This window comes from Capricornis sumatraensis, chromosome 2, assembly GCF_032405125.1.
Source record: "Capricornis sumatraensis isolate serow.1 chromosome 2, serow.2, whole genome shotgun sequence".
In the NCBI taxonomy this organism is placed as follows: Eukaryota; Metazoa; Chordata; class Mammalia; order Artiodactyla; family Bovidae; genus Capricornis; species Capricornis sumatraensis.
In genome coordinates, this window is record NC_091070.1 from 43,724,940 (window position 1) to 43,861,502 (window position 136,563).

General features: G+C 43.6%; 1 protein-coding gene and 1 pseudogene across 1 annotated transcript; both read left to right on the top strand.

The window, feature by feature from the left end:
• The first annotated feature begins 49,000 nt into the window (after positions 1 to 49,000).
• GLDN (gliomedin) lies at positions 49,001 to 109,976 on the top strand. The gene is made up of 10 exons (XM_068963556.1): positions 49,001 to 49,363; positions 72,689 to 72,740; positions 84,551 to 84,568; positions 84,924 to 85,031; positions 93,274 to 93,411; positions 95,666 to 95,803; positions 99,101 to 99,184; positions 100,703 to 100,828; positions 101,831 to 101,981; positions 104,755 to 109,976. Exons 1-10 carry the CDS (start codon positions 49,001 to 49,003, stop codon positions 105,230 to 105,232), a joined length of 1,656 nt encoding a protein of 551 aa, XP_068819657.1. The 3' UTR covers positions 105,233 to 109,976.
• A 6,553-nt stretch (positions 109,977 to 116,529) lies between these two features.
• LOC138074381 (TAR DNA-binding protein 43-like) lies at positions 116,530 to 119,161 on the top strand (annotated as a pseudogene).
• The last annotated feature ends 17,402 nt before the right edge of the window (positions 119,162 to 136,563 follow it).

Genomic DNA, 136,563 nt, shown 5'->3' on the forward strand with positions numbered 1-136,563 from the left:
TGCAGGGGGTGTCCCTTGGAAAGTGTTGGGGGTGACCACAGAGCGATAGGAGTGGAACTTCTAGCGCTTCCAAGCTCACCAGTTACAGCAGAAAAATCTAGAAACATAAGGCCAGGAAGGAGGAGAATGTTGTTAGAAACCTAAAGTGTGCTCTACATGCAACTTTGTTTAAAATGAATGTTGATGTGGTCTTTAGTTACTGATTTGAAAGATTAACATCTTCATTGTTTTTCTGGATTGGGAGATATATTGAGGGCTTGATAAATGTTGAGTTGAAGTTCCCACTTAGCCATCTCCCTGGTGCTAAGTCTGCATAAATATGAATATATCTCTTGCCTTGGGGGTGCTGCAAAAACCATTACTTTCTCCCAGTTCTCTCTTTAGCTGCCAGCCAGGTAGGAAATATCACTGAATAAAGAAGTCACCTTTCCATCTACCCACTGTCACTTAGCTAATGATTGATGCATATTACTGAAGGGGGACAAACAGTCCTTTGCAGGAGTATAACTCTCCCTATTTTTTTCCCAGTCCAAGTCTTGTTAATGATGGTTTTCAGTGGGTAATGAGGTTATGAGGAATGTTTATTTCCTTTACATTTTATGCATTTTCCAAATATTACTAAGTTAATTTTCTTGTTTTGAAGGAAGAAAAGCAGACTGGACATGATTGGAGTCATCACTCTTTAGTCTTTCAAGAGAATCTCTGGAAGCCATGAGATTCCTAGTGATATGACAATACCTCTGTGCCTCCTTTGAGAGAATATTCCTGGCATAGTATTCAAGATTTTCAACTTACTTTTTAAAAGATGCATGAGCATAAACTCTGCAAGGTAAACTTTAGGACTGCACCTCAAAATAGAGCATTTACTAGCCCCCACATGGCTGCTTCTCTTCTCTTAATATCAACTCTTCAGTGCATTATAGGAAAATGTGACTTGGGAAGATTCCTAAGAATAAGGCATAACCTATATGACTTACGTCATATTTCTAGCAGGAAAACTCAGCTAGCAGTCGTATGGTTAGGACTGTCTCAAAACCAAGTTCAATACGAATTTAACCCGTGAGCACTGCTGCTGCTCACTGCTCCACTTGTGCCTTCATGCCCCAGTGCCCTGGGCCAGTTGACGACTCCCTCTACATCCCCACATACTCTCTGCTGGCTGGCTGCTGGGCCTTGCTTTGGCCAGGGGGCCACATCATGATAAAGGCTTGGGAATGTAGAGTCATCTGCAGCCTGTTCTGCCAAAATATTCAGTGGAAGCCTGAGCCACGCTGACCTCAGACATGAGGAAAGAGATGTGGTAAATAGGATTCTAGGGTGATTCTTATCATTCTACCTCTACAGCCCCCAAGATTCCACCCCCTCACCGCCATGCACATGTCTGTGTTATCTCCCCACCCCTTGAGAATGAGCTGTCCTTAGTCGCTCAGTCGTGTCCAACTCTTTGTGACCCCATGGACTGTAGCCCACCAGGCTCCTCTGTCCATGGGGATTCTCCAGGCAAGAATACTGGAGGGGGTTGCCAGTGAGCAGGACTTAATGAATATGAGGGAATTTCACTCTTGTGATTATTACCTTGTATAGCAAAAGGGATGTTGTAAATGAAGTCAATGACCCTAGTCAGTTGACTTTGAGTTAATTTAAAGGGAAATTTCTCTGGGTGAGCCTGAATTAAGCAGGTGAACCCTTGAAAAGAGTCCAGGTTTTCCAAGTCAGAATGATTTCAAGCAGCAGAGATGCTGTTCTGTTAGCCTTGAAGAAGCAATCCTGTCATGTTGTGGAAAGGGCTACGTGATGGTGAACAGCAGGTGGCTTCTGGGAGCTGAAACTGAATTCTTCCAAGTAGAGAGCTTTGAAGGGAAACCTAAGCTGCGGATGAGACTTCAACCCTGGCCAACACCTTGATTTCAATATGAGCAGAGGACACAGCCAACTCATACATGGACTCCAGACCCATGCAAGAAAGATTTCTATTTTTGAAGACACTAAGTGTGTGGTAATTTGTTATGTAGCAATGGAAAACTAGTGCAATCAGTAAAGGGTGTCTTCTTTCATCCTTGAAGACAGAGGAGGATGTAAGATCTAAAGTCCTTTGAGAAGCTTGGGAAGCAAAAGAGCATCCTGGCCAGCTCGAGGAATTCAGTGAGTGGTGCTGAAATATAAAATCAAGCAAAGAAGCCTTCCCCTCTTCCTAAGGATCCCTGAGGTAGGGGTTAAACCCATGTCTTTCCCTCTCATGAAGAAAGCTCAGGTAAGTGGTGCTGGCTGCCGGTCTGTGAGTTCTCCCACTCAATAGGAGATTAGTGCAGAGGAGAGGATCCGGAGATGAAATTTACACCCTGGGAAGGTATCAACATTGGGTTTCAGTCAAAGGCAAGCCCTTCACTTGTGTCTCTTGAAACTTGGCAAATTTCTTCCCTGAAATTTAGTCATTTCCTAGAACTTTATTTCATGTTGTGCGTATGTGCTAAGTCACTTCAGTTATGTCGGGCTCTTTGTGACTCTATGGACCATAGCCTGACAGGCTCCTCTGTCCATGGGATTCTCTAGGCAAGAATACTGGAGTGGGTTGCCATTTCCTTCTCCAGGGGATCTTCCTGACCCAGGGATCGAACACATGTCTCTTACATTTCCTGCACTGACAGGCAGGTTCTTTACCACCAGTGCCACCTGGGAAGCCCTTTCATTCTGTTACTTGCTACCAAAGGCACAGAAACAAGTTCCACCATTCTGTGGTGCATTTTTTAAAGAAAAGCACATCCAGTCTACTTTTCCCCCAGAAGAGCCAATATTTGGTTTTTCTTTCTTCTTCCTTCAAAAAAAATTTTGGAACGGTGACACCAGTTTCAAACTGGTGAATCATTTCAATGTTTGAATCATTTTAAAGGATTCAGAGGGATTATTTCTTTAATACTGGGAATAATTAAGAGATTATATAATATGCACAGGAAAGACAAATAGCTTTAAAAAGAAAATCCTTCATCTCTTTTTCTTCTACCATCTCAAGGGCCCTAAGTCTCTACTAAAAACAATAAAATAGTCCAAGTGAAAAAGTTATCTTTAAATTTCAGATCTCTAGTAGATTGTGCAATAGAATATTTTTTTTCATCTCCCTAATTTTATTTACTAGCGTGTGAGATGAGTGCAATTGTGTGGTAGTTTGAGCATTCTTTGGCATTGCCTTACTTTGGGATTGGAATGAAAACTGACCTTTTCCAGTCCGGTGGCCACTGCTGAGTTTTCCAAATTTGCTGACATATTGAGTGTAGCACTTTCACAGCATCATCTTTCAGGATTTGAAATAGCTCTACTGGAATTCCATCACCTCCACTAGCTTTGTTCATAGTTATGCTTTCTAAGGCCTACTTGACTTCACATTCCAGGATGTCTGGCTCTAGGTGAGTGATCACACCATCGTGATTATCTTGGTTGTGAAGATCTTTTTTGTATAGTTCTTCTGTGTATTCTTGCCACCTCTTCTTAATATCTTCTGCTTCTGTTAGGTCCATACCATTTCTGTCCTTTATCGAGCCCATCTTTGCATGAAATGTTCCCTTGCTGTCTCTAATTTTCTTGAGGAGATCTCTAGTCTTTCCTGTTCTGTTGTTTTCCTCTATTTCTTTGCATTGATCGCTGAGGAAGGCTTTCTTATCTCTTGCTATTCTTTGGAACTCTGCATTCAGATGTTTATATCTTTCCTTTTCTCCTTTGCTTTTTCCTTCTCTTCTTTTCACAGCTATTTGTAAGGCCTCCTCAGACAGCCATTTTGCTTTTTTGCATTTCTTTTCCATGGGGATAGTCTTGATCCCTGTTTCCTGTACAATGTCATGAACCTCATTCCATAGTTCATCAGGCACTCTATCAGATCTAGTCCCTTAAATCTATTTCTCAATTCCACTGTATAATCATAAGGGATTTGATTTAGGTCATACCTGAATGGTCTAGTGGTTTTCCCTACTTTCTTCAATTTAAGTCTGAATTTGGCAATAAGGAGCTCATGATCTGAGTCACAGTCAGCTCCTGGTCTTGTTTTTGTTGACTATATAGAGCTTCTCCATCTTTTGCTGCAGAGAATATAATCAATTTGATTTCGGTGTTGACCATCTGGTGATGTCCACGTGTAGAGTCTTCTCTTGTGTTGTTGGAAGAGGGTGTTTGCTATGACTGGTTCATTTTCTTGGAAAAACTCTATTAGTCTTTGCCCTGCTTCATTCTGCATTCCAAGGCTAAATTTGCCTGTTACTCCAGGTATTTCTTGACTTCCTACTTTTGCATTCCAGTCCCCTATAATGAAAAGGACATCTTTTTTTGGGTGTTAGTTCTAAAAGGTCATGTAGGTCTTCATAAAACCGTTCAACTTCAGCTTCTTCAGCGTTACTGGTTGGGGCATAGACTTGGATTACCATGATATTGAATAGTTTGCCTTGGAAACAAACAGAGATCATTCTGTCACTTTTGAGATTGCATCCAAGTACTGCATTTCAGACTCTTTTGTTGCCAACATCCGCTGGATCATTGAAAAAGCAAGAGAGTTCCAGAAAAACATCTATTTCTGCTTTATTGACTATGCCAAAGCCTTTGACTGTGTGGATCACAATAAACTGGGGAAAATTCTGAAAGAGATGGGAATCCCAGACCACCTGACCTGCCTCTTGAGAAACCTATATGCAGGTCAGGAAGGAACAGTTAGAACTGGACATGAAACAACAGGCTGGTTCCAAATAGGAAAAGGTGTACGTCAAGGCTGTATATTGTCATCCTGCTTATTGAATTTATATGCAGAGTACATCATGAGAAATGTTGGGCTGGAAGAAGCCCAAGCTGGAATCAAGATTGCCAGGAGAAATATCAACCTCAGATATGCAGATGACACCACCTTTATGGCAGAAAGTGAAGAGGAACTAAAAACCCTCTTGATGAAAGTGAAAGAGGAGAATGAAAAAGTTGACTTAAAGCTCAACATTCAGAAAACCAAGATCATGGCATCTGGTCCCATCACTTCATGGCAAATAGATGGGGAAACGGTGTCAGACTTTATTTTTTTGGGCTCCAGAATCACTGCAGATGGTGACTGCAGCCATGAAATTAAAAGACGCTTACTCCTTGGAAGAAAAGTTATGACCAACCTAGACAGCATATTGAAAAGCAGAGACATTACTTTGCCAACAAAGGTCTGTCTAGTCAAGGTTATGGTTTTTCCAGTGGTCATGTATGGATGTGAGAGTTGGACTGTGAAGAAAGCTGAGTGCCGAAGAATTGATGCTTTTGGACTGTGGTGTTGGAGAAGACTCTTGAGAGTCCCTTGGACTGCAAGGAGATCTAACCAGTCCATTCTGAAGAAGATCAGCCCTGGGATATCTTTTTAGGGAATGATGCTAAAGCTGAAACTCCAGTACTTTGGCCACCTCATGCGAAGAGTTGACTCATTGGAAAAGACTCTGATGCTGAGAGGGATTAGGGGCAGGAGAAGAATGGGACGACAGAGGCTGAGATGGCTGGATGGCATCACTGACTCGATGGACATGAGTCTGAGTGAACTTCGGGAGATGGTGATGGACAGGAAGGCCTGGCATGCTGCGATTCATGGAGTCGCAAAGAGTGGGACACGACTGAGTGAGTGAACTGAATTTTATTTATTTTTTCTTTTTAATTGAAGGATAATTGCTTTATAGTATGTGTTGGTTTCTAACATACATCAGCATGAATCAGCTATAGGTGTACATATATCCCCTCCCTCCTGAACTTTGCTCCCACTTCCAACCCCATCCCATCCCTCTAGGTTGCCACAGAGCACCAGTTTGAGCTCCCTGGATCACAGAGAAAATTCCTTCTGGCTATCTTATTTTACATAGATACTTCCAGATGTCTAAGCTGGGTTTAGAAAAGGCAGAGGAGCCAGAGATCAAATTGCCAACATTCACTGGATCATAGAGAAAGCAAGGGAATTCCAGAAAAACACCTGTCTCTGTTTCACCGACTACACTAAAGCCTTTGACTGTGTGTGTCACAACAAAATGTGGAAAATTTTTAGAGATGGGAATACCAGACCATGTAACCTACCTCCTGAGAAACCTGTATGCCAGTCAAGAAGCAACAGTTAGAACCTTGTATGGAACAACTGACTGGTTCAGGATTGAGAAAGGAGTACAATAAGGCTGTTTATTGTCACCCTGTTTATTTAACTTATACACAGAGCACATTATGAGAAATGCCAGGCTGGATGAGTTACAAGCTGGACTCAAGATTGTGGAGAGAAATATCAACAACCTCAGATAGGTGGATGATACCATTCTAAAGGCAGAAAGTGAAGAGGAACTAAAGAACCTTTTGATGAGAGTGAAGAAGGAGAATGAAAAAGCCAGCTTAAAGCTAAATATTAAAAAAAAAACTAAAGATCTGGTCCCATCACTTCATAGCAAATAGAAGGGGAAGAGGTGGAAATAGTGACAGATTTCCTCTTCTTGGGCTCTAAAATCACTGCGGATGGTGACTGCAGCCATGAAATTAGAAGACGATTGCTTCTTGGCAGGAAAGCTATGACAAACCTAGGCAGTGCAAGCAAAGACATCACTTTGCCAACAAAGATCCATATAGTCAAGGCTCCGGTCTTTCCAGTAATCAGGTAAGTTGTGAGAGCTGGACCATAAAAAAGGCAGAGTGCCGAAGAATTGATGCTTTGGAACTGTGGTGCTGGAGAAGTCTCTTGAGAGTCCCTTGGACAGCATGGAGATCAAACCAGTCAATCTTAAAGGAAATCAACCCTGAATACTCATTGGAAGGACTGATGTTGAAGCTCTGATACTTTGGCCACCTCATGCAAAGAGACTACTAATTGGAAAAGACCCTGATGCTGGGAAAGATTGAAGGCAGAAGGGGGAAAAGGCAACAGAGGATGAGATGGTTGTATGGCATCAGCAATGCAATGGACATGAACTTGGGCAAGCTCCTGGAGATGGTGAGGGACAAGGAAGCCTGGTGTTCTGCAGTCCATGGAGTCACAAAGAGTTGGACACGACTTGGTGACTTAACAATAGCAATCTATTTTACATATGGTAATGTATATGTTTCCATGCTACTGTCTCCATTCATCCCACCCTCTCAATAGAACATTAAGTGCTATTCTATTTTGTGAGAAAAGTTTATCACAGTCCTGCTGTCACATCCACACGTGGAAACACATTTCAGACATAACAGCAATCTAATTTCATGTGACATGAGGAGTCCAGACAAAGGTGTGATTGTAGAGGATGGGGAAATTGCTTAGAGACCAAGTGACCAACCTTGAGCCCATCTTTAAAGGAAGGTTAATGTCCCATCAGTGATGAGGACTGAGAAGGAAGGGACCTCTGGGCCATGCAGGAAAAAGTTGGGAAGGTTGGAAGAGTCGAGGCATATTTGTGTAATATTAAGTGAACCAGTTATGTTGGAGGTGGAATTCATGGCAGGAAGTAGAGATGTCTGGAAAAGCAAGCAGCTATGGAAAGTTTTGGTTACTGAGTCTAGATCTTTCCTGTATGTAGTGAAAAGCCGCTAAAGTCATTTGGACCCATCAAAAGCAAATGTTTTATGAAAATCCGTGTTTAGCTGTGTTTGTCTGGATCGATGGCAGGGAGCCAATGGGGAATTTACAGCGAAAGTGATAAAGACCAAGCCAAGGCAGTGGAAGGAGAGGAGAAGATAGCATTCAAAATACAATATACACACACACACAAATTCAAAAAGACATGGTGCCTCTCTAGGGAATCTACTGGCGTCACAAGCCTTCAAAGGTTTTGGCAGGGACCCTGTTTGTTTGGTGAGGCCAAGTGCTCTAGGCAAACTTCTTTCTCTTTGCAGAGAAATATAATCATACATGGGCTTATTCTGACATTTTTACAGAATTAGCTCATGCCTAATTGAGAATTTCAGAGATTAAAAATTAGCCACATCAGGAACAGAGCATGGTAATGGTGTGAAAGGCTGCTTCCTCCAGGGCAAGTGTGAGCCAAGATTTAAAGATGCTCTTTGGGTCCAAACTGATGCTGACAGATGCTGCTTGGGGCCGAAGTTTCCATGGGCTTCCACATATCTTCTTCCTTGGCTCCCTGCTAAGCCATCAGATTCTGGGTTTCCTTAGTTTCCTCCTTGAGAAATTTGTGTGATCAGCCCTAATGTTAGTTTCATTTTAATCCCTGCCATTTTGACATTGTTCTTCCCTACATCTTCAGCAATCAGACTAAGCAGTCACCTACTGCTTAGGTGGATTGTACCTGGATTCTAGTGAAATGAAGAGACACTAAAGGTAAGAGCTAATTATCTATTGAATACTTACAATGTACCAGGCCTTCTGCTAGATGGACGTAAGGTGCTTAACAAGGTGTCTGGTACAAATGGGGCTCAATCAACATTCATTTCTTTCCTCCCTGTTATTAAATTATAGAGAGGGCATGAGATGGTGAAAAAACACAAAAGGAGCCAGAAGGGAGATGGGCAAGGAGAAGCCTTGTCTGAATGCAACATGCAGGTAACTCCCACCCTCCTGGAGCAGGAGGAGAAGCTGCTCCTCACCAACCAGTTAGGAAGAAGAGAAGTCTTACCCCTCAGAGCTCCCAGCTCCCCTCTGAGCAAGGGCCAGCACTGAGGCCTGGGAGGAACTCAGAGGGATAACCCTGCTACTTTGCTACTTGCTGGCTGTCCTCTGTTTGCAAATCACCCTTCTGCTCAGAGGAAAGTGTCTTGGAAAATGAGCCCTCCTTTATAGTTTAACTTTTCTTCCTTTGTATAATAATAGGTTCTGATTTTTAATTTTTTTAGAGAGGGGGATTATCACTTGCTTGAATTATACTCCAAAGAGATCTAGGTCTGAAGAAGCTGGGACATGGCTTCCTAGCAGAATTCTTCCTCTTTTGTGAGCCCCATTGTTAGGGGCAGGGTCTCTTTCTCCCAAAGTCCTCCTCAAAATGACACACTCATCAGACTGCTATGGCTCTAGTAATGTGAGAAGGGAGCATATTCAGACCCCAGAATCTTAGATGCTGATGCAGTAGACAAAATAGAACCCACACACCCAGGAGACCTGGATTCTAGTCTATGGTTTTACTGCTTTAAGAGAAAATCAAGTCACCCTTTGAGTCCCGGTCTCCCTGTGTACCACCTACGAACCACAAATCTTATCACAGTGTGGTAAGAATGGCAAGATAGTCAGCACCCTTGCTGACGTTTAGTACTTGTGCTAATTCAGTGGTTGGCCCCTATTCTTCCCCACATTTTTATCTCCTTTCCCAAATTCAATACTCTGGTCTTTCTTTGATGTAGAAAGAGAAGGTAAGTTCTTTCAAAGAGAAAAGGCAGGGAGGCAGAGGGAGAGGGAGGGAGATGTTCATCCTCCTTATGAAGGATTATCTCCTTGGCATGTGGCCTCCGCTTCTCCCACTCTTTTTTTTTTAACTGCTCTCATCTCACACGCTAGTAAAGTAATGCTCAAAATTCTCCAAGCCAGGCTTCAGCAACATGTGAACTGTGAACTTCCAGATGTTCAAGCTGGTTTTAGAAAAGGCAGAGGAACCAGAGATCAAATTGCCAACATCTGCTGGATCATGGAAAAAGCAAGAGAGTTCCAGAAAAACATCTATTTCTGCTTTATTGACTATGCCAAAGCCTTTGACTGTGTGGATCACAATAAACTGTGGAAAATTCTGAAAGAGATGGGAACATCAGACCACCTGACCTGCCTCTTGAGAAACCTATATGCAGGTCAGGAAGGAACAGTTAGAACTGGACATGGAACAACAGACTGCTTCCAGATAGGAAAAGGAGTATGTCAAGGCTGTATATTGTCACCCTGGTTATTGAACTTATATGCAGAGTACATCATGAGAAATGCTGGGCTGGAAGAAGCACAAGCTGGAATCAAGATTGCCAGGAGAAGTATCAATAACCTCAGATATGCAGATGGTACCACCCTTAAGGCAGAAAGTGAAGAGGAGCTAAAAATCCTCTTGATGAAAGTAAAAGAGGAGAGTGAAAAAGTTGGCTTAAAGCTCAACATTCAGAAAACTAAGATCATAGCATCCAGTCCCATCACTTCATGGCAAATAGATGGGGAAACAGTGGAAACACTGGCTGACTTTATTTTTGGGGGCTCCAAGATCACTGCAGATGGTGATTGCAGCCATGAAATTAAAAGACACTTACTCCTTGGAAGGAAAGTTATGACCAACCGAGATAGCATATTAAAAAGCAGAGACATTACTTTGCTAACAAGGGTCTGTCTAGTCAAGGCTATGGTTTTTCTAGTAGTCATGTATGGATGTGAGAGTTGGACTATAAAGAAAGCTGAGCACCGAAGAATTGATGCTTTTGAACTGTGGTGTTGGAGAAGACTCTTGAGGGTCCCTTGGACTGCAAGGAGATCCAACCAGTCCATCCTAAAGGAGATCAGTCCTGGGTGTTCATTGGAAGGACTGATTTTGAAGCTGAAACTCCAGTACTTTGGCCACCTGATGCGAAGAACTGACTCATTGGAAAAGACCCTGATGCTGGGAAAGATTGAGGGCAGGAGAAGGGGATGACAGAGGATGAGATGGTTGGATGGTATCACCAACTCAATGGGCATGGATTTGGGTGGACTCCAGAAGTTGGTGATGGACAGAGAGGCCTGGCGTGCTGCGGTTCATGGGGTCACAAAGAGTCAGAGACGACTGAGGAACTGAACTGAACTGAATACCAGATTCCATTCTTTTTCCATTTCAAGTAACTACTTTGGAAACTCCAGTGTCTTCACTTCCCTTTTGAGTTCTGGAACCTCAAACCAGGCTGTGTTCTCTAAGACTATATGTAGTGGACAAAAAGATTTCTATAGAGAGTAATCTTGGCATTTTGTCGAGTTCACAAAACTGCAAGTAGTACTTTACATACTGTCTGATAGAAGTGCTTCGTGGTTGGTCCCCCTTAGAGGAGAGAAGCAATTATAGATGTTTTCTAGAAAGGCAGAGCCCCAGAATGGGTGGGAAATGCTTTCTATGTATTGTGGTTTGGGGGCTAACAAGAGACCTTGAGAAAGAACCAAGTTTGGGTCCTAAATTTCTGGTCCAGATTCTTGTTATTCCACTATACTGTGAGCTCTTTGAGGGCAGGGATCAAGTTTTAGGCATTTTTGTTTCCCCAGGATATAGCACATAGGGGCATATAAATACATCTTTACCAAGTGAACATGTGCGATGAATATCTACCCAAATAAGGCAGAAAACTTGGAGCCACAAACTCCTGGGAGCTGGCACCACCAGACAAAGGTATATAGGATCCTGAAATACAAGTTCTATCAGTGGGCAGCTACCAAGAACAACACCAACACCACCAATAAAAAAGGATTCTACGTGTGCTACTAGACTTCTGGTTCCAACCAAATGGAGGGGACACATGGCACTCTCTCCCGCTTATTACAATTAAACGCTCTGAACAAGATACAAAAAAAAAGGCAATTAACTGAGGACTCTGAAAAGTAGGTAAAAGCAGGCAGTCTGGGGGGAAAATAAAAATATGATGAATGATCAATATGATGGAAGCCAGTTTCTTGAAATTTTTTTCCTGGATTTGACCTGTCCATGACTGCTGTACAGCTGTGAAACTGCATGGCAGTCAAGGACAGCAGCAGCTCCAAGAAACAGCCCATTTTTCTGGTCAAATGACCTGAAAAATTGAACCCAATGATCCAGAGAGTGGGAGAAAACCCTGTTCTTTTTTCTCATTTTTTAATTTTTTAGCTCAGCCTTAAGGCCAGATGCAGCTCCCAAACTGTCCTGCCACCACCATGCCAGCTGCTCAGGTTCCTAAAAGCCCTGAGAGAAAACGTCTACCTCTGGATTGAGGAACTCAGAAAAACCCACAGAATCCTGTGATGGAAAGAGTATGAGGGTAGTCCTCATTTTTTCTCTTGTCACTTTGTTGTGATTTTAAGAGGCCCCAGAGTCTCATTGCATACCATACGAAATGTCCAGATTGCAATCTAAAGTTACCCAACATGGTAAGAAGCAGAAAAATCTGACCATTTATCAAGGAAAAGACAAGATAATGGTGTAATTGCTAGAAAAAAATTTAAAGCAGCTATTATAACCATCCTTCATGACGTAAAGGTAAACATTCTTGTAAAGAATGGAAAACTAGAACTTCTCAGTAAAAAAAAAACAAAAACAATTTTTTAAAAAGAACCAAATGGAAATTTCAAAACTGGGAAATACATGAAATAAAAATTCACTTGATAGGTTTAATACAGAAGGCAAAAGACAGAAGAAAGTATCAGTAGGCTGAAAGAGATAAATAGAAATTATTCGATCTAAAGAACAGAGAGCGAATGTTTGAAAAATAATGAATAGAACCTCAGGAATCTGTGGGAAGATATCAGATGGTCTAACATCCATATCTTTGGCGTTCTCAAGAAAGAGGTTGGTAGAGAAAAAATATTTGGAAAAATAATAGCTGAAGATGTCCCCAATTTGGTGAAAGGCAGAAATTTACAGATTCTCCACAAACAGGATAAACTTAAAGAAAACTGAACCATTTTACCCACCAACGCCCTCCTTCTCGCCTGCCTAGACCCTAAACACATCTGAGTTCTTGACCCTGGTGCCAGGGAAGGAGCACAGACATATAAGACACGTGGGAGATGATTAATCCTGGCTCACTGAGTCAAGTGTGAGAGCCAGGGAACACTAGGTCCCCTGCCTAGTCCTCAGTTCCTCATCTGGAAAATCTCAGGTTTGAGCTAAATGGTCCCCTAATTTCCCTTCCAGCTCTAAGACATCCATTAGCACTTCCTATGTAGACTTTTCTATTCAAAAATGATAACATTATTTATCAAACCCAATACTGTGAAACAAGAGACCATTGTCCTCCCACGGATTTTGCACCCTTTGTAATGACTGAAATGCATTGACTGAAATGGAGATGGTCACTGAACAAAACCAGATCTGGAGTTTCAAAGCAACCAGAATGGAGGTCAACTTTCCCCAGCAGCTTCCTAACAGAACATCTCAAACACCGTGGAAAGGCTGGAATTCATGGCAAAGGAAAGGAAGCACCATAGGAAACTTTCACTCCCAATAAACTCATTTCAAATGTCAGCTTTTTCAGATGCTAATAAATGGAATGGAATGTCCCCATTGCCTCGGATTCCCAGGGTAACATCAAGTCTGTCAGAAAACATTTAATTTACCACGTCTGTAAACACAGTAATAACTACCACGTGTGTAGCATCTTACAATTAATAGAATAGGTCTCATTTCACACATTTTCTCATTTCATCCTCACCACCACCACCACCTCAGGTAGGTGAGAGCAGTCACCTCCTGTTTTCTCAGAGAAAACCGTCTGAGAGCTTTTACCCCAGACCATCCAGCACTAAGCTGGAGAAAGCGCCAACAGTCTGGCACCCAATTCTGTGCTCTTTTCCCACACCAACAATCAGAGGCCCTGGGTAGTGCCAGAGTCAAGCTGTGAGCTACAGCTACTGGGAGTGGGGCCAGTTACCCCACTTTAGGAGGGCAGGATGTAGTAGATTAGAGCCTCTGGGCTCATTCCTCCCAAGAGGAACAGTGTTGAGAGTCAGCTCCAAGAGATGCGGTCCCTTTCTTTCCCATCCTTTCATTTGCCTCCAGCCAGGCTGTTCGGCTGGGGAGGCTCTCTGGTATGAGACACACAGGCTTCTCCATCCCCCCACCCTGCAAAAGTTTTGCAAAAGTCCTTTCTTCCCTCCCTCCAGTGCCTGTGAACGTGCTTGCTAAGTCAAGTAGACTTGGGGATCGGTGCTTGCTTCTTCAGGTTTTACCACTGAGGAGTTGTGAAGGGCTTTGCTGCGTGGCCTTGTCATCTGCTCCTCCCCACCATGGAATTCTGTCCCCTCACATTCCTGCACATTCATTCAGCCTCCAGGCTGCATTGATGTGCTCAGAGGACTTCTTTCCCTCCCAGCATGAGCCATTTCAGCTCATTTATTTCATTTCATTTTCAAAAAAAAAAAAAAAAAAATACAAAGTAGTCTTCTTTGAGTGTGAATACTGAGTCATTGCATACTGTCATTTCAGAACAAAAAGAAGGACAAAAGGTGGGTAGGCTCATTTCGTCCGGCAAAGGAATAGACCTCCTCTTCTTTGTTTTATCTTTAATGACTCATTCAACCTGAATCAAAGCTGAGTAGGAATAGGAGGCTGGGTGGGGGAGGAGGGGGGTGCAGCCAATTGGAGGAGTGGAGTGTAGGCTGGGCTCATGGGCCAAGCCCCTGGAACCATATCCATGAGGCATGAAGAGAGCAGAGGGACTGAGAAAATAGAGTGGTTGAATGGTGCTATGCAAAGCCCTGCTCATCTGTGGTCCTGGTTCTTCCCTCTATAAAAACTCCAAAAGGCTCACATGAGTGGGCTAGGAAAGGACCTCAGGCACACGACTCTTCTGTAACTATGTCCCTGGATCTGTGTGCTTCTACCTGGGCACTGGAGTCTGAATTCAGGAAATGAGGTTTGATGCTCACCTAGGTACCTAGACAGGTGGAGAGAGGAAGTTTTGGTAACAAACTTAGGTCTGGATCCCACCTGTGTCTCTTCTTGGCTATGTGACCTTGGAATAAGTAAACTGAGTCTGAGTGTTTTCGTTTGTAAAAAGGCAATAGTAGTACTTATCTTGATAAACCCTTGTGAGGATAAAAATGTATCATTTGTGAAGTGCCTTAGCACAATGCTGCTGACGATTTCTCTTGGACTTCCCTGACTCACAAACAGGACAGTGGGACAGTGGACAGTTTGGCTTGGTGGCTTTGGGCAGCCATTTAATCTCCCTCAATTTCTTCTTCAGTAAAAAGGGATAATATGTGCTTCACAAGAGGATCATAAGCATTAGAAATGATGGCATGAAGAGTCCAGCACAGATCTGGGGCACTGTGGCTCCTTAAGTGGTTGTAATTAGTTACCTTAGAGGTCACTGTCAGGGTCCAGTGCCCCTAGAAAGGGGTCCCCGGGAAGATTGCAGCAGTCCTTAGAACTAATGTCGGAGGCTAGAAGCTGGGCCAAGACAGGATGGGAAGACCCACAGAATTCAAGGCCTCTAGAAACTGAATGGGCCACTCCTCCACAGAGGAGCAGAAAAACCCTTGACAGAGTCCAGAAACTCACATTCTAGTTCTGGTTCCTTCCTTAATCATGGGACAATGGGCAAATTACTTAGCCTCCTTGGAGTTCAGTTTCCTCATTTGTAAAATGTAGAAAGGGGGAAGGGCCAATAATGTATCTTCACTGAGAACTCTGAATTATCATTCTTTGAAAAACCATGTCACCACATTCTTACCTGAGGTGAAGAAGAATCAAGATGTCTCCAACCTAAAGATTAGGACACCCATACCATTTCAAACACGGTGTTTTGTAATCATAATCTTATCCATTGTATGAGGCTTTGAACTTGGTAGTGAGCTTTCATAATTTTCATTCTTTTAAATAACTGACAGAGACAACCGTATGTGTATGTCAGCATCTCTTCCTTATCAACTTTATTAGAAATAGCAATATGCTCAGTTATAAAGAATATTCCCCAACCTCCCTTACAGCTAGAATGACAATGTGACTGAAGTTCTAGCCAACAAGATGATGTGAGCAGAAGTCGCATATAGCATCCAGAATATATTCCTCAAGGGAGAGAAGACACCTTTTGTGCTTTTTCTCCTCTCTTTTATGCTGGATGAATGATAAGATGACTAGAACTTGGCAGCCATAGTGTACCATGAGGTGATGTGCTAAGAATGTTGGAGCAGGAAGACAAAAGGAGCATTTGTTCCTGATTCCTGGAGCCATCATCCCAGCTGTAGGCCAATTCTGTTGGATCTCTTTTCCATAAGAGAGAAATAATTCCTATCTTGTTTAAGATACTATTTTTATTTTCCTGTCACATGTAAACAAACCTAATCCTGATTGATAAAATGATCGTCTGTTTTATGAAAGATCCTGTACTAAGTACTGTAGGGAATGCAGAGATACATAAGATTTAGACACACAAGACTTAGGCAAGAAGGTTCTCTCTGGGTATGAAGGGAAAAAGAAGAAAGGTTTGGTTTTGCAGGTCCATGTGGGCATGAAAAGAATTTATGGGAGTCGAGACCAGAGAATGTAATGAAAGGAGTTTGCCTGCCAGGCCAAAGCGGTTGGATTTGATCCTATGACAGATAGACAAGTAGATGACCTTGCCCCCACTGCAAACAAAGAAATCCATGCCTAGGTTACAGGGCTTGCCTAAGGCCACCCAGCCAGGGAGTGACAGAGTCAATCTCAGTTCTCTCGACACTCAGTCTGGTGTCATCCTGAAATTCTGTTCTGCATTTGAAAGGATCTGGAGCAGCAAGAGAAGAAATAGCCAGGGAGTTGGAGCGTGTACTGCTCCAGTGGTCTGCTCCCCCACCCTCCAAGAGAGAGCTTTGGGAATTGCCAGAAATATAGGAGCCAGACCTACCTTTACATCTGAGAACCCTTTCTGGGCCCCCTGATTAGCCACCTCTGTGCAGCTACCATGGCCGGGGTGCTCCTTTACTGTGGAGTAAGACCCTCCCCAAGTGTCAGGTACAGCGCTGCCTGCTCTTTATACATTATCTGATTACTCTCATTTATTTGAGCCTAATAAAGTTATAATGTCCATTCCTGTTTTACAGATGAAGATGAAGAAACAGAGGCTCAAGAAATAAAGTCGCCTATCCAATGTTGCTCAGTTGACGGCAAAGTTGAGGTAAAAAGCCATGTTCGTTCAACTCCATAGACCTGTTCTGAGCCCCACATTCTAACATCTCCCCAGTCTCTGCCAAAGCATGGAACAGTCTCCTGTTCCTGCTCAGATTCCCAGGACTTACCTGGTTTGATGGGTTGACCAGCACTAAGAATCTCCTGCCAGATTCTAGTTGTGCTCATTCCGCCTGCATCTGGAACCGGCATCCCAGCCAGGAGTCACACCACCATGCTCTGCACCTGACCCCGTGTGGGTGAGGGATCTCCTGGGAGAGAGTGGGCCCACAGATGCCCAGTCCTCTGTGAGGGCTCTCAATTTTGTCTGGTCATGGGGCAGGGATATCAGAGTCCTCCCATTCTAGGTTCTAGAGTTCACAAATTCCAGCAAGCTGTTTCATGGGATCAGGGACACTTCGTTCTTTGTGGCCATCCTGTGACTGTCATGGTTAGAATGCATTTGTTCTGATTTGCACTGACATTCAGTCAATAAACAGCTGGTCATTGGAACTGAATCTCCTATCACTGCCAGCATTTGCAAAGCTGAGTTTCATTTTGCTGATCATCCAGTGTGTATCCCTCCAGTAATGTGGTATGTCCAGTGTTCCAACATGAACCACATATTCCCCTAAGCTGACCACCCTAGTTTTCTTCTGGAAATTCCACCAGAAACACCCTGAGATACCATAGCCTGCAAAGCTGAAGGCAACGGATAGACCTTGGTCCTTCTGCATCCACTGCCTAAGTATGAGGGACAAGCCCTATGCCAGGCTTTGCCCTAGGCCATCACATGTCCACCCTATTCTTGTCTTGCACAATCTCCCTTTCCTCTGTCCAAACAGTTGCTGTTTCTTTCCAAGCTCAGTCTAAGATTCTCACCCCTACACATGCTCCCCTAATCAGGCTGAAGACAGAATATGTTCACCTTATTTTACTATGACTAGATATATCAGTGATATATCAGACTTAGCCTAAGTCTAGCAGATTTTAATAGTTATTAATACTCATTCATTTCCTTATAAATACTATCATCAATATTCTTGTTCTCTCATGTACCACTTAAAGTATCTGAAATCAGACATGAAAGAGTAATTTAAATTTGTTGAAGACAAAGTTTTCTCTTTATTTTATTTTTTAAAATGTTTATTTTATATTGGAGTATAGCTGATTAGCAATACTGTGGTAGTTTCAGGTATACAGCAAAGTGATGCAGTTACACATATACATGTATCTATTCTTTTTTCATATATGTTATTACAGAGTATTGAGCAGAGTTCTCTGTGCTATATGGTAGGTCCTTGTTGGTTATCTATTTTAAATATAGCAGTGTGTACATGTCAATCCCAAACTCCTAATCTACCCTTCCTCTCTACCCATATGCCCAGTGTCTATAAGTTCATTCTCTGTGAGTCTGTTTTTGTTTTGTAAATAAGTTCATTTGTATTATTTTAAATTAAATACCACACAAGAATGATTTCATATATTTATCTTTGTCTGACTTACTTCACTTGGTATGATAATCTCCAGGTTCATCCATGTTGCTGAAAATGCATTATTTCATTCTTTTTAATGACTGAGTAATATTTGACTGTATAAATGTACCACATCTTCTTCATTCATTCATCTACTAATGAATATTTCTTCCATGTCTTGGCTATTGCATAAAACAATGAACATTGGGGTACATGTATCCTTTCAAACAATGTTTCTCTCTGAATAGATACCCAGGAGTGGGACTGCTAGATTATACAGTAGCTCTGTTTGTAGTTTTTTGAGGAACTTCCAGAAGTTTTCAATAGTGGCTGTACCAATTTGCATTCCCACCAACAGTGTAGGAGGGTTCCCTTTTCCCCACATCCTTTCCAAACATTTATTTTTTGTAGACTTTTTGATGATGGCCATTCTGACTGGTGTGAGATGATGTCTTATTGTAATTTTGATTTACATTTCCCTAATAATTAGGAAGGAATGCTCAAACTACCGCACAATTGCACTTATCTCACACGCTAGTAAAGTAATGCTCAAAATTCTCCAAGGCAACCTTCAGCAATACAGCGTGAACTTCCAGATGTTCAAGCTGGTTTTAGAAAAGGCAGAGGAACCAGAGATCAAATTGCCAACATCTGCTGGATCATCGAAAAAGCAAGAGAGTTCCAGAAAAACATCTATTTCTGCTTTATTGACTATGCCAACCCTTTGACTGTGTGGATCACAATAAGCTGTGGAAAATTCTGAAAGAGATGGGAATACCAGACCACCTGACCTGCCTCTTGAGAAATCTATATGCAGGTCAGGAAGCAACAGTTAGAACTGGACATGGAACAACAGGCTGGTTCCCAATAGGAAAAGGAGTATGTCAAGGCTGTATATTGTCACCCTGCTTATTGAACTTATATGCAGAGTACATCATGAGAAATGCTGGGCTGGAAGAAGCACAAGCTAGAATCAAGATTGCCAGGAGAAATACCAATAACCTCAGATGCAGATGACACCACCCTTAAGGCAGAAAGTGAAGAGGAACTCAAAAGCCTCTTGATGAACGTGAAAGAGGATAGTGAAAAAGTTGGCTTAAAGCTCAACATTCAGAAGACGAAGATCATGGCATCTGGTCTCATCACTTCATGCGAAATAGATGGGGAGAAAGTGGAAACAGTGGCAGACTTTATCTTTGGGGGCTCCAAAATCACTGTAGATGGTGATTGTGGCCATGAAATTAAAAGACGCTTACTCTTTGGAAGGAAAGTTATGACCAACCGAGATAGCATATTCAAAAGCAGAGACATTACTTTGCCAACACAGGTCCATCTAGTCAAGGCTATGGCTTTTCCAGTGGTTATGTATGGATGTGAGAGTTGGACCATGAAGAAAGCTGAGCGCCCAAGAATTGATGCTTTTGAACTGTGGTGTTGGAGAAGACTCCTGAGAGTCCCTTGGACTGCAAGGAGATCCAACCAGTCCATTCGGAAGGAGATCAGTCCTGGTTGTTCTTTGGAAGGACTGATGATAAAGCGGAAACTCCAATACTTTGGCCACCTCATGCAAAGAGTTGACTCACTGGAAAAGACTGATGCTGGGAGGGATTGAGGGCAGGAGGAGAATGGGACGACAGAGGATGAGATGACTGGATGGCATCATCGACTCGATGGACATGAGTTTGGGTGAACTTTGGGAGATGGTGATGGACAGGGAGGCCTGGCATGCTGTAATTCATGGGGTCGCAGAGTCGGACATGACTGAGCTACTGAAATGAACTGAACTGAACTGAATAATTAGCAATATTGAACATCTTTTCACATGCCTCTTGGTCATATGTATGTCTTCTTTAAAGAAATGTCTATTTAGATCTTCTGTTGGTTTTTTTGATTGTGTTGTTTGTTTGTTTTAATATATATGGAACTACATGAGCTGTTTGTAAATTTTAGAGATTAATCACTTGTCGGTTGCTTTGTTTGCAAATATTTTCTCCCATTCTGTGGGTTGTCTTTTTGTTTTATTTATGGTTTCCTTTGCTGTGCAAAAGCTTTTGCGTTTAATTAGGTCCACTTATTTATTTTTGTTTTTATTTCCATAACTCCAGGAGACAGATCCCGAGAAGGCAATGGCACCCCACTCCAGTACCCTTGCCTGGAAAATCCCATGGACGGAGGAGTCTGGTAGGCTACAGTCCATGAGGTTGCTAAGAGTCAGACACGACTGAGTGACTTCACTTTCAGTTTTCACTTTCATGCATTGGAGAAGGAAATGGCAACTCACTCCAGTGTTCTTGCCTGGAGAATCCCAGGGACGGAGGAGCCTGGTGGACTGCCATCTATGGGGTCGCACAGAGTCGGACATGACTGAAGCGACTTAGCAGCAGCAGGAGACAGATCAAAAAAGATATTGCTGAGATTTATGTCAAATAGTATTCTGCCTCTGTTTTCCTCTAAAGTTTTTATAGTATCTAGTCTTGCATTTAGGTCTTTAATCCACTTTGAATTTATTTTTGTATATGGCATTAAAGGATGTTCTAATTTCATATTTTTACATGTAGCTGTCCCAGAGAAGGCAATGTCACCCCACTCCAGTACTCTTGCCTGGAAAATACCATGGACGGAGGAGCCTGGTAGGCTGCAGTCCATGGGGTCACTAGGAGTTGGACACGACTGAGCGACTTCACTTTCACTTTTCATTTTCATTCATTGCAGAAGGAAATGGCAACCCACTCCATTGTTCTTGCCTGGAGAATCCCAGGGACGGGGGAGCCTGGTGGGCTGCCGTCTATGGGGTCGCACAGAGTTGAACACGACTGAAGTGACTTAGCAGTAGCAGCAGCTACACCCTTTTACACCCAGCTGATGGGCACAAAAGGAACTCTGAAATCTGTACTACTGCACATGTACTAGCTTCTCCTTTAGCCAAGCAACAGCAGAGATTGGTCTAAGTAAGGCTGGGATCCAGGCCCAGTTTACCTCTTAATAGTGTGTGATCTCTAGTAGGTCAACACTCTCTGAACCTCAGGTTTTTCATCTGCAAAATGGAAATGATACTAATGCGCACCTCATCTGAGGTTAATCAAGGATGAGAAATCCTTGGTAGGCCATGAAGCAACAATCAAAGGCCATGAAACAACAATCAAATATTCGTCATTTTTTTCACACACATTTACTTTTCATTTTGCCTCTGTCAAATGATCCTTCCCCTCTGTGCAATGGCACAGCTTCTTGGCACGGTCCTTTCTCACCATTCTGTCATGAGCCATTGGCCTTAAGTCTGGGAGCAAATTGGTTGTCTCTGGGGATAAAGGGGCTAAAGGAAGTAGTCAAGCCCCCGACGCCTCCACTGCCCATGAGCCCTCTCCCAGGCCCCAGCCACCTGACTCCCTGCAATACAAGTGTGTTTCCCAAACACCTGTGGAGGGAACCTCTGCCTCCACCCCAGCCCTGGGCTGAGTAAGCACTAGGGCAAGCAGAAGAGGCTTGTCATCCGGCTGAGGCCAGAACTCAGATGCACAGGTGAGCCACAGTCCCGAACAAAACAGCACATGGTCAGGTGCCAAGGGAGCAAGAAAAATAGGACAGTCCCGGAGGCTCTGGCGCTCTGTGGCCCCAACAAGCTGAGAGACAGGATGTGCACCATCTGCCTCTTCCTCAGCCCCACTCTGGAGGGCCCCCTCTGCCCTGTCCCTTCATGACCCCCACAGCCATCTCCCTCACTGGCCTATAGGAGCCGCGAGGTCAGACAGTGGACGGCTCCATGGCCACACATACCAGGCTGGACCCAGAGTCTGCCCCCAGTGAACACCTACTGAACTGAGCAGACGGAAATAGAGCAGTGGACAGCACCAGGGGCTCATCCTCTGGCCTTGGAGGCCTGCCTGCAAAACAGCGTGCAGGAGGGACCCCGTCCTGGGAAGGTTGCCTAGGCTCTTGTGGGAGGAGCTCCCTAGAAGGAGAAAAAGGGAAATTCATCAATATCCTGTGAATTACGTTGAGAGCAAGGCTGTTTAGAAAAGAAGCCTGGAAACTGAAATTCTTGAGAGCAGCAGCTAAGCCAGGGAGCACGCTACTCCCCTGTGTCAGAGGTGAGAGTGTAGAGCTCAGGCTCTATTCCTAAGTCCTGTCTGCAGGGCCTTCCCACTGCTGGCTGCCAGGGCTGCTTCCTGGACTGCAGGTGGACTGAGTGCTCCTTCCTGCCACCTTGCTGGGTCGGGGTGGGGCTCATCTGTGAGTTTGAAGGGCCCTGGCATTCTTGGAGAAAGGTGGTCTGCTCACCAGGCCCTGTTCTCTCCTGACCTCCCGCCGAGAACAGATGAACGCTTTCTCTGAACTGTCCAGTCCCTTACCTGATTTGGAAGCGTGAAGGGAATATTAAGATAGAGAGCTACTGTATGCAGATGCCTGTCTCTTTTTGTACTATATTGACAGAAAGGAACTGCTTTGGCTTTTAGAGTGAAGTGTGATGTAAGAGTTTGTTGCTGCTACTGCTGCTTGCTGTTCACCATCCAAGCAGTAAAAACAAATTGGAAGTACTCAAATGTCAATAACACCGTCAAACTGCTTTAAAATATATCATAGCCCCCCACCCCCACTTCAGCTGTCATTTTTTTAATCCTTGGAAGAATAGAGAACTTTGTGAGAGAAACTGTCATACTCTAATGCTTGACAACACAGTGTCCACCTTCGCTTTCCAAACTCTCGCGTCGGGGCCTCGCAAGTACCTTTAATTTCAACAATTTGGGGTGAGACTAGCTCACTGTGTGGCCTGGGGCAAGTCCCTCATGGCAGGACCTCTAGGTTTCTCTTCCACTCTGGAGCCCCTTTCAGTTCCATGAGTCTTTAACCAGTGATCCCATTAGGAAACAATGCAGTTCCTAGAATTATGGGTCTTCAGGGAGCACCATCCTCTTCTGGCTGAACTGTTCCCAACACTGCTGCTTACACAGAGGTTCCAAACTTTCAAGCCTCAATAATGACTCCAAGGAATTCAGCTTTTTCTTCTGTACCAGATGACTGCCGGAACCACAGGGGCCCTGGACAGGCCTTAGCTGGCCAAGCAGAAAGAAGGAAATTGACCTTCTGCCCTCCTCCCAAGCTCACTCTTTCAGTGGCCTCCTGGGCTGCCTCCTCTGGACCCCTCTTCACAGCCCCACCGCCCCACAAATCCAGGCCCTTGGGCAGCCTACAATTGCCCACTTTGTGGGGCTCTGCGGCCCTCTCCTCCCCTGACTGCTAAGAAACTCCTTCTAGAGGATCTGCACTCAAGTGGGAAGGAGACTTCTGACTAACTCACACTCAGGTTCGATGTTTCCTCAGGAATGGAAATATGGACATCTCATAGGAGGAAAAAAAGCCATTACATTCCCACAGAAATCAGTTTTGAAGAGTTGAATTTGAGGCATCAAAGATGAACCAAGAGAGGGAGATGTTTTGTGGCGCAGAAGGCTTCCAACACCAAATTTCTGGGTTTGGGTTTGGCTCTACCTTGTCTTTAAAAATTGTGTGCTCTTGGGAAATTTATCTAACCACTCTGAAATCTGACTTTTATGACCATAAAATAGCTCTGCAGCCTCTGAGCTACACCCACTCGATCATGTGAGAGTGCTTGCAAACTGTAAAGCTCAGCAGGACAGCATGTCGGTGCCCCTCACCACTTCCTCCTGCGCCTGGAAGCGGCCCCCTCCTCAAGTCGGCTCTGCCACAGCTCCGCCACTCAGAAGCCCTGGGGAGGGAGAGGTGCCAGCCGGCACTTTCCCTTCCAGCCTGCGGATCATGCTCTCTCCCCTTCCCACCTCCTAATCCCTGTAGGGATCCTCGCCCCACAAGAAAACACCGAATTTCACCACAGGCAGGGTTTCTGGCTTGGGCTGTAACAGGGCAGCGGGAGACTGGCATGCAGGGCAGAAGAGTGGAGGGTCTGTGTTTTGGATAAAACCCAGAGACATGTTTTTTTTTTTTAAACCAAGACAAGAATATGGCCCTTCTGGCACTGTTTATAGCATCTCTCAGCCCCCTTAAAGACTGGGCAGCACTTTTTGGTGCTATTTTAAAATGAGGCAGCCCATGAAATGGGGCTATTCTCACACTCTTCTTTCAGTCAAAGGACAGCCCTCCAACACCCAACATAATGGACACTCTCCTTATTTAAACGTAAACATTTCTCATAGTTTCCCAAAATCAATATTTATAAATACTACACTGGCAATTATTCTAGCTATTCCTAATTACCATTAGGCTTGTATGATGACAATGTGCTTGAAAATATTTCTAAAAATGCTAACAGAAATGAGTGAATTATTTTTTTTAGAAAGCCAATTCATAGGACACTCAAATATTGTAAAGAGAGGTGCCATTATGTTTATTAAGCCACAGTCTGATGAAATTAAGTAATGCATGCTGGGTGAGAAAGTCACACACTGATCAGAGTTGGGGGAGAACCCAGTTCTCCTAATCCACTCATGGCTGGTTGAGAATGAAACAGAAAATAGTATAAGCTAAAAGGTAATTATGAGCCAAAAAGATAAAAGACCAATTCAAAGCTGTTTTAAAACAAACTAAACACTGATTTAAATCCAACAGTAAACAAACATATGGAAATTAAATTTAAATGAGAAAAAGCATAAGTGGGTAATGCAAGTTTCAGACAGACAGAGTAAACCCATTTCAGCTGTCCTCTGATGCAGAGTCTTTTTTTTTTTTTTTTGATGCAGAGTCTTTTCTGTCAGCCATACGGATCTCTGTGGGCCGTAATTCTGAGGAGGAAATGATTATACTGGGAAAATAAAGGTCATAGGTTAAAAAAAAAACTGTAACAAAATGCTGGGTCTTGTCTTTGACACAAATTGAAGTCAGAAGTGGAGATGTAACCTCATTTTTGGTGAAAATGAGCAGGAAAAATAAACAAAGAAAACAGTTCTTTCTCTGCTTCCCACAAAAGGAAATAAAATACCAGTAAACAAGAAAGACAAAGTAATTAAGAGAACTCCTAAGCCCAGATAAACTGGCCCAGTTTGTTTGGAGTGAGTACGCACTGCAAAGCCCTTATAGTGATTCTGAAAAGCACGCTGAGGAGAGAGACCCTGTGGGTGCTTGTAAGAACTTGCAGCCTAAAGATGTTCACCTCCTTCACCATCTGCTTTCTCTGCTCTGTCTTCTTGTGCTCACCGTATGATGCTAAACCATGGGGCTTGTCTCATACCCAACAAGTAACTAAGAGAATTCCTGAGTCTCCCTAGTCTCTCCCATTTGATTAAGGTAGGTGTCCAAATCAGGTTGCTATGGAGTAAGGACCGATTTAACTGAATGCAGTCAGCTCAATCCATAATTTACCTAACATCTCCTAGCCATGATTTCCAAGAGGCCAGAGGCAAAGCTCTTCTAGGAAAATGAAGAAAGAAAAAATCCATCTGCAGTAACTAAGTCAAATGTCCAGAACTCCTGGATAACAAAGAATAAGACAATAGCAAAACTAATAGGAACATGACATGGACCTTACAGTTAAAAAAAAAATCTTGTTGGAATAAATCTCAACTGCAATAAAGCATAAAACATGGCTAAAGCTTAATATTAAACTAGTAAATCCCAGGTATCTAAACTTTCATATTTTTTAAATCAAAACTGTCTGAAGTTATGGGAAGTACCTAAAGAAAGGACCAATGTACGTATGACAGCATTCAAACACAAAGGCACAGGGCTTTGGGAAGAGCCAGTATAATGAGGGGCTTTAAAGCTCGAGTGTCTTTCACTTCATGGCACATGTACCTCTGCCAACGCATCACTGTGAAATTCCTTCAAATAGTAGTTTACTGTATTTCACTGACTCATAGACTTTCAACCTGGAAATATGAACTGGCTTGTCCGTGGCCATATAGCTAGTTGGTGAAAAAGCCAGAGATCAAGTCAGCCTCTTGAATCCAAATCTAGACCTGTGTTCCCTACGCCGTCTACACCTCCAGCTACTTTGTATACGCTCCTAATCAGCCAAACTGGCTCAGATTCTTGGTTTCAGGCAGTCAATAACAGATCTTAGTTATCTAGCATCTCAAAAGAATAAACACTTCTAACATTTAGAAGTAAAGTAACTTACGTGAAAGCTGGCAGGTGATACAAGGCACCATATGTCACACTGGTGACAGCCCAGCTCTCTCTGGCTTGAACTCATTGCTGTTCTCCATTTCTTCCAGAATCAGGTGCCAGGGCTAATTAAATTCCTGATTAAAGCCCAAGGCACCACTAGGGGTTTAGCTGGTGAGCTGGCTGGTTAGAAAGTACGAAACAATCCCTTCTATTTTATTTCCACAGACACTAGGAATAAGTTAGTAGAGCTATCCAATATTCCTTCCACATGATAATACATCCACTTATTTATTCACTCACCCATTCATTCATTCAAAATTCTTTCATGAGTACCTTGGGACACAGGACACATCAACCTCTCCCCTCAAGGAATTTACAACTCATTTGAGGAGATACGAAATGAATCCATGAAAAGAAGTTAAAACAGAGCAAGCACAGGCAGATCAGGGAGGGAAGAGAGAGGTTGTTTGAGGTGGAACTGATCCAGACAGACTTCATGGAGGAGGCAGAGTCGATAAGCTCCTGGGAGTAAGTAGGAAGCCCCTTGATCCTTCCATCCCTTGGTTAAATAAAGTAATATCTCAATGACACTAAGGAGCAGGACACATCAGGTACTTGCCAAGGGATTTGCTAATTTCTGAAGTTAGCCAAAAGTGAAAGATAATAACCTTATATACTATCTTTTACTTTGGGCTGTGAGGACCCAGTCTCCTCACTGTACAGGCCCCTTGGTCCAGGCTTGTGACTGATGGATAGAGAAGCATTTCTTCAGGACACTGGATCACCTGGAATAGTGGCTCTTAGTAACATTAGATCCGATGCACTTTTTATAACAAATAATTTGTAACTCTCCCTCTCTCATACTCAAATGAAAGCTAAGCCAGAGATAAAACAATCTGCCTATACACAAAATTTACCCTCTAAAATCCATAATTTAAAAAAAAAATAGAATCATACATTCACTGCACTATATTCAAGGAACAAAGAAAAACAATTTATAGTAAAATAATAAGTATGTCAATACCTGAAAAAAAAAACAGTGTACACGGCTTCTTATAAGACCTAATAAGGAGCTGGATGTCTGCCCCTATGTGCAGAATGACTGTGGATTCAATGCGTATGAATGCACACAGGTGCACGTGTGTTTTAAGGGCCACTCAACTGCTGTGACTGGCATTGCCATTTGTAATATTATTTTCCAGAATTGTGAACAACCCTCAGTAAAGTTCAGAACAAAATTTACCACCTTCATCCAACCTTGCACTCCTGAAAAGTTCAATGTGTGTTAAAGCTAAAAGCAAAAAAAAAATAATCCCGCCTTTGTGTTTATATATAAAATGAAGTTGGAAGCTCAGCCCTGTTAGTTATGAATAAGATTTTCACAGACATGAATGTCCAGTGAGATGTTTGAAAGTCAAGTAAGATAGTCCCTTGTGGTGCAGACTGTCCTGACCACTGCAGAACATCTGGAATTTCTGCCCATGTCTACTAAGTGTCGGTGGCAACCCCCCCATCATTGTGACAAATGCCTCCATAAATTCTGAAAATGCCTCTTATAAGAGGTGGAACCACTCTCTCTGGGAAGTCTAAATTAGAGGGCAGGGGTGTATTGTGGGGGAGGGAGTGTCTTCCAATAGCTAGAGTTAGGGATTTTCTGCTTATCCTATTGCCCTCTGCTGCTGCTGCTGCTAAGTCGCTTCAGTTGTGTCCAACTCTGTGCGACCCCACAGACGGCAGCCCACTGGGCTCTGCCATCCCTGGGATTCTCCAGGCAAGAACACTGGAGTGGGTTGCCATTTCCTTCTCCAACGCGTGAAAGTGAAGTCGCCCAGTCGTGTCTGACTCAGCGACCCCATGGACTGCAGCCCACCAGGCTCCTCCGCCCATGGGAGTTTTCAGGCAAGAGGACTGGAGGGGGATGCCATTGCCTTCTCCGATTGCCCTCTGTGATGCTTAATTTTATGTGTCAACTTGACGGGGTCATGGGGTGCCTGCTATTTGGCCAAATATTCTGGGTGATTCTATGAGTGTATTTTTGTTGCTGTTTTTCTTTCTTTGTTTGTTTTTTTACTTCTCTTGAAATCATTTATTATCAGGAAGGAGGAAGTTACAATAAATTGTCACAGAGTTGGTACACAAATATAAACTTTCTTCAGATTAGTTATTTTTTTTAAATTGAAGTATAGTTAATTTTTTTAATTTTATTTTTTTTAACACCAAAAACATTTTGTATTGGGGTATAGAAAATTAACAATGTTGTGGTAGTTTCAGGTGAACAGTGAAGGGACTCAGTCATACATATACATGTATCCATTCTCCCCCAAACCTGTCTCTCATCCAGGCTGCCATATAACATTGAACAGAGTTCCATGTACTATGCAATAGGTTTTTGTGGGTTATCCATTTTAAATATAGCAGTGTGTACATGATCTTCCCAAAATCCATAACTATCTCATCCCCCTGAAAACCATGAGTTCATTTTCTAAGTCTGTGAGTCTCTTTCTGTTTTGTAAGTAAGTTCATTTGTATCTTTTTTATGGTAGTTCTCCTTTTCTGTCTGACTTACTTCACTCAGTGTGACACTCTCTAGGTCCATCCATGTTGCTGCATATATATGTATATACCACATCTTTATCCATTCCTCTGTCGACATTTAGATTGTTTCCATGTCTGGGCTGTTGTAAACAGTGCTACAATGAACATTAGGGTGCATGTATCTTTTTGGGTCATGGTTTTCTCTGGATATGTGCCCAGGAGTGGGATAGCAGGGGCATATGGTAGCTCTATTTGTTTAGTTTTTTAAGGAACCTCCATACAGTTCTCTATGAGTATATTTTTGGATGAGATTCCCATTTAAATCAGCTGAGTAAAGCAGATTGCCCTTCCTAATGTGGGGAGACCTCATCCAGTCTGTTTAAGTCCTGAATAGAGCAAAAAGGCTGAGACTCCCTTGGGTAAGAGAAAATTCCTCCTGCCTGTCTTCAAACTGAAACGACTTTTTCCTGCCTTAGGCCTCAAACTGAAACAAGGACTCTTCCTGGGTATCAAGCCTGCTGGCATTCAGAATGGAGCCACACCATCAGATTTCTGGTTCTCCAGCTTGCCAACACCCTGAGTAATCTGTCAGCCTCCAAAATAACGTGAGTCAATTCCTTATAATAAATCTGTGTGTGTATGCACACGTGTGTACATACGTGTATGTATATAGACCATCTATGTATTATCTATACTTAGCTATATACACATTATATTGGTTCTGTTTCTCTAAAGAGCCCTATCTAACACACTCCCACACAAGTCTGAGCCATGTCCTTGCCCTGGCCTGCCTCCTGCCTTCCGGTGCCTCCTTCCAGGGTGCTGGGCTCTCGCCATCATAGCCCTTGGTCCACCGTAAGATACCCTGAAGCACTGTATCAGGAGGCTCCAGCTGTAGCACACAGGACCCCACCCCAAACTCAGCATGAAGCAGGCAGTGGCAGACAGGAATGGGAGGGACGGCCAACAAGCAGCTCTTACAACTAACTGATTGGCCCCCCGGGGCTTGGGCCCTTTTTCAGTATCTGTTTGGACACTCAGGTTTAGAGTGTTCTGTGAAACAGAGAGTACCTTTTCAGAAAGACATTGGTATTAGTAGTGTTTCCCAGGAGGCCAATAAGGCTAGGACCAAAGATGGGAATTTTACAAAGTAGGCAGATATAGAGAACCCCTTCAAATGCCACCTGGGATGAAGAAAGTTTCTCAAAGGCGCACCCTTCCTCTCTGGGCACAGGGAATGGCAATGTGACCATTTGATTAGTTCCCCTTTAGTGACTGAATCTTGTGGTCAGGAAAGAAGGCTTCAGAAAGAAACTGTAGAAAGGGGATTTCATTTTATCAAGTATTCGTTCACTCATTCAAAAATGCGTTGAATGTCTCCTGCATGCCAGGCCTGCGTTAAGTTCCGAGACTTTAGTGATGAACAAGATGTAGGCCTACACCAAGAAGCTCACTGCCTGACAGGAAGATAGACAGGTAAAAAGGCAATTATAAAATGATGGGGTGCACACCGGGAGAAGTAAACATGGTCACAGTGGAAGCATACGGTTGGGGCGTTGATCCCTCCCAAGGATGAGCAGGTTTCCCCAGAGGGAATACCAGAGGTAAGATGTTCTGTTTATTAAAGTATAGTTGACATACAATATTTTGTTAGTTTCAGGTGTAAAGCATAGTGATTCAGTATTTTTATACATTGTGAAAAGATCACACTATGAGTCTAGTTACCATCTATCACCATACAAGTTATTACAATATTATTGGCTGTATTCCCTATGCTGTACATTATACCCCATAGTGAAGTGAAGTCGCTCAGTCGTGTCCGACTGTTTGCGACCCCATGGACTGTAGCCTATCAGGCTCCTCCATCCATGGGATTTTCCAGGCAAGAGTACTGGAGTGGATTGCCATTTCCTTCTCCCGGGGATCTCGCTTTACCGTCTGAGCCACCAGGGAAGCCCTTACACCCCATGATTTAGTTTATTACTGTAAGTTTGTACCTCTTAATCCTCTTTACCTATTTTGCCCATTGTCCCATTCCTCTCCCCTCCAGCAACCGCTAGTTTTTTGTCTGTATCTATGAGCCTGTTTGTTTTGTTATATTTGTTTTTTTAGATTCCACATATAAATGCTATCATATGGTATTTGTCTGATTCATTTCACTCAGCATAATTTTGAAGAATGAATTTAAGTTGGGGCAGATAGGGAAGAGAAGAAGGACAAAACAGGCTAGAGATGAGTGCTGCGGTGGCAGAAGTCAGGGAAGGAGCGGGTACCGCCTGGAAGCTGGAAGAAGGAATATAAGGCACAGTGTGGGATGGTAAGAAACAGGCCAGAGAAAGCAGACAGGGGGCAGGTCACGGAAGTCCCTGTGTGAATCACGTCAGCAAGTTTGGTTTTCACTGTGAAGGCAGTAGGAAGCAGCTGAAACATTTTAAGCAAACAAGTTACATGATCAGATCTGTGTAATAAACATATCAGGGAGACTGAAGAGTCAAAGCAGACTGGGAACAGGACAAGCATTAGGCACAATGTTGCAGGAGTCTGCCTGAGGCAAATTAAGGCACAAGGGAGGAAGGAAGGGGTATAAGGAATATAAAGGGGGGAAGGGTTTGTGTGTACACACACACACACACACACACACACACTTGATAAATATGAAAAAATATTGCCATCACTAATAAAGTAATAAGAAGTAAAAGGGTATGGTATTTCCTTCTATGAACTTGATAAGGGTTTTTGTTTCATTTTAAGGGAATAAAGTGAGCTTAAAGCTCAGTATTCAGAAAACCAAGATCATGGCATCTAGTCCCATCACTTCATGGCAAATAAATGGGGAAACAGTGGAAACAGTTGCAGACTTTATTTTTGGGGGCTCCAAAATCACTGCAGATGGTGACTGCAGCCATGAAATTAAAAGATGCTTACTCCTTGGAAGAAAAGTTATGACCAACCTAGACAGCATATTTTAAAGCAGAGACATTACTTTGCTGACTGAGGTCCGTCTAGTCAAGGCTATGGTTTTTCCTGTGGTCATGTATGGATGTGAGAGTTGGACTGAGAAGAACGCTGAGCGCCGAAGAATTGATGTTTTTGAACTGAGGTGTTGGAGAAGACTCTTGAGAGTCCCTTAGACTGCAAGGAGATCCAACCAGTCCATTCTGAAGGAGATCAGCCCTGGGATTTCTTTGGAAGGAATGATGCTGAAGCTGAAACTCCAGGACTTTGTCCACCTCATGCGAAGAGTTGACTCATTGGAAAAGACTCTGATGCTGGGAGGGATTGGGGGCAGGAGGAGAAGGGGACAACAGAGGATGAGATGATTGGATGGTATCACCTACTCCATGGACATGAGTCTGAGTAAACTCTGGGAGTTGGTGATGGATAGGGAAGCCTGGCATGCTGCAATCCATGGGGTCGCAAAGATTCATATATGACTGAGCGGCTGAACTGAACTGAACTGAAGGGAATAAAGCGGTAGGAGACTTGCAGAAAGTTTGGATGTGAGTTTGAAGTCCCTGTGGACCTCCAGGTAGAGTCCATTGGTAGTTGACTTTGTGGGTCTAGAGCTCTAAAGAGAAGCATAGGCTACAGACAGAGTTTGAAAGTCTTCATGGTAGGAGGTGATCAAAATCTTTGGAAGTAGATGAAGTCACCAAGAGAGTCTGAGTCTATAGAGAGGATGTAAGGGCAAAACCCAGGCTTTCCTGATGGCTTAGCAGGTAAAGAATCTGCCTGCAATGCAGGAGACATGGATTTGATCCCTGGGTCAGGAATATCCCCTGGAGTAGGAAATAGCAACCTGTTCCAGTGTTCTTGCCTGAAAAATTCCACGGACAGAGGAGCCTGGTGGGCCACAGTCCAATGGGTTAGTCCAATGTTGTTGCAAAGAGCTGGACGAGACTGAGTGACTAAGCATGCACAGAAGGCAAAATCCAGAAGTATACTGGCCATTGAGGTGAAAAGAAATGGAAGAGCAGCTGAAGGAGGGGAGAAAGAATGCTCAGAGAGATAGAAGGAAAACTGGAATAAAGCGATATCATGGAAACCAAGGCAGGAAGGAGGGACAAGGAGGGAGTGAGTGGCCAAATGTTGCAGAGAGGTCGAGCAAGACTGACAATGAGGCAGAAAAGTATATGCTGTGTTTAGCAAACAAGTCATTGGTGACTTATTTCTTTTATTTCACTTAATATTCATTACTTATTTCATCCCTCCCCCTATTTCCTTTGTATTAATTAGCTCAAGTTGCTATTCATTTCTTTTATTTTCCTTCTTAGTTTGGGAGCTGTACCTTTCCATTCTACCAGCTGCCATCTCTGTTGTGTCACTCACAGGCAGACCCATTATATGAAGATGTGTCCAACTATTTCCTCCAAATTCACTATTCTCCTGCTATTTCTCTTCCTCTGCAGGATAAAATCTTTAGAATGCTTTCACTTCCCACTCTCACACAGCAACATGAGACCTGTGGAAAACTTTTACTTCCCCTCTTTCTCCTTTAGTACTTTTAGTTCCAGGCTATTATTACCATTTCCCTTGAAATATGTCTCTTCTATTTTGTGCAGTTCTATTACACATTCCTAAATGGACTATTATTATCCACCCAAATGTAACTAATTATATATTTTACAGATCCTTGTTCAACAGTTTTTTTTTTCTCCCCTTTCTATCCTCCCTCCATTCTGAAGCCTTTAAACTGATTCATTCATTGTTTGATCAGCTCTCTTTAGTATCATTTTCTCTGATAAAAGATGTGGGTGACATGTCCTTTGAATTCTTGCATATCCTCAAATATATTTCTCTTGCTCTGACAGGAGGGTAAGATCTTGCTAGATTCACTCTAGTCTTCTCTGCTTTGAGTGTCATAGACAAGAAATTTGATGCCCTCATGATACTTCTTCCTCTGTAAGTAACTTGTACTTTCTTTCTGGAAGAGAACAAGCTTTTCTTTTTATTCTCAGACTTCAGGAATTTACCAAGCTCTGACTCATTTGTCTTGCCCACGACTTACTGAAACCTTCCAATCAGCAGACTTTAATTTAGCTTGGAAATTTTACTTCCTATTACTTAAAGTGTTAGTCACTCAGTTGTGTCTGACTCTTTGTGACCCCCATGGACCTCTTTTCCATCTACTTAATTTGTCTGCAGAGCTTCCCTTCTAGTTTCAGAAAGTCTTTTTGTGTTCAGTGCAATCGTTACATCCTAATCTTATTTTTAAAGTTATCATTGTTCTCTGTTGGCTTGGTTTCATGTAAGTCTCTTCTAAGAGTATTGCTGGGCCCCTTAGGTATTATGGTAGTCTTTCCTTTTGTCTGATCCCTGGGCTCAGTGCCAGCTGCTAGGGAAGCTTAAGAAGAAGCAGCCCCACAAGTGGTGGGTGTTAGTCCCCTTATCAAGGCCACAGGAGGAAGACTCTCATTCCCCAGTTTTCTCTCACTTCATACTCTCAGGAACAAAGATAAACTCAGTACACCTGTATGATTCCTCTCCCTCTCACCCAGCCAGGTCCCTTTGCCAGGATACCTACTGGTGCCAGATACTGGTGCTTTCCTATGATCACAGAAGAAGGGGCAGTGTAGAGATCAGGTGCTCACATGCCCAGCTTTAAGAAAACAGTATGATTCCATTCGAGAAATCATTTCACAGTGATATCTGAGATGGATATTACAGTAGAGAGACTTAGGCCCTCTTTCCTATTACAAACACACCAATTCAGCAACAATTCGTGGACAAAATTACTTCAGTGAGAAACCCAGAAACCAACTGAAAATTTCATGTACCATAGGCAAACATTAAGCCAGGCTTGCTGAAGCTAGTAAGGAAAGTCAAGACACCTGTTTGCAATGATTGCTACCCCAGTACAGTTCCGTATGGCCAAGAAGAGAAACCATAGCTCCAAGTTTCTCCTAGGAAGGAAAAAGCTGTTCCACATGTCCAGTGCCACAGTTTTTTTTTCAAGGGGGCTACTCAGAGAACTGACTTCTGTCTTGCCAGTCTTAGAGCTCTGACATGTCCAGCATAGTCTAACCACACAGGGGAGAACAGAGACAGCCATGTGGACTGGTAGATACCATGGCTTCTCCTCTCTATTTAGCACAGAGTGAGCAAACAAAAAACATAGCTGCCTGATTCTCCTTGGCAAGAGAAAGAGTTGGCCCAGATTTCCAATACCACAACTTCTCCCAGGGCTTCCTGCAAGACTAGCTTCTAACTTGTTTGTCTTGGAATGTTGATGGGATCTGGCAAAATCTATACAACTTGGGGCTAGTGAAAACAAAGACATAGATTTTAGCTGGCAGTCACCATCAGTTCAATTCAGTTCAGTCGCTCAGTCATGTCCAACTCTTTGTGACACCATGAATTGCAGCACGCCAGGCTTCCCTGTCCATCACCAACTCCTGGAGTTCACCCAAACTCATGTCCATTGAGTTGGTGATGCCATCCAGCCATCTCATACTCTGTTGTCCCCTTCTCCTCCTCCCCCCAATCCCTCTCAGCATCAGAGTCTTTTCCAATGAGTCAACTCTTCACATGAGGTGGCCAAAGTATTGGAGTTTCAGCTTTAGCATCAGTCCTTCCAAAGAACACCCAGGACTGATCTCCTTCAGAATGGACTGGTTGGATCTCCTTGCAGTCTAAGGGACTCTCAAGAGTCTTCTCCAACACCACAGTTCAAAAGCATCAATTCTTCGGCACTCAGCTTTCTTCACAGTCCAACTCTCACATCCATACATGACCACAGGAAAAACCATAGCCTTGACTAGATGGACCTTTGTTGGCAAACTAATGTCTCTGCTTTTCAATATGCTATCTAGGTTGGTCATAACTTTCCTTCCATGGAGTAAGTGTCTTTTAATTTCATGGCTGCAGTCACCATCTGCAGTGATTTTGGAGCCCCCAAAAATAAAGTCTGCCACTGTTTCTACTGTTTCCCCATCTATTTGCCATGAAGTGATGGGACCAGATGCCATGATCTTCGTTTTCTAAATGTTGAGCTTTAAGCCAGCTTTTTCACTATCCTCTTTCACTTTCATCAAGAGGCTTTTTGCATAGTACCCTTTCATTGTGCAGCATAGAGCAAGCAGGTTTTTTTTTTTTATACCTAGTTTCCAGATTCTCTTTAGGAAAGAAAAAAGTTACAAAGAGTGTCCGATAACCCTAGACATCTGCAGACTGCAAATAACAGCAGAAGTAGACTAGCTTAGCATGAAAGACGAGAGGCCCTCAGAACTGCTGGCTAGGCTAATTGGTCGATGTCTCCTCCTATACAAGGACAGTCTAATTTGTCTAGCACAGACACTAGCACAGAAAGTTGGGGAAAATAAAAAATCAGGCAAAGATGTGCCAAACAAGGAAAAGACATAAATCTCCAGAAGACTACCCTAATGAAATGGAGTTATATGATTCACATGACAGAGAATTCAAAATAACTGTCATAAAGATACTCACTGGGGTCAAGAGAACAATGCATGAACAAAATTATAATTTTATCAAAAAGACAGAAAATATTTTTAAAGACCAAACAGAAGTCATGGAGTTGAAGAACACAATAACTAAATTGAACATTTTTCTAGAGGAATTCAGCAACTGACTGATTAAACAGAGAAAGGATCCATGAACTCAAAGACGAATCATTGAAAATAATTCAGTCAGGGGAGCAAAAGGAAAAGAAAGAGAGAGAATATAGAAACTTTAGGTACCTATGGGGCATCATAAAATAGACCAATAGGTGCATTGTGAGTATCCCAGAAAGAGAAAAGAGAGGATGGACTAGAAAGCTTATTCATAGAAATAATGACTGAACACTTAGCAAATATGGAGAAGGAAATAGACTTCTAGACCCAAGAAGCCCAGAGAATATTAAATAAGATGAACCAAATTAAAAAAAAAAAAACACCCCACATTGAAACTTAATCAAATTGTCAAAATTCAGACACAAAGAGAGAATTTTAAAAGCAGCAAAGGAAAAGCAACTTGTCACATAGAAGAGAGCCACCAAAAACAATCAGTGATTCCCCAGCAGAAACCTTGCCGGACAGAAGAGAATGGTGTGATATAGTCAAAGTGCTCAAAGGAAAAAAACTGCCAACCAAGAATACTACATCTGGCAAACTATCCTTCAAATATGAAGGAAAGACAAAGAATTTCCAGACAAACCAAAGCTGAAGGAGTTCATCACCACTAGACTCTCCATATCAGAAATGCTAAAGGGAGTTCTTCAAATTAAAATAAAAGTGTACTAAACAACAACACAATAGTATAAGAAATATGAAAACCTTGGTAAAGGTAAATACATACACAAATTCTGAATTTTGTATTCCTGTAATGGTGGTAGGTAAATAATTTCTAATTCAAGGTATATATTAAGAAACAAAAATACTAAAATAACTATAATTTTAAAATATGTTAAAAGATACATAACATGAACAGATGTAAATTGTGACAATAGTTACAGAAGGAGGGATCAGGAGAAGTTACAGGGTGGAACTTTTGTATCTGATTGAATTTAAATTATTAGCTTAAAATAGACTCTGATAGCTATGAGATATTTTATGTAAGCCTCAAAGTAACCATAGAGACAAAATATCTAAAGTTACACAAAAGAAAAATCAAGACATAGCAATACAAAAAAAAATCAACAAAATACAAAGTAAGACAGTAAGACAGGAAAAGACAAGCAAAAGAATACAAGACTATCAGAAAACAAGAAAATGGCCATAGGAAATCCTTCCCTATAAATAATTACTTTAAATGTAAATGGATTAAACTCCTCAGTGAAAAGACATAGAGTGGCTAGACAGATAAGAAAACAGCACCCAAATACTTGCTGTCTATAAGACACTCGATTTAGATTTAAGGACACACATAAGCTGAAAAACAAGAGATAGAAAAAGATATTCCATATAAATGGTAAACAAAAGAGAGCAGAAGTGGCTAATCTTATATCGGACAAAATAAACTTTAAGGCAAAAACTGTTACAGGAGACATAGAAGTATATTACATAAAAGTGTCATTCTACCAGGAAGATAGATAGATATCACATATATACATACACATATACATAAACACACACTAAACATCAGAGCACTTCATCATATAAGTAAACATCAACAGAATGTTTATAACAACTGAAGGGAAAATAGAGAACAATAAAAAATAGAATATTTCAATACCCCACTTTCAATAATGGATAGAACATTTAGACAGAAGATTGATAAGAAGACATATAACTTGAACAACACTGTAGACCAAATGAACCTAACAGATATACACAGACTATTCTAGGCAACAGCAGAACACATTCTTCTCAGTTATGCATTGAACTTTCTCCAGGGCTGATCCATATTAGGTCACAAAACAAGCCTTAATAAATTTCAGAAGATTGTTACCTGTTCCGACCACAATGGAATGAAACTAGAAATCAGCACCAGAAGGAAAACTGGAAAATTCACAAGTGTGTTGAAACTAATCAACACACTGTTAAGCAATAATAAGCTCAAAGAAGAGGTAAAAAAAAAAATTAGAAAAATACTTCAAGACAAATAAATACAACATGTGAAAGTGAAAGTCACTCAGTCGTGTCTGACTCTTTGTGACCCCATGGGAGTGGATAGCCATTCCCTTTTCCAGGGGTTCTTCCCAACCCAGGGATCAAACCCAGGTCTCCTGCACTGCAGGCAGATTCTTTACCATCTGAGCCACCATACTGAAACCTATAAGATGTAGCCAAAACAATACTAAAAGGGCATTTTATTGAGATAAATACACAACAAATGAAGAAAGATATTAAACACCCTAACTCTACAGCTCAAGAAAAATAAAGAACAAACTAAGGTCAAAGCTAGCAAAAGAATGGAAATAATAAAGATTAGAGCAGAAATAGATATAAAAAATTAATAGAAAATAATGAAACTAAGAATTTGTTCTTTGAAAAGATAAACAAAATTGATAAGCCCTTAGCTAGACTAAGAAAAAAAGAAGACTCAAATAAAATCAGTAATGAAAGAGGGGACAAAAGAACCCATGCCACAGAAATAACATGATCCTACACCGACAAACTAGGATGACCTGGAAGAAACTGATAAGTTTCTAGAAACATACAACCTACCAAGACTGAATTATGAATATATAGAAAATATGAGCAGACCTCTAACTCATACAGAGGTTGAATCAGTAATCAAACACCTTGCAACAAAGAAAAGCCTAGGACTAGATGGCTTCATCAGTGAGTTCTACCAAACATTTAAAGTAGTATTGGTGCCAGTCCTGCTCAAAGTCTTCCAAAAGATTTAAAGGCGGGGGAGGGCAATTCCGTATTCACTTTATGAGACTACCCTGATACCAAAAGGCAGACAAAGATACCACAAAAAAACAAAAAAAACTGCAGGCTGACATCCCTGATAAATATAGACTCAAAAATCCTTACTATTAATAACAAATTTAATTCAATAGCACATTAAGATCATCATACACCATAACCAAATGGAATTTATCTCTGGGTTGCAACAATTTTTCAACAGATGAAAATCAATTAATGTGAGCCACCACATTAACAGAATAAAGGATAAAAATCACATGATTGTTGCAATAGATACAGAAAAATATTTGACAGATTCAGCATTCTTTCATGATAAAAACTTCTCAACAAACTAGAAATAGCATAAAGATACCTCAGTATAAAAAAAGGCCATAAATGAGAAGCCCACAGCTAACACCATACTCAATATTGAAGAACTAAAGCTTTCCTTCCAAGATCAGGAGCAAAGTAAGGATGCCTACGTTCATCACTTTCAGTCAACATAGTACAATACTGGAAGTCCTAGCCAAAGCAAATAGACAAGAAGAAGGAACAGAAGGCATCCAAATTGGATGTTGTCTGCAGACAACATGATTTTATAAAAATGAGTTTATAGGGTTTATAGGGTTTTCTATTTTATAAATAGAAAACCCTATAAACTCCATTAAAAAAAAAAACTGTTAGAATAAACAAATTCAGTAAAGTTGTAAAATACCAAAATCAGCTGTGTTTCTATACACTAACAACAAACTATTTGCAAAAGAAATTAAGAAAACAATTCCTTTACCACAGCACCAAAAAGTTTAAAGTCTTTTTGCTAAGGAAGTAAAAGGCTTACATACTTAAAACTACAAAACTGACCACAACAACAAAAATCAAAGAAAATATGCACAAATGGAAAGACAGTCTGTGGTCGTGGATAACAAAACTTGATATTTTTAAAATGTCCATACTACCCAAAGTTATCTACAGATTCGATGCAATCCCTATCAAAATCTCAGTGGCAACTTTTTTTTTTCAGAGATAGAATAAACAATTCTAAAATTCACATGAACCAACAAAAGACCATCAATCTTGAGAAAGAACAACATAGCTGGAGGCATCACACTTCCTGATTTCAACATATACTTCAAAACTGTAGTAATCAAAACAGTATGGTACTGGCATAAAGACAGAAATATGGACAGTGAGCCAGAATAGGGAACCCAGAAATAAATTCATGCATGTATAATCAACTGATCTTTGACAAGGGTGCTAAAAATACATAAAGGGAAAAGGATAGTCTCTTAACAAATGGTGTTGAGAAAACTGGATATAAATATTAAAAAGAATGAAATTGGACCCTCATACACAAAAATTAACTCAAAAGGGATTAGAGACTTAAATGTAAGACCGGAAATTCTATAACTTCTAGAAGGCAACATAGTGGAAATCCTTCATGACATTGGTCTTGGTAATGGTTCCATGGATCTAACATTAAAAGCATAGGCAAAAATAGATAAGTGAGACTACATCCCACTAAATAGCTTCTGCACAGCAAAAGAAACAATAAACAGAGTAAAAAGATGACATAGGGAGTGGTAAAAAATATTTGCAAACCATATATCTGATAAGAGGTTAATCTCCAAAATATATAATGAACTCCCACAATTCAATAGCACAAAAACTATTAATAACCCGATTAAAGAAATGGGCTAACTGCTTGAGTAGACATTTCTTCAAAGAATATATACATATGCCAACATTTGTTGTATATGGCCAGCAGGTATATGAAAAACTGCTTAATGTCACTAATCATTATGAAAATGCAAATCTAAACCATAATGAGATATCATTTCACACTATCATCAAAAAGCAAAAGTCAACAGTGTTGGTGAGGATGTAGAGAAATTGAAACCTTTGTACACTCTTGTGCTACGTCACTTCAGTCGTGTCCGACTCTGTGCGACCCCATAGATGGCAGCCCACCAGGCTCCCCCGTCCCTGGGATTCTCCAGGCGGGAACACTGGAGTGGGTTGCTATTTCCTTCTCCCATGCATGAAAGTAAAAACTCAAAGTGAAGTCGCTCAGTCGTGTCCGACCCTCAGCGACCCCATGGACTGCAGACTACCAGGCTGCTCCATCCATGGGATTTTCCAGGCAAGAGTACTGGAGTGTGGTGCCATTGTGTTCTCCGTGTACACTGTTGGTATGACTATAAAATAGTGCAGCTGCTATGGGAAACAGTATGAAGTTTCCTCAAAAAGTTAAAACTATCACATGATCCAGCAATCCCACCTTGGCGTATTCATCCAAAATAATTGAAATCAGGATCTCAAGGAAATTTCTGCACTTCTGTGTTCATTATAGCACTATTTACAATAGCCAAAATGTGGAAACCATAAATGTCCATCAACAGATGAATGCATTAAAAATATGTGGTGTATACATTCAATGGAACGTCTGTGTGTGTGCTTAGTCACTCAGTCATGTGTCGCTCAGTTGTGTCTGACTCTTTGCGACTCCATGGACTGTAGCCCACCAGGCTCCTCTGTCCATGGGGATTCTCCAGGCAAGAATACTGGAGTGGGTTGCCGTGCCCTCCTCCAGGGGATCTTCCCAGCCTAGGGATTGAACCCAGGTCTCCCGCATTGCAGGTGGATTCCTTACTGTCTGAGCCACCAGGGAAGCCCAATGGAACATTTACACAGCCTTAAAAAATAAAGAAACTCTGCAATACAAGACAGCATAGGTGAGCCTTGAGGACATTATACTAAAAAGGCATTATGAAAAAAGACAGTCATGAAAGACAAATACCGCGTGATTGCATTTATGTGAGGTATCTAAGATAGTCAAGTTCATAGAATCAAAGAGTGGAATGGTGGTTGCCAGAGACTGCGTGGGGGAGGAAATGGAGAGTTTCTAATCAAAGAACCTAATATTTTAGTTAAGCACAAAGACTACATCCTAGCAAACTGCTGTATAACACTGTACCTACAGTCAACAATACTGTATCACACACTTAAAATTTGTAAAGCAGGTAGAGCTCATGTTAAGTGTTTTTACCACAACAAATGTTTTAAAAAGAAAGAAGGTAAAATGATACACAAGAGTAATTCATTCCTAATTGTTGTGTAAGATAGTGGGGGAAAAAAAAGAATGAGAGAGAGGGAAAGATAGGTGAGACATAGCCCAATATCACAGCTGTGCACATCTCTTAAAAAAGAAAGCCATCTAAGTCAGGATCTGTAGTCTGACCTGCACTCCCCCTGGCTGGTGGCAGTCCTCCAAAGCCTGGTTTCAGTCCCCTGGCTCTGTAGATAGAGTGCCATCTTCACCAGTCTTGATATTGGCAGGAATCCCTTTGGTCCCTCCCACTTAGCCGCTGGAGAGATGAGGCATATATAATCTTGCTTGTCACTCTGCCTTTTGACCCCAAGAAGAAAAGGTCCTGGGCTCTTAGTCTCCTAGTTCATCTTTCTTTCAGGTTTATTATTCATCTCTGAGATGCAGAAATGATGGTTCCACTGCCTAGTCTCCAGGAGATCATATTCTGACATCATTGCTCTCTGTGAACCCACCATAAAATGCCAGATCTAGGACTGGTTTCCTCTCCCTTGCAAAGCTCACACATTCTAGCAGTGAGTGCTTACCCCGCCTTTGTTTTTAAGCCTTGGAGCCAAGCGCCGCTCTAAGCCCTTTTCCATTTCATCAAATTGAATCCTTTCCCTGTCCTATTTTCCCTACTTCCTGCCCATCATCTTGAGCATTCCTGACTGGCCAAAATTTGGGCCCAAAAGGTTCCCACTTTCAATGAAGAGGGCATGGATAGATGCTGGTGAGGTTACAATAGAATGATGTTTGGGCAAATTGCTTACCCAACCTGAGCCTTGCTTTTCCATCTGTAAAATGGTTGTAAGACTTACCCTGCAAACTTCACAGGCTTATTATAGGGCTCAAATGACATGAGAAAGTACTTTGAAAACAGAACTGCTCTACACATATAAAGCTTTGTTTTATTCTTTTGAAAACAGTGGTTCAAGTTTCTTAAGTGGGACTTCGCAGTATTAACTTACTTCCATGGATTTAACCATTTCAGAACCACTCAAAGCTCCTCTTCATATGTTTCCTTCAGTTTCTGAAAACAATCACTTCTTTTATTTACTCAAAGACCTTAACTCCGGTTGAAAAAGAAAGCTTCTCTTTACAGTGTAACAAGATTACAACTTAGATTCTACTAATGTTGGAGTCTGGGGCCCCTGTCTGTCACCAATCAGGTGGAGATGTAGACATGGAGATGTGCCCACGTCCCCCTTCAAGGAAGGACTTGCTGCAAGGAGTAGGACAGGTGAGCCTCAGCTTCAAGAGCTGCCTGGCCTAAGGCCACACCCTCCCCAGTACAGCCCACATCTGCCCCCGTGACCCAGAGAGACGAGGGAGAAAGCCCAGTCATTCTGGCCTGACACAATATACTGATGGGCAGTACTCAATCCAGAGCCTCCCAGTTGGTCTGGCTAAGGCTTGGTAGGACTACACTGAACTGGACTTCTGCTCAGTTCTACTTCCTCTCTTTCCTTCATAGGTTCTGATCCCTAATGAATATCTTGTACCCCAAATTCCATCTCAGCATCTACTCCAGGGTATCCAATCTGTGACAATTGGCTACCATGCTCTAAAAGGGCAGGATGGGTTTGGGGGAGGGGTAGGTTTACTGCAAACAAAGGGAACAAAGAAAGCACTGGAAAGGTAGAGGGGAAATCTGAAATAGCACTACTGTACAACCTGGGACAGCTCCAATCTATCAATGATTGGGTTACCCAGATGTCTAAGAAACTATAACTATGATAGGTGGAAATGTGCTACTACCAAAATCTCATAAGGGACGCAGTATCATCCAGCCTTATTCAGGGCATCTATCTCATCATCTCAGTCCTAGGTATAACATGATTTGGTGGTCTCAGCCTAAGGCACCGAAGGCTGACTTCTCAGAAAATGCAAATGTTACTGGGTATTATACAAAAACCTCAGTTAATATCAAGATTAGCCAAATCATCCAAATGTTAGGGTTTTATGTTTCAACTGCCTTTAAATGTGCAGTGAAAGAAAAAGTGGCATTTCCTGGAACTCAGTGTTTTCTTATTTCATTCAGAAAAATGGGTTTAAAGACTGAGATTTAGTCTGGTGGGGGTTAGAGATTATACATAGTTTCAGTAGTGACAGGAGCCACTGAAAACCCTACAATAAAAGGTAATCTCTGAAAATGAAAATCTGTCCTTTGTGGTCCACCAAACCAACTTCCCACCACCCCAACACACACACTTAAAACTCCTCACTGGCTTCCCACTCCTCCTTCAGTAAAGACCCCAGCCTAATGAGGTCTAACCCACAGAAACTGGCCCCTAACTCTTTCTCCAGGCTCACTGCACGCTCTCCCTTCCTTGTTTCCAGTGTTTTCCACACTGCAGCCACATTGGCCTTCTTATGGTTCCTTAGGGCCTCACACATGCTGTCCCCTCTGCCTGCAACTCTCCCACTCAAACTGTCACCTATTAATGACAACTCACCTTTAGTTTCCAACACGACCATCATCAGTTCCTTTGGGAAGCCTTCCCTGGCCCCCTGGTCCACATGTAGGATGGGTTCCTCAGTGGTCCAGTCTCACAGAATCACATTCAGTTTTTTCAGGGCATCTATCTCATCATCTCATTTGGAATTATACCCTCACATCTGTGAGATCTATTTGGTTAATTACCTCCCTACTTAGACTGTAGGTTGCAGGAAGGCAGGAATGGTGTCCCAGTTCGCTCTCCATCTTATTCCTAGATCACGGCACAGTTCCTGGCAGAAAGTAGGCACTCAATTTGTCGAATAAGTGGATAAACAAACGTTGAATGAATGAGTGAGTGAACAAACAAGGAAAATGAGAGAATTTCTCACTTCGGTTGTGTGACTTGAATTTCTTGGGGTTAAAATGTAGAAATAGGGAGTTAAAAGCAGAGGCGGTTGGGTGGGAGATAGATGTACATGCTGGCAAAAATCAGAGAGACTTTCTCCCTAACTGGTGGTAAAGAGGAAGAATGGGGCTGGGCAGGCAGCAAAGCACCATCAGAAGTCACAACATAGCTGCCAACCTTTGGACCAAAATACCCAAGTGCCAGGCCTTAAAGTAAATGAAAACTATTCACTTCACCATCAGGAGAAAATGCTATGGAATTAGAGTATATTCTTGAATTGGATTTTATACTCTGGGGCCCTAAAGCTAACCTGGAATCATTTTTTAAGACCATTCTATTTAACCTTTGAAAATGAAGCATCTGCCTTTTAATGGAAAAACTACTTATCATTGTAAAGACAGCACATGATGTTCTTGGCTCCTTTGGTCTCCAGCAAAGGAAACTCAGATATCTCCCCAGGTTCCCATTGTACCTTGAACCCTCTATGTCACCACAACAGGCCAGATTAATAGCTAGCTTTATTTTTTAATAATAAGTAGAATGTACCAGCTCATCCAGAGAATACTAGGCAAGGCAGTCTACAGACATACCTGCCTCTCAAAAGTCTCAGGAGACTTAAGAAGCCAAAGATTGAAGGGCCACCTATAACCAACCTCAAAGTCACTGTATTCAGACAAGAGGCCAAGTTTACCAGCCACTCAAAGCTCTGTTCCTGAAAAAAAAAACACTGACAATCAATTAATCAAATATTCTTACTTGGTACAAGTCCCTGCTGTGACAGACACAGTGAAGAGAGGTCCCTTCCTTAAGCACACTATAACCCAACTAAAGAACTAAGATCCAGAAGAACTAAGAAATTGGTCAGTAGCACAAGGCACAGTGTATGGGTGTCAGCAAGTTCAGACAGCCCATAGCCAACCGCACTAAAGCCCATGGAATATTAACTCTTGGCCAAGTGCTTTACATGCATTTTCTCATTAAATCTTCACAACCCCATGAGATACGTATAATTACAGTCTCCTGAGATGAGCTGAGTAAGGTACCCAAAGTCACATAAAAAGCAGTTTCAGGCTCAGCTCCATCTGATTCCAAAGCCCTTGCTCAGAACCTCTGAGTACCTGGGGCCTGCAGAGTTCAGGGAGTGGGAAAGCTTGAGGTGGGCATAGACGGCAAGGCCTGATGAGGAAGGAGGATCTGAGCTAGATCTTAAACAGGGGCAACCCTGCGATAGACCGGAGAAGGAGAAAGATGGGTGTGTGGTGAACAGGGCACAGGGAGGAGAGAGGAGAACAGGGAAAGAGAACAGAGCAAAGTCAGCTGCTTGGATACAGTTAGTCTGGGGTGAGGGATGAGTGAAGAGATCTGCCTCGTAGGCCACCGTAACATGCCCCAGCCTTCTCCTTTCTTGTAAAACACTGTATTCTTGCACAGAAAGACTTGGAGAGGGAATGGGAAGAAGAATCAGGTGGAAGATTCTGGGAAATCTGGCTTTTCCTTTGTCCTCTTCTTGCCCACTTCTTAGCCTCTCAATACAATATCTCAGGTACTCTAACCATCCAGCCCAGTGTACATGCCGAAGGTTTGGAGTCCTATATCCCAAGATGGGCAGCAACTTGGTCTGAGCTTGTCAGATAAAGCCAGGCTTGTTCCAAGGGGAACTCCTTCTACAGGCTGTGGGCTCTGGACTAGAAGGGATGGAGATGTGTGTTTCAGGCTGCTTTCACTCCCATGACCATTAGACAGGCAGCCTGCCAAGGACAGGGGGGCATGTTCTGTGGCATAAGCAGTTTCATGCTTAAGTTCTGCTATCACTACACACACATCATTTGACAAAGCCATGCGCTCACCATACAGCCTTTCGTTCATTCATTTGTTAATTTGCTCATTCAACAGGTAACTGCTGAATGCCCATTTTAAGCCAGGGACTGTGTCAGGTGTTGGGAGGAGACAGGGTTAAACAAGATGTGGCCCCTGACTTCAGAAGCTGTACACTGTCGTTAATGGTGGGCATTGGTAACAGATAGTCAGGCAACAGTAACTGTATGAACGCTGGGCTAAAAGGATGCTCAGGAGGCTCCATGAGACTCCAACTGCTTCCTCTGCAAACTCTCTTGTTCATTTCTGTACTCAGCACCCATTACTGTGCCTAAAATACAGTAGGCAGTCAGTAAGCAAAGTGAAAGTACAGTCGCTCAGTCGTGTCCGACTCTTTGCGACCCCATGGACTGTAGCCTACCAGGCTCCTCCCTTCATGGGATTCTCCAGACAAGAGTACTGGAGTGGGTTGCCATTGCCTTCTCCAGGGGATCTTCCCGACCCAGGGATCAAACCCGGGTCTCCTGCATTCCAGGCAGACGCTTTAACCTCTGAGCATAAATTAAATGAAGATCTTACTGGGGCTGACCTCCAGTCTGCCTCTCTTTGACTTCTCCCTATTGGTTGTAAGCCTGACAATTGGCATCCTAAGCCTAAATAAAAAGAGATGAGGATACATGGCAATTCTTCCAATAGGTCATAGTATGCTGGGATTGGGACACTGTCTGTATCACATCCATCCCCTACCAGACCTCATGTCCCCGTAGTTGAGGTCGTTCATGAAGCACTTGGGCCTTTATGCTCTCTTGATTCCTCATCCTGGATGTTCTTTTAAGAATACGCAAGCTGGTCAGCCTCGATTAAAACTAAGGAATCCAGACCTTGACACAGAACCTTGACAGCTCCAGCTGGCTCAATGGCAGGGAGCCAGCTCCTTCTCTGAGATAATGGGCTATGGAAACAGCAATCTTGGTTTTAAGTTGTGGCTTCCACACCACCAGGGCCTCCTGCAGGCCCTGGGGCCCCAGGGAGGCAGTCATTCTAGAGGAAGCTGAGAAAAATGGGGAGTGAAGAGGTCCTGGGAGAGACTGAGAAGTGACTCTGCCTTGAGAGGCAGGGGCAGGGGTGGTTAGTGGCCGTTGAGGCACAAGAAGCATATGAGGTAACAGGAGTTGGAGGGAGCTGTGAAGAGGTAGCCAGGAGGTATGAGGCAACTGACCCCTCAAGTAAGACAGACTAAGTAAGGTAAAGTCCAGTAGGGGCCTGGCCACCATCCCAAACTTCAGCCAGAGAGCACCTCAGAATCAGACCAGAGTGGTCTTGGGACAAAGCCCTCCAGCTGGGTAGCAGCAGAATAAGGTTAGAACCAGGGGTATTTTTTTTCCTCCCAGTTTCCACTCTGGGTTTTTTTCCTCATCTCTGTGCTACCTCCCAGATATGGATTTCATAGGAAAGTTCTTGGCCTTCACAGATGCCCCCTGCTTCTCATGCAGGGCTGGGCCTCTCTCCTTCTGATGGATGGCTTTCTGAACCATCCAATGCCAGCTGTTTCCCTGTCTCTATCCATTCTCCCAGGAAAGATGGAGTAGGGTCTTCAGTGGCCACATGAGGCCTTGTGACCCTGGGGAGGAATGACAGGCAGCCTGGGACTCAGCCCAACAGCAGACTGCCCAGGGGCAGTGGGCACATGCCTTGGCATCTGGGCATGCTGATCTTTTTCTCCACAGAGGGCAGTGTGGGGGGAGGAGGGGGTGGAATCCAGCGACATCTCAGGCCATAAGAATTCCTGCTCTCCCCCTCAGTCTGACCCTCGTTTTGCCCGTCTGGGCCATGGCAATGGCCACGGTCAGGGCAGTGGGGGAGAAGGAAGGAGAGGCGGGTTTGCTAGTTTGCTTGGCCAGGCACCAGGAGTGTGAGCCTGCCCGCCTCCGCAGACTGTCTCGCTCCTGTCCCCCACTCCGCCGGCCTGTCCCTCCGGGCTGCTCGGGCCCCACTACTACTGTCCCCAACCCGCCCCGCCAGCAGGGCCAAAGGGCGGCGTGACTCACGGCGCTGCCACCAGCCCACGGCTTGCCCGAGGCATATAAAGGCTGCCGGGGTGAGAGGCGGCAGAGCCTTGCCGGACCCGGTCCGAGGCGCGCAGAGCATGGCTGCAGGCGCGGAGCGAGGCCGCGGGGGCGCGGGCTGGGGGCTGCGCGGCGCCCTGGCCGCGGTGGCGCTGCTCTCGGCGCTCAATGCTGCAGGCACGGTGTTCGCGCTGTGCCAGTGGCGCGGGCTGAGCGCTGCGCTCCGGGCGCTGGAGGCGCAGCGGGGCCGGGAGCAGCGCGAGGACAGCGCCCTGCGCGCCTTCCTGGCGGAGCTGAGTCGCGCGCCTCGCCGGGCGCCCGCGCCACCCCCAGACCCCGCGAGCGCCGCGCGCAACAAGCGCAGTCACGGCGGGGAGCCTGCGCAGCACATCCGTGCCGAGAGCCACGACATGCTGATGATGATGACCTACTCCATGGTGCCGGTAGGCGGGGTCTCAGCTCCCTTTGACGCCCCCGCCGGGGTGGGCAGCGGACAGTGTAGGGAGAGCGCCTCGGACATCCTCTCCTCCCCTGGCCAGATGGCAGGGTGCCTTGGGGAGAAGTCCTGGGTGTGAACCCGCTGGGGAAATCACCCTGGCGAGCGCCTTATCCCATCTGTGGTCAGTTTCCTCATCTGTTAAATGGGGGAGGGGGTAAGTCTTCCAGCTCTGACGTCGTTCAGACTGCAGATAAATTAGGGGATAGGCAATGTTCTTAAGAGCCTACTTCGTAACTTTGAACACAGGTTTTCACCTTCTGGTGTGACAGGAGCCACAGCGGCCCAAGCTCTGCCTGTGAAATTCGTAGGGGGCCCCTGAGAGCACAGACGCAACGTTTCTGGAAGAGCACACACTTCTGTAAAGTGATTCTTTCTCTGACATCATCTATTGGTCTGGCTTTTCACCTGGCCTCAGCTCATCCCACCCAAGACTGACAACCTAATAGTTTCGGTTTATGTGAAAACAGCCCTAATTTTACCAACCCCTGGGACCTTTTTGAGGGGAAACTTACTCTTGGGTACCAAGTGGTTACAAATAATGGAAATCAACATAGAGCCACTTTGTCAAAACGCAATGTGAAGGTTGGGGTTTATCATGTGGGCTGCAAGAAGTCTATCAGTTCAGTCGTTCAGCCATGTCTGACTCTTTGAGACCCTATCGACTATAGCCAACCAGATTCTTCTGTCCATGGGATTTTCCAGGCAAAAATACAGGAGTGTGTTGCCATTTCCTTCTCCAGGGGTTTTTCCCGACCCAGCGATCGAACCCACCTCTCTTACGCCCCCTGCATTGGCAGGAGGGTTCTTTACCACTAGTGCCACCTGGGAAGCCCCCAAGAAGTCTATGGAACCTCAGGAAATGTCAGAGTGAGCTCTTCACAGGCTCATGCATCTAGGGGAGAGTCCAGAGCTTTTCATTAGATTTTCAAAGGCCACTGTGCTCCCCAAAAATGATTTCAGAAACACTGCACTTTAAAAAGTCTTTAAAGCAAAGCCTCAAAAATCTTTCTTCCAGTTTTAACTTCATTTGTTTTTGCTGATATTAGCTCAGTAATTATCTAACCATTACACTTGGATCACATTGCAGTTCCCCATTCTATTTCATTATCTATTACAGCTGTGATGGATATTTTACTTTAAATTTACAAAGATTTCAGTTGTCATCTCAAGTGTGAGCCATATTTCAGAATCCTAGGTGTTTGAAGATAAATTCACTTAATCCTATTATCATAGAAGCTTTTAAATGTCTTACATGAGCTGAAGTGCTTTCATAACTACATGAAAGTACTACGCACTTCAAGCACATCTTTTGGGAAAGATCACATTTTTCCATTCCCGAGTTCTTTTTTTTTTTTTTTACCCACATTATCATTTAAAAATCTGGACGCAAGCAAAAGTTTCAGAAAAGGACCTCTGTAAAGTAAAGAAATCTCTTTAGGGAAATTCACTCTTTCTCTTGGCTCTCCACTGTGCATTTTTAGGGGTTTGTTAAACCATCCAAGAAGGTTGCACCTGAGCATCAACCTTTTATATTTTAAATCCTGCTTTTAAGGTAGAGGCTTATGTATCCAGATTGCATTCTGTTCATCATTAATCCAAGAGAATGCAGACACTCATATCTGTGTCAGTATGAAAGCTGATTTAACTACCACTACCTGCTCTGTAGCAAGTCAGAGAAGAGACATTACATTACATTTATCTGGATGAGAAGCACTTGAAGATTATCCCCAACTCATCCCCCACTTGCAATGGATATGCTTTGACCTTTAGGAGTCACTGAGGGATTTTCCATGCAAGCCAGGAGAAAGTCACCATCACAGTCCTTTTGGAAGTAGTTCCCAAACAGTAGACTTAGGGTTCACCTGGGAACACATTAAAAATGCAGATTTCAGGGTCCCACTCAGACTTGTAGAATTATAATCTCCAAAACCAGCTTCCTTAAGTCCCCCAACCTACCCATCTCCCACCCTCCCAACCCCTTGGTGAGTTTGATACAGGTGGTCCAGGTGCCAACACTTTGAGAAACGCTCCTCTAGACCACCACTTCTCTAGTGTGCATATGAAGATCTTGGAGATCTTATAAAAAACACAAATTCTGACTCAGAAGCTCTAAATTGGGGGCTGAGGCTCTGTATTTATAGCAGGCTCCCCCTTATATTGGTGCTGCTGGTCTGAGAACCACCCTTTGAATAACTCCATTCTAGAGCAGTGGTTGCACAGTGAAACCATATAGGGAGTTTAAACTTGACTGATGCCTAGGACCCATCTCCCAGAGATTCTTAATTAATTGTTAGGAGTGCAGCTCGAGGGCGGGTGCCCACTCACCAACACAAAGGGCCTTGGCATGCCTTCCTGATGATGGTCAGTTGTATTAAGCACCTCATTCTCACCAGGTCTCTCTTGAGGCCTCTGCTTTAGGCAAAGGAACAAACTTAAGGTGAAAAGCTTTTTGCATACTTTATTGTGACAACATTCTCACCATCCACCTCTGTAGATTTTCCTCATCTTTACTCTCTGTGTTTCTCAGAACAGAGAATCATTCACATGAGGAAACAATTTTTAAAAAGAACTTTCTCAGGGCATGTAGCGTTGGACATGACTTAGCGACTGAACAACAACAGGGCACCTAAGTAGAAAAATTGCTAAGAGCAATATTAAAGATGTAGAATACAGCATGGAGGTGAGTGTACCAGCTTCTTAGGGTTGAAGTCTACACTTTACCTCACCTTTTTCTATAGCACCAGTAGGTCTTCAGTGAGGGTGAGATCAGAGGTCCCCTCACTATAGAAGTCCCATGTCCTGAGAGATTTCGGAACAAAGACACTGTATGCACACTAATTTCAGCATTGCAAAAAGTCTTCTGAAAATGGCTCATTTATCCAAGATGAGCCTTCTCAAGCCAACCAGTGCTTCTAAGTTCTATGCTTTTGGCTGAAAGCACTTCAACTCAGCATGTTAATTCTGGTTAGCACAGTCTGACCAGAAAGTGATTGGCAGCTGTAAACGATTTTATTAAAAGGACAGAATAACTAATTATTACTTAAGTACAATCAGTTTGATTGTTATTATTTAGTCGCTAAGTTGTGTCTGACTCTTTTGTGACCCCATGGGTGGGCTGTAACCCACCGGGTTCCTCTGTCCATGAGATTCTCTAGGCAAGAACACTGGAGTGGGTTGCCATTTCCTCCTCCAGGGGATCTTCCCAACCCAGGGATCGAACCCACGTCTCCTACTTGTCAAGCAATGGCATCACGGACTTGATGGATGTGAGTCTGAGTGAAGTCCGGGAGATGGTAATGGACAGGGAGGCCTGGCGTGCTGCGATTCATGGGGTCGCAAAGAGTCGGACACGACTGAGCGACTGAACTGAACTAAAGCCACCTGGGAAGCCCATTAGTTTGGTATAGCCATTAAGTCTTTAAAAGGAAGTGAGTATTTTGGGAAAAAGTAATAAAAAGGGTCCTGGGTACCACTGAGCTAGACCAGTAATGGGAACCCATCTGCCAGGAGCTCCAGCAAGAGATGCTGGTGCTGTGTAGTCTCCACTCCCTCCCACTGCTCTTCTCACTCCTCCCCGCCATCAGTTTCTCTTTTTCATCCCATTCTTCAAATCTCACCCTTATTGATGTTCTGGTAGCTTTATCATCCTCCCTAGAATCTTGGGTTGAGCACCCAGTAGGAAGAAAGTTTTACTACTTACAATGTGTGCCTTAAAAAGTTCTAAATGGGTCAAAAGTTTACATTAAAAAAATGAAGTTCTAAAACTGTTAGAATAAAATATGAGTAAGTTCATTTTTAATCTTGGAAAGGGAAATGAGAACTATAACTCAAAAGCCAAAAGCAAACAATAAATGAATAAATTTAACCACATTTAAAAAGCACACACACAACAACAAAAACTGCATGACAAACAATTATAGAAACAAACACATACACCATTATCAAAGGCAAATGATAAATGATATACTGGAAAGAAACATTTGCAGCTCATATCATAGGTACAGGGCTAATCTTCTGCATATATTATATATGCAGATTATATATATGCAGAAGATATATATATATAGCACTTCTAGAAGCTGATTTAACAAGGAAAGAATTTAATAGGGAAATCCGCAACAGAAATAGGAATCCAGTAGGAATATGGAACGCATAGGTCTCAGGAAAAGAAATGCAAATTTCTCTTAAAAACACAGGAAAAGAACTCTTGATTTAAAAATGCAATTACTGCTCCAAAATATAATTCTTACCTTTCAGAATGGCAACTGCAAAAATTCGACAACATATTCTGTTGGGGAAACTGAAGGGAAACAGACTTGCTTTTATACTGCTGTTTGGAATGCAAAATGCTACAGCCCATAAGTAAGGCAATTTGGCAATACCTTTGGATAACAAATACATTTACTCTCTCACCCAGCAATCTTACTTGTGGGAATGTATCTTGCACAAGACTTTGTCACCTATGAAATGACATATGCACATAGTTATTCGCTGCAGAATATTGGTAAAAACAAAAGACTAACATCCTGTGTCCACTACAGGACTAATTAAATAAACTGACGTATATATCCACTGGGATACTAGGTAGCTATAAAGCAAGAATGAGTAAATTCTCTGTTCTGCTATTGGAACAACCCCGAAGATATATTTTTAAATGACAAAAGTGTAAGGAGGAAGGGGAAAAATAAATGAAATGAACAAAATTACTTACTTAGGGATAAGGTGGGCATGAGCCTTTCAGTGCATAGCTCTGTGCATTGTTTTGACTTTTGAACCATGTGATTGTGTTACTCTTATTGTGAGTGAAAAGGCTGTAAGCCCAAGGTTACATGGCAGCTGCCACTGGGCTGGGGGCAGTAGGGCGCAGTAGGGACTGTGCCCACCCAAGGATCATGTGCTCTGTTTACAGGGGAGGCTTTTGCTGATGGTTGCTGTACATGAACGAGAGCCTCGTGTGCCTGATCTTTTGATTTTTGTCAAGAAAAGTATTAAAAATCTGTCTTTTTATGTGAAATCTCTTGGCTTTTAAGTATTGACAAAAATTTTCTCAACATGTTTTTTATTTGACTGACAGGGTGTTTGCCAAACAACACTCACATTGTTAGGAGCTGAGTTAAGACTTGGTTTTGAACAAAATGGCTTTATGTAGTTCCACCACAACCCCCACCCCCACCACTGATTTCCCAGCCTAATTTTGAAAGGATAGTGGAATCCGTGCCATTGTTACCATTATTGGTGGTTAAGTGGAGTTGGTTTTTTGCATTTCATTTGGTTTGCTTGTTGCATTCATTTTGTTTTGGTTTTGGATCAAACATCAACCATAGGGCTTTCTCTGGTGTCTCAGTGGTAAAGAATCTGCCTGCCAATGCAGGAGACGCGGGCTTGATCCCTGGTTTGGGAAGATTCCCTGGAGAAGGAAATGGCAATCCAGTCCAGTATTCTTGCCTGGGAAATCCATGGACAGAGGAGCCTGGTGGGCTGCAGTCCATAGGGTCGCAAAGAGTTGGACATAGCTTAGCAACTAAATGTGAGCACAAAACATAAATTCTACCTTCAGTGGATGGAGATTTCCTGTCACGTGGCTTTTCAAAAGCATTTACTGTGGGCAGTTCTCATGGAGGAGATTCCAGCTATGTTAACTAGTAATGCATTGTAGCAAACAGCTTTTCATAATGACCACTCTGAGGTGCATGGATCTATTCATTATCTTGTTTACAGGGAACAAAAGTCACATGACCGTAGTCACAGCTTCTGCTTGCATGGATGCTGTATCTCCTTCAAGGCCTTAGCTTGATCATGGCAGGGGTTACCTGCCTTTCCCACCCCTTGAACTGGGTCACTTCCATGGTGTAAAAGCTGAGGATTTAGATCAGGAGTCAACAAACCATGGCCTAAGGTCAAATCAAGCCTGCTATTTGTTTTTGTGCAGCTTGTGACTTAATGATTTTTACATTTACACGTGCATAGGAAAAAAATAAGAGGAACAGTATTTTGTGACACATGAACATTGTATGAAATTCAAGTTTCAACAACTATAAATAAAGTTTTATTGGAATTCATCCATGCCCACTTGTTTATGTTTTGTCTGTGATTACTGTCACATGACAACCACAGGATTGAGTAGTCACACCAGAGACCATATGACCCACAAAGCCTAAGGTATTTCCTATCTTGTTCTTTACAGAAAAGTTTACCGACCTCTCATTTAGACAGTGGCCCATGGGATTGGAGGGCCCTAGTCATTGTACCTTTGGAGAGCTAAGCTACTAAATCGGGGTTGTTTAAGCAGAGTGTTAACCTTGGGGTTTAAGCCGTCCCGCAGGAGACAGAGTCCAGGACAGAGCTGCACTGAGAGGGATTCACTCTAGAGGGAGGCAGTGGGACTGAGCCAGCCCTCAAGCCTGGTTCCTTCTAAGCTGACTTCCCAAGTCTGGAATGGATAATGTTAGAATAGCCATCCCTTCAGCCGCATATCAAGGCCTTGTTTCAAACCACATCTATTCTGTTCAGTAGCTGACTTCCCAAGTCTGGAATGGATAATGTTAGAATAGCCACCCCTTCAGCCGCATATCAAGGCCTTGTTTCAAACCACATCTATTCTATTCAGTTGCAGGGGAGACACTTATACCCCATTAGGTCCTGTCGTATAGACTGGGCCTTGATGAGAGCTCAGAGGCCTGACAGAGCAGGACAAAATAAGACCGGGCGGCCAAAGCAGTAACCCACATGCGGAGCCTGATTGTGGCGGGAGAGGAGGGCAGGTTATGCAGCCTTTCTCATAGCAGCATGTGCTAATGGGCACTTGGGATGTCACATGTTAATTTGCGTGTCAGAAGCCATGTCCAAGTATCAGTTAAGCGTAAGAGAAAACCTGAAGCTACATCTCAGCTAAGACTGTGTCTGGTGTTGGTACTATGAATACACTCATAAATTTTGTTCATGTATCAGGTCGTGATGGTATGTGAGGAAGACAGGAGAGGGCTGGCCCCTTAGCTGCATCTTTCAGACACTTTATTCATTGATACATATTCTGCACACATGCAGATAAAACCTTCAGTGAAGATGTATAGTTGTCATGCTTGTCTAAGGACTTATGGAAGAAACAAGTGGGTCAAGACTGAGCATCTGGACCTGTGGGACAGGGAAGTTGTGTTGGCCACATGGAAGACATTGAACTGTCTGGACCTACTCTCGGGTCCTGTGGTTATGCGAAAGCTCCTAGTTTCTAGCCATAGCAGCAGAGATGAGGGCAGCAGGAATAAGGCCCCCTGAGCCCATACAACCTGAGCAGGATGAACCTTCCAGGGCCTGGTGAATTGTCCACTTCCATCTTTTTCTGCTGTTTCCCTGCCTTTCCTTCAACCTTCTGAGCCAAGGATAAAATGAACTCAAGGTCACGTTCCACCCTCTGGAAAAGCACCACTCCACTCCAGGGAGATGGCTGAATCCCTCAGACCTGCCTGTCATTTCACACCACTGCCCACTAGATGACAGGCTGAGAGATCTCTGGGTAGAAGGCTCTTTCTGGGTGCACTGCAGAACTTCTCAGACCATGAATCTTCCAAAGCTGAGATACTGTTCACCCTCCACAAAGCCTTTATCTCAGGATCTCTCTTTGGCTGGTTCAGGCTTGCCTTCAGGTGATGCTGCTGCCATTATGTGGCTGCCCTTAACTCGGGAGACCTGGAATTCCTTCTTCTTCATGGTCAGGTTCCCAGGCAAATTCTCTCTCCCCATTGCTTCCCTGAAGTATGTTATGGCAGTAAGTAGTGTGGACCTGGGAATCAGACAGATTCATCCTGGGCCCACAGCTTGGTAGCTGGGCACCTTTGGGCAAGTCTGTTAACTTCCCCCAGCCTGTTTCCTCCTCTGTAAGACTGAGATAATAATATTGAATATGCACCTCATACAGTTGTTTGGAAGTAGGTAAAGGACAGTGCCCAGTATAGCCAGACTTCCAGTAACTGTTCACTGTAGCTGTTGCTGAGATTAATCGCTGTGAGTTTATCATGTAGCCCTCCTTGCCCCATGCCCTCAGTATCTTGTTTCTGGCTTTACTATTTATCTTCAGTGTCTGCAGAATGCCGAGTTGTCTGATCATATGTGCTGTTATCAGCTGCTGCTTTGGAATCCTATTTTGCCTTTTGAAGCCTAGGGTGGCATCACACCAACCTAAATCATCTCGTCATTGAAAGCAAAACAGAATTAGCCTTGATGTGGCTTCTTCAACAGTTCAGGCTTTCCCAGGGCCTCACCCCTGCTTCATGGTCACTGATGACGAGGTTTGACACCCATGAGGAGAGTCATCTTCACCCCCATTCTGAGCTACTGGCATAGCTCTTGTGTACTCCTGTTGATTTCTGTTGATGGCAGTTCTGAAAAAAAGTTCTGGATGCTTTCATTTGAAAGATTGATAAAATGTGAGTGGAAGGTAGAGCAAAAACATTCTAAGAAAGGGAAACAATTTCCTTCTTGGGGTGGGGTGTCTCATGTTCTCCAGGATATGGGTACCTATGTGGGAACTATCAAAATAGTCCTAGATCTTATAAGACATAACTTATCTGGGGAAAAAAAAGACATTTTAAAAATCTACATTCTTCAAACTCTTCTTCCCTCCCTGCCTCAGAAAAATATCCTTGGCCAAATCTAGTTGACATTCAAGCTTAATTTACATGCATTTTATCTACAGACTAAAGGTCATGTTGTGTAAAACAAGCTGAAGCTTTTAGGTTGTAATTCTGCTACAAAGGGAGCATTTTTCAGCCTGTCAGTTGCTTTTTTTATGTAGCTCTTTGAGTTGTAACAGCTCTATATTTTAAGTAGATATAATTTACTTCTGGTTTAACTGAAGTTCAGACACAATTTTCTTTACTGAAAGGTGGAGTTAAAAGAACAAGGCCAACTAAAGATCACTTAAAATACAATTCGTGGAATTGTTCAGAATGCTATAAGTAGAGTAACCCCATCTTCCAGCCACTCGGAAAGTTTCTTGTGTTCGTCAAAGTGCTGGGAATTTTGGAGATGCTGCTGCTGCTGCTGCTAAGTCGCTTCAGTTGTGTCCGACTCTGTGCGACCCCATAGACAGCAGCCCACCAGGCTCCCCCGTCCCTGGGATTCTCCAGACAAGGACACTGGAGTGGGTTGCCATTTCCTTCTCCAATGCATGACAGTGAAAAGTGAAAGTGAAGTCGCTCAGTCGTGTCCGACTCTTAGCGACCCCATGGACTTGCAGCCCACCAGGCTCCTCCGTCCATGGGATTTTCCAGGCAAGAGTACTGGAGTGGGGTGCCATCACCTTCTCCGTTGGAGATGCTGCATAAGCTCTATGTAAAAACTGTGAAGGACTTGGAAATGCATTGTGGGTAACTGTACCCAAGCTAAAATGATGAGCTAGCAACTGCAAAATAATTCCCCAGTGTTTCAGTGACTCAGTGCTTTTGGGGTCTGGAATCTTCACTCAAAAGTGGAAAATGCCGTCTTCCTATAGGCAATACTTGAGGTCCTTGGAATCCATCCCTCTGAATAGTCAGGCCTTTAGAGAAAATTCTTTAACAGTGAGCATCAGGGCAGTGACAGAGAAAACCAGTCCTCACTCAAGTGATGAAGGAAGGTTTTGTGGAGCAGGCAGAACTGGAAATGGGTAATGAAGAGTGGATGATATTTGCTCAGGCAAGGAGGGGAAATCAGTGCAAGTACAGTTAATAACTTGAGCCAAGGTCTGGGGACAGGAACGAACATGGTTGCAAGGCTGAGAGAGCAAGAAGCTTTCCTACACTGAGGAGTCTGGGCTGTGGGAGAGGAATTAAGGGGGCCACAGGAGAGCCTTGAATTTCTACCTTTGAAAAGCTGAGAATGAATCTGATGAGCAATTGGGAGAATTTTCCATGGGGCACTCATGAAGGAAGCGATTTTATAGGACTGATCTGGCTGTACAATACAGGAAAGATTGTATTGGGGAGAGATGAGAGGCTGGAAGAAAGTTAGGAAGTTATTGCCTTAGTCCAGGCAGGAAATGATTTTGTCTAGCTGAGGTGATGGTATCAGAAATGGAGAAGATCTCTATCCTAGAAATACCATGAAATAAGGATGAATTGAACTTGGGAACTAATTGGATGTAAGAAAAGAGAAAGGAGCCACCTGGTCCACATCCATCCAAAGACGGTGGAGTGATCAGAATTGAGGAAACTGAAGTGGGTTAGTTTAGATGTGAGAATGCTACATTTGTTTTGAGATTGAACATGAGATGAAAATAGAGGAAAAGGGGAAGGAAAACTGAAGAATGGAAGAATATTCAAGGAAAAGAGAATACCCTTCTTCCAAGAACTATGTGTTCTCCATCAGAGAGGTCTTTACAAGGCTAAAAAGTAAAAGTCAGTTCCCAAAGCCTAAATAATGACCTCTAGAAAGAATGTTATTTCCCAGATAGTCGTTTTTATGGTTCATGGGTTCAAACCATACATATATGCTGGGTATTGAATTTAGGGAAGTTAATTACACTAAGCATAATTTGTAAATATTCATGTTCAAGGTGGACTCATGCTTTCATTCTTCTGTTGATCAAAGCTTTTTGAACACCACAGAAACAGCATGTTTGTCAAACCAACAGTTTCATCCAGCCAATATTTCAATGCTAACAACATCCACAACTGTTGTGAGCATCTCAACCCAGCTGCTGCTGCTGCTGCTAAGTCCTTTCAGTCATATCCAACCCTTTGCGACCCCATAGACAGCAGCCCACCAGGCTCCTCTGTCCACAGGATTCTCTAGGCAAGAATACTGGAGCGCGTTGCCATTTCCTTCTCCTCTCAACCCAGGGACCTCCTCTAAATATTTTCTGGACTAACCTCTTATAGCTGTTCCTTGTGCAGAGGCAGGAGGGGGCTGAGCAGGGAGTAGCTTGACAAAACATCTTCACAAATGGTTTTGCTATGTACAAAGGATGCCAAAGGGCAGAGTTTGGGATAATGGATTAATTCTTTGTCCTTCCCCCCAACACTGGACAAGTTACTTAACTACCATTTATGTATACTTTTCTGACTATAAGGTGAAGATAAGCATACTTAGATAAGAATCAAAATTATCTGAAGATGCTTGTTGAAAGGAATAATGAGAGCACGGAATAGTATTATTAACAGTTAGTGAAAGATTATTCCAGCAGCACTCCTGCTTCAGAAAAATCCATTAGAGGCCTAGGGAAGACAAGTGATTCTTAGCTCACTTCAAAACACTCATCTCTTCCACCCATAACCTCTTATGCACTTATCGTCTGTATCACACAACTAAAACTTTGTTTGTGTACAGTTTTGGTCTCTGATTTGTCATCTCTAGTCACCTTTGTCTCTTTAAATATATCTCACCACTCTGCTACACCATTAGCGAGGTATTTGATGAATATCTCTTCACTGATACATGCATCTACAACTCAGCAAGGGCAAATATAGACTAAGATATCTGCCGGTTTCTGAATCTAGTTTCTTTACACATGAGGAGTTTTGGAGATGAGTCCTGGAGTATTTTTTAAAGTCTTTTCTAAGAATTCTTGCTATCCATCAAATAGGAGTTTGTGTCAGGTATTGGTAAGACTGATTTAGCAGGCCTGCTCTACCTGTTGGAGATTCCTTCATTCATTTGACATGTAGTTACCTACTATATCACAGGCACTATCGTGGGTGTACAAGAAACAGTCTAAGCGAACCATGCAAATCCCTGTCCTGTTGGGGTTTACATTCTGGGAGGGTAGCAACAGACAAGAGCCAAGGTAAGTAAAATCACCTGCAGCATTAGAAAGTGAAAGTGCTATGAAGAACAATAAAGCAGCATGAGGGTTAGGGAGCAGGAAGGGGGAGATGCAGTTAGAAGTCTTCTGGGTGGGAAAGGCCTCACTAAGAAGGTGACATCTGAACAGAAAACTTGAAGGAGGTGAGGGAGTGAGCCATGTGGAAATCTACGGAAGGGCTGTTCAGGCAGAAGGAAGAGCGAGAGCAAAAGCTCTGAGATGGGGGAGTGTACAGAGAGCACAAGGAACAGTAAGAAGAGGGAGTGGGAGGGAGTGGTAGGAAATGGGGTCAGAGGATAACTGGGCAGAGAAAGGACCAGAGGACCAGTTCATGTAGAGCCTTGCAGGATGTTGTAAAGACATTGGCCTTTATGCACGGTGGGGGGGGGGGCGGGGTTGAGGGGGGGTGGATTTTAGGCAGAGTGATATGATCTGACTTGCCTTTCCAAAGGATTACTGCTGCTGCTGCTGCTAAGTCGCTTCAGTCATGTCCAACTCTGTGCAACCCCATAAACGGCAGCCCGCCAGGCTCCCCTGTCCCCGGGATTCTCCAGGCAAGAACACTGGAGTGGGTTGCCATTTCCTTCTCCAATGCATGACAGTGAAAAGTGAAAGTGAAGTCGTTCAGTCGTGTCCGACTCTTAGCGACCCCATGGATTGCAGCCTACCAGGCTCCTCCATCCATGGGATTTTCCAGGCAAGAGTACTGGAGTGGGGTGTCATTGCCTTCTCCGCCAAAGGATCACTACAGTGGACTAGATTCTTTGGAGGGGAAGCATGGGCAGTGGTAGCAGGGAAGCTATTTACTTGACTATTGCAGTGAAAAAAGGTACTGGCTAAGGGGTGGAATGCTAAGTGGACTCTGTCTAGATATGTCTGATGTCAAGCTGCTAGAATTTGCTGACAGCTTGAACCTGCGATGTGAGGTGGAGGGCGGGGGGAAGGAGTTCAATGACTTCAAAGTTAGTGGCCCAAGTAGTGGAAAGACAGAATTGTCATTAATGAGATAGAAGAACTGCACATGGAACGATTTTGAGGGGAATATCAAGAGTTCAGCTTGGGATATGTTATCACCAAGATTTCTGTTAGATGTTTATGTGAAGATATTGAAGAGGCAGCTGAATACCTGAGTCTGTGAGGGAGGGAATCCCTGCTGGTAGTGTACCTAAGAAATAGTGGGGAGGCCGAGCATGATAATATTCACTACCTGGACACAGGGAGACTCTAACCAACAGTCCATCTACTCCTGAGGTCACTGAGGCTTAGAGAGATAACACATCCTGTTCAACGTCACAGAGCCAGTGAGTGAAGGAACTGGCACTCACATCAGACTTAACTGTGTCTGACTCCCAAAACACATGTACTTCATGCCAGACCTTTCAGCCCTGGGTGTTATCTTTCAATTCTTCTACAGGGTTTTCTTTTTTTCTGGGGGTGGGGGGGCGGTGATTATGTTGTTCAGTCTCTTAAGTTGTGCCCAACTCTTTGCAACCCTATGGACTGCAGCATGCCAGGCTTCCCTGTCCTTCACTATCTCCCAGAATTTCTCAAACTCATTTCCATTGAGTGGATGATGGCATCCAACCATCTCATCCTCTGTCACCTCCTTCTCCCTCTGCCCTCAATCTTTCCCAGCATCAGGGTCTTTTCCAGTGAGTCGATTCTTGCATCAGGTGGCTAAAGTATTGGAGCTTCAACATCAGTCCTTCCAGTGAATATTCAGGGTTAATTTCCTTTAGGATTGATTGGTTTGATCTCCTTGCCGTTCAAGGGACTCTCAAGAGTCTTCTCCAACACCACCGTTCAAAAACATCAATTCAGTGGAGACTAGCCTTCTTTATGGTCCAGCTCTCACATCTGTACATGACTACTAGAAAGCCATAGCTTTGACTATACACACCTTTGTTGGCAAAGTGATGTTTTTCCTTTTTAGTACACTATCTAAGTTAGTCATAGCTTTTCTTCCAAGGAGCAAGTCTTTTAATTTTACACTGTATTTTCACTGATGTATGAGACCACTTTTCCTTCAGCACCCCAGTCTCTGTCTGGCTGACCCAGCCCTAACCAGATGTCTCTACTCAAGAGAGCATGAAAGTTTGTGTTATTTCCATCCAAACCAGGGGCACATCAATAGCTCCTGGTTTTGCAGTGATGTTGCTATGGGCAAGAGAGAGATGGCCATGTCTCAGGGACCCCAGTAGGATAAGCCTCAAATCTCTGGGCTCCCATTTTCTAGGGATTAATGGAGTATTTGCCAAAATAAAGTTATCTTAAGCAAATAGACACGAAGAGAAACAGTAACCACATGCTAGACGTTTGGTTCCCATAATCTACTGGTCAAAAATGAATAATGTCTTTGGCTGAAGAGCACATTCTGTTCCCAGGTGACTGAGTAATCAATCAGTTCAGTTCACTAGCTCGGTAGTGTCCGACTCTTTGCAACCCCATGAATCGCAGCACGCCAGTCCTTCCTGTCCATCATTAATTCCCGGAGTCCACTCAGACTCACGGCCATCGAGTCGGTGATGCCATCCAGCCATCTCATCCTCCGTCGTCCCCTTCTCCTCCTGCCCCCAATCCCTCCCAGCATCAGAGTCTTTTCCAGTTAGTCAACTCTTCACATGAGGTGGCCAAAGTATTGGAGTTTCAGCTTTAGCATCATTCCTTCCAAGAAAATCCCAGGGCTGATCTCCTTTAGAATGGACTGGTTGGATCTCCTTGCAGTCCAAGGCACTCTCAAGAGTCTTCTCCAACACTGCAGTTCAAAAGCATCAATTCTTCGGTGCTCAGCTTTCTTCACAGTCCAACTTTCACATCCATACAAGACCACTGGAAAAACCATAGCCTTGACTAGACGGAGGTGTTAATACTGATGAAATATCTACTATATGCTGAATGTCATTCTAATGCTGGCAAAGGGACCAGATGAGAGAATGGGGCACACAGGAAGAAGATGGAAGCGTTCTCACCAATAGGTGCCTATTTGGTTTGGGAGCCAGAGCAACATGAAGGAGCACAGTGCTGCTGCTGGGCTATAAAGGGATCAGTCAGTGGGGATGGACGTCTTTGGGGAAGGTTGGGCAGGATTTAGCTGGACTCTGAAGATACCCATTTGAACCAAGAGCACTCAGCCCCAAGCCATCAGCATGGGATGGCCAACATTTGTTCCCTTGCATCAGCAAATGCCTGGACCTTTGGCTGATCTTCCTGTGGGGCTGCAAGAAAAAGGTCATGCCTCAGTATTTCATCCGCAGACATGGCAAAGCCTGCCTTCCTGTTGGGGTCTATAGATTGTCATCACCACATCTTGGTCCCAGTGTGAATTCCTGCCTTTCAGAGGGATGAGTCCGGGGTAGCTGACCCCAGCTTCAGACTCCATGAGGGATTCCTCCAACACCTGTGGTCGAATCCTTCAGCTGGGCCAAGGCTTTCCTAGCTTAATCCCAGGCTGATTATCCACTCCCAGGAAGCTGTTTCTAAAGGACCATTTGCATGCACATAATAGCAGCAATTTGCACAATTAAGGAGACCCATAAAAGGTATTCAGTTGCCTAAGAAAAATGGAATTTAAGTTACAAAATAGGTCACATCTGAAAGGTGACTTGAAATTAAACAGCATTCTCCACAGCAAACCAGAGCCAGTACTTAGGGAACGGCAGAGAAGCCGTGACAGGACATATTATTTCAGCAGCATGCAAACTGGTGGTGATGGGTAGGTTCGCTCTTTTACTTTTTTTTATGATCAGTCCTGAGAGTAAAATGTGAGAGGAAGGGAGTTCAAGAGGGCAGCCAGCCAACCACCTGAGGCTTTGTGTGCAGATGAGCAGTGGCAGTACACGGAATTTTGCTCTATTCATCCTGATGAGAAAGAAACACATTTGATTAAGCCTTTCATTTTTGAACAGAAGAGACTGCTTGAAGTTGATGCATAATCAACTAGTAAAAATCCAGTGTCTTGTTCACATTCAAAGTAAACTAAAGCAGAGATTTGCATTTCCTGTTGAATTTCACACAATTCCTTTTGCAAAATCTGAATGGTATAAACATGGTAGTGCATGCTAAGTCACTTCAGTTGTGTCCAACACTGTGCAACCCCTACCAGGCTGTCCATGGGATTCTCCAGGGAAGAATACTGGAGTGGGTTGCCAAGAGATCTTCCTGACCCAGGGATCAAACCCTCATCTCTTAGGTTTCCTACATTGACAAGCGGGTTCTTTACCACTAGCTTCACCTGGGAAGCTGCAAAAAATATAGATGTGGTAGAAAATAGAACTTCTGCCCTGGAAGCCAGCTCTGGGAGCCTGGGCCAGCTACTTCACTTGATTTCTTTGGACCTCAGCTTTCTCATCCCTCCTCCGCTTGACTCTAGGTCTCTGGTTGTCTCCCCCTACTTCCTCCCCAACTCCTCCTGGGAGTAGAATTTGAAATCATCCAACTCTCTCATTTTATGGATAAGTCAACCCAAAGTAGCTCCATTCTATTTGTTTTCTATTGAAGGGTTGGCAATTTATTTGGGAAAAAGAAAAATCTTAAGATTAATGAACAACTTCAAAATCACTAGACAGCTATTCTAGTTCATTCTACGTTCACTTGTCTAGAAGAAACAGAGATCTGTCCAAGTTATTGCAAGTGATGGGTGTAATGAGGAATACATGACATTGAGATTCCTTGGGAAAGCTCTGTAATTAAAACCATCCTCTGGGCTCATATAATGTTTGCATGCTCTCTTCTCTCTGAATTATTAAAAACACAGCAAGTAAAAACCACCCATAATCCCAATATATCTTTTCAAATGATATAAACTAAGAAGTGAAAATTACCCTTTAATCTCCTAGTCTCAGTCTTCAAGAGGAAACAAGATCTCAGTGGTTTGGTTCATAAGCCTTCAAAGTTTTCTCTGTGCTTATCCAGACATATCTAAATGTTCTTTTTCAACCAAGAAGTTCTACTGTTATGTGGCTTGTGTTGTTTTTAATCACTCAGCAGTATGCTTTCAAGATTAGTCACATAGATCTACTTCATTCTTTTGCATCTGCTTAATAAGTGCCTTATTCTAAAGGAGATTGGTACTGGATGTTCTTTGGAAGGACTGATGCTAAAGCTGAAACTCCAGTACTTTGGCCACCTCATGTGAAGAGTTGACTCATTGGAAAAGACTCTGATGCTGGGAGGGATTGGGGGCAGGAGGAGAAGGGGATGACAGAGGATGGGCTGGCTGGATGGCATCACTGACTCGATGGACACGAGTCTGAGTGAACTCCCGGAGTTAGTGATGGACAGGGAGGCCTGGCGTGCTGCAATTCGTGGAGTCACACAGAGTCAGACGTGACTGAGCGACTGAACTGAACTGAATAAGTGCCTTGTTGTGTGTATGTGTGTATGTGTGTGTTAGTTGCGCAGTCATGTCCAACCCTTTGTGACTCCCTGGACTGTGTAGCCTACCAGGCTCCTCAGTCCATGGAATTCTCCAGGCAAGAATACTGGAGTGGGTTGCCATACCCTTCTCCAGGAGATCTTCCCGACCCAGGGATTGAACCCAGGTCTCCTACATTCCAGGCAGATTCTTTACCATCTGAGCCACCAGGGAAGCCCAATAAGTGCTTTACTGATAAACATTTAGATTGTTTGCATGCTTTTGCCATCACAGTGTGGAGATGAACATTCTCGTCAGATATCCTTGTATAGTTTTCTTACAAGTGAGGTTCCCAGTTCATAGCATTTTCTTTCTCATCAGTTCAGTTCAGTTCAGTTGCTCAGTTGTGTCCGACTCTTTGCGACCCCATGAATCGCAGCACGCCAGGCCTCCCTGTCCATCACCAACCCCCGGAGTTCACCCAGACTCACGTCCATCGAGTCTGTGATGCCATCCAGCCATCTCATCCTGGGTCGTCCCCTTCCCCTCCTGCCCCCAATCTCTCCCAGCATCAGAGTCTTTTCCAATGAGTCAACTCTTCGCATGAGGTTGCCAAAGTACTGGAGCTTCAGCTTTAGCATCATTCCTTCCAAAGAAATCCCAGGGCTGATCTCCTGCAGAATGGACTGGTTGGATCTCCTTGCAGTCCAAGGGACTCTCAAGAGTCTTCTCCAGCACCACAGTTCAAAAGCATCAATTCTTCGGCGCTCAGCCTTCTTCACAGTCCATCTCTCACATCCATACATGACCACTGGAAAAACCATATCCTTGACTAGACGGACCTTAGTCGGCAAAGTAATGTCTCTGGTCTTGAATATACTATCTAGGTTGGTCATAACTTTCCTTCCAAGGAGTAAGCGTCTTTTAATTTCATGGCTGCAGTCACCATCTGCAGTGATTTTGGAGCCCCCAAAAATAAAGTCTGACACTGTTTCCACTGTTTCCCCATCTATTTCCCATGAAGTGATGGGACCGGATGCCATCATCTTCATTTTCTGAATGTTGAGCTTTAAGCCAACTTTTTCACACTCCTCTTTCACTTTCATCAAGAGGATTTTTTGTTCCTCTTCACTTTCTGCCATAAGGGTGGTGTCATCTGCATATCTGAGGTTATTGATATTTCTCCTGGCAATCTTGATTCCAGCTTGTGTTTCTTCCAGTCCAGCGTTTCTCATGATGTACTCTGCATATAAGTTAAATAAGCAGGGTCTTTCTCATAGAGGCTGTCGAATTAGTCCCATCTATTTTTAGTTTGAATTAAACACAACTCAAGCCAACTGGTGCCAAATTAGCAAGAAGTCCATTATTTCTCTCCAGAGGCTTTTTCCTTGCCCCTGAATTGCCCAAGATTCCATGGGTTCTACTAATCCAGTGAGACCAGTTCTGTATCCAGAGAGAAATCTGGGAGATCTGGTCAGGCCACAGATGGGACCTCTTTGGGCTGTCTTTTCCTTCATTGCTGCCATATGTTACAAAAGTTGAAAGCAAGTCCCCATGTATTGTGATATGTCTTCGTCCACTGCAGCATGACCTCAAGGTGACCCTGAGATGCCACAGCATTTCTTCTGGGAGGATGGCCCCACCTCCTCAGCAAAACTCCTGACCTAAGCTATCCGGGGGTACCATTCTTTATGTTACACCCAGGTTGACAGCCGTTGTCTCCTGCTCTCAAGACAAGCTGTCTTTTGGAGACCATTGACATACTTTCCTACTTGAACCTTATCTCACCAGTGGAAAAGTTCTAGGTCTGGAAACAGGTACTGTTCTGTGCACAGGGATACAGACAAAATAGCAAATTCTCCTGCTGTCAAAATGCCTTCATTCTTTGGAGAAAAGGCACAGGTAATAAACAAATGCATACAGAAGCCAAGATAATATTGGATAACAGTGAGTGCTACAAAGGCTAAAAGCCTTGAGGTGATGGGGACTGGCTGCTAGGGTTACTCTCAGGTGGGGAGTCAGGGAAAGCCTTCTTAACTAGGTGACATTTGGGCTGAGGCCTCTGTGAAGATGTGAACACAGTTTATAAGGCTTGGCAAAGACCAGTGGTGATGGTCAGTGTGATTGGAGTCCAACAGTGGTGAAGTGGGGGTAGATGGTCTCAAGAGAGGACAGAGCCACGTCCTGCATGGATCCTCATAATCCCCAGGGCTATGAGTTTTAAGGCTGTTTTCAATTCATCATTCTCAAATCCTAAATGAAGATCTAGAAAGCCTGGTATACCAAATATGACTCCTTAACTTGACAAGCTAGGTTTTTATGACTTTCAATTTTGAATTTTCTGATTTTCATCCAAACTCTTAAGCATTATTATTAGGAAAAAAAAAAAGTTTCTTTTTTTCTTATGGTCATACCTTCTCACACCATGTTTTACTTTGATACAATCTTATATAAACCATGTTTGTTAAAGAATATTCCCAAGTGAAGATTGACACAATTTACTGATTAATATCTAAATTAACTTTTAGCATATAAATGAAGCCAAAAGGTCAGGAAATGCAAACTCCTTTTTTATCACTTTTATAGAAGCTATGCTAACTCCAGACCAGTGATGAACATAAAAGAGAGAAAGGTTAATTTTCCCTATTGATGCTTCTGTTGTTTCCAACTACTTCTCCTGCTGTGATCCCCCAGGCAACAAATGAGGCATTTATGAAGTCTCTAATGGTTCTCTCAGTGAACAATTATGCATATTTTAAGATGATAAATTTTGTAGTGCAGCTGATTGCATTAATTTATGAAAATGACTCAAAGCAGTGAATCGAAATTTCTTCTGCCTGTGTTATAATGCTCATCCGAGCCACAACAGAAAATACAGTAGACCTAGAATCAGGAAACCTGGAGTTGAGCCCAGCTTTTCCACCAGCAAGCTGTGTGACCTTGAGTAAATGGCATCACCTTGCTAAGCCTCTCTGTTCTTATCTATACAAAAGGGAGAGTCCCACTGCCCAACATACTTCAGCTCAGAGAGTTTTGGGGGCTAGGAGGCAACGGTTTGTATTGGGAGGGACACCTGGGATGTCCTAATGTATTGCTTGGCTGGAAGTGGTATATGGATGTTTGTTGTTTTATTTATCTTGCACTATTGGCACACATTTTATATTTTTGTGGTATATATGATATATTTCACAATAAATTTCTAAAGTAGTCAGTAAGCACCTGTGACACACTTCACAAACAGTAAATACAGTACAAGTCTTTTCCTCCAGGTCCCCTAGCAAACAAAATAAACCTAGGTAGAAGACAAAACAAATTTTCTCTTCAAATCAAAACAAGTTTCCTTTAAAAAGAGTTTGAGAGAGAAATCACCAAAATGTTTGGAATAAAACAAAAGTGCATTTTATTAAGTGTGGGCATTAGTATAGCTCCCTCCCACCCTGGCTCTCTACTCCTCCTTACATGAGGAGGAGTTTTTAGGTTTTAGTTCCCCTTTTTAGGATTCTCTCCAGAAATAGTCTAGAAAGTCATAGACAAAGAGAGAATCTGGAAAGCAGCAAGAGAGAAAGTGTATAGAAGCATTTTCATATGTACTACTTTTTTACTTAAATGAAAGCATGTTATACATGCTGCTCTATATTTTGTTCTTTTTTTATTTATCTTAGAGATCTTTCAATATTGGCTTTATGGATTTAAATTTAGTCTTTTCCACAGTATTTCATTGTATGAATATGCTACAGTTTCTCTAACCAGACTTCACTGATAAATATTGAGGTTGTTTCTAACTTTTGCTCTTGCCCACATTTCTAAAATAACCATGTTTGTACATATATCTTCTCATGCATACATGAGTGTGTCTGTAGGATAAATCATAAAATATAATGGGTCAAAAGACAGATCCATTTAAATTTTAGTAGATATTGTCAAAATGCCCTCCAAAGAGGCAGTGTCCCTTTGCATTTCCATCAACACAGTACGAGAATGCTCCTTTCCTGATACCCTTGTGAGAAGTACTCTGTTATTCTTTTTATTTACAAACTGAAAGGTAAAAATAGTATATCATAATTTGATGTGTTTCTTCAAATATAAGTGAAGATAAGACACTCTTTTATTTTTCTTCTTTGAGCTTTCTGCATGGATCCATTGCCCATTTTCCTTTGTTTTTTTGTTCCTTTACTTAAGGCTTTGTAGCAACTCTTTGTATACAAGCTCTTTGCATAATTATTCTTCTAAGTTTGTGTTTCTCCTTTGTTATTGCTTATAGTACTTTATGTCTTCTAGAAATGTTTAATTATTAGACAGTCAAATTTATCACATTTTTCCTATATATAGTATGGGGATTAGTTTCTTTCTTAGAAAAGTCTTTCCTACTCTAATACCATTATAAATATTTTTCCAAATGTCTCCTTCAGTAGTTTGTTTTTAACTTTAAAATTTTCAACTAAGGCTGCTCAATTACCTTTTTTAGTATAAGGAGTGAAACAGAGATCTGAATTTATGTTTTTCCCTAGATGTGTATCCAGCTATCTCAACTCCATTTCCCAATTGATAAGGTTTCTTCCCACAGTTTTGAAATGCCACGTTACTTGGGTTTAAAATTTTCTCTATGTATGAATTTGAAATTCTTAGATGGTGAATTGATAAATTAACTAAATCATTCCTGCCATATCCAAGAGACCATCAAAACAATAGCATAAGTAGAGTTTGCTTATCCCATACCAGGCCCTGTTGTGAGTGTACTGCGTGTATTCAATCATGTTTCCACATAACCATGCTATAAGTAAGGTAGGTACTGTTAGCGCCTTTCTAGACAAGGATGAGGTTAGACGAGGACAGCACAGAGAGGTTAAGTAACTTTCCCAAAGTCATACTATTTGTGAATGACAAAGCCGTGATTTGAACACAAGCAATTTGACTTCAGGATTCATGCCTTCATCTGTACTTTCTGCTGCTTTCACAAAATAGAAAACACTTTTGTGTATGCTTCCTACCTCCAAGGAGCTGTTCTAAGAACTTCATATATAACTTCACTTAAGTTTCACAGCAATCCTAAGATGTTAAGTACTACTAATAGCCCCATTTCACAGATAAGCAAACTGAGACAGAATGGAATTTGTTGTTTTAGTCTCTAAGTCGTGTCCGACTCTTTTGCAGCCCCATGGACTATAGCCCCAACTGCAGCCCACCAGGCTCCTCTGTCCATGGAATTCTCCAGACAAGAATACTGGAGTGGGTTGCCATTTCCTTCTCCAGGGGATCTTCCTGACCTAGGGATCAAACCTGCGTCTCTTGCATTGGCAGGCAGATTCTTTATCACTAAGCCACTAGGGAAGTGGAACTAGAGAACAGAAAGAGAGAAGGGGATGGTGTGAGATGAGGCCAGATACAGAGGAATTTTGCTGTATCTTTAGAGCAGCTAGGCATCACCAAAGTGATTGAATCAGGGCTAACCTGATCAGATTTGGGTTTTGTGAAGCTCACAAGCCACAGCATGGAAAACGAATGGGGGAAGTGTTAAATGGTGTGAGGGAATCTTGTATCAGGCTGACAGCGCGGTGCAGTGACCGTGCACTCCAGATGGCCATCCAATGGCAAGTAAGCAGTGTCCCCACGACATGAGAATCACTGCTTTCAGGGTAGTTTCCACACGCCATGCATGGAGCTCCCTAACCCTAAAAGCAGCTATTCACATAATCTACATTTTCATAAGAAACCAAAACATCAAGGAGCGAAGTACCTTATCCATACCCACTCACAGAGTTAAGTATGTGCTTCAGACTGCTAAGTTCACCAGTCCTGTTTATTCAGATCCACAGATTGAGTCCTTCAGACCCTGGGGAGCCAGCTTGGGTTTAGATTTGGCTGTTCCTCCCCCATCCTCTGCCTTCTCAGAGTTTGATAGAAATCAAGGAGATTCTGTTGAGGATGTCGATAGAAATAGCTGCTGATACAAGAAAAATCTGTATCTTTAGGTCTTTCAGGGGTGTCTTTTAAGTTTTAGATTAACTTTTCCTCAGACTTCTACCTATTCTTCTGAAACTATTTTGGAAATTTTTATTATTGTTTTCTGCGTTTCTGAATAAAGAGCAAGTTCAGGGTCTACTGCCTACCGTGCTGCTGGTAATGGTCCTCTCTTCCCACAGATCCGAGTGATGGTGGACCTGTGCAACAGTACCAGGGGGATCTGCCTCACAGGTAAGCTGGCCGGCACTGAACAAGAGCAGCTCACATGGGGAACGCGCCTGCTGGCCGAAGGGCCTGGGGTACAGTGAACATCTAGGACTCCTTAGCTTTATGAAAATGCTTGTTGGTTTACTTGTATACCAGATATTTTCAATGGGCTAAAACTCAGTAGTAACATAAATTTTGAAAAACAATACTATTTTTGGTATTGCCATAGAAATCCAGCCATGGAAAATAACTAGGTCTTGGGTAATTAGAAATATGTGGTACCTTGAACTGAGGCCAACGCTAATTCCCATTAGTGCTTTAAAAGGGAAAAGAAAGGAAAAAGACCTGGCTAAGAAGTAGAGAGCCCTTACCAGAAGTAGTTATTTCCCCATATCGTACATATAGCTTGAATGGGAAGCTGTAGATGCAAACTGCTAATCAGTTAAGAAAATGTTTTTTATGACCATTTCTCTGTGCGGTGCCTACTATGTGCTCGATGGGACTGGAGGTTGGTCACACCCTGTCCCCTTCTATTCAGTGAATCAAAGACAAAGAGAAAGGAAGGAGGGAATTAACCTCAAGGCACATCAAGCCTTAGGACCTGGAGTGGCTGATGGATGGAGCAGGGGAACAGAGGCATGGTGTTTGGTTTTCTTTGGCTGCAAGGCATGTGGGCATACAGGACCTTAGTTCCCCTGACCAGGAATCAAACCGAAACCCGTGTCCCCTGCAGTGGAAGGGCAGAGTCTGAATCACTGAACAGCCGGGGAAGTCCCTGGGAAGTGGTCTTGGTGTGATTATACCTGACTCTGGCAGAGACTGGCTTCTTATCTCAGGGGAGGAGTGCCTACCCACTGCCTTCAGAGCTCACATGCGGAATGCTGCTCTGGCCAAAGGGCTGGGGACAGAATGAGTACCTAGAAACACTTTAGGTTATGAAAATACATGTTGATTTGCTTTTATCAAAAATTTTTAATGGGCCAAAAATCAATTTATAATTATGAAAAATAATAACATTTTCATTATTACCATAGTAGTATCACCATGGAAAATAACTAGGCCTTGGGTAATCAGAAATGTGTGGTACGTTGAAATGAGGCCAGTCACCCAATTCATCACTCTCTGCCCCAATCAGGCACTGACCACCAAGGACAGGCCTACAGTGCCTGGTCTCAGACACTGCATTTCCTGTCTCTTTGAAAGGAGTGCAGCATTCTGAGGAAACAGAGGGAAGTTATTGTTGCATTAAAAATCTATTATGAAGAGGTCTGGATCTAGATGGTAGGGTAGGAAGATCCTGAGCTCTCATCTTCCTGTGGACACACTGAAACTACAACTACTTACAAAACAATTATCTCTGAGAACAACCTGAAGTCTAGCAGAACAGATTTTCTAAACTAAGGACAGAAAGAAAAGGACACAGTGAGAGACCCATGTAGGATGAAGAGAGACACAGTCTAGTCAAACCCACACCCCCAGTGCAGCAATCCACAAGCAGGAGGGATGTCACAGCCACAGAGATTCCCCCCGAAGAGCAAGGGGTCAAAGCCTCACATCAGGCTCTCCAACCTGTGGGATGTGCATGGGGAAGACGAACCCCCACAACACCTGGATTTGAAAACCAGTGAGGCTTTCATTCAGGAAAGCTGAAGGGCTGTGGGAATCTGGGACTCTGCTCCTTGCATACACTTTCATTCACTCTAACTTCCAGCACAGAGGCAACAGCTTGAAAAGTGCTTGGGTCACATAAGAAGGAGATTCAGTGATGAATTTTAAGGCATGTGCTCAAGGGACAGGGATCTGGAGGAACTTCCTCTGGGAATGGAAGTGCTGGCAGACACCATTTGTGTCACTCTCCACCAAACTGACACTGTGTGCCCCACCCTGATGCTCCCCTGAGGACTGACTCCAGCCAGTCCCTCCAAAATACTTCTTGCCCTGCCCTACCCAGAGGGCAGCCCTAGCTGGCATCAACACCCCTCCAAAGCAGCTCCCACTTAAGGGGGCCCACCCCACACCACAGAGCACTCACAGTAGTCCCAGCCGGACCTTAAAGCCAGTTGCACTGGAGGCTAGCTCCACACATCAGCAGGCCTGCAGCAGTGCTCTGGTGACCAGGCAGCAGTTGCACCATTGAGCCGCACCTTCTACATAAGGCCACTCTTCTACAACTAGGAGATGTAGCTGACACCCTTAATACATAGAAACAAGTACAAAGAGTTAGGCAAAATAAACAGACAAAGGAATACCTTTCAAATGAAATAAACAAATAAATAAAAATAACACAAAACACCAGAAAAGGAGCTAAATTAAACAAAGATAAGCAATTTACAAGATAAAGTGTTCAAAATAACAGTCATAAAGATGCGCACCGACTCGAGAAAACAATGGATGAACTCAGTGAGAATTTAAACAAAGAGAGAGAAAATATAAGAAAAAAGAACCAATCAGAACTGAAGAATACGGTAACTGAAATGAATAATACACTAGAATGAATGAACAGCAGATTAGAGGATGCAGAACAGATCAGCAGTCTGGAAGAACAGTGGGAGCCGCCTAATCAAAACACTGAAAAGAAAAAAGAACTTTAAACAATCAGATAGTTTAAGAGACCTCTGGATCAAGAGTACTAACATTTGCATCACAGGAGTCCCAGAAGAAGACAGAGAGAGAAAGGGACAGAAATCCTACTTAAATAATGTCTGAACACTTCCCTTGCCTGTCAAAGGAAACAAACATCCAAGTAAAGGAAGCACAGAGAATCCCCCCAAAAGACAAACCCAAAGAGGTCCACACCAAGACACATTATAATTAAAATGTCAAGAATTAAAGAGAGAATCTTAAAAGCAGCAAGGAAAAAAAAAACCTAATTATGTACAAGGAAACCCCCATAAGACTATCAGCTGTTTTTTCAGCAGAAACTTTATAGGTGGGAAGGGAGTGGCATGATATATTGAAAGTATTGAAAGAAAAATAATTTACAGCCAAGAATACCCAATAGGGTCATCATTCAGAATTGGAGACATAAAGAGTTTTGCAGTCAAGAGAAAGCTTGTAAAGGAGTCCATTACCACTAAACAGGGCTTACAAGAAATGTGTTTTGTTTTTTTTTTGTTTTTTGTTTTTTAAAAAAAAAAACACTTCCTTAAATAGAAAAGAAAAGGCCATAGTTAGAAATAAAATTATGAAAGAAAAACATCTCCATGGTAAAGGCAAACATATAGTAAAGGTAGTGAATCAACTACCAAGAAAGTTAATATTAAGTTTAAAAGGCAAAAAGTAGTAAAATTATCTATAACTAAAATAATTAGTTCAGTGATGCACAAATAAAAATATGTAAAATATGATGTCAGAAACATAAAATGAAAGAAAGGAAGGTAAAAGTGTAATGCTTGTAGAACATGCTCAAACTTAAGTGACCACCAACTTAAAAGAGACTGTTCTATACATAAGTTATTATATGTGAACCTTTAACTAAGGAGACAAAAGTCTTGTACTCAGAAAACTGGGCTTTCCATGTGGCTCAGTGGTAAAGAATCTGCCTGCCAATGCAGGAGACACGGGTTCAGACCTTGGGTCAGGAAGACGCCTTGGAGAAGGTAATGGCAACCCACTCCAGTATTCTTGCCTGGGAAATCCAGTGGGCAGAGGAGCCTGGCGGGCTACAGTCCATGGGGTCACAAAAGAGTCGGACATGGCAACTGAACAACAAAAACAACTCAGAAAACTACATTTCAATTCAGTTCAGTTGCTCAGTAGTGTCTGACTACCCCATGAACTGCAACCAACTCCCAGAGTTTAATCAAACTCATGTCCATTGAGTTGGTGATGCCATCTAACCATCTCATCCTCTGTTGTCCCCTTCTCCTCCCACCTTCAATCTTTCCCAGCATCAGGGTCTTTTCCAAAGAGTCAGTTCTTCACATCAGGTGGCCAAAGTATTAGAGTTTCAGCTTTAGCGTCAGTCCTTCCAATGAATATTTAGGACTGATTTCCTTTAGAATGGACTGGTTGGATCTCCTTGCAGTCCAAGGGACTCTCAAGAGTCTTCTCCAGCACCACAGTTTAAAAGCATCAATTCTTTGGTGCTCAGCTTTCTTTATAGTCCAACTCTCACATCCATACATGACTACTGGAAAAAACCTAGCTTTGACTAGATGGACCTTTGTTAGCAAAGTAATGTCTCTGCTTTTTAATATGCTGTCTGGGTTGATCTGGGTTGTCTGGGTAGCTTTTCTTCAAGGCACTGATAAAAGAAACTGAGGGTGACACAAACAGATGGAAAGATGTATTGTATTCATGACCTGGAAGAATTAAGATTGTTAAAATGACTATACTACTCAAAGCAATCTACAGAATCAATAAAATCCCTATCAAAATGCTAATGTTATTTTTCACAGAACTGAAATAACCCTAAAATTTGTATGCAACCACAAAAGACCCCACATAGCCAAAGCAATCTTAAGAAAGGTGAACAAAGAACTTCAAACTTCCTCATTTCAAACAGTATTGCAAAGATAGTAATCAAAACTGTATGGTTCTTTAAAAAAAAAATTGGAGTATAGTTGATTTACAGTGTTGTTACTTTCTGCTGTACAACACAGTGAATCAAAACTGTATGGTACTGGCACAAAAACAAACATATAGATCAATGGAACAGAATAGATGCTTCTATCATCAATTAATTTATTATGACAAGGGAGCCAATAACAGACAGTGGAAAAAAACAGTCTCTTCAATAAAATGGTGTTGCTAAGTCACTAAGTCACTTCAGTCGGGTCTGACTCTGTGCAACCCCATAAACAGCAGCCCACCAGGCTCCTCTGTCCCTGGGATTCTCCGGGCAAGAACACTGGAGTGGGTTGCCATTTCCTTCTCCAATGCATGAAAGTGAGAAGTGAAAGTGAAGTTGTTCAGTCGTGTTGGGGAAGTGGATTGCCACATGCAAAAGAATGACACTGGATCACCATCTGCAAAAATAAGCTCAAAACAGAATAATTGCTTAAATATAAGATTTGAATCCATAAAACTCCTAGAAGAAAACAAGAAATATACTCTTTGACATCAGTCTTAGCAATAAATTTTGGCTCTGTATCCTCAGGTACAAGCAACAAAAGAAAAAATTAAAAAATGGGACTATAAAAAATTAAAAATCTTTTGCACAGCAAAGGAAACATCAACAGAAAAGCAAACCAAGCAAATGGGAGAATATATTTGCAACTGATTTATCTGATAAGTAGTTAATATCCAAAATATTGAATATATAAAGAACACAATATAAAAATGTATTTAATTAAAAAATGGATAGAGGACATGAATAGACATTTTTCCAAGGAAGACATACAGATGACCAACAGACACATGAAGAGATGCTCATTTTCACTAATCATCAAGAAAATGCAATTTAAAACCACAATGAGATATCACCTCATTCATGTTAGAATGGCTGTTATCAAAAAGACAACTAAAAATAAGTGTCAAGAAGATGTGGAAAAGGGAACACTTATGCACTGTTGGTAGGAATGTAAATTGGTGCAGCTACTATGGAAAACAGTATGGAGGTTCCTTGAAAAATTAAAAATAGAAGTAGCATATGATCCAGCAATTCCACTTCTGGGTATTTATCTGAAAAAAATAAGAAACTAATTAGAAAAGATATATGCACCCCTGTCTTCACTGCAGCATTATTTACAATAGCCAAGATATGAAAACCTAAGTGCCCATGATACACGAATGGATAAAGAAGGTATGGTATAAATACACACAATAGAATACTACTCAGTCATTAAAACAGAACGAAATTTGAAGCAAAATGGATGGACCTCGAGGGTAATATGCTAAGTGACATAAGTCTGACAAAGAAAGACAAATGTATGATTTCACTTACATATGGAATCTAGAACACAAAACAAGTGAACAAACATAATAAGACAGAAACAGGCTCACAGACACAAACAGGTGGTTGCCAGAGGAGACAAGAGGGAGGGGTTAGGGGATAAGTGAAAGAAGTGAGGGAGATTAAGGGGTATAGACGTCCAGTTATAAAATAGATGAGTCATGGGAGTGTAGTGTCCACCATAAGGAATATAGTCAATATTATCACAGTAACTTTGTATTGTGAAAGATTACTAGACTTGTGGTGATCAGTTTGTAATATATATTAATGTTGAATCATGATGTACTATACCTGATAATAATATAATTTGTATGCCAACTATTCTTCAATTGAAAAAAAATTCTATTATGGAATAAATGCACAGCTCTCTTGGACTCTAAAGATAACCACAAGACTTTGGAGCCAGCTGGAGCTTGTGTTGGGTCTCCTCAGTCTTAGGCTCCAGGCTCTGAGGAGGTCCTGGTCACTTCACAGGGCTGCACTGGGGAAGGCTGAGAACCCCTGCACAGTGTGCATGGACTTGGAAGAAACCTATGCTGCAGTATTCTCCCCAGGACCTCTCAGTACCTGCCAGGCATTAGGAGCTCTGGTTGCATTTGTAGAGTGACTAAATCTGACTTTTGTAAGTGATTAATGGGAGTGGTGGGCTAGCAAGAAAGATGCTTCCTGGGGAACTCTGAGTCCAAACCTGACTCTTGGCTTAGTTTAACCTGAGAGAAAAGCTGTAATCCTGTAGCTTCTTAGAAAATGCTAATTGAGTTATTACTCAAGTCACATTTCAGCCCTTACAGAAAATTAAATATCTTCAGAACAGCTTAGTCCTTTATTCTGAAACCCTTGTGGCTTAAGCACCTTTCTTATATCTCTGGGAGTCCCTTTTCAGCGTTGCTGCATGTGACAGTAATGAGCGCTAGAGAAATGCTCAAATGGATAGAATTACAGGCACAAAAGCCCTGTTGAGAGGCACAGGAAAAGCCTCTTCCTTTTTGATTTTTATAGTGATAGAATGAGAGCCAGGCTATTCAGTGAATGTGGGCCAGAGCTATTGAGACCACTTAGGGGAGATTAACGGGATCGCATCTGTGCTGGAGATGGGTTGAGGAGGTTATTCTTTGGCACCTAAAAATGCTTTTCAAAAGCCAGTTCCTTTTTTCATGACAGCTTGAAATTGGGTCTTCTTTTACACAGAAAGCTCTTCAATTAAAACTTAGGTGTGAAAAGTACAAGTTGTATGTACTTTTTTACAAGGCAAGGAGGCACCCAGGGATAGGCCAAGGTGCCTGTATTGGGGGCAGGGAGGTGAGAGGACCCAGGACCAAACTGGGGAGCTTCAGGGGGAGAAGCAGAGAGCAGCAGTCCAGAGGTTACAAGGTTACAAGGCTCCCAGATGACACCTTCGGGAAGGGTTGCCGGGACAGACCCTGGGTTTGGGCCTGAGGACAAGATCTAGCTCTTCACTGGAGTCATCTTTGAAAAAGCAGGTGCTTGTGACTTGAGGCTAGTCCAGCTGTGACCAGGAAAGTCCCTTCCTCTTCCTTTCCCAGGACTCAGCTGTGGTTGCTCTGGGGACAAGGACAGATGCCGTGGAGTTTTGTGCAGCCTGTGACATCTCAGGTGAATAGTGAGGGCAGTTCACAAGCCAGAGTAGTCAGGCTTTAGGATTTTGCTAATGCAGAGTTTGTCAAATGACATATGGTTTTCTGGATGCATCTTACCCCTGATCCCAGGTTTCCTTGGGACCCCAGAAGTGTGTCTTCTGGAAGAGCAGGCTATCGTGAAGAAGGCAGGTCTTGGGTAATTCTTCACTTCCAGTGGCCTCCACATATAGGCTTATTGGAAAATCTCTAAATCATCATATTGCTGAACTGCTTGTTGGGACCAAGGTGCTTCAGATCCACAGTGCCCATTCTCCTTGCAGAGACATGACTCCAAGTCTGTGATAACTCTTCTTATCCTATACCCAGGCATCAGTCGTGGACCACTATACCTAGCATGGCCTCAGGTCCCAGATCATTCTTTTGTGGCATTGCAGAAAGTTGTCCTAACTGATTGGAGTTGGCACTTGAAATAATATCCAACTCTTCTCATTTTTAAGGTTTTCATGGCCATAATCCAAAATTGAAATGCACCAAATAAAAGAGATTAGACCAAAGCTCCACTTTAATGGGGCATGTGGGGAAAGATACATATTTTTCCACATCAGGTGCCCTGGGACTGGCAGAATAGCTGGCAGCAGGGCCAGTTGTAGAGGGTAGACCAGCACACAGAGGGTGGGAGCTGAGGCCTCAAAGCTGTAGCCAGTCCAACCCAAGTGGGAAGCCCCCTTCTTAGCATGGAACCTTATATAAGTTCACTGGTGGCAGGCCCAGGGAACAGCTCTGCGTACAGCCTTAATATGAATGTGACTGCCTACACGTGTTCCTAGAGGGTCTGTTATTCCAGAAGGGGACAAGGGTCAGGAGCTGAGAAAACATCCTGCAAGACAGTTTTCTAGTGGCTAGTTGGCACATGTTATTTGACATCTGACATTATCATAATGACTCATATTTGGGGCTTCTTCTGGGTGTGAGGGGCCATGAGCAGCTCTGTTGGTATCCTGGGGACCCTAGGACAGTCTACATCACTCTGCTCCTGAGCTCTTTGAAACTGTCATCCTTTCTTTTCTGAAATTCTCTAGTTTCAAGGCCTGAGCGTGGACTTCACAGGTGGTGCAGTGTTAAAGAAATCTGCCTGCCAATGTAGGGGATGCAGGAGATGTTGGTTTCGACCCCTGGGCCAGGATCATCCCCTGGAGATGGAAATGGCAACCCACTCCAGGATTCTTGCCCGAAAAGTCCCATGTACAGAGAAGCCTGGCAGGCTACAGTCCTTGAGGTCACAGAGTCAGACACAACTGAGTTCGCACACATGCATGAGGCCTGCTGGGCTGGCCTTGCTCTTCCATCTCCAGAGCACTCTCTCTCTCTTTCCTGGTGCTGCTTCTGTCTCCTGCCTCCCTCCAGGTACGGTGTGTCCCCCTCTCTGCATCCCCAGATTTGGCTCAGATATTTCACTCTTACCTCAAGGGTAGTATCTCCCAGTCTTTCTAGGGTCAGGAACCCCTGTAAGGACAATGACTGATTCTTTTCCCAGAGAACTTTCACATCAGGTCCAGGGGACCCAGGACCATCTGCACTCCAGTAACTTGTGGTGCTTGGTAAAAATGCAGGTTCCCGGGCCTCATGCTAATTCAAACTGGATCAGAATCTCCAGACTGGTCCCAGGTATCTGCATCTTTACAAGCATTCTAGTTCACTCTAGGCCTCAAGTGACTAAGAACTGTAGCCGTAGGATGTCAAGGACGTCGGGTCAGGGTCAGTAAACCCTAATCTAAGCACCTCATCATAGCAACATCCTTGGCCCTAACTAATGTGCCCTGAGTGTACAGCTCCGGCCAGGACCTCTCTCTAATACTCCTTTGCATGGAAACGGACTGTCCCGAGAACTCTTACAACCTACTATATACAGTTGATTCTTGCTAGTTCACCTTTTTTCTACCAACCTGCACATCTGAATTTGGCTCTATCGGCAGTCCGGATTGACTGTGGATTGACTTCTGTCTGACAGCTATGGAAAGTCCACGTTGCGTCCTTACCATGGCGTTTGTGGCGCCATCTTGTGGTATGACTACGGGCTACCCTGATCCTAGAAAATGCCGTTGTCATTTTCAGCAAATCATTTTTGCGCAACATAGGACTATATATATATATAAAGCATACTGTCAAACACTTGCTCTTTTGAAAGTTTTCATGTCTTTCAAATAGGCCTGGATACTTCCAGGCACCGAATCATCTGAGAGGCCTTCTGTTTTGCCTCCAACCAGACAAGGAGTCCTGCCCGTTCTTCTGCTGAAAATACCTCTCGCATTTCTAGCTCCGTCTACAACGCTACAGTCACCAACCACATTTATCTTCAACCTTGTCCCAAGTTTGAACTACAAACATCCTCTGAATATTTTCTCCTCCACACCCCCACCCCCGCCTCTTTCTCTCTCTCTCATCTCATTCCCTGCTGCTGCTGCTAAGTCGCTTCAGTCGTGTCCTGCTCTGTGCGACCCCATAGACGGCAGCCCAACAGGCTCCCCCGTCCCTGGGAGTCTCCAGGCAAGAACACTGGAGTGGGTTGCCATTTCCTTCTCCCTAGTTGTATTCTATTTCCATCTACAGAAAGGATCACAAGCGCGCAGATTTCAGTGTCATCTTTCCTTCTTAAAACTCTACTACGGCTCCGCGCTGCCTTGTAGATACTGCCTGTGCCCCGCCACCAGGCCTTCAAGCGTTGCTGCGCCATATCCCTCCGCCAAGTACCCCGGCTTCATCACCACACATTCCAGCGGGGCCAGTTTCCCTTCTCTCTCTCACCCCTGGACCTTTGTTCCAGTTGGTCTCGTGCAGGGGTGCCCAGCCCTCAGCCCTGCAGCTGTCTCAGGCCCCCTGGGCCTTCAGAGCTACAAGTGAAGGCTTACCCTCTCTGAAGTCCTGCTCAGACTGCCCTTTGCCCAGACTGCCCCAGCACCTCTGTGGTTGCTTTTCTGTTGCTCCCTCATATCTCGCTGTGGTTTCAGAGTATTCACCTAACTCAGTTCGATTGTAAACATGACAGATTCAAGGACCAAGATTTCTTTTTTATTATTATTATTATCTTATTAATATTTTTGGCTTCACTGAGTCTTCATTGATGCACACTGGCTTTCTCTAGTTGCTGCAAGCCGGAGCTACTCTTCACTGCCGGCTGGTTCATGGGCTTCTCCTTGCAGTGGCTTCTCTTGTTGTAGGACATGGTCTCCAGGGTGTGTAGGCTCAGTAGTTGCAGTGCAAAGGCTTAGCTAAGCTGAGGAATGTGGGATCTTCCCAGACCAGGGATTGAACCTATGTCCCCTGCATTATTAGGTGGATTCTTAACCACTGGACCACCAGGGAAGTCCCAGGGTTTCTATGGGTAGATTTTGGTGCACACAGTAAGTGCTTCGTAAATGGTGGTTTTCTGAGAAGTCACAGGACTTGGATCTTTAGACAGACCTTCTCACTCCAAGTGGAGAAGGGCATGGCAACCTACTCCAGTATTCTTGCCTGGAGAATTCCATGGATGGAGTAGCCTGGTGGGCTACAGTTCATGGGGTTGTAAAGAATCGGACATGACTGAAGCAACTGAGCCTTCACGCACCCACTCCAATATTGGTGCCTATTTATGTGGTCAGAGAAACAAAGACCTTCAACTGTTCATGTTTCAACCTGACTGGTCTGTATGAGTGCTTATTAAGTGGAATAATTGACACTAAAACTGTTTGTGGAACAATTTATTGTGTTAGATTATGTGTAAATGATTCACCTGAACACCTTAGATCCTTTTTAGGGTGATTACAAATGAAGAAAGGTATTTGTTACCTGATCTGAGCCCTCAGGTTTTCTCAGGCAATTTTGTGCAACAAAATAGAAACCCAGCAAACCAGCTTTTGCTCTCAACTCCCCTGGGTAACCCAGAGGAGACAGGCTGTCTGGATGAGTGCATTCAGGGCTGCTCCCAGGACAGCTGGCTCAGCCCTGCAAATGCAGCACTTCCTGACACCTAGCTGCACGCAAACTGCAGGCCCACCCACATGATCACCAAACCTCATGTAATTAAGTTGACTTTGGAGTCTATGGTGAAGCCACTTAGAAATTATTCTTAGTCCACTAGAACTTGAGCAAAAGTGGGTTTGACTGGGCTGTGGGTATTTGTCTAATTGTTTTTAAGGCTCTTTGGGCAAATATACTGAGTTCTAAATAAAAGGCACAGGGCAATTCCTTAGGGCTCATAGATGATCAGTATGTTTTAAGAGGGGGAAGATGCTCTTTGTTCTTCGAGTTCGGAAGCTTACTTCTATCTGTGGTTTATCATCTAAATTTTTCTTCTGTTGTAGGACCACCTGGCCCAGCAGGTAAGAACCTATAGATATTCTGAGTTTGCAGGGAGGATGTGGGTGGCTGGCTCCCCAGGATCCCTCAGAAGGGACTGAGGCAGGGAGGGGGGAAGAGTCCGGAGGCAGCCTTGACTACAGCTGTGTCCCCACCTTCTCTCTACCCGAGTCACCAGCTCTCCAGCCCCCTTCCACTTGAGAGCCTGCCATCACCATTCCCTACCTGACACTGCTTTGGGTGGTGGTGGGGAAGGAAAGGAAGAAGCAGGAGAAGCTCTGGGAGAGGTCTTGATGCCTGCCCAGTCTCACTGGCTAAAGGAAATTAACTTCAGTGAAAAATTTTTTCAGTGTTCCCGTTTCCCGTGTTTTGATGCAGGGCCTCCCGGAGTCAGTGGATTACCAGGACACAATGGATCAAACGGACAGCCTGGTCCCCAGGGCCCCAAAGGCGAAAAAGGAGCCAATGGAAAAAGAGGAAAAATGGGTATTTAGGCACAGCTTTTCTAATTAAATCCCTTGGTTGTTTTGTCTCCCTCATTGCATGTTGGATGAGCCAGCACTGGTGCAGTGGGGGAAAGTGCTGGATCTCTGAATGCAAGGCTGGTTAAGTGTTGCCTGGAAGCTGCTGTGTTCTGAGGCTATAAGGGCCTCCTTTTTGGTCCAACCCTGATGACGGTGTATGTCCAGGCTGCCTGGGAGAAGCAGTGTTCCTGGGAACTGATGTCCACTCCTCTGCTTGCTCTGATGCAAACAGACAGATGGAAGAGGAAAGAGTGTCTGTACTGGTACCCCAAGTTTGTTCAAGGGTCAGTTCCTGCCCTGGCCAGGGTAGCTGGACAGAGAGGATGAGAGGTGAATGTGGTCAAATTGACACCAGAGAGGTAACACAGCCAAATCAGGTTAGCCCTGGGCATTGTAAGAACCAGGGTTTGTACTCGGCCCCTTGCCCTGCATACCTCCCTGGGCAGCCACAGAAGGGAGGCTGCAGGAGGGAAGGGAGGAGGCTGTGAAAACCCTGTGTCCAAGGACGGGCTGTTGGGAGCATGGCTCAGCCCTCGACCAGCTCAGACTCTAGCATGGACCATCTGACTAGAAACCAAGGGCTGTGCTGTCCCCGCCACCCTGCCAAAGCCCAGGGGCTGTGAATGCCCTCCCCTGCTCCCTTCCTGGGCCCAGGATGCATTCTCATCCCACCCAGAGACCAGTGTAATTGCAGGGAGTGGGAGGAGGGGCCAGAGCTGGCAGGGCCACAGAAAGGAACTGGCTTTGTTCTGGGAGCCAAGAGAAGCCACAGAGGGGTTTTGAGGAGGAGAGGGACATGATCAGATCTGCCTTTCTGTGATACCCCCACTGGGGGAGGACAAACTCGAGCAAGCATGGGAGCCAAGACGGGGAGACAGTGAAGAGGCTACTCAGCAGGCAGGCAGAAGGGATGCAGGTGGGATGTGCAAAGCTTGATGAGCTGAGTGATGTTTTGGGGGTAAAATCAACAGTACTTGGGGAAGGCAAATATAAGTAGGAAGGGGGAGGGAAGTACCAAGGCTGACTCCAAGATCTTCCTCCTGCATGACCACCCTTCCCTAAGGTGGAGACAGCCCTGGACCGACTTAGGTCCTAGCGTGGGATGTGCTCAGTTTGAAACGCCTTGAAATGTCCAGGAGGAGGTGTCAGAGGGCCTTGAAGATGCCGGTCTGCAGTCAGAGGAAACCCTGGGGCTCGAGGTGTACCTTAGGGAGTCACCCGAGGCGATGGGCTTTGGGGCCATGGGCCCAGCCCCTTCGGGAGGGAGCCACCCAAGAGGAGAGCCTGGGCCCATCCAGGAGGAGCAGCAGTATCTAGTGACCAAGCAGAAGGGAGGAGCCAGCAAAGGAGGCCAAGGACAGGCTGAGCAGCAGGAGGAGCCCTAGGAGAGGGTGGGAACATTCCTCAGCAGGCATTTATTGAGAGGGTTCCCAGTGCTGGTGCGGAAACAAAATAGACGCAGCCCCTATTGTATCGTGGAACTTACTGTCCTTGGTGGGGAGGCGGACGTAAAGTCCACAATCAGATGCATCTGTAATCACGGGGTGAGGTGCAGAAAGGAAAGAACAGTGTGCTATAAGCGGGGCAGAGAAAGAGGGTCAAGAGGTCATGTCGGAGGTCAGACCTGAGGGACAAGAGCAAGGCAGACGGTGGCCCAAGTGGGGTGCACACACCTGCCAAGGCCCTGCTAGGGCAGCTGGGGGAGGCGGCATACAGCCAGGTGAGGTAGGAGGTGGGGGCCAGGCCCTTCCAGAGCCTTCTGCATGGTGGTCCGGGTCTCTCTGCCAGCCACATGCAGGATGTGACCCTCAGGGCCAGGGTCATGGCCGTGGAGAAGGAGGGGCCATCATGTCAGCAGAGAGCTCCAGGATCTTTAGTGGTTTGGCAGGCAGGGTTGGGAGAGGGGAGGAGTGGGCATGCCTTCCAGAAAGAGGGAACAACAAGTGCTATTTCCAAAAACAGGCTAAAGAGCCCATGTTCCGCAGAGATAGGACTGTGCACGTCTATGGGTCGCACAGAGTTGGACACGACCGAAGTGACTTAGCAGCAGCAGCAGGCTGTGCACTCTAGCAGTGGTCTCTGAACAATGGTGTATATTAATAGCTGACATTCACTGTCAGGCACTCTACCAAATCCTCTCTACATTTACCTCACTGAGTCTTCACAACAGCCCCAGGAGATGGGGATATTTGCGAGCCTTATTTTTCCCAGATGAAGAAGTCTCATCTTTCCATTTTCCAAACAGGCCCGGGCCCTCTGTCAGGGCCTGTGCACCACTGCCCCAGCCCATCCCTCCCCTGGAGCAATCGCAGCTGATACCTCCTCCTCCTCTTCAAGATCGCCCCTGACCTCCATGTCTGGACCCCCCTCACCCCCTCCCACCCCTGCCTCACCAGCTCAGTAACATCCCCTGCTCTCCTCCGAAGCATAGATCCCTCCCTGAACTCCTCTGCTCATGTTGCTCGCTGATGTGCTGATAGTCTGGCCACCTAGGGAGAACGTGAGGTCCGTGAGAACCAGGCTCCAGAGCCTGGTGCACCCAGTGAAGGCGGGCAATCATAGTGGACATAACATGCCCAGTGTCCAAAAGCTAATAAGCGTAAAAGGCAGGCTTGACTCCAGGCCTTGGCTCCTGGACCCCTGCTCTTAAACACGACAGCACCGAATACTTCCAGGCTGGAGGGTGTTGAGTCCAAGAGGCATTACCCGAGGTGCTACAAAGCAGAGCAGGGGGAAGGAAGCCCGGGCCCTGGGAGCTAGTGCTATTAATTGTCTAAGGATGCTGCTGAGCCTCATTCTGAGTCTCACCAGGAGGGTGGGAAGGCACCAGCCCTTCAGAGAAGCCCATAGGACACAGGCTGGATGCACAGTTCATCAAGAACCCACGTGTCAGGCAGAAAGAATTACCCCTGCTCTGCAAGCAGAAGGGAGCCGGGAAAGGCATTCGGGGAGCACCTGCCATGAACTCTGCCTGGCTTCGAGGGCCTGGGTCTCCTCACCTGTACACCGAGGAGCCAGGCTTCCAACAACTCTAACATGGCTTCCAGTTTTGAAACAGTCTGCTCCAGTGTTTGTCTGTGAAGGAGAGACTGTGCCTCGTGTATCCTGTTATTTGCCACAGCTCTCTGCCAACCCCAGCTAAGGCTCAGTAAAGAACTGATGAGTGAAGAATGAAGGAATGAGAACAGTAGGACATAGTTCCTGTCCATAAGGGCTTGCAGTCCTGCTGAAAGAGAAGATAGAGTTTATATACAGCATGAATTCTGTAACTGGTTATTCTGATATGATGATGCTTTATTCTGTACAGCAGGGAATGCTGCCAGAAGGAAAATCTGAACTCAATTGTGAAGATAATGGACAAATAGGATCCTGTATAGAGGATGGGTTGTACCGTGGAGCTAAGTGTAAAGGACAAGAGAGAGACGTGTGATCCACACCTTGGAAATAAATAGAGGGGAAATGGGGAGGGCACTGCAAGGAGAGAAGGAAAAGGCCCCACTTGGAGGCACTGTTTGGGAGGCTGGCCCTGCCTATGAGAAGGGCCCCAGGTGAGGATGGTGGGGTGGGGAGGGAGCGGGGGTTTCAGCTCTGTGTCTGCAGGAGGCAGCCGGGAGCCACTGTGGGCTCTTGAGAAGACCAACCTAATGAGACCAGAGTTTAGAGCTCCAGACTAATGGTTGTTTCCAGGATATTGAAATATGAAGCTAACCCTCACCTTCTGATCTTAGGAAAGCTAAGAACAAGAGTGGAATAGGCCAGAGTCAGAGCTTGAAGTCTTGGTTTGGATCCCAGCTCGTCTGCTTACTAGCTGTGTGCACCTGAGCAAGTTACTTAATCGCCCTGTTTCCTTAACTGGAAAATGAGAATAGTAATAGTGTTTTTAGGAGGACTAAATTTATATATATAAAGTGCTTAGAATAGGGTCTGACACAGAGCAAGTGCTGCATTAGTTTTAGATATTAGGTGGTAGTCTTGTTTCAAAGGGTGGGGAAGGAAATCTGAGTGGAAATGCTTACATTTATTTGAAACCATTAACTTAGATTTAGAGAGAATTGAACATTTTTGCAAACAGCGTCTTTTCCGAAGTTTGACATGCTGTGCCTCAAAACCAAGCATTTTCTTTCTTTCCATCTGCCTCTCACTTTCTCACTCAAGAGTTAATGCTTCAGTGTTTTCTCTAAAAATCGAGTCCCCACAAAAACAGAAATAAACATCCTCCTCCTTATTCATCCCAGCCTTGGGTCTGGGTTTTGCATAATACCCTCAGCTCCCATCTCCTCCACCTCAGTGGGTGACAGATGGCGCTGCCAAAAATAAGATGTCCTCCTTCACGCCCTGCAATGAAGATGGCGTTGACCCCAGTTGATCACACAACCCCAGACTCTAAAGCTGGGGAAATGACTTGTTTTGAGTGGGCACTGGCGACCAGAAAGGAAAACAGCAGAAAGCCACACCCAGCACCCGAGCAAGGCGAGCAGAGTCTGGCCTTTCTTCTGCAGCAGAATGTGCTGACTCCGAGCCTGCCAGCAGTCATGGGACAGACACTGCCCTGGTCCAGGCCACTCAGTGTTTAACAGTGTCCCTGCCTGTAGCCAAGTCGGGGAAGGCAGACAGTGCCACATCCGCCACCTCTGCCAGCGAACGTGATGAGGTAGGTGGTGGTGTGCTTCTGCACGCCACGGCCAGGCACGGCCAAGGTGGTTGCACCAACCAAGAAGAGGGACAACTTTGTGGAGGTGGCAAAGACGACAGAGACAAAACGTCCCCTCCCCTTTCTTGAAGAAAGTGATCATGCACACACACAGCTGAGCGCCAAAATACACCCATGAGCAAAGTCCTTAATATCCTGAGCATTAGGCACCAGCCCCTGAGCATTATGACAGCTGTGAGAATGTTCTCCTGTTTCACACCTGGCCTTTTTGAGAAAGGGGGAAAATGCATAAAAGGAAGGAATAAAAGAAGAGGAAATCGAATGATGATGCCAAAGGCTCTTTGTGACTAGAATAAATGCTTGAAAAAGAAAACCCTCAAGTAACTAGAAGATACCATTTCCCTGAGCACTGCTGAATGTGAGTCACACGACACCTTTCGGAGGTGTCAGTTATCTTCTGGTGCATTGTGCTGGCTGGACTCTATGGCAACGTTCTCATCTTTTGTGTCCTTCAGATAATGTGCCAAATTGCCTATTTAAAATACTGACAAAAGAACGTCCGCTCGTGCAGAGGTCCCTGATTAAGGGCTTTTCAGTGAGTGAGCCTCTTTCCAGAAAGATGTCCTGATAACTGTGGGCAGAGGTGACCCCCAGCCATGGGATCTCAGCGTGGTGTGAGAGATGCATTGTGGGACCTGCCTCATCCATGTGACTGACTCCACAGCAGAGCCTCCAGTAGCTACACTGCAGGGGCTTCCCTTGCTCTTCTTCACATGCTCTTCCACCATGTCCCCAGCAATTCCATTGGCAGAAATTGAGAAAATGTTTCCCTGTTTGTTGCATTTTTTAATGTGATCAACACTTTCAGGTTCTTTCCTACACTGCTGTCTTCCTTGGGATGGTCTGTGTAGGCTCCCTTGAATCTAAAAGAGCTTATCACCCCCTTGGCATAGAGAAAAGGTGCTAGGAGTGCCAGTTGCACATTTTAGGGAATAATGGGCTAGGATGGCAGCACCATCTGTGGTGTGACACGATTTATTAATGATAACCTCCCCACTGCTGCAAGGGCTTGAGAAGAGCCAGTCAGGTGGGAGTTGAGAGGTGTTCAGGGTTGGATGGGAAGTTAATCTAAATGACCTCTAAGGTGCCTTCCTATCTGAAATTCTATGATTCTCTTGGGATAGTTATATAGGAATCCTGTGTAGCTGGTAGGAAGTTGGGGGTGGGGATCAGAATTGGTTTTAAATCTGGAGGGAGGACAGTTGCAATGTCATAGAATGACAGTTAGGGAATGAGGACTGGCCAAGCTGGTGGGGAACTCAGCCAGAACCTTTAAGAAGGGGCTTGGGATTGGCAACATAATTAGAAAAAGCAATGAATCCTAAGGCGGGCTTGGGATTGGCCACATAATTAGAAAAACAATGAATCCTAAGGCCTCTTGGTTATAGAGGTTGAGAGAAACTGAAGTTTTTCACTGAAACATGCCTCTGGCTCTTCTCTGTTGCCTGAAATCTCTGCCCCTTTGAAAAATATCTCTGTTGAGTGATATCTCCAGGAGGCTCTTGTCAAAATGAACAAACGATGCCTGCAATGGGATATCATATTAATTCATCCATATTTGGCAATATCTTTGCACATAGTAAGCAATCACTTTCCCTCTTAGTATCCCTAGGTGCCCATAAGTTCTAGCAGCTTTTTAATAAATTTTCTACATAAATAATCATATCATATATAAAGACAGTTTTAATGCATCCCTCCCCAATCTGTTTGCCTCTGTTTCTTTTTCTTTGCCTTATTGTGCTTTATTTAAAGTGACGAGAATAGGCACCATTGTCTTGCTCCTGATCTTAGGGGGAGAGCATTTAGTCTTCCATTATTAGGAACGTTGTTGTTGTTGCTTAGTCACTCAGTCATGTCCCACCTTTTGTGACCCGATGGACTATAGCCCACCAGGCTCCTCTGTCCATGGCAAGAATACTGGAGTGGGTAGCCATGCCCTCCTCCTTCCCAACCTGGGGATCATACCGGAGTCTCCTACGCTGGCAGGAGAATTCTTTCCCATATGAGTCAACAGGGAAGCTCTAGAGATGATGTTAGCTGTAGGTTCTTTTCATGAATTCCCTTTTTCATATTGAGGACATTTCCTTCTATTCCTAGCGTGATGAGAATTTTTATTCAAAATAGGTGTTGAATTTTATCAAATGTCTTTTCTATATCCATCAAGATGATCATGTAATTTTTTCCTTGCTTAAATTATTAATATGCTACATTACATTGACTAAGTGATTCAGATTTTGAATTCTATCCTGGCAGGCAGTTAAGCTTACTGCTCAGTATTTTTAAGGTTTGTTACGATAGATCCACAGCAGCCTTGACTGTTGGGCTAATTTAGCCTCACTACTAACACAAGTCTTTCCAAGGACTCTACCTCACAGCCTACCATTTTCTGAGATCCCTCTGCTTTGACTGGCGGGAATTAGGACCCTCCCCTGTTCAAGCTCTGAGAGCCACATAGTGAGTGGCTTTCTGTTCATTCTTTTCCCTGCCTGGTAGACTTTCACCTTATACAGACTATTACTCTGCCAAAGACTTGAGGAAACCCCTCTGAAGTTCACCAGAGCTCTTTCTACACAATGACCTCCTCTCTCATATTCTGTCCCATGAATCCCAGCCACCTTTATCTCCCCAAACTCTACTTTTTTGTCTCCTCACCTCAGCGAAGCTGCTGTGTGGAAGCTGCTATGAGTTGGGGCATCACATGATGCGTAAGATTGGTCTCCTTTCTCCCAGCATCAGAATGCTGTGCCGCCCACTTTCCAATGCCGCCATGAGTCACTGCGTGACCTTGACTACTCCTAATAGGACTGTAGTCCCTGTAGTGATGTCTCCCTGTGAGCAGAGACAGAAATTTTGTCCATTACCTGTTGTTCACACTCTCTCCATCCCTCATAATGCTTGTCCTAAAGCAGTGTGATCTGTTTTGCTATTTTGCTTAAAAACATTTTGCATCCAAATGTCAAAGAAAAGGGTGTTGGAGATGGAATCAAGATTTTTGCTGCTCACTTAGCAGCCTCAGTTGTAAACCCTGTAGGCCTTATTTCCAATTTCTACCAAGTGAGAGTAAGGAAAACTGACCAGCTTACAACCCCAGTATTGTGAAGGATACACCAGATAATGCAGATGACAACATCCACTGTTCAAGGGCCTAACAAAGTCCTCCAAGTGCTCAGCCCTCCCTGCTGGGGTGGGAAGGGCAGATTTCTGATGAGGCGTCCCCTTCTTTCTGCTCTCACTGTGACTGTCCCTCTTGGGGTTCACTCCTCTCTCCAACCTGTTGGCCCAGCAAAATGTCTCTAAAAAAAATTCAACAGAACGACCTAGAAGTATATTCTTTCATGAATTTATACCTTGCTGCTGTCCTAAAATGATTATGAAGTGTTATGTATTTGGTTTCTGAAGCTGCTTCACTTTAAAAACACAAAGCACTGTATTACAAAGTAGTATACCAGAATTTCCTGCACAACAGGCTCATAAATCATTTTTTTTTCCTCAGGGCCACCTGGAGCCACAGGAACTCCAGGGGAAAAGGGAGACCCTGGTGAGCTGGGCTTGCCTGGAAACGAGGGCCCAGCAGGGCAGAAGGGTGACAAGGGAGACAAAGGGGACGTGTCCAATGATGTGCTCCCCGCAGGTAAGGGGCTGGTGCTATGGTCTTCTCCTGGGGTGAATGGGCCCAGAAACCATCCTGGTTTCTTGTACCAAGGGTGCTCTGGGTCATCTCTCCTTATCTGCCCTAGATGCCCATCTGTTTCTTAGCATGTTTTACAGTCCTGTGCTTTTGACAAGGAGAAAACCATGTGTAAGCCCAATGTTAGTAAGACCAAATCTGAGATCTAAGCATAAGTAGTTGAGATAAAGCACCATGCCATGGTTGGATGGATTTAGGATGAAGGAAACTTCCTTCAAATATCTGTTAAATCCAGCACAATCCAGAACAAGAGAAGTGAGAAATTTCAAAGGACAGCAGAAAGTACAAGCTTCAGAGTTGAGCTCAGGCCATCTTCAGACCCTTATCCTAAGATTCTTAACATAGGATTGAGGCAAACATGGTTGCTGATCTTCTTTATCTGGTTTCCAGCCCAGGTTAAAAGTAGGTAATTAGTGTCTATGGCACAGCAAGCTTCAGAAAGGCAATGACATGGTGGAAAGAGTAAGTGACAGCTGATGGTCATGGAGGAGGAAGAGACAGAATTTTAAAAGCACTTTACTTTGGGGACTATTTGTACTATAAAAGCATAACTACCCTATTCGTGTGTTCAGTGAGCATTTTTGAATATCAGAGAATACCATTTATGAATTAGGGACTTTGCTATAGCAGCTGAAAATGGAAATGTGAAAATGAGTAAGACATGATATCTGTCCTCAGGAAGCCAGGATGATAGATGTTCAGGACAGTGACCCTGAATCAGTGTCCCATCCAGCTTTCAAAATTTCTTAAGCACCTGCCATTTACCAGGTACTGTGTAAAGATCAAAGCACCCAGGAAAAATCAAATTAGGTTTAGCATGCCTTGTTCCAAAAAAGGAGGTTGTGCACAAAATATGTAAAATTTAAGAGATGTTTCAACAGGATTCATATATATATATATATGTGTGTGTGTGTGTGTGTGTGTGTGTGTGTGTGTGTGTGTGAATATATTTTGAAACTATAAGATCATGTTATATTCAGTTATATGGGAAATCTACACATCCAGAATATCACACACCCCTATATTACCAAACAAATGAGGGTGACCACAAAGCATTCAGGAAAGCAGCATCTCAGTGTACTCCAATTCTAGAGACTAGGCCAGAGCTCAGTGTGTCCTCTGCCAGAGGGCAGAGAAGGAAAAGGAGGGCTGGACCACATCTGCCATGATCTCTGCCTATTCTGCTGGGGGCTTAGAACCACCCTCAGCCTCTGTGACCCCTGCTTACCCCTTTAGTTCTAAAGCAGCTGAAAAGGCCTATTTGGTGGGGCTGGGAAGAGGCAGCTAAAGAGATCTCAGATCACCAGTCAGCCCAGGAAAGGAGTATAGAACCAAAGGGCTGAATATCCCAGACTAGCGGCATCTTTGCGCAACTTGCAGAACCAAAGGCCCCTGCAAAGGGCTGCACCCACCTGGCCACCAGAAGTCAGAAGTGTGTAGTGACTCCACCTGCTGATGTGTAGGGAATCCAACCATCAGCGCACTCACCCTGGTGACCTCAGTGGGTTCTCACAGGGCAGGGCAGGGAGTATGAGAATCTGGAAATGAAGAACCAGTCTCAGAGGGATACACTGCCTGCCCAAGGTCCCAAAGCTGGACAGCCGCCCCCTGATCTCTCCCACAACATGGAGCAGTATTTCTCATGCCTGGAAGCATCCTTGGAGGTTTTAAAAACTACAGATGACCAGCTTCCCCATCATTTTGATGAAGTGATCTGGGATGGGGTCCAGGCATTATAATTGTATTTGAGCTCCTTGGGTGATTCTAATAAACAGTCAGGGTTGAGATCTCCCAACATCAGCCAACAAAAAGAGGATGAGCTAAGAAGTGAGACAGCCCTGAGTGTCGGGGGGGTGGGGGGAGCAGCTCTGCTCCAGCTGTGACCTGGGGCAAAGCCCTGAACTTCCCTGAGACCCGGGTCACCCGAGGAGCTGCTGGTACTGCCTCGCAGAGTACTTGGGAGGGAAGAAGGGGAGATTTCTAAAATTCCCAGCACAGTTCCTGGCACAGAGTTGAAACTCAGCGCCTTCTGTGGGAGCTCCCTCGACCCTGTGTGAGTGAGTGCTGGAGGACCACTGTCCAGGATTTGGCCAGCCTCCCTGGAGCGGCTCCGTCTCCTTTTCCCTTGTGTGGAACCTATCTCTGCTTACAGCTCTCTAATCAACTCCCACCCCTGCTTCTCTCTCTCTTTCTCCAGGTGCCAAAGGTGACCAAGGCCCACCTGGCCCACCTGGCCCACCTGGGCCCCCAGGCCCTCCGGGTCCTCCAGGTCCCCCTGGAAGCAGAAGATCCAAAGGCCCTCGGCAGCCAAACATGTTCAACGGCCAGTGCCCAGGTCACACACCCCTGCCCTAGGGAGCCACCTCTTCAGTTAACAATCCCAAGCTCTCAGGCTTCACCCAGACTTTGTGACCAGATTGTTTTAAATAAGGGGAGATTTTGCCCAAAGCGAGTATTCCCTCCCCTTCTCCACCGACCTGGGAGGCCTGAACAGCCTGCCCAGGGTAAGGACTGGTGGCAGGTTTAGAATCAGGCCTCCTGCCTCCTGCCCTCATCCCTCTTCCTTCACTTGAGCTAGTTGCTCAGTCGTGTCCAACTCTTTGCAACCCCATGGACTGTACCCTGCCAGGCTCCACCAAGGAATTCTCCAGGCAAGATTATTGGATGGGGTAGCTATTCCCTTCTCCAGGGAATCTTCCCAACCCAGGGATCAAACCCAGGTCTCCTATTTGGCAGGTGGATTCTCTATAAAGGCTGAGCCATCACCAGACTATTCCTCTTTCTTGCCAGATCCACCATCTCTGGAGCACAGAGGGCTTGACTGATGCTGGAGGGATGGAGACGATGGGGAAATTCAGATCGTCTAACTCCCCATAGATACCCCAGTACTGCCATCACCACCTCTAAGCTTTGCTAACAATGCTAGCGACATTGTAGGCATAGGGCTAAGTGCTCAGTTCATTTAATTCTACACTAGCCCTAAGATATAGGAGTCGTATTCTGACCAGTTCACAGATACAAAGCTGAAACCCCAGGGAGCTGCATAATCTGTCCATGGCCACTCAGTAAGCAACAGCTGGGATTCAAACCTGTGTGCCTGCCTGTAAAGCCCCTGCTTGGAGCATTTTCCTTTCAGAGACAGAAATCCACACGTTGAGAATAAGCCAACAAAGGGCAGTTCAGTTCAGTTGCTCAGTTGTGTCCAACTTTGCGACCCCATGGACTGCAGCGCAGCAGGCCTCCCTATCCATCACCAGCTCCCGGAGTTCACTCAAACTCATGTCCATTGAGTTGCTGATGCCCTCCAACCATCTCATCCTCTGTCATCCCCTTCTCCTCCCTCCCTCAATCTTTCCCAGCATCAGGGTCTTTTCATATGAGTCAGCTCTTTGCATCAGGTGGCCAAAGTATTGGAGTTTCAGCTTCAACATCAGTTCTTCCAATGAACACCCAGGACTGATCTCCTTTAGGATAAACTGGTTGGATCTCCTTGCAGTCCGAGGGACTCTCAAGAGTCTTCTCCAACACCACAGTTCAAAAGCATCAATTCTTTGGCTGTCAGCTTTCTTTATGGTCCAACTCTCACATCCATACTTGACCACTGGAAAAACCATAGCCTTGACTGGACGGACCTTTGTTGGCAAAGTAATGCAAGGGCACCGATGTCTGGCCGGCCTGGATGGCTTGTTCTTCGGCCAGTTGTGACAGGGGTGGCCATGGGGTTGAGAGCTAAGAAGAAATCAAGGGCCATGCTAATGAAAAGTCAATCTCAGATGCTGCTATAACTTCTCCACACAGCGATGTTCGGGGACTTATTCCCCTAACTTGGGCCATAAGGAGGCACAACTGGATGCCTGGCTTCCTGGCAAGCAGAGAAGAGGGTCCTGACTGGGGTTTCTTTCTCACTTGCTGTGGATTTCTCCACCACTTTCCTAAACACTCATTCTGTCTGGTACACTGTTCTTTCTGGAAGATGTTTGAGTGGGTGGAGAGGCACACACTCACCTGTCAGAATGGGTGAATCTGAGCTTTCAGAGATGTCACCATCACGTCCAGTAAATGGAGCCTGATTATGACCCTGCCCAGCAGTGAGCAGGCTGTTAATTCAACACCACCCTTTCCCTTAGCATCAGCCCTTTGTTCAGCTTCCCTGGGGGTGCAGGCTGAGCAGAACCATCCCCTGAGAGGAGGGGAAGTCCGACCCTGATTCTGTGGAATTCGGACTTGCCAGAGGCTCTGTCAGCAGTGAGAGGGGTGCTAGAGAGGTGGCCTCCCAGCCTAGCCTATCTGCTAAGAGGCTGGTCGGCAGGGGTTGGGCTTCAGGGTTGTGAAAACTGCTTTAAAAGAGAGGCGGTTTCCTTCTGCTCTGCCTCCCAGGAGTGAGTCCTGGTTGCCAGGCATCCAGCATCTGAGCTTGGCCCTCGCTCCTGCCCCTCCTATCCCTTTCCTTTAACCCCGTCCCACCCCCCTCGGCTTCAGAAGCTGGTGGGTAAGTCCTGCCCAAGTTAATGAGACCTTTTCTTCAGACTGAGAAGGAGAGGGTCTCTCTGACCCTCTCTGTGCAAAGCCCAGGCCCCTAAGTGGAAACTCGGCGGGGGGACTTGAGAGGCAGGGTTGTGTGTGGAGAGCCACAGCCCCGAGACCACTCTCATCCATGGCAGACGGGCTTCAGAGAGACAGGGCTCATCCAGCTAAAGGAACGTTTGAGAAGAGTCTCCCTATTTTACTGATAGAGACACCTCTGTAGTTTATTCTGCGTGTTTCCCTAGTGACGGTGGAGGTGCTCCTTTCTATCTAGCAACCACAAGGTGATCGGAAACCCTCAGAATTTGCCTAGGGAAGCGGGGTCCTGGCCTTTCCTGGAAAGCCCGATTTGCTGAGACCTGCTGGCAGCAGGTCTGCGGCCTCTCATCCCCCACTGGCCACACCACCCCCGCCTTCTGTGCTGCTTCTGCCACCTGAGCCTCCTCTTCACCAAAGGCCTGAGTTCAGCCCATTTGCTAAGGAAGATGGATCGATGCTTCATAGCCTCAAACCAACTGTGAATCAGGTGCCCTTCAAGGGCCTGGGTCCCACAGGTCTTTGAGCAGAAAAAAACAGGGAAAATGAGGAGGGGAAAGGGGCCCCGACCTCTCTGGTCTGGGCTGTCTCTAGGCTTCTTCCTCTGCTCCCTGGCAGTTCAGGAAGACAGGGTGAAATGGGCCACCCCATCATGAGGCTGCTCCTCATCCCCATCAACTTCCCTGAGGGTGAAAATCCCTCCAGAAAATGCAAGCTGTGATAGATTCCCACCTGCCCAGAGTGGCCAGGAACGTGTCAGTAAGCCTTCCCCCCCTCCTCCAGGTTGCTGAGGGTTAGGATAGCAGACTCAGGTGACATTTTCCTATTACTGACATCCTCTCGGGATTGTACAGTCTTAGCAACTATGGTCATGAAATGTTTGTTGGGAACTCACCAGGCAGAGGGAAAAAAAATGGAAGCATATGAGTTGGTGCTTAAAAGCAAGCAAGCAAAAACCAAGGATGCTTATGGAACTCGAATCTGGAATGAGGTGGCTGAAAGCACCAGTTATAAAGTTATACACATCTCACTGTGCCAACTGCATTTGCTCTGATTATCTTTGTTGTTTTAGGTGAGACGTGTGCTGTACCAAATGATGATACCTTGGTTGGAAAAACTGATGAGAAAGTCAGTGAACACCATTCCCCACAAGCAGGTACAGAAACAAAGCATCCTGTTTATTTTTTAAATTATTTGTGTATGGGTCTTCACTGCTGTGTACAGGCTTTCTGCAGTAGCGGGGGCTACTCTCGTTGCGGTGAAAGGACTTCTCACTGCGGCGCCTTCTCTTGCTGTGGAGCACACACTCCAGGTGCACTGGCTTCAGTAGCTGTGTTGCACAGGCTCAGTGGCTGTGGCTCAAGGGCTGCAGAGTGTGGGCTCAGTAGTTGTGGTCACGGGCTTAGTTGCTCTGCGGCATGTGGCGTCTTCCCAGACCAGGGATCGAACCTGTGTTCCCTGCATTGGCAGGCAGGTTATTACCCACTGGACCATCGGGGAAGTCCCAGAGCATCCTGTTTTAAAACTCAGAAATCAGATACCTTAAAGTCATATGGACTAAAAAATAAAATAAGCACAGTGTGCGAGCTGTGAGTCATGTTTCTTTTGCTGCAAAATGAGGACTATAGCCCAGGAGAAGGCATTTCAGGTAGCTCTGAGAAACTGCTCCAGAGCGGTAGGGGGAAAGGTCAGTATACATGTGATTCTGGTGAAGGAGGAGTACGTGCAGTCAAAGTTTCTGCAAGTCCCATGGAGCAGTCATCACCATGAGGGATTTGGGTACTTTTCTAGATGTTTAGAAAGTGAAAGTGTTAGTCTCTCAGTCGTGTCTGGCTCTTTGTGACTCCACTTACTGTAGCCCGCCAGGCTGCTCTGTCCCTGGAGTTCTCAGGCAGGAATACTGGAGTGGATTACCATTTCCTTCTCCAGGGGATCTCTCTACCCAGGGATTGAACCCAGGTCTCCCACATGGCAGGCAGATTCTTTACTGTCTGAGCCACCATATGAACATGACTTCAGTTCAGTTCAGTTCAGTTCAGTTCAGTTCAGTTACTCAGTCATGTCTGACTCTTTGTGACCCCATGGACTGCACCACGCCAGGCTTCCCTGTCCATCACCAACTCCCAGAGTTTACTCAAACCCATGCCCATTGAGTCGGTGATGCCAGCCAACCATCTCATCCTCTGTCGTCCCCTTCTCCTCCTGCCTTCGATCTTTCCCAGCATCAGGGTCTTTTCCATTGAGTTAGTTCTTCATATCAGGTGGCCAAAGTATTGGAACTTCAGCTCCAGCATCAGTCCTTCCAGTGAATATTCAGGACTGATTTCCTTTAGGATGGACTGGGTGGATCTCCTTGCAGTCCAAGGAACTCTTCTCCAACATCACAGTTCAAAAGCATCAATTCTTCAGCCTGCGCTCATAAAATCAGCTCCTGAAAATATCTAACTCTCTGAAGACTTGTTCTACCAGTCCCCCACTCCTGCCTCCACCGAGGACAGAGTGCCTCATTTCTGCTCTCCACCCTTAGCTCCTTTCAGGGGATGTGGAAAGTCAGCAGCTGCATCAGCACATGATTTAATCCTTGTAGAGGTAGGTGGCAAGTGCCAATGGCAACTGCCAGTTTGTAGGTGACAGTCATAACTGGGAGGTGAGTAACTTTCTCTTCTTTTGATAGAATCCATGATCACATCCATTGGAAATCCAATACACGTGTTGAAAGTTAAAGAGACGTTTGGGACTTGGATAAGAGAGTCTGCTAACAAGAGTGATGAACGCATCTGGGTGACTGAACATTTCTCAGGTGCTTTTACTTGGCAGATAATCCGTATCTCTGTTGTAATTTTATCTTTCCTCTGTTGCCTCCCTTCAGGCTTATCCTGTTTCTGTGTCTGAAATCCTTGCTCACTGGTGTAACAGAATTGCTTTTTTATAATTTTAGAAAGCCGAAATGAGTGGGCAGAATGCTCTTCTCAGTTGAGCACACTGGTGACAAGCCTCACAGTTCAGATAATAGGGACATGACCAGGGCACCTCCACTTGCTTTTTGGCAAAATGTCCGGGAGGAAACTGATAAACCCTTTATCCTGACTGATTAACCCTTTATCAACCCTGAAACCATAATGAAGAAGAAATGCCAGAGACCTTTTTTTTTTGCACAGGCTCTCTTTCTTTAAGGAGAATCCTTTTGGCCACTTTTCTCAGATTCTGCAGTATCTGAGAGCCCAGGGGAGTGGGTGAGGTACCGTCTCGAAGGTCCACTGCACCACACTGTCCCAAACAGATGTGGTCAGGGATTGCAGTGGCCCCAGGCCGGAAGAGGCCTGGCCATGCCTACTAGTCAGAGCACCAGCTCAGACATGCTACTTTGGTTTCATCCAGGCACACTCATCAGCTGGCAGTAACTGTCCAGATGACCAGCTGAAAGGGAATCTGTGACTCTAAAGGGAAGAGCAAGGCCACTGAGGCAGCATGGCCCCCTTGGAGTGCCGTGGTGGGAGGTGACCGCACAGGTGCTCTTCACGATGCAGGCCTGTGGCAGTCCGACGGAAAAGTTGATGAAATTGTAGGGGAGGGCATGGTACCGTTTTCCTGGGAGGAGCAAAGGCAACTCTGGTTACTGTGTTTCAAAAGATGGTTCAGGAATCCACGGGAGAGAATTGGCCTTGGGGTTTGGGAGCCTAGGATCTTGAAACTGGACAAGGACCCTTGCAGGACGTCTGAATCTCACCTTCTGTCCTTTTACCCCTCCTCCCCCGACTCCCCTCCGAGCTGTGACTGCCTTTCCCTGATTTCCCTCCTACAGGCATCAGGGTGAAGGAATTCGAAGACCAGCCCTCACTGCTGAACGGCAGTTACACGCTCGTCCACCTCCCATACTATTTCCACGGCTGTGGGCACACTGTTCACAATAACTCTCTCTACTACCACAAGGGAGGCTCCAACACCATAGTGAGGTGAGTCCTTCAGGGCCCCGCTGCCCCTCCTCACCCATCCCAGCTAGCACCTACCGTGCGTGGCGCTTTAGTCACACTTCAGCTACTTAAGGGAAGGGACTGTGGTTCTACCCTCTTTATGTTCCTGGGGCCTGGCACACAGCCAGAGGTCAGTCAGGGTTTGCTGACTGAATGAACCGCAGGCCACAAGGAGTGAGCCCCCACTGCATTTATTGCTGGTCTGGAACCAAGTGTAAGTTCAGGGCCAGAGAGAAGGAAGCTGGGAGTGATGGGGGGATTGGGGGCAGCGGGGGAGCGCGCGGAAGCTTTCTTACCCTTTAGGAAAGAAAGAGCAGAATCCAGGCCTCCCTCTGGCAGGAAGGTGTCACACCCCCAAATCAGTTTTGTTCTGAAAACTGTTGGGTGTGAAGAATTTCATGTCGCAGCTGAGATCTCTGAGAACTAGAGACTGCAAGGCCTTCAGGTGGTTCTGTCGTCCCGACAGAGCCCTCACCAAGCCGCCTCCACATGCTCGCCATTTTCCCATGGGCAGGAGAGGTGGCCACCCAGGTAGTCGGGGCCCAGGACAGCGGCCCAGGCTTCCTGGCTCTGCACAAGAATTGCTAAAGGTTGTCTGCATGGCTCAAGAAGAAATCAAGTGCTGGGCTTTAGAAGCAGATGTCATCTTGGGCAAATCAAGGGAGCAGTGAACTCAGTCAAGTTCCAACCCTCCCACCTACTTATTTGTGACCTCAGAGGAGAGACACCACTTCCGGTAATTTCTGTGTCCTCACTACAAATGGAAAGATGGATGAGAACCTCTGCAGCCCTCCAACTGTACTCCCATTGGAAATGACAATTCCAGTGTTATGAAAGCCATGGTCCTCATCATTCCAAACAAGAGACCTGTATCTTGAGGGAGGACTGGATTCCTTCATGGGCAGGGGCTTGCTAGTACATCATGTGGTCAAACCAACCACATCAGACACACATGTCAGCTGTGGCTGGAGGCACCCCCTTCTGTGCCTCTGCACCACCTCCCCCCCTGGGTTCCCTCACCACCTCAGCACCTCCTGGCTACCTCATCTAGACAGAATCTTGCACTAAAAGAAAAAGATAACTGACCCGCCACCCATTCAGAAGCCCTCTCGCCCCACACACTGCTTTCTGTGACGTTTGTTCCCATTCAGTCCCGTGGCTCCCTGCATGTGAACATGTGCCAATTCGCTTCAGTCATGTCCGACTCTTTGCGACCCCATGGACTGTAGCCCACCAGCCTCCTCTGTCCATGGGATTCTCTAGGCAAGAATATGGAGTGGATTGCCATTCTCTCCTCCAGGGGATCTTCCCAGACCAGCAATCCAACACACATCTCTTTTGTCTCCTGCCTTGGCAGGCAGGGTCTTTACCACTAGGAAGCCTTGTGGCTGCCATATATAGAGCCACCCAGGTGGCACAGTGGTAAAGAATCCACCTGCCAAACAGGCTCAATCAAAGCTATTCAATCTACGGGAAGATTCCCTGTAGAAGGGAATGGCTATCCACTCCAGTATTCTTTCCTGGGAGATCCCTTGGACAGAGGAGCCTGGCAGGCTACACTGCATGGGATCACAAAAGGGTCACACATGACTGAGCAACTGAGAGCAGTTACGTGGGGTATTCTGGGGTAAATGAGGCCCAGAGGAGGATTGGCCACCCTAAGAAAGAGTGGCTTCTAATGACACTAAGCTTGTGTGAGGTTAGAACAACTATACTGGGGCCCTGCTCTAGTGCCTGGCTACAGTCTGGGAGGAGAATCAGAGGCAGACTGGAATTAGACCCTTTTTTGCTGGAAGAGATGAGCCTCTTGAAGAAAAGCAACGGTAAGTGCCAGTATCAGACAGGGACCCAGTGGCAGTCCTGAATCCCTGGCATTCAGAGGAAGGGAGCCCTGAGAGCAGAGATGGGCATGAAAGACCTTATCAAGCCCTCACTCTTATCTAGTTTCTTTTCAAATTTACTTCAGGATTTCTTAACTGGTTTCAAGCTTGCTGTACTCCAGTGCAGACCTGCAGCTTCGCACCTGTCACAGTTCTTCTGTTGCTCAATGGCGCCCTCTAGTGCTTTTCTTTTCTTTTAACCTTGAGTCCCTGAATTTTCATTCCTGAAGCTGAATCAAAATCCACTTTGCTATGATGTAGGTTTGGAGTCTGCCAGATCAAACAGCCTCCAGGAGCTGAGGGGCATGGGGTTTCACGCCGTCACTTCATTGATCTCCTTGTTTATCCAAGAAAGAAAAGTGACTTCACAGCCATGAGTTTGCTCCTTCACTTCTCAGCTGCTGACTTCCTTCATTGAGCCTGCTGTGAAATTTTTATCTTAAAACTCCAGCGTGGAGTAGAGGAATCACCCCAAATGTGGAGATCAAAAGCCTAAGTTTAAACTGCTTATCTGTATCCCTGAGCTGGTCACATCTCCTTTTCTCATTAGTAAAATGAAATGACAGACTAGATTATCTTTTAAGGCCCCTTGCAGCTTTGAGAGGGCATATCAGGAGGTCAGCAGACACCTGAGGATTCAGGAAGTGAAGGACTTTTACCAGGGTCACATGGTTAGTAGGTGGACACTGAGATGCAGTCACCAGCCTCTGCATCCTCACTGTGTTGCAGATGTAATAGCAGAATGAGCGCAACCTGCAACTTACTAGAAAGGCAGAATCCCAGGCCCCACCCTAGGTGAACAGAGGAGCCTAAAAACCACCCTTGTCCGTAAAAATGGTGTCTCATATCTACTTTTTTTTTTTTACACATTTCAGGTTTGAATTTGGCAAAGAAACATCCCAAACTCTGAAGCTTGAAAATGCCTTGTATTTTGATCGAAAATACCTTTTTGCAAATTCCAAGACGTACTTCAATTTAGCTGTAGATGAAAAGGGCCTTTGGATTATCTATGCTTCCAGCGTGGACGGCTCAAGCATCCTTGTTGCACAGCTGGAGGCGAGGACCTTCTCCGTGGTGCAGCACATCAACACTACATACCCCAAGTCCAAGGCTGGCAATGCCTTCATTGCCCGAGGGATCCTCTATGTCACTGACACCAAAGATACGAGGATAACGTTTGCCTTTGATCTGTTAGGAGGGAAACAGATCAATGCAAACTTTGCTCTAAGAACTTCCCAGTCTGTTCTTGCCATGTTATCATACAATATGAGAGACCAGCATTTGTATTCTTGGGAAGATGGCCATTTAATGCTTTATCCTGTGCAATTTCTGTCAGCTGCATTACACCAGTGATAGGAAGCCTTCTATTCCCCTCAGTAAATTTCAGCTGTTCTCTGGTACCATCTGTGTCCCAATAGGAAACTTGTCTTTAAGGGCGGTCAGGTAATTAGCTGTCATAATCTCACGACATGGGCGCTTATGTGGTGTTTCCCCTTTAATTCTGATTCTGTAGGGGGAAATAACAGACTGGAACTCAAAGATGGCTGGCATTTGGTAATTCCTTCACAAACTAGCTGGGCAAGTTACCTCTGCCTCTTTAGGTCTTGTTTTTCCCACTGGTAATATGAAAGGGCTGGCTAAGCTGATTGGTAAGATTTCCTTACCTGTAGGGAATTCTGTGATTCCTAGCTGTTGCTGCTCTCGCAACTTTTATATATTTGGTTTTGGATTTTATTTTTGGCTTTTAGCCATGGCTGAGCAGATTTACCTCTGAGTTGATCAGCCTGGTGGCCTGAGCAATAATTTCCTTAGTGCCGACTTATGTTTATTGTTTTGGAAGTTGCACTGACCCTTTAAGGCTGTTGAGGTACCTTATTACTCTTAACTTATTACCTTTCTCTGCATCTTCACCTGCCACCAGAGCGTCAAAGTGGGCATCATCCTTAGCTCCTGATTACCACACCAAAATTAGCCACAGCAGGAATAGCTGCCTGCATTGAAGCAGAAACAGGCGCTTCTGGATTCCTGTCAATTTCTGACCATGCCGACCTGCAGCTGGGCTCGTAAACATTGAGCCTGCAGGTCTTGCAGGGTCTTTCTGCCCTAGATCTGGATCTGCTCTCAGAGCAAACACTGTGCAAGTGGACATTAATCCAGCGAGAACCTTGAGAGGCACTTTGCAGTTTTCAGAAGAAAGGTGCCATTCGTGGGTATTATCTAGAACAGGGATGGGCAAACTGTGACCCTTGGGCCAAAAGCAGCCCATCGTTTCTGTAAATAGTTTTATTCAACACAATCAGAGGCATTTGCGTATTATCACAGTCACCGGCGTATTATAGGCTGTGACTACTTTTGCTGTATACTGGCAGTGTTGAATCACTCTAAGAAAGTTGAGTAACAGCTCCCCAAACCTAAAACATTTATCTTCTGGCCCTTTACAGCAGTAGTTTGCCAACCCCTGATCTAGAATAGTAAAGTGAGCCTGATTCTTAGAAGGGCTTATTCACCTGAGCCTGTTTGTTATATTTTTTTTGTTTCAGACTAAAAAGTGGTCATTTATATGCTTTGAGTTTATAGTAAAGCGCAAGGGTGAGAACAGCATAAAATTAAGTGTGTCCCCCAAAAGAGCAGTTAATGAACTGTTCTTACCCTAATGTAGTTTTTCTTTTTAATATGTGTTATCTGGCTTTTTTCTCCTTGTGACTTTTTAAAAAATTTTAATTGGTGAACAATTACTTTATAACTACCCAAATATAGTTTTAAAGAATGTGATCTGGTCCCTTTGGATGCCAGGAGAAAATCCAGTTTAACTTGCTCCTAGTTCAGTTCAGTCGCTCAGTTGTGTTTACTCTTTGCAACCCCATGGGCTGCAGCATGCAGGCTTCCCTGTCCATCACTAACTCCCAGAGCTCACTCAAACTCAGGTCCATCGAGTCGGTGATGCCATCCAGCCATCTCATCCTCTGTCGTCCCCTTCTCCTCCTGCCTTCAATCTTTCCCAGCATCAGAGTCTTTTCTAAGGAGTCAGTTCTTCACATCAGGTGGCCAAAGAATTGGAGCTTCAGCTTCAGCATCAGTCCTTCCAATGAATATTCAGGACTGATCTCCTTTAGGATGGACTGGTTGGATCTCCTTGCAGTCCAAGGGACTCTCAAGAGTCTTCTCTTACACCACAGTTCAAAAGCATCAATTCTTTGGCACTCAGCTTTCTTTATAGTCCAACTCTCTCATCCATACATGACTACTGGAAAAACCATAGCTTTGACTAGATGGACCTTTGTTAGCAAAGTAATGTCTCTGCTTTTTAGTATGTTGTCTAGGTTGGTCATAGATTTTCTTCCAAGGAGCAAGCGTCTTCATGGCTGCAGTCACCATGATTTTGGAGCCCAAGAAAATAAAGTCTCTCACTGTTTGCATTGCTTCCCCATCTATTTGCCGTGATGGGACCGGATGCCATGATCTTAATTTTTTGAATGTTGAGTTTTAAGTCAGCTTTTTCACTCTCCTCTTTTACTTTCATCAAGAGGCTTTTTAGTTCTTCTTTGCTTTCTGCCATAAGGATGGTGTCATCTGCATATCTGAGGTTATTGATATTTCTCCCGGTAATCTTGATTCCAGCTTGTGCTTCATCCAGCCCAGCATTTCGTGTGATGTACTCTGCATATAAGTTAAATAAGCAGGGTGACAATATACAGCCTTGATGTACCCCTTTCCCAGTTTGGAACCAGTCTGTTGTTCCATGTCCAGTTCTAACTGTTGCTTCCTGACCTGCATACAGGTTTCTCAAGAGGCAGGTCAGGTGGTCTGGTATTCCCATCTGTTGAAGAATTTTTCACAGTTTATTGTGATCCACACAGTCAAAGGCTTTGGCATAGTCAATAAAGCAGAAATAGATGTTTTTCTGGAACTTTCTTGCTTTTTCTGTGTTACAGCAGATTTTTCAATTTGATCTCTGGTTCCTCTGCCTTTTCTAAATCCAGCTTGAACATCTGGAAGTTCACAGTTCACGTACTGTTGAAGCCTGGCTTGAAGAATTTTGAGCATTACGTTGGTAAAGTGTGAGACGAGTGCAATTGTGCAGTAGTTTGAACATTCTTTGGTGCTGCCTTTCTTTGGGATTGGAATGAAAACTGACCTTTTCATTGGAATGAAAACAGGCCTCAGGAGTCCTGTGGCCACTGCTGAGTTTTCCAAATTTGCTGGCATATTGAATGCAGGACTCTAACATCATCATCTTTTAGGGTTTGAAATAGCTCAACTGGAATTCCATCACCTTCACTAGCTTTGTGGTGATGCTTCCTAAGGCCCACTTGACTTCATACTACAGGATGTCTGGTTCTAGGTGGGTGATCACACCATCGTGGTTATCTGGGTCATTAAGATCTTTTCATATAGTTCTTCTGTGTACTTGCTCCTAAATGCCCTTAAATACACATATTTTCTGCCAACTCGGTTCTTCAGACACCCTTCAGCCCAGCACTGAGGTCCAGGCAGGGCCACAGAGAGTAGAGAGGAGTCCTGGGGTCCTACGGTCAGGAAAGAGACCTAGGGAAATACTTATGTAAAGATGTTTTCGGCAATTTGCCCTCACTGAGTACATGTATGTGTTAGGGGGGAGCTTCTGAAACTTTTTCACTGGAGCATCATTGATTCTCAGTGGCCCTGAGTCCTGGTTTTATACCATGTTAGTGGAAGCATTTTAAAACTCAGGGAATGTGCAGATTGAAACATTTGAGTCTCCACACCCCCTGAATAAACCTAGGCAGCTATGAGGGAATTTGTTGTTGCTGTGTTCTCAAAATAATGGGTATTTGAAACTTTTCCCCCACTTTTTAATTAGATTGGTTGTGTCATGTCATCACAGCTTTTTAAAAAAATGTCCTCTTCAGATTCATGTTTTATAACAAAGTAAAATAGAGTTTCATGTTCAAGATCAATGTGTTTAATATGTGGTACTCTTCTTTTAAAGTATTTAAAAATATATGTTGGCTGTTTCTGGACACAGGGGACCTGAATATGTATATAATTTCATAGTGATGATTATAATAGTAATATACACAATACTAACTGTACATACAGTAACAACCAAAAGAGATTAGTTATTGAATTAGCCCATATTTCTTTTAGAAAAAGTTTTAGAAACCTCAGTCTTGGTATTTGATTTATCTTGGCACCCTTAACTGTTGGTAAGGAATCATATACTCACTGCTAGAGACATATAGATCGGGATTTCTCGCTCTCTCTTTTTTTTTTTTTTACTATGGTAGAGTAATATAAGGACAACTGAGTTTGACCAACAAACAAAAATTAGTGAGTAATTTCATAATAGGATTGAAAAGTTTGTCTTTACAGAGTGAAAAGAATTCAGATTTTACTCATTCTTTCCTGCAAACAGTGCTTGATTTTAAAAAAGGTTTGAGCTCACTGCTAAAATAGAAGGTACCAGTTAATGTTTTTAAGTCAAGATATCATTTTAGCAGTTTACATTGATGCTTATAAGCAAAGTTACTTTAAAGCACTTTTCAAACATTTGCACTTCTGATGTCAGAATCAAACCAGATAATTCCCTAATTCTTTAATCTAAAGCCAATAACTTCCCACCAGAGAGTAAACAGAACCATCCCTCTCAACCTCAGAGGTTGGGTGGACCCATTTCAAAGCATTTTCTTGCAAACTGATATTGTGTCCTATCACTTAGTCCAGGTGTTATGACAAAGAACGAATCCTGGGAGGAAAGTTTTAAAATGAGGAGTTCTGATCTTAGGTGCCTCCACAGTCTGTTACCTTCCAAGGTTGCAAGATAAAAAGTCAAACAAGACTCTAAAATTCTTAAAGAACCAGGTGTCTCTTTCTAACTGCACTGACTACATTTTGACTGTGACCAGCTGATCACAGACCATCTAAAGGAGAGGTTCACGACGGAGCTTTTCAGTTTTCATGCAGCTGCTATGACCTGGTGAACCACATCATTAAAAGCCATCATTTCCAATCTGTAACCACAGATTCTAAGCTATTTTGAACAACGAATGGATCATGGTGAATGTATCTTTTTTGGTTGTAATTTATTTAACTTTAATTAGTCAATAAAAATAATCATTGCTGAACATAATCACATGTTGAAACAAGTGTACTGTTATTACCTCCTGTTAATTTATACATAATGTTTAGAAGAAAAAATAACCAAAAACCAGTATTGTGGTAGAATTATATTCAAATTTGTTGCTTCTCTATTCAAACTCTCATAGTTTGCTGGCTCCTTCTGAGTACTGAAAAAAGTCATTAATATGGATGGTTTTCTCTATCAGAAAACATGAAAAATGTGCTGCTAGTTACTAAAACTAGATACAGACCTAAGTGCAATGAAGATTTGTTAGTTTATTGGCTTAGTTTAGGCAACTAAAAAGGACATGATGTTACAGGCTAAACAGAGAAGGAATTTTAAAAATTGGATTTGTGTGAATTTGGGCAAGTCTTTCAATCTCTCAGAAGCTCTGTGTCATCTGTAAAATGTGGATAGTACTACTTACCTCCTTCGGTTTTTCTATGTGAAATGAAAAGTGCTCTAAAAATTATATGATTCTTGATAAATCATAAGTGGTACTTTTATATTTCAAACCTTCAGGGAACCAGAGCAACCCTGTTATTCTTTCAGCCTTATTCAGGGGCTGCTGAGCTGAGTGAGAGGCACACAGCATCAACAGTGTCTCTCTGCTGATCTGTATGACTAGGGAGTTAACACTTCAGGCCACCAAAAAAATGGTCCCTTAGTCATGCTACAAATTTACAGTAAAACTGCCCTCAAATCATGAAAAAAAAAATTCAAGGACCCATTGTTTTGACCTAGAGAACTTCTTTATAACCTTCCCCAGAAGAGTCTCTGTTCCTGGCAGGCCCAGGCATGCACTGCTGATGACTTTTGTCATTAAAATAATATGAAGCAAAAATAGAAATAAAAGTCCTCAGAGAAAATAGCCTTTCCCCTTTACCTGGACCGTTCAGACTTTGCATAGGATGCTAACATATCCAGTTTTATAGCTGTTCACTGTAAGATTTAAAATAAGAAATTAACCTGTCTCCCTACTTTCCCCTCCAAACAACGTCATGATCAGCCTCAAAAATTGAGCTACTTGAACAGTGGTTGTTAAACTACTTTCTAAAAATCTAAAAAAATTAATTCTAAAATTGATAAAGTCTTGTGTCTAGCAACCTGGCTTGGTTAGTGTTCCAAATTCATTTGCCAAGAAGCCACATACACAATCACAGGATTACAAAAGGTCAACACTAGATAGAACCTTCACATAAAAACCATTCCAAGCTTCTCATTTTAAAGCCTAGAAAAGTGAACCCAGAGAAGTTTCACCTAACATCACAGCTTAAGTGTCCTAACTTTATGATCATGGATTCCACCTTACTCATACATGTCCAAGAGAAGGATCTGGTCTTTGGAAAAAGACAGTAATTAACTTTGAAGATTTTTTTCAAAAGGCGTTCCTTTTTAAAAAGCTTTATCTAGAGGAATTTGCCAATTTAAGCCTGCTACTGCTAAGTCATTTCAGTCATGTCTGACTCTGTGCAACCCCATAGACGGCAGCCCACCAGGCTCCCCCGTCGCTGGGATTCTCCAGGCAAGCACACTGGAGTGGGTTGCCATTTCCTTCTCCAATGCATGAAAGTGAAAAGTGAAAGGGAAGTCGCTCAGTCATGTCCAACTCTTAGTGACCCCATGGACTGCAGCCTACCAGGCTCCTTCGTTCATAGGATTTTCCAGGCAAGAGTACTGGAGTGGGGTGCCATTGCCTTCTCCAATTTAAGCCTACTCAGGCATAGAACACTCCCCAACAAAGAATTCCTCAACAGTCGTCACCTTCCAAGAGGTAGATAAATAAGCTGGCACAGCGCTGCTTGTTACTCTAAAAATTGCCTCACCATTGGACAACACTTCCTGCCCAAATTTTTTGGAGACATCAATGTAACTGCTGCCTGGTGCTTACCATCTATGTGTCATGGTCTCTTCTAGGCAATGGAACACGTCATTTCATTATTTCACTTGAGCATCATAGATGCCCAAATGGAAAAGTCCTTGTTGTTGTTTTTCAGTTGCCAAGTCGTGTCTGACTCTTTGCAACCCCGTGGACTGCAACATGCCAGGTTTCCCTGTCCTTCACAATGTCCCAGAGTTTGATCAAGCTCATGTCCATTGATATCCTTCTTAAACATCATTTACTCTCTCTGGCCAATGTTTTTATCCTCTCTGCAAGCATAGTAAACACTGTGACGTACCCACTACATGGATTCCACATCAGGAAAGACTTTCTGCCCCTGGTGCTGGGAGTGCTGTCAGGATATAGCCTTCAGCTGTCAGACCCTTCAGGATTTGCCTTGTCTGCAGAGATTTGCTTCACCCAGGAAGCATCTCCTCATCCAGTGATGGATCAGTGTGAGTATAAAGGCTTGGACAATTCAGCCCAACTTGGAACTGCTGTAAAGGGCCATTCTAGTACCAGAGATCCCCGTGGCTCAGCCAGACCTGTCACTGGGCCTGCATCACAGACTTTTCTTTCTGCTATCCTGCTTCCTACTCCTGCAGACCTCCCAAAGGTATTGATAGTAAGGGCACTGTTTAATGACACCCTGCTAACTAAGCTCCATCTCAGAATTTGCTTCCCGAGGAACCTGTTGTAGAGTTGCCAGGTGAAATGCAGGTTGCCCAGCTAAACTTTAATTTCAGATAAATAACAATTTTTAAATTTAAATATGTCCCAGAAATGGCAGGGGATATACTTATACTATGGGTCAGGAAGATTCCCTGGAGAAGGAAATGGCAACCCACTCCAGTACTCTTGCCTAGAAAATCCCATGGACAGAGGAGCCTGGTGCAGGCTACTGTCCATGGGGTCGTAAAGAGTCAGACATGACTGAGCGACTTCATTTTCTTTCTTTCTATACTTATACTAGGGGCTTCCCAGATGGCTCAGTGGGTAAAGAATCTGCCTGTAATGCAGGGAAAGAGGAGAGTGAAAAAGTTGGCTTAAAGCTCAACATTCAGCAAACTAAGGTCATGGCATCTGGTCCCATCAATTCATGGCAGATAGATGGGGAAACAGTGGAAACAGTCTCTGACTTTATTTTTCTGGGCTCCAAAATCACTGTGGATGGCGATTGCAGCCATGAAATTAAAAGACGCTTGCTCCTTGGAAGGAAAGTCCAACCTAGACAGCATATTAAAAAGCAGAGACATTACTTTGCTAACAAAGGTCCATCTAGTCAAGGCTATGGTTTTTCCACTGGTCATGTATGAATGTGAGAGTTGGACTATAAAGAAAGCTGAGCACCAAAGAATTGATGCTTTTGAACTGTGGTGTTGGAGAAGACTCTTGAGAGTCCCTTGGACTGCAAGGAGATCCAACCAGTCCATCCTAAAGGAGATCAGTCCTGGGTGTTCATTGGAAGGACTGATGTTGAGGCTGAAACTTCAATACTTTGGCCACCTGATGTGAAGAGCTGATTCATTGGAAAAGACCCTGATGCTGGGAGAGATTGAGGGCAAGAGGAGAAGGGGACGACAGAGGATGAGATGGTTGTATGGCATCATCGACTCGATGGACATGGGTTTGGGTGGACTCCAGGAGCTGGTGATGGACAGAGAGGCCTGGCGTGCTGTGGTTCATGGGGTCACAAAGAGTCGGACACACTGAGTGACTGAACTGAACTGAACTGAATGCAGGACACATGGGTTCAATCCCTGAGTCAGGAAGATCCCCTGGAAAATGAAATGGCAACCCACTCCAGTATTCTTGCCTGAGAACTACCATGGACCGTCCATGGTTACAGTCCAAAGGGTTGCAAAGAATCAGACGTGACTGAGTGACTAAGCACATACTTACACTAAAAGTTTTATTTATCCAAAATTCATTATTTAACTGGGAGTTCTGTATTTATATTTGCTAAATCTGGCATCCCTAATCTGAAGTGGTCCCAGAAAGAAACTGCTGATGCAGCTTTGGAGCTGAATCATCCACCACCCTGTTTGTAACAGGGACCTCATGGCTGATGGTGACTGAGCAAAAATGGCCAGTGAGATGAGCTGGTCCAATCATTAAAGCTTTCATTAGTGGGAAACTGGAATGAGGTAGCAGTGGGAAAGGAATGCATCAGCTAGTGTTACGTATCAGGTGTTGGAGATCATGAAGAAACAGGGAACCAAAGGATCGTGAAATCAGGTGGTTCTTGCTAAGGAAAAAAGATAATAAACAGGTGAGAGCAATTGCCAACTGAAAGTTACGTGGAAAGCCCAGGGCCTCCTTAACAGCATGCAAAGAGGCTCTTGACTTCTGCAGTGGAAGGCAGAGAAAGCTGAAGACCAGACCACGGACTTGAAGATCAGCTCCAAAGAAGCTTTTTGCCAAGCTTCAAAGAAAATTAAACTCCCAGCAAAAGAAGGTTGCCACACCAAGGTGAGGACCTGGCCAGGAAAAGGTTGGGACTCTGCCATCTGGGATGGGGCTAGCCGGGTCGGCCGTTTCCAAATTGCCGTTTGTGATCATTTAGAAATAATGGGGAAATTCGAGGATGCATTAGATCGCTTGTTGGCAAATTTATTTTCTGTAAAAGGCTTGATAATAAATATTTTAGGTTCTGTGGGCCACACCATCTCTGTTGCAACTCCTGAATTCTGCTGCTGTGGCTAAAAAACTCACAAACAATAGGTCAATGAGTGAGCATGGCTGATTCCAATACAGCTTGGTTTATGGACGCTGACATTTGAATTTTATCATTTTATGTGTCACAAAATGGTTTTAACTATTCTTTTTAAAGATGACTTTTAAAAACAAATCTATTCTTGTCCGTGCTGGGTCTTCATTGCTGTGCACGGGCTTTCTCTAGTTGTGGCGAGCGGGAGCTCCTCCTCCTGTGCACAGGCTTCATGTCGCCATGGTTTCTCTTGTTGTGGAGCACGGGCTCTACCTAGGCCCATGGGCTTCAGCAGGGGTGGTTCACAGGCTTAGCTGCCCCGCGAAGTGTGGAATTTTTCTGGACCGGGGATTCTTTACCATTGGACCACCAGAGAAGTCCCGGTTTTAACTATTTAAAAATATAAAAACCATTCTTAGCTTGCAGACTGCACAAAAAGGGTGTGGGCTGGATTTGACCTACACCTAATTTCAGGTTGCTGAACCTGATATAATTTCATGATTTATAATAAATATATATTGGTCTTTGTCTACTTTCTGGCATAGAGCTCCTAGACCTCAAAATTTCCTGTGATGAGCGCCATTAAAGTGTCTTTTGTTGTTAATGAAGTGACTTTTGGAAAGTCCCTAGGTAACGTAAACACAGGGACTACTTACCAGTATAGCCAGCCATGATTAGGATTGAAACTTTCAGTCCCACTGCAACCTCCAGGGAGGGGAGCGGAGTTGGAGGTTGAATAAATCACCAGTGGCAAATGATTCAATCAATCATGCCTATATGATGAAGTCTCCATAAAAATCCAAAAGGACACGGTTTGGAGAACTTATAGGTGAACATGTGGAGATGTGGGGGGCGGGGGGCGGGGGGCGGGGGGAGGGGCATGAAAGCTCCAAGTCCTTTTGGTATGTCTTGCCCTATGCATCTCTTCCATCTGGCTATTCCTGAGTTTTATCATTTTATAGTGGTAATCTAGTAAGGAAAACGGTCCTCTGAATTCTGTGAGATGCTGTTGCAAATTAATCTCAACCAAGGAGGAAGTCGCTGGAACTTCAGAAGCACAGGAAACTGCATGGACTTGGGTTTGGCGTCTGAAGCAGGGGCACCTGTGCAGGACGCGCCCTTAGCCTGTGGGCTCTTGTGCTATCTCCAGGGAGATGATGTCAGAACTGAGTAGAATTTTAAGACACCAACAAATATCCAAGAATTTTGTAGTGCGAGAAAACTCCCACACATCTGGTGTCAGAAGTTGTAGTGTGAAAGTAAAAGAAAAGCTAGAAAACTGAATTTTCCTTTATTCACCTGGGTTAAGTCATGCTATCCCGAATGGTAATTTTTCTTTCTTACATATACGTAGATCCCTTTTATAGGATCCCTGTTATATATAACGGTACATAGATACTCTTTTATATTCTTTTCCCATGTAGGTCAGTACAGAGTATTGAGTAGAGTGCTACCATAGTAAGTCCTTATTATTTATCTATCTTCAAATGGTACTTATATTTAAGAACATTTTATTGCTAGAGGATGGAGGTCATTGTGTCAACTTAAGAATTGTTGCACAAACAGCGTAAAATACTTCATCTTCTCCAAAGCAATACCATGGTGGTTGGCAACATCAATGTCATCAGAGTTCACTTGAGTGCTGACTGTGAGACGTGTACCAAATGCTTCACATATCTGATATAATTCTCATAGAAAGTCCATAAGGTATAAATATTATCCACATTTTCCAGATTAAAAGATACTAAGAAATTCACTCTAACTCAGTTTGTAAATGGTGAAATTAAGATTCAAATTTGAGAAGTCAGATACCAGAGCCCACACTGTGAGTAACTGCTCTTTCCTGCCTCTCAGAAAGAAACCCAGGGGTGTGGTAGTGAAGTGGTAGCCAGATTGCTGTAGGATTCCTCACTGCTTCAGTTTCTTTGTCGGGCTTCCTAGCAGAAAGGCAAGCAAAGATGTCTGAATATATTCGGGTAACCAAAGATGAAAATGACGAGCCCATTGGAATACCATCATAAAATGATGGGACAATGCAGCCCAGCTTCTAGGGGCACGTGGTCTGCCCTACAGGAAGCCAGTGCCTCAGTATATGAGAGGTGTCCAGCTGGTAGAGGTATTCTGCATGCCCCTAAGGCTGGCTGAGGGAATCTGGTGTATGATGGCAACTACCACAACAAGGACAAAAGAAAAATGGATGCTCCGTCAGCAGTGACCACGAGACAAGCAGTCCAGAAATAGTGTTGGGTCTCCCATGGGAAACGGCAGGATCTAAAAGAGTATTTTAGTACCCTTGGAGAGGTTCTTAGGGTTCAGGTCAAGAAAGATACTGGTCATTCCAGGACTTCCTTGGTGGCCCAGTGGCTAAGACTCTGCACTCCCAATACAGAGGGCCTGGGTTCGGTCCCTGTTCAGGGGATTATTAACAGATCCCACATGCCACAACTAAAAGTTCACATGCCACAACTAATAACACCCGACACAGCCAAATAAATGCATATTCTAAAAACTGGTCATTTGAAAGGATTTGACTTGGTTCATTTTACAGAATATGAAACCCAGGTGAAAGTCATGTCACAGCAACATGTGATAGATGGACAACAGTGTGACTGTAAACTTCCAAATTCTAAGCAAAGCACAGAGGAGCCTTTGGGAAGCAGAAAAGTGTTTACTGGGTGCTGTACAGAGGACACAACTGCTGATGAGCTGCAGCAGTTCTTTTCCCAGTACGGGAAGTGGTAGATGTCTTCAATCCCATGCTGTTCAGGGCTTTTGCCTTTGTTCCATTTGCAGATGATCAGGTTGCCCAGTCTCTCTGTGGAGAGGACGTGACCATTAAAGGAACTGGCATACATATATCCAAGGCTGAACCTAAACACAATAGCAACAGCAGTGGAAGATGTGGTGGTGATCCAGGTGGCTTTGGGAGTCAGGGTGGATTTGGTAGATGAGCAGTAGAGAGGGCGGAGCTGGTTTGGGAAATAGGATGAAGTTGCTCAGTCGTGTCTGACTCTTTGCGACCCCATGGACTGTAGCCTACCAGGCTTCTCTGTCCATGGGATTCTCCAGGCAAGGATACTGGAGTGGGTTACCATTTCCTTCTCCAGGGGATCTCCTGACCCACGGATCGAACCCAGGTCTCCCACATTGGGGGCAGATCCTTTAACCTCTGAGCCACCAGGGAGTAATATGGGCAGACGGAGGAATGTTGGTGCTTTTTGCATTAGTCCAGCAATGATGGCTGCAGCTCTGCACAGCAGCTGGGGTGTGATGGGCATGTTAGCCAGTCACCAGAACCAGCCAGGCCTCTCAGGTCATAACCAAAGCCAAGGCAGCATGCAGAGGGAGCCAAGTCAGGCTTTTGGTACTGGAAATAACTCTTAGAGTGGTTCTAATTCAGGTGCAGCAATTGGTTGTAGATCAGCATCAAATGCAGGCAGTGGTTTTAATGTAGGCTTTGGCCCAAGCATGGATTCTGAATCTTCTGGCTAGGGAATGTTGACATTGGGTTATGGTTAGTTTGTATAAACTGGTGGTAATTCAAATTTTTCTAAACGCATGGTAAGTATATTGTAAAATATGTATTTAAGAATTTTTATTTTTTTAATATAAATTTATTTATTTTAATTGAAGGTTAATCACTTTACAATATTGTATTGGTTTTGCCATACATCAACATGAATCCACCACAGGTATATACGTGTTCCCCATCCTGAACCCCCTCCCTCCTCCTTCCCTGTACCATCCCTCTGGGTCATCCCAGTGCACCAGCCCCAAGCATCCAGTCTCATGCATCAAACCTAGACTGGCAATTCGTTTTATATATGATATTATACGTTTCAATGCCATTCTTCTAAATCATCCCATCCTCTCCCTCTCCCACAGAGTCCAAAAGACTGTTCTATACATCTGTGTCTCTTTTGCTGTCTCACATACAGGGTTATCATTACCATCTTTCTAAATTCCATATATATGCGTTAGTATACTGTATTGGTGTTTTTCTTTCTGGCGTACTTCACTCTGTATAATAGGCTCCAGTTTCATCCACCTCATTAGAACTGATTCAAATGTATTCTTTTTAACGGCTGAGTAATACTCCATTGTGTATATGTACCACAGCTTTCTAAAATTGGCTTGTTCAGTGTGGAGTATATTCAGCAGTATATCTGGCATTTTTCTTTAGAAAAAGAGCTAAATTTTTAAAGTTTTGTTACATAAAGGGTTGAAGTATTGAGTGTTTGAAAGTGAACTGCTATTGACCAACACACTACAATTGATATCAAAATGTTTCTCCTGCAATATTTTATCCATGGACTTGTGAAGTGAATTCTTTGCATGCTCAAAATGGAAACGATTGATTAGAACTACGTTTTTCTTGTTTTCATTCAAACCCCACCATATCAAGTTTTTTCCTTGGGAAATCTCTTTGGAGAGCATGGTGTCACAGTGCTTGGTTCTTTTGTTTTTGTTTTTTTAACACTTGTCTCTTTCATGTACAAAAGTACAATACAAAGCCTTCGTTTAATCTTTGCAGTTCATCTCATTTCAAATGTTTATGGAAGAAGCACTTTGGTGAAAGTAGTGCTGTAAATAATTCTACCATAGGAATACTTCTGTCTACATGCTTTCTCATTCAAGAATTCTTATCACGCTGCACAAGCTGCATCTTTGATAGTACGTGTCTCATTTTTATACACTACTCTTTATTTCATGGACTTGTATCAATGCTGTGAATGCAAGGCTGTGATATGGAACCAGAGGCCTGTTAAAACCTCTGAAACCTTGTGTGGGATTGATGACGGTGCCAGTATGAGCGAAGAAAGGAAAGAGCGTGTGCAGAGATTTGGTGGTGCATAACGGATATTTTTTAACTTGGCAAGATGTGTCTCTCAGTCCTGTGGCTTTGGTAAGAGAGTGTGCTGAGAGCAGTGATAGCAAATAGCATACAAATGTTTTTTGCATTCAAAGGACATCTGCATCTGTTGGAAGACTTTTAGGTTTGTTCTTAGTTAACCTACGTTAGCTGAATGTGTTAAGTGAAATGATGTTTGTATTTTCCCTTTTTGTCAACTACTGTGAATGCTGTATGGTGTGTGTTCTCTTCTGTCACAGATCTGTAAGTGTGGTAATGTGAACTGAAGCTGAGGGGCTGAGAACATGTACTGAGCTTATGGTGTGCTTTGCAGGAGTACTTGGAAGCAGAGTTCACTAGTGACCTCACGGTGTCTCCAAGTAAGGTGGAAGTTCAGATGTCTGTGGCTTACCCATAAGAATGCTGTGTGCTGCAGCTCTGTCTCCTGTGCTTGGATGCTCTTTACAAGAGTTGTCAATGTTGGAAATTCTTAAATAAAACTGACTTAAGTGATAATATGTATTTGGTTTGCAGCCCTGAATGCAAAAAACTCAAAGCAGTTAATTCTCCTTTTTTGACCCTTTTGAGTTGAAATTTTCATGAAGTTTCTTGGTAATAGTTTATTTTGCTTCAAATAAACTTATTTGAAAAGTTGTCTGAAGTCAAATGGATTTCTCACTTGTCATGCATAGACAGCTGATACCCAGATTCAACTGCTATTTGTTCTTGCATTGCCCAAAATGAAAAGTTTTTGTTTTGCTTTTTCAAATCTAGTTTTTAATGTCTAGGTGACTGCAGCTAAAATGCTAAGCAGTACCCTCTAGCTTTTTCTTAGTGCCTTTGTGCATATGGGTGATGTTCTATTTGCATGGCCTATATAAATCTCCTTTGAGAAATCATGACTTCTAAAAATATTCATATTTGAAGGAGTGGGCAAAACAATGTTAATTATTTTAAAATGCTTCGTAGCAAAGCTTGTCAATTGAAATGCAAGGAATATCAGCACCTTTCTAGTTGGGGATTAATTGCAATAAGGATAAAGTAGAAGAAACCACAAATAATCTTGTGCCTGAAATCTGTCAAGAAGCCTGATAGCTTTAAGAACTAGCAAAGTGGGTTGTCTATCTGTGGAAGTGTTAAGCGAAATGGTCTTTGTCTTCCAAAAGTGAGGAAATAGAGTTTTATTGATAAAGGTGTAAACGTGTTAGTTGCTCAATTGTGTCTGACTCTTTGCAACCCTGTGGGCTATATATAGCCTTCCAGGCTCCTCTGTCCAAGGAATTCTCCAGGCAAGAATACTGGAGTGGATTGCCATTCCCTTCTCAACGGGATCTTCCCAACTCAGGGATCCAACACAGGCCTCCTCCATTGCAGGCAGATTCCTTTACAGTCTGAGCCAATGGAAAAGCGAACAATATTGATAAAATAGCTTACAAAACTCAGACACTGGAGATGCATTGTTAAGTATGTAAAAGCAGTAATATATTGCTTCTCTATTGTACTTAAATTGTAACTAACTTCTATGAGAGTCGAGCTCCTTTTCTAATGGAAGAATGACAGTTTTGTGCTGATAATTTACTTAATGCCCTTATCTAATTAGATTATGATAAATAAATTTGTCATTTTAGAGGTTACATGTTAAAATTTTATAAATGAAGCCATCCTTCAGACTTACGGTCACCACATCATTTTATTCAGTTTCCTCAGTAAAAGTATCTTGCCTTAATTTAATATTTTTCTGCATCGAAACTGCATGATCTCCAAACCTTGTACTACGTGATTTTTACATTTTAGCACTTGCAGTATTATCCAGCAGAAGTAAAATGGTAACACTTAAAATAATATTCAGGGACCTCCAAAGACTAAACAGACAAAACTTCAAAGAGCTCAGGGTAAGTTAACTTTGTCAAGGTCATGGTTTTAATCCCTTATTAACACTTGCATAAATCTGGTTACCAGTCTTAGAAAGATTTGAATGTTGAGAACAACCATCTATTGGCATGTTTATGGTATGACATAGCTATGGTTAGTTAATTATACATTACAAAAAAATTGTTTTGAAGTTTAAAGTAAACTATTTGGCAAAGATTTGTTTTTAAAGTGTATTTGGTTATCTAAATGCATTCATTTCAAAATTTTTTTCTGAACCAGTTGAATAAAAATTTTTGTTGCCACCACAAAAAAAAAAAAGAAAGAAAGAAAGAAAAGCCTAGGATCCCTCCATTCTTTCTAGCTTCTTTGATCCTTCCAGTACAGTAGAAAGGCTAAAGGCACAGCTGCATGACAGCGGTTTCCTGTCTTATTTGGTGAGCCTCATTCCAAAGAGTCTGGAGATGAAATAAATACCGGCAACCTGCTTCATTTGGCAGAAGAGGTAGCCATCTTTCTGTTTGATTTCTCTTTCTCTTTACCCTACCTCTCTTTTGCTCTAGATGTACTCTGGCTAATGTTAACATAGGCCCTCCACCTTCCCTTTGGTTCCTATTAAAAGTACCGAGTCCAAACTCAATCTCTAGGCCACACAGTCGCCAGGCCAACAAATCCAAGCAAGGTGTGGAGGCATGGAATACGACTTTAGTAAGAAAGCTGGCTGACCGAGAAGATGGCAGACTAGTGTCTCAAAATACCCATTTATCAGGGTCAGGATGCCAGGCTCTTTTGTAGAACAGAGATGGAGGTAGGAGGCAGTGAGGAAATAAAGTAAAAAGGCAGAATGCAGAGGGACAGGCAGTGAAGAAGCAAAGCAAAAAGGGGCAGGCAGACTTGCAAATCAGCTCTAGGAACTGCCAACTTCTGAAAGGAATGTGTTAATCTCTTCTCTCCTGTAGGTAATCACAGATGTGCAGGGTCAGATTATCTCCCTGTGAGCTGAGCAAAGACAATTTAGTCCAGCAGTCAGGTAGAAGGGCTGGGTTTTCTGAGGCACTGCATTCTATATGATTATAATTACAACAGCACCAAAAAGCAAGTCAAAAACAGTTCCAATATGGAATCAGAATAGGATCTTCTCTGCAACTTTAGCATGGTATATCATGTCCGTCTTTTACTTTTAATCTGTGAGTAGGAAGATACTCTAGAAAAGGAAATGACAACCTGCTCCAGTATTCTTGCCTGGAAAATTCCATTCACAGAGGATGCTGGTGTGCTACAGTCCATGGGGTCGCCAAAGAGTTGGACATGGGAACATGTCCACTCAGTACAGGACATCATACTGAAATATCTTTTTGTAGGCAGCATGTATTTAAGTTGTGGTTTTCCCCCAGTCTACTATGCCCTCTGAATTGAGGTACTTAAACAAGGGACTTGTAAACTATAGCTTGGCAGACAGCCTGTATTTGTAAATAATAATTTATTGAAACATAACCACATCCATTTCTTTGTTTTGACTGTGGCTACTTTTATGCTACAGCAAAACAGTTATGTAGTTGCAGCAAAGACTTCATAACTGGCAAAGGTAAACTATTTACCTTCTAGCCCTTTAAGAAAAGGTTTGCTGATCTTTGGTTTACACCATTTACGTCTAATGTGAGAAGGCAATGGCAACCCACTCCAGTACCCTTGCCTGGAACATCCCATGGGCGCAGTCCATGGCGTCGCTAAGAGTCGGACACGACTGAGTAACTTCACTTCCACTTTTCAGTTTCGTGCATTAGAGAAGGAAATGGCAACCCATTCCAGTGTTCTTGCCTGGAGAATCCCAGGGATGGGGGAGCCTGGTGGGCTGCCGTCTATGGGGTCACACAGAGTTGGACACAACTGAAGCAACTTCGCAGCAGCAGCAGCAGCAGCATTGATCAATAAGGCTGGTCTCCATCTACCTTCTTGCTGTTGTCTAATGTGTCCTTTCTTCCCCTTTCTCACTTGCTGCTGTCTTATGGACAAGTGAAAACTTTTTATAGCTTCACCTTATTTCCTTTATTCACTTAGTAGTTATTAGTTCTTTTTGTGTTATTTTACTTTATACTGTGAATCTTTATCACAGTCTACCTTCAACAACACACTATTTTATACTCAATGTAAGAACTTTGACAACATACTTTCATTCCCCTTTCCTGGCCTTTTTGATATTGTTGTCATGTATTTCACCAGGACATATGTTATAAAACCAGAAATGTTTGTATTGTATTATTTTTGTTTGAAGCAAGGTGATTCTCTTTTAAAGAGAGCTAAATAGTGAGATATAAGTTTTATATAATTTCCCAATGTAGTTTTCTCTACTGGTGCTCTTCTCTCTTTGTGTAGAACCAGACCTCCTTGTGGTACCATTTTCTTTTGGCTTCATGGACTGACTTCCTTTACTTTTCTTTCAAATTTCTTTTATATGGATCTACTGGTAACAAATTCTTTGACCTTTTGCATAGTTAAGAGACTTCATTTCATGTTTAGGGAGAGCTGGCAATCAGTTCTTTGTTGGATTTTTTTCCCTCCAGTTTTATGGAGATACGATTGGTATATAACCTTAGTTTTAGCTGTTGTCTATTTAAATGGTCACAACCTAAAGGTTGAGAGTAAAGTTTTATTTGGTGGGAATTTTTAGGACTCAAGCCCAGGAGATAGCATCTCAAGTGACCCTGAGAGAACCGTTCCAAGGAGGAAGGGGGAGGAGTCAGATTATATAGGAGTTTGCAACAAAGGGCAGGTAGTCTGAACATCAAAATATTATTGTTAATTAAGGAAAATGGTATATCTCAAGTTAAGAAATTTAGCATTGTTCAGTGTATGGGAATCAAGATTGCCGGGAGAAATATCAATAACCTCAGATATGCAGATGACACTACCTTTATGGCAGAAAGCAAAGAACTAAAGAGCCACTTGATGAAACAGGAAAGTGAAAAAGTTGGCTTAAAACTCAACATTCAGAAAACTAAGATCATGGCATCTAGTCCCATCACTTCATGGCAAATAGATGGCGAAGCAATGGAAACAGTGACAGACTATTTTGGGGGGCTCTAAAATCACTGCAGATGGTGACTGTGTTGTAGCCACTCATTCCGGGAAACAAACTCACTCAGAAGGACAATGCAGATAGTGGAGTGCAGTTTATTACACCAGCGGGCCCCAGGCAGAGTCTCCTCTTAGCCAAGGACCCCGACCAGTTTTTGTGAAAACCTTATATACCCTAAGTGTACATGCCCAAACCCACCTCCCCAAATTCTCTGAAACTAGTCTGAACAAAGGAAAAGAAAGATACAATCAAAGTTAACCCATGATTTGTATGCCTTAAACCCGTGATTCGTTTGCCTTAGGCCTAGGTAGTTAACAACGGAAGCAATTATCAATAGGCCTGTGGTCATACCCCAATGAGCATAATACAATTTATGATTCTATTTGGTTATACAGATAATTAGAGTATTAGGTGACAGAGAATCTAGGTACGAGCCCTGGGGCTCTTCCATCCAGGGGGTCTGGTTTTCCAGTTGGTATGTCCTTTCCATAGGTACTAGGCATATAGCTCAAATACCACAGTCTGGCGCAAGATGGAGCCCTGCTTTCATGATGGAGCCTGTTCGTCTGTTTCCTCCTTCAACTGCAGCCGTGAAATTAAAAGACACTTGCTCCATGAAAGAAGAGTTACGACCAACCTAGACAGCACATTAAAGAGCAGAGACATTACTTTGCTAACAAAGGTCCACTTAGTTAAAGCTATGGTTTTTCCAGTAGTGATGTATGGATGCGAATGCTGGACTATAAAGAAAGCTGAGTGCAGAAGAATTGATACTTTTGAACAGTGTAGCTGGAGAAGACTCTTGAGAGTCCCTTGGACTGCAAGGAAATCCAACCAGTCCATCCTAAAGGAAATCAGTCCTGAATATTCATTGGAAGGACTGATACTGAAGCTGAAACTCCAATACTTTGGCCACCTGATGCGAAGCCCCTGATGCTGGGAAAGATTGAAGGTGGGAGGAGAAGGGGATGACAGAGGATGAGATGGTTGGATGGCATCACCAACTCAATGGACATGAGTTTGAATAAACTCAGGGAGTTGGTGGTGGACAGGGAAACCTGGCATGCTGCAGTCCATGGGGTCACAAAGAGTCAGACAGGACTAAGCAACTGAACTGATAATAAAAACAGCAATTCAAAGCAGTCAAAGAAACAGTTACAATATGGAATCAGAATTAGCAACATTAGTATGATATATCTCTGCAACATTAGCATGATATCTTTTTCTATCCTTTTACTTTTAATCTGTGTGTATCATATTAAAATATTTTTTTGTAGGCAGCATATATTTAGATCATGCTTCTCTTCTCATCTACTTCTGAATTGAAGAGATGAAAAAAGGGAGGGGTAAACTATGGCCTCATAGATGGCCTGTTTTTGTAAATATTATTTTATCAGAACATAGTCACATACATTTCTTTATGTATTGACTGTGGCTGCTTTTGTTTTACAAGAGAATTATGTAGTTGCAATGGAGACTTCAACTCTTCAGCTCTAGTTATATCCTTTTTCTGAGCCTTTGCTTCAGAACCTCCACCACTTCACCATCCCACCTGTCTAGGTTATCCCACAGCACTGAACTGAGTTCCCTGCACTATACAGCTGCTTCCTGTTAGCTACCTGTTTTACACATTTAAGTGTGTGTATGTCAGTGCTACTGTCTCAACTCGTGCCACACCCTCCTTCCCCTGCTGTGTCCACAGACCTGTTCCCTATGTCCATATCTCTTCTTATGCTCTGTATTAGGTTCATTGTTGTTGTTGTTGAGTTGCTAAGTCATGTCCAACTCTTGGCATCCCCATGGACTGCTGCAAGCCAAGCTTCCTCATCCTTCACTATCTCCTGGAATTTGCTCAAACTTATGTCCATTGAGTCAGTGATGCCATCCAAACATCTCATCCTCTGCCTTCCCTCTCTCCTCCTGCCTTCTATCTTTCCCAGCATCAGGGTCTTTATCAATGAGTTGGCCCTTCACATCAGGTGGTCAAAGTATTGAAGCTTCAGCATCAGTCCTTCCAATGAATATTCAAGGTTGATTTCCTTTAGAATTGACTGGTTTGATCTCCATGCTGTCCAAGGGACTCTCAAGAGTCTTCGCCAACACCACAGTTCAAAAGCATCAATTCTTTTGCACTCAGCCTTCTTTATGATCCATATCTCATATCTGTACATTTCTACTGAAAAAACCATAGCTTTGACTAGATGGACCTTTGTCAGTAAAGTGCTGTCTCTGTTTTTTAATATGCTGTTTAGGTTTGTCATAGCTTTTCTTCCAAAGAGCAAGCGTCTTTTAGTTTCATGGCTGCAGTCACCATCTGCAGAGCTTTTGGAGCCCAAGAAAATAAAATCTGTCACTGTTTGCATTGTTTCCCCATTTATTTGCCATGAAGTGATGGGACCCAATGTCATGATCTTGAGTTTTTTGAATATGGAGTTTTCAGCCAGCTTTTTAACTCTCCTCTTTAACCTTCATCAAAAGGCTCTTTAGTTCCTCTTTGCTTTCTGCCAGTAGGGTGGTATCAGCTGCACATCTGAGGTTGTTATTTCTCCCAGCAATCTTGATTCCAGCTTGTGCTTCATCCAGCCTGGCATTTCGAATTATGTACTCTGCATATAAGGCAAGGTGACAATATATAGCCTTGACGTACACCTTTCCCAGTTTTGAACCACTCCATTGTTCTGTGTCTATTTCTAACTGTTGCTTCTTGACCCGCATACAGATTTCTCAGCAGGCAGGTAAGGTAGTCTGGTATTCTCATCTCTTGAAGAATTTTCCACAGTTTGCTGTGATCCACACAGTCATAGGGTTTAATGTAGCGAATGAAGCAGAAGTAGATGTATTTCTAGAATTCCCTTGCCTTTTCTATGATCCAACAGATGTTGTCAATTTAATCTCTGGTTCCTCTGCCTTGTCTAAATCCAGCTTGTACATCTGGAATTTCTCAGTTCACATACTGTTGAAGCCTGGCTTGAAGGATTTGGAGTGTTATCTTGCTAGCATATGAAATGAGCACAAGTTCATTAGGTTCACGAGTACTATTTTTCTAGATTAATATACATGCATTAATATATAATAGTTTTCTCTTTCTGTCTTTCTTCACTCTGTAAGACAGACCTAGGTTCATCCACCTCACTACACTAATTTTCATTCCTTTTTATGCTGAACAATATTGCATTGTATGTATATGTTTATGTGTATGTATGTACATATATGTGCTGTACACAGCCACAGTCGTGGCTGACTCTTTGTGACCCCATGGACTGTAGCCCGCCAGGCTCCTCTGTCCATGGGGATTCTCCAGGCAAGAATACTGGAGTGGGTTGCCATGTCCTCCTCCAGGGGATCTTCCCGACCCAGGGATCGAACCCAGGTCTCTTGCATTGCAGGCTGATTATGTGCCATCTGAGTCACCAGGAAGGCCCAAGAATACTCAAATGGGCAGTGTATCCCTTCTCCAGGGGATCTTCCTGACCCAGGAATCAAATTGGGGTCTCCTGCATTGCGGGCAGATTCTTTACTGGCTGAGTCATTAGGGAAACCCATATATATAAATATATAAAATATGTCACACCTTCTTTATCCAGGCATCCATCAATGGTGGGTCCCATGTCCTGGATATTGTAATTTGTGATGCTGTGAGCAGTGGCTATGTGTCTTTCTGAATGATTATTTTCTCTGATATATGACCAGAAGTGAGGTTTCATGGTCATATGGTAGTTTTATTTCTACTTTTTAAGGAAATCTCACTCCTGTTCTCCATAGTGGCTGTATCTATTTACATTCCCAAGAGTGTGAGAGGATTCTTTATTCTCTACACCCTCTCTAGATTTATTGCTTGTAGCCTTTTTGATGAAACTCATTCAAACTCTGTCTGGTATGAGCTGATATATCATTGTGGTTTTGGTATGGATTTCTCTAACAACAGGACATCTTTGGTGGTTCAGCGTGAACAAAATCCACCTGCAGTGCAGGACAAGTGGGACGGTCTCTGGGTGGGGAAGATCTTATGGAGTTCGAAATGGCAACTTGATGCCGTATTCTTGCCTGGAAAATTCCCCAGACATAGAGCTTGGTGTGCTACAGTCCATGGGATCACAAAGAGTCAGACACGACTGAGCACACACAGAACACATCAACTCTTCTGTCCCGTAGCCATTCGTAGTTAGGCAGGATCCGTTATCTCCCGATGAGCTGAACAAGGGCATTTTGGTCCAAAAGTCAGGGAGAGGGCCTGGGTTTACTAAGGCAGGGCTCTATAAATGATTATAGTAGCAACAGCAACACAAATCGAGTTAAAGAAACAGTTCATACATGGAATCAATCAGTTCTTTTCTGCAACTTTAGCATGGTATATATTTTTCCATCCTTTTAATCTTTGGTTACCATATTAAAATGTTTTTAGTGGGCAGCGTATACTTAGGTCATGCTTTTTCCCCCAATCTACTTCAGCCTCTGAATTGAGGTGTTGAAACAATGGACTAGTAAACTATGGCTTGTTTTGAAAATATTTTATTAGAACATAGCCAACTACTGCACAATTGTACTCATCTCACATGCTAGTAAAGTAATGCTTAAAATTCTCCAAGCCAGGCTTCAGTAATATGTGAACCGTGAACATCCCGATGTTCAAGCTGGTTTTAGAAAAGGCAGAGGAACCAGAGAGCAAATTGCCAACATCTGCTGGATCATCGAAAAATCAAGAGAGTTCCAGAAAAACATCTATTTCTGATTTATTGACTATGCCAAAGCCTCTGATTGTGTGGATCACAATAAACTGTGGAAAATTCTGAAAGAAATGGGCATACCAAACCACCTAACCTACCTCCTGAGAAATCTGTATGCAGGTCAGGAAGCAACAGTTAGAACTGGACATGGAACAACAGACTGGTTCCAAATAGGAAAAGGAGTACGTCAAGGCTGTATATTGTCACCTTGCTTATTGAACTTATATGCAGAGTACCTCATGAGAAACGCTGGAGGAAGCACAAGCTGGAATCCAGATCACCGGGAGAAATATCAGTAACCTCAGATATGCAGATGACACCACCCTTATGGCAGAAAGTGAAGAGGAACTGAAAAGCCTCTTGATGAAAGTGAAAGAGGAGAGTGAAAAAGTTGGCTTAAAGCTCAACATTCAGAAATCCAGAATCCCATCACTTCATGGCAAATAGACTAGGGCAACAGTGGAAACACTGGCTGACTTTATTTTTCTGAGCTCCAAAATCACTGTAGATGGTGAGTGCAGCCATGAAATCAGAAGACACTTACTCCTTAGAAGGAACGTTATGACCAACCTAGACAGAATATTAAAAAGCAGAGACATTACTTTGCCAACAAAGGTCCATCTAGTCAAGGCTATGGTTTTTCCAGTAGTCATGTATGGATGTGAGTTGGACTATAAAGAAAGCTGAGCACCAAAGAATTGATGCTTTTGAACTGTGGTGTTGGAGAAGACTCTTGAGAGTCCCTTGGACAGCAAGGAGATCCAGCCAGTCCATCCTAAAGGAGATCAGTCCTGGGTGTTTATTGGAGGGACTGATGTTGAAGCTGAAACTCCAATACTTTGGCCACCTGATGGTGAACAGCTGACTCATTTGAAAAGACTCTGATGCCGGGAGGGATTGAGGGCAGGAGGAGAAGGGGATGACAGAGGATGAGATGGTTGGAAGGCATCACTGACTCAGTGGACATGGGTTTGAGTGGACTCCGGGAGTTGGTGATGGACAGGGAGGCCTGGCGTGCTGCAGTTCATGGGGTCGCAAAGAGTCGGACACAACTGAGCGACTGAACTGAACTCCATTTCTTGTGTTGACCCCAACTGCTTTTGTGAGGCAACTACAGAATTATGTAGTTGTCACAGAGACTTCGTAACTTGCAAAGGGAAACTGTATACCATCTGGTCCTTTTAAGAAAAGGTTTGCTGAGCTTTGATTTACACTATTTCCATCTAATGTAATGATGAATATGGTTGGTTTAAATCTACTGTCTTGCTATTGTCTCATGTGTCCGTTTTTTCTTTCTCTTTTGCTGCTGTCTTTTGGACGAGTGAAAACTCTTTTTTATAACTTCACCTTATTTCCTTTCTTGGTTTAGTGGCTATAACTTCCTTTTTTTAAATTTTACTTTTGTTGATCATGTGTATCTTTGGAGCTTCCCTGGTGCCTGAGATGATAAAGAATTTACCTTTACCTCAGCCTACATTCAAGCACTACATCGTTTTATACACAGTGTAAGAGCACTGAAAACATACTTTCATTCTCCTCTCTTGGCATTTTTGATATTGTTCTCATATATTTCACCAGTACATACGTTATAAAACCAGAAATGTTTGTTTTATTCTGCTTCAAGCACTCTGACTGTCTTTTAAAGAGAGGTAAATAGCAAAGTAAAAATATTTATATAATTACCAATAATCAACTACTAGTGCTGCTCGCTCTTCCTGCAGATCCAGACCTCCATGTGGTGCCATTGCCTTTTGGCATCAAGGACTGACTTCCTTTACATTCCTTTCACATTTCTTCTGTTTGGATCTGCAGGTGACATATTGTTTGACCTTTTGTATATTTAAGACTCCATGTCATGTATAGGGAGATATGGCAATCAGTCGTTTCTTGGTTGGATTTTTTACTCCAGTAGTATTGAGGTATATTTGGTATATTAGTTATAGGTATGGTCAACTTAAAAAATAATCTCAGTCTAAAGGTTGAAAGTTTTTATATGGCAGGAATTTTCAGGACTTTGTGCCCAGGAGACAGCATCTCAAATGACCCTGAGAGAATTGCTCCAAGGAGATGAGGGGAGGAATCAGGTTATGTAGAAGCTTGTAACAAAGGGCAGGTAGTCTGAACATCAAAATATTATTGTTGATTAAGGAAAACCAGATATCTCAAGTTATTAAATTGAGCACTTTTCTATGTGTGGGGGAAAAAAATGCAAGAGTGTAGGCTCACTGAAATCATGCCTTTCAAATGCATCTCAGCTATCAGGAGCTTCTTTCCTGTCTTTTTCACATCCCCACAAGCTCAGCAAGGCTCACCCTGGGAGTGGCTGATGGCTGCTGGATAGCAGATATTGATCTTCCTGGCTGCCCTCTGCGCTCAGAAATTCACATTTGGAGGCCTGGAATCCCTGATGATTCTGACATCCAGTTTATTGATACGGTAGAAAAGACTCCATTTCTTTGTGTAGAACATAGTGATTGTGTACATATATATATACACACACACACACACATACATATTATATACATAATATGTAATATAAAATAATTATTAGAGTAAGTTTGGTTAATATTTATCACCTCAAGGCCTCGACTAGCAACCACCAATCAGTTCTCTGTATCTATGCATTAAAAAAAATTTTTTTTAATATAGTATAGTTCCTTCACAGGTGTCCTGGCTGGCTCAGTGGTAAAGAATCCGCCTGCCAATGCAGATGATGAAAGTTTAGTCCCTGTTTTGGGAAGATCCCATGGAGGAGGAAATGGCACCCCCGTCCAGTTTACTTACCAGGAGAATCCCATGGAGAGAGAAGGCTGGCAAGCTATAGCCCAGGCTGTCACAGAAGAGTTGGATATAACTTAGCAACTAACCAATTGCTTAATAATATGTCTCTACTGCACAGAAAGTGAATCAACTATACGTTTACACATACCCCCTCTTCTTGGATAGCCTCCCAATTCAGGTTATCCTAGAGCATTCAGTAGAGTTCCCTGAGCTATACAGTAAGTTCTCATTAGTGATGTATCTTAGACATAGAATCAATAGTGTATATATGTCAGTAAACATCTCCCAATTCTTCGCACCACAGCTTTTGACCTTGATGTACATAGGTCTGTTCTCTGTTGTTTCTAGGTCTGTTTTGCAAATAAGTTCATCTATACCACGTTTCTGGAGTCCACATATATGTGTTACTATACAAGATTTGCTTTTCTGTCTCTGAAACACTGAATTCTGTATGACTGTCTCTGGGTCCACCCATATCTCTGCAAATGGCACAATTTCTTTCCTTTTCATGACTGAGTAAAACTCCATTGTATGTATGAAACATGGTTTCTTTATCCATTCCTCAGGTGATAGGACATTTATGTAGCTCCCATATCCTGGCTATTGTAAACAGTGCTTCAGTGAATATTGCAGTGGTGTATCTTTTACAACCCTAGTTTTTGTTGGGTTATATGTCCAGGTATGGGATTGCTTGATCATATGGTAGTTTTATTCCTAGTTTCTTAAGGAATGTCCATCCCGTTCGTCATAGTGACTGTATCCATTTGCATTCCCAAGAATGTAGAATGGTTCCATTTTTTACACACCTTCTCAGCATTTATTGTTTGTAGCCTTTTTGATGTCACCCATTTTGGCTGATGTGAGATGATACCTTATTATGGTTTTGGTTTGCATTTCTCTAATAAGTGGACTCCACTGGTGGCTCAGTGGTAAAGAAGCTGCTGGGAATGCAGGAGAAGTGGGTTCAATCCCTGTGTGGGCAGGTCCCCTGGAGTTGGTCCTTTACCAACTGCAGTATTCTTGCCTAGAACATTGCATGGACAGAGAAGCCTGGTGTGCTAGGATCCATGGGGTCACAAAGAGTGAGACAGGACGGAGCACCTGAGCACACACCACACACACAATCTCTTCTTCCCTGCAGCCATTCATAGGCAGGCAGGGTCTGATTATACCCTTGTGAGCTGAACAAGGGTACTTTTGTCCAACAGTCAGGCAGAGGGACTGTGTTTACTGAGACAGGGCTTTATATAAGATCATAATAAAAACAACCACTCAAGTCAAAGAAACAGTCCAAAAAGGAGTCAGAACTGGTTCTTCTTTGCAAACTTAGCAAGTTACATCTTTTGTATACTTTTCCTTTTAACTGTGGCCGTCACATTAAAATATTTTTTGTAGGCAGCATATATTGAGATCATGGTTTCCTCCCAATCTACTTCTACCTCTGAATTGATGTGCTGAAACAAGGACTTTAAAAAAATATTTTATTGGAACATAGCTGTATCCATTTCATTATGTATTGCTTGTGGCTGATTTTGTGCTACCACAAAAGAGTTATGTAGTTCCAACAGAGACTTCATAACTTTCAAAGGGAAACTATTTACCTTCTGGATCTGTAGAGAAGGTTTGTTGATCTTTGGTTTACACCATTTATATGTAATGTAATGTAATGATGCATATGATTGTTTTACATCTACTGTCTTGCTATTGTCTCATATGTCCTCGGTTCTCCTTTTTCCGCTATCTTTTGGACGAGTGAAAACATTTTTATATCTTCACCTTATTTCCTTTTGTGGCTTAGTAGTTATAAGTTCTAGTGGTGGTGTTTTAGTTTATACTGTGTATCTTTATCACAGTCTCTCTATGCCAAAGGCTTTGACTGTGTGGATCACAATAAACTGTGGAAAATTCTGAAGGAGATGGGAATACCAGACCACCTGACCTGCCTCTTGAGAAACCTATATGCAGGTCAGGAAGGAACAGTTAGAATTGGACATGGAACAACAGACTGGTTCCAAATAGGAAAAGGAGTATGTCAAGGCTGTATATTGTCACCCTGCTTATTTAACTTATATGCAGAGTACACCATGAGAAATGCTGAGCTGGAGGAAGCGCAAGCTGGAATCAAGATTGCCGGGAGAAATATCAATAACCTCAGATATGCAGATGACACCACCCTTATGGCAGAAAGTGAAGAGCTAAAGAGCCTCTTGATGAAAGTGAAAGAGGAGAGTGAAAAAGCTGGCTTAAAGCTCAACATTCAGAAAACTAAGATCCCATCACTTCATGGCAAATAGGTGGGGAAACAGTGGAAACACTGGCTGACTTTATTTTTCTGGCTCCAGAATCACTGCAGATGGTGAGTGCAGCCATGAAATTAGAAGACGCTTGCTCCTTGGAAGGAAAGTTATGCCCAACCTAGATAGCATATTAAAAAGCAGAGACATTACTTTGCCAACAAAGGTCCATCTAGTCAAAGCTATGGTTTTTCCACTGGTCATGTATAGATGTGAGAGTTGGACTATAAAGAAAGCTGAGCACCGAAGAATTGATGCTTTTAAACTGTGGTGTTGGAGAAGACTCTTGAGAGTCCCTTGGACTGCAAGGAGATCCAGCCAGTCCATCTTAAAGGAGATCAGTCCTGGGTGTTTATTGGAAGGACTGATGTTGAAGCTGAAACTCCAATAATGGCCACCTGATGGCAAACAGCTGACTCATTTGAAAAGACCCTGATGCTGGGAAAGATTGAGGGCAGAAGGAGAAAGGGACAACATAGGATGAGATGGTTGGATGGCATCACCGACGCGATGGACATGAGTTTGAGTGAACTCCGTGAGTTGGTGATAGACAGGGAGGCCTGGTGTGCTGCGGTTCATGGGGTCGCAGAGTGGAACATGACTGAGCGACTGAACTGATACTGTGTATCTTTATCACAGTCTCCTTCCAACAATACACCATTTTAAAGGAAGTGAGACCTTTGACAACATACTTTCATTCCCTTCTCCTGGCTTTTTTTATATTGTTGTTATGTATTTCACCAGTACATGTGTTATAGAAACAAGAATGTTTTATTTTATTTTTGTTTCAAGCCATCTGATTGTCCTTTAAAGAGATGTAAGTAGAAAGGTAAAAGTATTTATATAATTTTCCAGTATAGTTACCACTGCTGTTCTTCCCTCTTTTGCGTAGATGTAGACCTCCATGAGACACCATTTTATTTCGGCCTCAAGGACTGGTTTCCCTTACATTCCTTTCACATTCCTTTCATATAGATGTGCAGGTGACGAGTCATTTGATCATGTGCATATCTAAGACTTCACTTTATGTTTAGGGAGAGTAGGTAGTCAGTTGTTTGGCTGAATTTTTTTCCTCCAGTACTATGGAGATATAATTGGCTTGTAACATTAGTTTTAGGTGTTGTCGACCTAAAAAGTAGTCACAACCTGAAAGTTAAGAAGAATGGTTTATTTGGTGTCAAGTTTTAGGACTGCAAGCCCAGATACAGCATTTCAAGTGACTTTGAGAGAACTGCTCCAAGAAGGCAAGGGGTCGAGTGAGGTGATACAGAAGTCTGCAGTTAAGGGCAGGTAGTTTGAACATAAAAATATTATTGTTAATTAAGGAAAACCAGAAATCTCAAGAAATACAGCACTTTTCTATGTATGAGAAGATGCCAGAGTCTGGGCTTGCTGAAATCATTCCTTTCATACACATCTCAGCTATCAGGGACCACTATCCTGCCTTTTCCACATCACCCCCAAGCTCCTCAAGGCTCACCATGAGGAGTGGCTGGTAGCTGCCGTATAGCAGGTATTGTTCTTCATGGGCAGCCTCTGAGCTCAGAAATTCACATTTGTACAGCTGGAATTACTTATAACTGTGACATCAGTTTAGTGATATGACAGGAAATACTCCTTTCTCAGTGTACAACATAGTGATTATATATATATATATTATATACACACATATATATATGTATATATAGTATGTAATAGAATATAATGATCGCAGTAAGTTTAATTAACATCCATCCCCTGACATAGTTCTAAAAAGTTAAGGTCTATTCTCAGAGCAGCTTACAAATATGTAACTCAGTATTAAAAACTATACTAAGCATGCTGTACATTACATCCCCAGGAAAGTTATACACCACCTTTTTCTATTTCCCCCACCACCAAGGGCCTCCTCTAGCAAATGCCAAGCAGTTCTCTGTAATTTATGAGTTTGGTTTTTTTTTTAAATTGTTTATGATGTATAGTTGGTTTACAATGCTTTAGTTTTTGGTGTACGGAAAGTGAATCAGCTCTGTGTTTACATATATCCCCTCTTCTTTGGATTTCCTTCCAGTTTAGGTCATCATAGAGCAGTGAGTATAGCTCCCTGAGCTGTACAGTAGATTCTTACTAGTTATCTTAGACACAGACTCAGTGTACATTTGTCAGTCCAAATCACCCAATTCTTCCCAACGCCCCTTTTAACCCTGATGTCCATAGGTATATTCTCTCTATTCCTCCAGGTCTGCTTTGCAAATAAGTTCCTCTACACCATGTTTCTAGATTCCACATTTATTTGTTTACCATATTTGTTTTTCTCTTTCTGACTTACTGAACTCTCTGTGACCGACTGTCTTCTAGGTTCCTCCACCTTACACACTGACAATTTCATTCCTTTTCATGGCTGAATAATATCCATT

Coding starts and splice junctions, on each gene's coding strand:
- GLDN (XM_068963556.1), top strand. CDS start 49,001: ATGGCTGCAGGCGCGGAGCGAGGCCGCGGGGGCGCGGGCTGGGGGCTG. Junction 85,032..93,273: donor TGGAAAAAGAGGAAAAATGG/GTATTTAGGCAC, acceptor TTTTTTCCTCAG/GGCCACCTGGAGCCACAGGA. Junction 101,982..104,754: donor GGCTCCAACACCATAGTGAG/GTGAGTCCTTCA, acceptor TACACATTTCAG/GTTTGAATTTGGCAAAGAAA.